The sequence below is a fragment of the Vulpes vulpes genome, chromosome 2, assembly GCF_048418805.1.
Source record: "Vulpes vulpes isolate BD-2025 chromosome 2, VulVul3, whole genome shotgun sequence".
NCBI classification, from domain to species: Eukaryota; Metazoa; Chordata; class Mammalia; order Carnivora; family Canidae; genus Vulpes; species Vulpes vulpes.
Window position 1 is genome coordinate 153,545,023 of NC_132781.1, and position 131,996 is coordinate 153,677,018.

Consider the following 131,996-nt stretch of genomic DNA (forward strand, 5'->3'; position numbering starts at 1 on the left):
TGTATGGTTGTACCGTAGTTTATTTATCCACTCACTTACTGAGGGTTGCTTGGTTGCTTCCAAGTTTTGGCAATTATGAGTGAAGCTACTATAAACATTTACATACAGGCTTTTGTGTAGACATAAGTCTTCAACTTGTTTGAGTAAATACCAAAGAGTGTGATTGCTGTATCTTATGCTAAGAGTGTGTTTAGTTTTGTAAGAAATTGCCAAACTGTATTCCAAAGTGGCTGTGACATTTTACAATCCCACCAGAACAAAGGAAAGTTCCTGCTGTTCCACATCCTTGCCAGCGCTTGGTGTTGTCAGTGTTTTGAATCTGGGTCATTCTGATGGGTGTGTCGTGGTGTTTCATTTTTGTTTTAATTTGCAAGTTCCTGATGGGATATGATGTTGAGCATCTTTTTGCATGCTTATTTACCATTTGTATATCTTCTTTGATGAGCTCTTTAGAGCTTTTGTCCATGTTTTAGTTGAGTTGTTCATTTTCTTATTAACTTTTTTTCATTAAAGATTTTATTTATTTATTCATGAGAGACACACAGAGAGAGAGGCAGAGACATAGTCAGAGGGAGAAGCAGGCTCCATGCAGGGAGCCCCATATGGGACTTGATCCGAAGACTCCAGGATTACGCCCTGGCAGACGCTCAACTGCTGAGCCACCCAGGCATCCCCTCTTATTAACTTTTGAGAGTTTTTTGTAGATGTTGGGTCACAGTTCTTTTTTTTTTTTTTTTTTAATTTATTTATTTGACAGAGAGAGAGCACAAGCAGACGGAGAGGCAGGCAGATGGAGAATGAGAAGCAGGCTCCCTGCTGAGCAAGGAGCCCAATGCAGGGCTTGATCCCAGGACCCCGGGTCATGACCTGAGCCAAAGGCAGACGCTTAACCAATTGAGCCACCCAGGGGCCCCAAGGATCACAGTTCATCATCAAATATGTCTTTTGCAACTATTTCTTCCCATCTGTGACTTGTTTTTTCATTCTCCTGATTAATTTTTTATTAATGATTTCATTTTTTCTTATGACTAAAAAAAAAAGTGTTGCTATAAATATGTATTACATGAATAGCATGTGGCTTGGTTTTGCTAGTGCCTTCATCTCTGAGGGACCCCACTTTTGGCAGATGTGCCAGGCAGTGTGGGATCCTGCATGTTCAGTATTGTGGCCCAAGGAGGGAGTGTAACTTGCTTGAAATTGCACAGCATGTTCACTAGGATGATATATCCATCTCATGTGCATAGCCTTCACAGTAGCCAGAAAACCGTCTTATTTGGTCTGTCTGAGATGCCTGGAATGCCGCTTCTTTTTTCTTGACTTAAAAAAAAATTAGATAAACAGTCATGTGACAACAGCAGGTATTTTTCAAAAAGGAAAAAAATTAAAAAGCCACCCATAATCATGCCACCCAATAAATCAACTGTTTGGCTTTTCTGATAATTTTGTCTACCTAGCAAATTTGGGACAAGGTGTAAACACGAACTGTCATAGTGATCATTTTGGTTGCTTTTTTATTTTACTTTTTCCAGGTTTTAGTTTTCAAAGTGGTATTTTATTTATTTTTTAAAAAGATTTTATTTATTTATCTGACAGAGAGAAAGAGAGAGCACAAGCAGGAGGAGTGGCAGAAGGAGGGAGAAGTAGACTCCCCACTGAACAGGGAGCCCGGATGGAGGGCTCCATCCCATGACCTCAGGTCATGACCTGAGCTGAAGGCAGACACTTAACCCACCGAGCCACCCAGGCATCTAGGCACCCCTCAAAATGATATTTTAGAATGGCTGCTTAATATTCTATTTTTTCCATAAACATGCCAAGCTTATTGCTGCTGTGTCTGGAATGGGCTCCACCCGGTTGCCATGCGGCTGGTTCCTGTACCATCATTCAGGTCATCTCCTCAGGATGCCTTTCTTGAATATCTTATTGAAAGTAGCACCCCTGATTACAAGTCTCTCCATCCCACTGTCCTGTTTTCTTTTCTTGATAGCATTTATTATCATCAGAAATTATCTTTATTTTTGTGTCTGTCTTTTCCCAACAGAGAATATGAGCTCCGTGAGAACAGGAAACTATTCTTTCTTTTTTTTTTTTTTAATATTTTATTTATTTATTTATTTATTCATGAAAGAGAGAGAGGCAGGGACACAGGCAGAGGGAGAAGCGGGCTCCATGCAGGGAGCCTGATGTGGGACTCGATCCCAGGACCCCAGGATCACGCCCTGGGCTGAAGGCAGGCGTTAAACCGCTGAGCCACCCAGGGATCCCCGAGAACAGGAAACTTTTCAATCTTGCTTGTTCTGTATCTCCAGTGCCTACAACAGTGCCTGGCACACAGTAGATCAAGAAATATTTATTTAATGGACTCAAGAATTCAGAAGACCAGTTTTCTGAGTGGGTCATTGTCCAATTTTTTTAGGTTATTAGTTGGCTTATTAGTTGATCTTAGTGCATCTAGATGAATTAGTGCATCTAGGGGTTTTGGGAGGAAGGTTTTGGGTTCTTGTCTCACCTCTGTCGTTTACTAACTTGGTGATGTTGACCAGTATATTTAACTTCTCTGAATCTAGATTTTCTACAATATTTGTATTGAGAGTAGTATTAGTGCCTACCTCATAGAGTCACTGTGAGGACTAAATAAAAAGAATGTACGGAAAGTGCTTAGCACAACACACAGGAAACACAGAGAGAGTAACATTAGCCATCCATCACCTGCACCCTGAGCACTCTTAGGTGTTGTCTCATGTAACCCTCAAAAGTGCCCTGGTTACAACCATACCTATTTTGTGAAAATTTGCTGAATTGCACATTTATTTGTACACTTTTCTGTATTTGGATTATAGTCAATTAAATGTTTGCTTAACAACAACAAAAAGCCTATGAGGTAGGAGCTGTTATCCTCCCCATCTTACAGAAGAAGAAACTGAGGGTCCAGGAAGTGAGTCATTGGCCCAAGGCCACTAGAGAGCAAGTGGTGAGGCTGAGACTCTGGCACCTGTGGTCTTGGCCGCCACAGCTCTTAATGCCCCACTCACTTTTTCTGATAATTTTGTCTATCAAAACTGTCTGTCGAATTGTATGTCAGTCGGCAGTAACTTTTATTGTTGTTAACTTTTAACATTTTTGTTGTTTAAAATTTTTCTTTTATTTTAAATAATGCTTCAGAGAGTATTTTGGGGCAGTTACGGCTTCTCTCTGCTTTTGAATTATTTCCCTTAGATAAAATCCCATGGATAGATTTTTGTTGTTGTTGTTGTAATTTTAAAGATGTTATTTATTTATTGATGAGAGACACAGAGAGAGAGAAGCAGAGACAGAAGTAGGCTCCATGCAGGGAGCCCGATGCGGGACTCGATCCCACAACCGAGGGTTCACGACCCGAGCCGAAGGCAGACGCTCAACCACTGAACCACCCAGGTGTCCCCCATGGATAGAATTAAATGTCGGAAATGCCCAGAGGGTTGAAGTGACTTGCTCAAGGTCACATCTAAGTAGTGGTGCTTGGAGTAGGGCCATCATGCACAGTTGCTTAGGTTGTTCACTGTATAAGGGCACTTGATCCAGGGGTAAGTGGACTTCCCAGAGGAGGTCCAGTAGGAGCTAAACCTTTATCAGGGTTTGAATGGGCAGAGGTTAAAGGGCATTCCAAGTAGAGGCACATAGGAGAGAATGAGGAGAGTGTGATGGGGAAACCAGTCTTAAAAGAGCAGAGAATCATAAAGGGGAATATGAGGAAATAGGTAGGGCTGGAGCATTCATTCATTCCATAAATATTTGCTAGGCTTCTCCTATATGCTGGGATCTGTGGCTGCAGCAATAAACAAGCCCATCCATCCCTGCACTCATGGAACAGGTACTTTATTGGGAGAAGGTGGGGACAGAAAATTGACAAGGAAATGGAGTAAAATAGTAAAAATAGATTTTGAGAAATATTAGGAAAGAGGAGGTGCTGAGCCCAAGCCCAGGAATAATGGGACAGGAACCTATTTAAATAGAATGTTAAGGAAGGCCTCTTTGTTTGGAGAGGTAACATCTTAGTTGGGAAGGGGGAGACTATGTGTGCAGGGCACACACCACATGCAAAGGCCCTGAGGCTGGAGCATAGAGAGGACATTGTTGTAAGTTCAGAAGTCATTTCAGACAGTCTTGGACAAAGAACTCTTCTCTCCATCCCAGGCTGATCTTTCTTCCAACTTCTGTCTGCTGATTGACCCCACGAAACAGTTTACTCAAAGTCACATCTTCCCCAACCAGCTTCCCATCTTCAGTTGTCCTTCTAGTTCTCTCCACTCAGTCAGACTGTTGCCAAGTTCCTTGATTCTTTCTTTCTCATTCTCTCGCTTCCGTCCCTTCTTTGGCCACCTTCCTAGACCAGGGAAGCAGCCAGGTACTCTTGTGTAGAGGGCCACACATGACAAGTGCATTGGAAGCACACAAATATGGGTTGAAACCTCGGCTCTGCCATTCTGTGTATTTCACTGGGCCTCGGTTTACAGGGAGTTATATATGATGGCTGGGGAGTCAAAGGAGAGGGTGATGTGAGTGACAGCACCTGGCACACAGCAGGTATTTGATAAATACAGTGCTTGCACTTTCCCCACCAGTCTTGGGAGCCATCTTATTTTCTGCATACCTTGGCTCTTCATATTTGGGAAATGGGGGGATGGTAACCTAAGTATCTCTCTGGGGAAACCAAATCCCCAAATATCCCCTTTTCCAAGTATTTTAAACAGATAGCTTAATTTGCAAGTAAAATATCTTTTTTTTTTTTTTGATTTATCTACTTATTTCAGAGATAGAGAGAGAGAGAGAGCACAAGTGGAGGGGCAGAGGGATAGAGAGAGAACGGAAAGAATCCCAAGAAGACTCCACGCTGAGCACAGAGCCCAACACAGGGCCTGGTCCCTTGATTCTGACATCACAACCTGAGCCAAAACCAAGAGTCAGACACTCAACTGCACCACCCAAGTGCCCCAGTATAATGCCTACCAATTAACTGAGGGTTTACTACATGCTGGTTACCATATTAAATGCCTTATAGATCCTCTTTTTCTCATCCTCATGACAAACTTATGAAGGGATTTCCATTATTATCCCCATTTTATAGTTCAGGAAATTGAGATTTAGAAAAGTAAAGTGACTGGTTTAAGGTCACATAGCTAGTTCAGGAATGATTTTGGGACGTGAGCCCATGTTTTTCTGGCACCATAAACACCTGTGTGTCCCTGTTGGTGGGAATGCCAGCTGGTGCAGCCATTCTGGAAAACAGTATGGAGCTTCCATAAAAAGTTGAAAATAGAGCTACCCTATGACTCAGCAATTGTACTACTAGGTATTTACCTCAAGGATACAAATGTAGTGGTCCTAAGGGGAACATGCAGCCCAATATTTGTAGCAGCAATGTCCATGATACCCAAACTATGGAAAGAGCCCAGATGTCCATCGACAGATGAATGGATAAAGAAGATGTGGTATGTACATACAATCGAATACTATTCAGCCATCAGAAATGAAATCTTGGGGCAGCCTGGGTGACTCAGCGGTTTAGTGCCACCTTCAGCCCAGGGCCTGATCCCGGAGACCTGGGATCGAGTCCCACATCAGGCTCCCTGCATGGAGCCTGCTTCTCCCTCTGCCTGTGTCTCTGCCTCCCCCTCTCGGTCTGTCTCTCATGAATAAATAAAAAAAATATTTTTTAAAAAATGAAATCTTGCCATTTGCCATGACGTGGATGGAACCAGAGGGTATTATGCTAAGCGAAATTAAGTTAGTCAGAGAAAGATAATGATCATATGGTCTCATATGTAGAATTTAAGAAACAAACAGAGGGTCAATCACAGGGAAAGAGAAGGAAAAATAAAACAAGATAAAATCAAGGAGGGAAACAAACCATAAGAGACTCTTAATCATAGGAAACAAACTGAGGGTTGCTGGAGGGGAGAGGGACAGGGTAACTGGGTGATAGACATTAAGGAGGGCATGTGATATGATGAGCACTGGGTGTTATATAAGACCGATGGGGCCATGACCTCTACCTCTAAAACTAATAATACATTATTGTTAATTAACTGAATTTAAATTAAAAAAAATAAATAATTAAAAAAAAAACATGTGTGCCCAACACTAGACAATCCTACCTCATAGCCCATCTGGCTAAAGTAGAGGGAGCCAACATGTTTCTTTTCCTAAGTGACAGAAGGCCCAGAGGTGGGGGTGCCTGCGTGGCTCAGTTGGTTGGGCATCTGACTTTGGTTTCAATCTGGGTCATGATCTCTGGGTCGTGGAATCAAGCCCCGCCTGGTTGGGCTCTATACTCAGCAGGAGTCTGCTTGAGATTCTCTTTCTCCCTCTCCCTCTGCCCCTCCCCTGGATTGGACTCTCTCTCTCTCTCACTCAAATAAGCAAATAAATCTTTAGGAAAAAAAAAAAAAAAGAAGGCCCAGAGGTGAGAGATTTCCCAAATCCTGTAGTGGACTGGACACTAAGCCGCAGACCTATACTTGCCCCACCAGAGCAACATGGGTGGTCTAAGACCTCGGGGTGGCCTACACCTTCCTCCTTGTGCTGGAACACCTCCCCAGAGCAACAGAGCCATAAACACAGCAACTCTTTCAACAGGACATTGAGCCTGAGTCATGGAGTATTTATAGATGGACCTCCACTCTTCCCCTCAGCCCTGCCAGGATTTATCAGGTTCACTTGGGGCTCAGAGGGTGACAACCTGTTTATCATCCAAGGTGCCCAAGCAGGCTGTTGGGACATCCTCCGAGAACGAGGTCTGGTGGCCTGCCCATGTTTAGACCTGACCTGACCCCCACACGCCAGATTGAGGCAATTCTCTCTACCTCAGCTCCTCTTCCTTCTCTCAAATACCCCCACATCCAGCCCCATCACAACCACACCTACACCCAGAGAACTTACAGTCTCAGGGTAAAATGGGACAGAAATGCTCTCTCAGGAAGACCTCTTGAGGGCAGCCTGGGTGGCTCAGCGGTTTAGCACCGCCTTCAGCCCAGGGCCTGATCCTGGAGAACTGGGATCGAGTCCCACATCGGGCTCCCTGCATGGAGCCTGCTTCTCCCTCTGCCTTTGTCTCTGCCTCTCTCTCTCTGTGTCCCTCATGAATAAATAAATAAAATCTTGAAAAAAAAGGAAAACCTCTCGGATTGACCTGGGAATGTTAAAAATTTACCCTAGCCCGGCCACTCTTGGGGAGTGAAACCTTGCACTGGTCAGATAATTGAATCAATTATAATAATGTTGACTGAGGACCTTCTCCGTACCAGATACCATGCTAAGAGTTTTAACATTACTTTTTAAAAGCCTCACAATAATTGTGTAAGTTGGATATTACTTTAATATCATCTTTATAAATGAGGCAACTGAAGCTCAGAGAGGTCAAGTAACTTGCCCAAGACCACCAAGTAGTGGGTTAAGGCTCAAAATCTAGGTCTCCTTGGTTCCAGAGTCAAAGCTGTGGGTGACCTTGAGCAAATTGCTTTCCCTCCAAGCCTCAGTTTTTTTCATCTGTAAAATGGAGATATTAATACCTACCTCTCACAGACGTAAGGACTAAATAAAACTGATATGTGGTAGGCTCCCACCACTAGGTGCAATCTCCCATCCCCTACCCTCAACGATCAGTAAATTAGCTTGTTCTAAGTTGCTTAGGACAATTAGGCAGGTCACTCTGAACTCAAATTTGAATCCAGGACTCAGACTTGAATCCAGGACCCAGCCTGTTCCAGTCACCACTGCTCTACTGTGCCAACCTTGTTTCTTCCCAAGAATAGGGACAGAGGAATGAGGGGGTAGGAGGGGATTTAGGAGGTGAGGGGGTGGCTGCATGCAGAGGCACAAGGAACTCACCCTGCTCTCACATCTGGGATCTATTTTGGATGATGCCAGCCTCTAGCCTGCTGGCAGCCAGAGCTGGAGGCATCAGTGCTGAGTTAACAGAGCAGCCCCTGGGGCCAGATTTAGAGGTTGAGCCCTGACCCCAGATGGGTGGCATGGCTGCAGGCACTGGGCAAGAACCTACTGTTGCCGTTCCTAATAGGTGACTCCTACAAAGACATGCGGACTGGGTTTCTGAGTCTTTGCTGAAGGCAGCTCATCTCTGCTGTCTTGCGCCCCTCCGTCCCCAGCCTAGTGCACAGCCTCTAACTCAAGGTTCAGACAGACCTGGGTTCAAGGCCTGGCTATTCTATTTACTACCTGTGTGACCTTAGGAAAGGTACTTACCTTGGCACCCTAATCTAGAAATGGAGATAATCATACATACTTCATAGGGTCGAGATGATTGAATGGGTGTCCCCCCCTTTCTTCCCCTCCCCCCTCACCACTAAGGCCCATTGGGCAGGGCTGCTTCTCCTGTCCTCCCCCTCCCCAGCAGGGGCCCTTAAATGTACTCTCCCAGACCTTGACATGACTGTTCCAGGGGTCCCACGCTGCCCACCTCTCACAGTGCTTCCAGAAACCCTACTTCTAAGTCCCCTCTGGCCTTCTGGCCAGGGCCCAGCTCTGATAGAGGTGAAGGCCTAGCTCAGTCAGCTGCAGCTCAGATTTCCTACTGGGCTTCCTCAGAGGGCCTTGGTACGAAGCCCCAGCTCTTTGAGACCTGATCCAGAGGAATAGTGACTTTTTATTTTTTAAAGATTTTATTTATTTATTCATGAGAGACACAGAGAGAGGCAGAGACATGGTTAGAGGGAGAAGCAGGCTCCCTTTGGAGCAAGGAGCCTGATGTGGGACCCCATCCTGTGACCCCGGGATCACACCCTGAGCCAAAGGCGAGTGCTCAACCACTGAGCCACCCAAGCACCCAAAACAGTGACTTTTTAACAAGGGATTTCTTTCCAGCCATTTTCTGTGCCTATACAACACTTTTCATCTCTAAGTTTATTTACATAAACATATATATGATTTTAACAGAAAAGAATCAGAGTACATATAAATGGCATCTGTTTTTCTGCTTGTAGCTAACAGTATATTGCTGACGTCTTTTCATATTGGTATTCAATACAGACAACTCGATGTCATTTTTTAAATTGGAGGAATACTTATATATGTATACATAGATACGCTTTATTTTTTTGTTTTGTTTTCTTTTGGGGGGATGCAGGGTGGGGGGCAGAAGGAGAGAGAGAATCTTAAGCCCAACGCTGGGCTCGATCCCACGACTCTAAGATCATGACCTGAACCACCCAGGTGCCCCTGCTTTGTTTTATCCTTAAGTAAACTTTCCCTTTGAGTATAATATGCATTCAGAAAAGGGCATGGTCCACAAGGGTACAGTTCAAAGCACCCTCAAAAAGGGAGTGTCCCTGAATAACCCACACGCAGATCCAGAATGAGATCTTGACCAGCATGCCCAGAGCCTGACTTATGCCCCCATCCAGCCCCTCCTCCCCCCAACTGAGGGCAGGACTATCTTGATTGCTAACTGCTTAGATTAGTTTGGGCTTTTTGAAACTTTCTAAAGACAGAATCATGCTGCATGTGCTGTTTTGCTCATCTCAATCTTTGAGATTCATCTATGTCATTGCCAATGGCAATATTTGTTCACTGTCACTGCTGTACAGTAAACATTATAAAACCACATAATAATTTATTTATTTGTTCCATTGACGGACACTGGGTTGTTTCCAAAGTTTTGCCACTATGAGCAAGATTGCAGAAAACATCTTTGTATTTAAATGACTCTGTATCTCTGATCTCTGTATCTCTATTTCTCTGTCTCTAGCTACAGCTAAATATATCTTTTGGTTGCTATCTTTCTAGTTTTTGGATAAGGTAGATGCCTCAGAATATAACTGCTGAGTCACATGTATACATATTTTACATTTTTATTTTGTAAAACTGTACGCCCGCCCCCAAGGTCAAGAGTCGTGGCAGTGCCCATTGACCTCCGTGTCTACCAAACTCGTATGTTACTAATCTTTAATAGTTTTGCCAATCTGATAGAGGAAAAAAAAAAAACAGATTTTGTTGTGGTTTTAATAAGATTTTAAAAATTAGTGTGGAAAAGCCTCTTGTTTGTTTTTTTGCTTTGGCGGGTGGGGGCATTGGCATTTCTTCTTTTGTGAATTGCCTTTTTGTATCCTTTGCTTGTTCTAAAACTTTAATGTGGTATGGGTATTGACACTTCTTGTTTCCGTGTGTTTCTACCGTTCCCAACCCGTCACTTGTCTTTTAGCTTTGTTTATGGAGCAACTGCCGGTTTAAATATAGTTTGTTTTCCTCCTGCTTACTGTTTATGATCTGGATCACCCTGATGGTGTGTGTGGCAAACCCCAGGTTCAAGCTGGTGGCGGGGGAGTTAGTGGGCCAGGTCGGGTGGGCAGCCGGCCCCAGGACTGTCTCTGGGGTTCAAGAGCCCCGGAACATCCAGGCCAGCCCTGGGCCCCAGACCTTGCCTTCGTTGCAAAGCTTCCTCTGGTCCCCTTTGCAAGTCTTCCCAGTGCCATCTGGAGCCCACTGTTCAGGGGAGAATCTCTCCGCACACCCGGGAGCCAGGCAGGGAGCAGGTGAGTCAGGGCCAGTGTTACCTTGGCAGCAGAGGAAGGAAACTTTTTTTTTTTTTTTAAGATTTTATTTATTTATTCATGATAGACATGGAGAGAGAGAGAGAGAGAGGCAGAGACATAGGCAGAGGGAGAAGCAGGCTCCATGCAGGAAGCCCGACATGGGACTCGATCCCAGGACCCCAGGATAACACCCTGGGCCAAAGACAGGCGCTAAACCACTGAGTCACCCAGGGATCCCCGGGAGGAAAATTTGAGAGCAAGGGCGAAGCACCCCACATCTCTGAGTTCAGATCCTGCCTTAGTCTGCTCGGGCTGCCATAACAAAATACCACAGCCGGGAGGACCAATTTATTTCTCACGGTTCTGGAGGCTGGCAGTCCTAGATGAAGGCGCTGGCAAAGTAGGCTCCATTCTGAGGCCTCTTCTCTTGGCTTGTAGATGGCTGCCAGCTTGCTGCGTGCTCACATGGCCTTTCCTCAGGGGCGTGTGCGTGAGGAGAGTGATAAGGAGCAGGCTCTCTAGCATCTCTAAGGGCCCTGGTCCTTACCTCCCAAAGGCCCCATTTCCAAATATCATCACAATGTGTGTGTGTGGGGGGGGCGGTGGTTAGCACTTTAGTATATGAATTTTGGAGAGTCCAATGCTCCAAGCCATTTCCTAGAAGCATAACCTTAGGCAAGTTACTGAAATCTCTCTGTAACTCAAATTCTTTATCTGTCAAGTGGGAATGATAACAGTATCAACTTCATGAATTAATAAATAAATTAATAGCTCTAAAACACTTAGAGCAGACTGCAGTAGCCACCCTCCAGGATGGCTCTCAATAAATATTGCTGCCTGGTCTTCGTGTCCTTGTGTGGTCCCCTCCCACACTGTATCATGGTTGGTCTGCATCACCCATAGAATACAATGGAAATGATGGTGTGTGATGTCTGAGGCTAGGTCATGAAAGACCGTTTGCTCTTTCGGAGCACTCTGTCTGGGGGAAGTTGGCCACCATGCTCTGAGGATGCTCAAGCAACTGTGTGGAGAGGTGCCCATACTAAAGAAATGAGGCTTCCCACCAACTTGCCAACCATGTGAGTGACCCATCTTGAAAGTGGATCATCCAGCTCCAGTCAAGTCTTTTTTTTTTAATATTTTATTTATTTATTCATGATACACACAGAGAGAGGCAGAGACATAGGCAGAGGGAGAAGTAGGCTCCTCGAGGGGAGCCTGATGCGAGACTTGATCCCAGAATTCCAGGACCATGCCCTGAACTGAAGGCTCAACCACTGAGCCACCCAGGCTTCCCTCCAGTCAAGTCTTAAGATAAACTGCACTACAGCCCCAGCCAAAATCCCCACTACCACCTCCTTAGAGGCACTGGGCCAGAACCACCCAGCTTAGCTGCTTTTGAATTCCTGACCCACAGGAAAACTATTTGAGATAATCAGTGTTGATTATTGTTTTAAGCTGCTAAGTTTGGGGAAATCTATTCTGCAGCAATAAATAATACAGACCATGGGGTTATTCATAGTAACTGTTCAGTAAATGCCAGCCACTATTATTCCCCTGACTGAAAATATTAGCAATGGTGTTTTTCAATTGTCTGTCATGTGCCAAATATGTGCCACATGTAGGATAAATGGGTTCCCACCTCTATGCCATCAATTTTCAGCAAGGCATAGAGTGTTGGGGGCAGTCACCCAGAGAGTCCTGGGCTCTTAGGGTAAAAAGACCTGGAGATACCATTACTCGACCCAATTCTCATTTTACAGCTGAGACACAGAGATTATGTAACCCACTCAAGGTGAAAGAGCTGATATTTAGAGGAGTCTGAACTTGAACTCAGATCCACAGGTGCCTGGGCAGCCTCTCTGTTGTTCTACACTCAAGGGCCTTCTAATTAAAGGACAATTGCATCTCACAGTTTATAAGGCACTTTTAATACTTTCTTTTGGGATTATCAGTGCAGAGCCCCCTCCAGACTTTCTAGGATGCCCATTTCTCTAAAGGGCATCCACTCTCCAGAGCCCTTATAGCTGCCCATAGTGGTGGTCTGGACTTGAGGACATGGAAGAGGTCTGTGTGGTAAGATCCCTGAACACTCTGCTCCCCTTCCATGGCATGTGGGCCAGGCCCAGGGGGCTTTGCCCTGGCACCTGGGGCACTGCATCTCATCCCGGACCCGATTGACCTCCCTCTGCCAACTGTTCTGTCTTTAGCCTCTGGATAAAAGACCTGTCAGTTTGATCCTGTGATCTGGGATGATTCTTTGTCAAGGATGACACTGAAGCATGTGACAGGGATCTCAACCTGTGAGAAAAACAGTCTTTGTCCAACCCCACCCACTTCAGAGGGTGCTCAGACACCACAGTGGCTTGAGGGGAAATCCACAGGAAGAGGCAGGGCAGCCCCCCCCCCCACTCCTGGGGAGGTCATGGGGGCTGTTTGAGAACAGCACACACGTGGAAGGGATCCGATCCACTATGTACCAAGGAAACATTTAGCAAGCCCCAAGCTATGCGGAAATGAAAGGGGAGATGGAGGGTGGCTTCCTCTCCAGCATCACCGCCCTCAGCCCTGCGTCAGCCAGTCATCCATCCCTGGAAGACCTCCTCTGAGAACCCAGCCACTGAGGACACGGAGGGACCCTTGGGGAGCATTTCTTAATGGTTGCTCCATTTGGCAAATAAGAAACTGAAGGTGGGTGTGACTGGTTGGGCATCATATTGCCAGTCTCAGCACAGTTTTCTTCCCCAACAGGCCTCAAATCTCAAGTTTCCAAAAGTCCTCTCTCTGGTGACAATCAAAAACAGAATAGAATTGGGGTTAAGTGGCCACTTTCAGCTCTGCCTACACTAGCCGTGGGATTTGGGGCAATCCCACATGCCAATCTATGCCTCAGTTTCCTCATCTGTGAAATAGGGATAAGCATGACCTACTCATGGTTGTCGTGACGACTGAATGAAATGGTGCCATGAAGCTCTTAGTAGATGTCTGGCCACTTGCAAGCAGTAAATCAATCAAAAATAGTGTTATTATTATCTTCCATCACTCCTTTTCCTCGCCAGGCCCAGACCATTACCCCCACTGCCTCACCTAAACCCTACCCAGCTAGGACCCCCCTTGGGCACTAAGCTCCTCCCATGAGTAACAGACTTTGGAGGCAGTCCTAAATGAGGTCTATCACTTAGCTGGGTGATGTTCTGCAAGTCACTTAACTTCTCTGAACTTGAGTCCCTGACATGTCCAAATGAGAATCATGACATCTTGAATCATTCTCTGACAAATCAATGACACAGAAGAATGGGAGGAAAGGCAATCACTATAGGTTAAAAGTGATCAATGAGACAAAAACAGCAGAATGCCACATATAAGACCTTATTTGGATCTCATTTGCACAAACGAACTATGAAAAGACATTTGAGGCAATCCATGTCCTCCGAAAATAGCTTGGAAGCTAGATAATATGAAGAAATTCTTGTTTACTTTTGTTAGATGTGATAATGGCATTGTGATTATGTACCAAAAAAATACCAATTGGTTAGAAATACTTACTGAAAAGTTTTTACAGTTGAAATTACTTGATGTCTAAGATTTGCTTTAAAATATTTCAGACAAGGGATCCCTGGGTGGCGCAGCGGTTTGGCGCCTGCCTTTGGCCCAGGGCGCAATCCTGGAGACCCGGGATCAAGTCCCACGTCGGGCTCCCGGTGCATGGAGCCTGCTTCTCCCTCTGCCTGTGTCTCTGCCTCTCTCTCTCTCTCTGACTATCATGAATAAATAATAAATAAAAAAATAAAATAAAATAAAATATTTCAGACAAAAAAAGTTATGTGGGGATATAGATGAAGTAAGATTGAGGAACTGTTGGTAGCAGTTGAAGCTGATTTGGTTATATGAATTCATTATACTATTCTCAGTATTTCTGTGTGTTTGAAATTTTCATTAATAATCAGTAAAAATAAAAAAAATAAAGAGTAGAAATAAATAGCAAGGAGACAGGCAGAAAGGGAAGCAGTAAAATGTAGTAGCCAAAAGCTCTGGACTCAGATGCACCACTGAGACTCCTTTTTTGTCTCTTCATCTGTCAGTCCATAGCTTTCTAGTATGTTCCAGCAACTGGTAATGTTACTGGCTTATAACTTCCTGGTTCTGATCCTGGCTCTGCCACTCACTGGCTGGAGTACTTTGCCAAGTGACTTAACCTCTCTGAGCCTCTTTGCTCAGCTCCAAAACAGGGAAAATCATGGTCCATGCCTCATGGAGTTATTTTGAGGACTGAACAAGAGAGCGTGGATGGGAAAGGCTTAGCACAAAGCCTGGCACGCAGTAAGCACTCAATAAATGCTTCAGTGTGAGGAGCACTGGTTTAGGAGTCAGGCTACCTTGGATGTGAACCCCAGCTCTGCTCTGCCACTTGTGGCTGTGTGACTTTGGCCAATCCAATTAACTCTCTGAATCTTGTTTCCTTCTGGGAAAAACGGAGATCATTACCCCCCCCCCCACCTTGCAGAGCTGTCAGGAGGATTAAATGACAAGACATGTTTTGATGCCCAGTGTGGCCCACGTGGGAATTCCCCTTCCTCACCCCTTGACTTTCAGCAGCACTAGGCTGGCCAAAGCCCAGGTTGGAGTGGATCCCACTGTCCATTTGCGTTGGCTTTTGCACCTGGACTGCCAAGTGTGGCTGGAGAAAGTCAACAGAACCATGTGAATGGCTCCTCGCAAATAGCAAGCCTGGGTTATGAAACACCATCAAAGCTCCCCTGCCCTCACACAGCCCTTCCGCCCCTCTCTAGGGGACTTCCTCCTGTGCTTGGCACTGGTCAGTTTGTCCACTTGTGCTCCCCTTCCCCCTGCTTAGCCTCCAATTTAGCTTCTACTCCCTCTTGACCAAGGTTGCAATAGGAGCACCTTTCTCTCCACTTCCCAATGCCTGATTCTCACCTCCATCCTCTCCTCGTTCCTGTCCTCCCAACTCAAGACATAGAATGTCCTTCGCCGTTCTGAGGCTGGGTCATTGACTCTATCACCCCCTCCCCAATCTTCCAGTACTTTCTCTCCCATATGTCAGCCAAAAAACCCTTGCTCAAGTACTTTAATCTTTCTCAAGTCTGACAGTGACTCTGTTGCTCCCTTACTTAACTCACTCATTCACTAGTCCTCTCATTTAAGAAATGCTTGTGGAGTGCCTACTATGTGCCAGGTACTGGGGGTACAGAATGGACAGAGACAGTCTTTACCTTCAAAATCTTCAAGGTCCTGAGGGAGAATCAGACACACAAAAAGATAATGGTAAGACGACAGTGGGATGCAAAGATGAACCCATGCTTGATGTAGAGATTGACCAGATGTGCAATGGAGGGGAGCTCAAGGCCGGCTCTCAGCTTTCTGGTCTGTGCAAACAGGGGAATGATTGTAGTGTTCACTGAGACATGACCAAGGGCAACGCAAGGCAGGGCTAGGTGTTGGGGAAGATGCTGTGTTCTGTTTGGGGGGTACAATGAGTTAGAGGTTCTGTTGGGACATCCCAGTAGAGATCTCCAACAAATCTTCAGCTTAAGGGAGAAGGAGGTCTCAACTGGAATTAGAGCTGTGAGGGTCACTGGCATATAGGAGGTGGAGTCTTGAATGTATACAGAGTGCTCTCTGCTGCAAGTAACAGAGTAATTGCACTATGATGACATTTGTTATCTCACATCTTAAATAGTCCAGAGGGGGGCAGTGCCAGGGCTGGGAAATTGGCAGCACAGTGATGGCATCAATGTCACCTGTGCTTTCTGTAGTTCTTCCTTGCTGTTTTCAGGGACTGGATGTCTCCCTGAGTCTTGTCCCCCCTCTTGGCTGCGAGCTAGCTGCCCTACCCTCTCACAGCCCCGTTCAAAGACAAAAACAAAGCTTTCCTTTTGCACTCACTTTATATCGGGGGAAATCCTTTATCTTTAGCCCACATCCATGAGCCCTTGGGTCTCTAGGCCATATCTATATCTCCTTAGGCAAGGGAGAATGGGATTACCATAAGAGGTTTAAGCCTTAGTCTGGTGTGGCCCTTGGAGAGGTCCACGTTCCTGGAGAACAGTGCTGTCTGATATCTGAACAAAACTGGTGTGAGCAAGGAGGAAAGGATGGCCTCTTTTCAACCTTCCCTCTCTTCCAACCCCTAGCTGGCCTGGCAGTGTTGACCTGCAATTTGATAGAGAGAGGAGTTTAGGGGGTGCCTGGGTGGTTCAGTGGGTTGAGCTTCAGACTCTTGGTTTTGGCTCAGAGCATGATCTCAGGGTCGGGGGGGGGGGGGGGGGGGGGTCGAGCCCCTACATGGAGTTGGGCTCCGTGCTCAGCAGGGAGTCATTTTTCTCTCTCTCCCCCTGCCCCTCCCCTCCTCATGCATGCACTCGCGCGCGCTTGCTCTCTCTCTCTGTCTCACAAAATAAATAATAAATCTTTAAAAGCACACACATTAGAACAAAGAAGCAGCTTGGGCTCCTGAGTAAAGCATATCTGGATTCACGTCTTAGAGCCATTTCTTGCAAGCTGTGTTACTTCATGGCAGTTGTTTTATGCTCTGAACTGGAGTTTCCTCACCTGTTCCACAGGAATGGAACAGTCCTTGGTTGTTGGCTGTTGGGATGATAAAATGAAATAACTCATATGAAGTGCCTCACAGTGCCTGGCACTTGGTAAGTGCTCAGCAAAAACCAGCCATTAACATTTTCGGGGGGACCGTTCTCCCCTTAAGGTTCCCCAGCCTCATGGGGCACCTGGCTGGCTCAGTCGGTGGAGCATGCGACTCTTGATTTCGGGATTGTGAGTTCAGGCCCTGTGTTGGGTGTAGAGATTACTTTAAAATCTTAAAAAAAAAAAAAAAAATTCCCCAGCCTCTTGTCCTCTGGGCCTCCTCCTCTTTCTGTGACTGGTTCTCACTCCCATTTCCTCCCCTCACCCCAAGGTTGGCTCCTCTGCCCTCACTACTCACTAGATCTCGTCTCAAGGCTCCAACCGTCACCTCTTCTTCAGGCTGAGCTGACCCAACCTACTTTCCTACCGCCCCTCTTTTGTGAGACCCTGGACATTCCTGTACATTCTATGGTGTCTTAGGCTCATCCTTGAGGCCTGCGGTCACTGCTCCCCCTCTTGCCCCAACACCAATATTGGCTAACCCCTACATCCTTTTGCATGAGATTCTACCTTAAAAATAGCCATCAGAACTACTCTAGTGACTTCTACGTGCCAATACAGAAGTGTCCAGAAGAACATAGAGAAAAATACAAATTTGTGCAGAGAGTAGAGGGGAACATCTAGATAACCTCTAGATGTCCAGGTAGGGCTTCATGGTACCAAAATGATAGCTATTTCGTTTGCCCCCTCGATAAGCTGTGAGCTTCTTGGGACAGGGAAAAGGATTACTCATTTATCTGTCACCCTGGTGCCTGAAGTATAGTTAGTACTCAGAGAAATGTCTGATGAATGAAAGATTCCTGGCTTTGCCACTGACTTTCTCCTCCTCCTCCTCCTTCTCCTCCTCCTCCTCCTTCTCCTCCTTCTCCTCCTTCTCCTCCTCCTCCTCCTCCTCCTTCTTCTTTCTTCTTTTAAATATTTTATTTATTTATTCATGACAGACGGGGAAGCGGGGGGGGGGGGGGGGTGGGGGGGGTGGGGGGGGGGGGAAGAGGCAGAGGGAGAAGCAGGCTCCATGCAGGGAGCCCGACGTGGGACTCGATCCCAGGTCTCCAGGATCACACTCTGGGCTGAAGGCGGCGCTAAACTGCTGGGCCACCAGGGCTGCCCTCTTTTTTTAAAAAGCATGGTCCTGCTTTTTTCTTTTTTCTTTTTTCTTTTTTTAAGATCTTATTTATTTATTAGAGAGAGAGATAGCATGAATGGGGTGAGGGCAGAGGGAGAAGCAGACTCCCTGCCGAGCAGGGAGCCTGACACAGGGCTCAATTCCAGGACCCAGAGATCATGACTCAAGCCCAAGGCAGACACCCAACCGACTGAGCCACCCAGGAGTCCCTGCCACTGACTTTCTAAGTGACTTTGAATAAGATCTTTTCCTTCTCTGGACCTCAGTGTCAAAATCTATAAAACGAGGGCACTGGACTATGTCTCAAGGGAGCCCTTTCAACATTAAAGTGAACTTAGTGGCCATTGTGGTTGTGGGAGGGACAGGCTAGCTGGGGTAGGGTTTCAAAGTTTCCAGCAATATGCTGTGCTCAGAGATGGGCTCAGAGAGAGGGGCTGCCCTGACCCCTTTTCTTGGGAGCCACTCAGTACTCTAGAGGAAGGGATTTAGGACAGTGAGGGATCACTGGGTATGAACCCTGCAAATCCCAGTGGCCCACTCCTTGGGTCCACTTCCTGGCTTACCAGCCTGGTATAGGAGACTAGGTTCTGGAGGAAACTCTGGTACCCTCTCCTCCCCCCACGCTGCCCACGAACAGGCTGTTCTTGTTTACGACCCTCCTCCCAGGAGAACAGCGATTGCTCATCCCTACATGTGATTTGAGAGGGCCGGTCTTTCAGGCCTGGAGGAAACTCAAGCCCCAGCCAGCCACTTGGCATCGGAATGTTCAGCTGGTCCCCTTCTGGGGCTCATGTGACCGGGACCCAGCTATAAATATCAGAGGGGCCTCAGACCAAGACAGAATTCGGGCACCAGGAGAACAAGGCAAGGAGGCTCTGTGTGGGTATTTTGTGACGAAGGCAAGACCCCAGGTCTACGTAAAGTGAGGCAGGTAAAGGAGGCACCCAGGTGAACCTCCACGCGTCCTGACAATATGGATTATAAATCAAGCCTAATCCAGGATGGGAACCCCATGGAGAACCTGGAGAAGCAGCTCATCTGTCCTATCTGCCTGGAGATGTTTACCAAGCCGGTGGTCATCTTGCCTTGTCAGCACAACCTCTGCCGGAAGTGTGCCAATGACATTTTCCAGGTCAGTGCTGGGCATGGCCTTGTCTTGGGCTCCAGGTGGCTGCTCAGTATTCCTGTGGTGAAAGCCATTGTCTCTTAGTCCAAGACTTCTAAACCAGGTGAAAGCCATTGTCTCTTAGTCCAGGACTTCTAAACCAGGACTTCTAAACTGCTGGCTTTCTCCCGAGCAGAGCAAAGCCCCTGCAGAGGCCTCTGGGCTGAAGGGGGCTCGGAGGTGACCCTGGCCGCCCCATTCCTTCTCCATGACGTGTGCTTCCCGTCTCCACCCTGCCCGCAGCTCCCCCACTGCTGCCCGGAGCCCACAGTTGACTCTCCAAACAGGAGTCAAATGCCTCAAGTGATAAGTGGGAGAGGCGGGTGGAGAGGAGAGAGAAACCAGACCCCTGGGGCTGGAGCCAGCTCCCTGGTGGCAGGGGGCCCAGAGCTTTAGGAGGAGGAGGGTGGCCAGGAGGCACTGGGCAGTAGAGGCATCTTCCCCTTCGAGGCTGAGACCGGTTCCCTATAATGTGGGGCTGGAGGGGATCCATCTCCTCAACAAAGGAATAGGAGAAGTGCCCTGGCTGGGAGGCAGGACTCAAGGTTCCAGAAGCACTTTGTACTAATGTTCTCTCACAATTTATCTTTGAATTAGCAGCCCTACGAGCAGGCTCTAACGATAATGTCCATTGCGTGAATGAGTAAACAGAGGCTTGGAGGGAGAAAGTGGCTTGCCCAAGGTCATTCAGAGGATAACTGTGACTTGAACCTAGGTCTGCTGCCTCCCAAACTTGCTGACCGCTTAGTTGCTTTTTCAGGTGCTCCCCGTGTACGTGGGCTGGCTCTCATCTCAGGATGGGGAGTTCCACGTCAAATGGTTTGACGAGAATGGTTGGGGTGAGCAAGAAAGACAGAGACTGTCCCAGGCCTCATCTCTGCCCTTGCCACCCGCAGGCCGCGAACCCCTTCTGGACCAACCGGGTTGGCTCCGTGTCCATGTCTGGAGGCCGTTTCCGCTGCCCCTCCTGCCGCCACGAGGTGATCATGGATCGTCACGGAGTGTACGGCCTGCAACGGAATCTGCTGGTGGAGAACATCATTGATATCTACAAGCAGGAGTGCTCCAGGTCAGTCCTCCCGGCTCCTGGGAGCCATCCTTCCTCCCCACCTGGTCTGTGCCCAGCTCTCCCAGGCTCCTCCCCATTGCCCAGGATCAGTGCCCTGGCTGGAGAGCTACACTAGCCAGTCCAGAGAGCCATCTCCCTCTTCTTCAGGCACAACAGAGGCTTATTTCTATCCCCCGACACTGGCTCTTGGGGTCGGTCCCTCAGTGAATGAGAAGAGCCCAGACATTAGGCTGCTCTCCTAGGACAGGCTGATACAGGAACCAGGGGAGGGACAAACTGTGACATGGAGAGGGAGACACTGGGGCCAGCAAAGTGGCCGGGCAAGCAGAGAAAAGTGCCCAGAGGGAACACAGCCGGTCTCTCTATAGTGGAGGCAATGGCTGTCATCGTGGGTACCGGGGACGCTTCCTCCTGCTGCCCCACAACAATCCTGGGAATTGGGCATGACTTTCATCCTCCCCATTTCTTGGATGAGGAAGCTGAGGCTCGAAGAGGTGAAGTCAATTGCCCAAGTGTTCCCAACTGGGAAGAGAAATAGCCGAGGACAGCCCTGCCGATCTTGCCCCAAGTCTCCCTGTTTGTAAAACAGCAGCTCTGTCTTGGGCAGAATTTGTGGGATTGGAGTTTGTGCAGTGTGTGTGTCCAGCTGGAGAGAGATATGGCCACCAGGGAGCTCTTTACAAATTTGACACCTGACAAGACTCCCAGGCCACTGCCCTCAGGCCCTTGGGTCCCAAACCATCATCCAGTGTTGCCCGCCTGGCAGTGTCCCGCCCCAGGATAAGTGACAGACCAATCTTAGTGTGAAAAAGCCCAGACCAGGGGAACCGTCGGCTAGTCTGACTGTTACTAATGTACTGTGGGAACTTGGATGAATCTTTGGGCCTTCATTTTATCCATCTGCAGAGGAGGATGGTAAGGTTTGTTAGTGTGACTACCAAATAGGGTTTTGATGGGAAATGTTAAAAGTATCAGATATGTATGGACACCTCCTGTGTCTAGGCACCTCGTCTTAAGCATTTTCCACGTGTGACCTTTATTTAATTCTCACAGTAATCCATATGACTTTCTTACCCTCATTTTCCAATGAGGAAATGGAGGCTCCTAGAGGGTCAGAGGTGTGCCCGAGGCTGCTCAGCAAGCCGTGATGCTGAGAGGGAGCCTAACTGACTCTATGGTGAATATTCCTAACTGCTATTGCCTCTATGTTCCTGGAGTAAAACTCCATAAAAGTGCAGATATATTGCTGACCATTCTCCAATAAGAAAATTAATATTGCACCCAAGTATTAGCCCCTCACCTCGAGTATCGACCTCTGAAGAGCTCATCCCTACATGTGATTTGAATCCTTCGGGGGCCTTTCTACACAGTCAAATGGCCGTGAGAGATGCCCTTTATTGAGGGTCTGCTCGGTGCTAGGCTCTATACATTCATTGCTGATAGTTGCCCTGATCCCAGTAGCTCTGGGGTAAAACCAAGGCTCCGAGAGGTGAAATCACTTGCCCAAGGTCACAAAATGAGTGAGCAGCAGAACAGTCTGGATTTAAACCCAGATGCTGATGCCCGGGCTTCAGGAGAATGGGCATCTGGCATGGCAGTGGGCACAGGCACCAGACCCTCAGGATCTTAGCTCATCTCTGCAGCTACTGCCATTCCAGAGCTCCCTCCCGGGGGGTAGAGACAGGTGGCAAAGGAAGACTCCTGCCAGCATGGGGAGGGGGGGGCCCTGCGATAAAAGATGAAAAAAAGATAAGTCTGAAAAGGGACTTATTTAAAAACCTGGGGAGATAATAATGTCTGGGGTGTGGCCAGTTGTGCAAGGCTATTCAGAGGTGAGACATTGACATGGACGAGGGACAGTCACCATTTGACATTTGTGAGATGCTTGCTGTTTTAGGGGCTGGGAAAGCAGAGGTGATGTAGACATGGTGTTGGCTCTTAATGATATGTCTAGATGAGGGGGTAGGACTTAGACACAAAAAACTGAGCCTCAGATAGGAAGCAACTGATGCCCTGCGAGAAGCATAGATAACATGCCAGAGGCCCCTAAGTAGAGAACCAGACCGAGGGAGAAAAGCATTCTAAGAATGTGTGTTTGGGAAGGAAAAAACTCTGAATGCTGGAAAGACTTTCTGGACTTTAAGTCAAGGCTTGAGCTGAACTGTTACTCATCCTTGGGCTGCCTGTGTTCTGGTTGTGTGACTTGGGGCACACACATTTCTTCCCTCTCTGTGCCTGGGGGCACCCTCATGGCGTGCTTACTGGTATAGTCTCTCCACCTGTATTGAATAACCACCTCCTCCATGACACACACTGTACACTGCAAAATCAGAGGTGCCGGGAGCAGGCAAGTTTCCCTGCTTTGATGCGGTTACAGTCTGATGGATTAAATATAGAATTAAGTGAGGCCATGAGTATAAATTGCTTTGCTCAAAGTCAGCCTGCAGTAACCAGGAGTTACAGGGACTATAATTAGAGCAAATGCACTCTTGCCTCCCCTGCCCTGACTTGATGGGTGACCTTGGACAAGTCAGTTCACCTTTCTGGGGTTCAGTTTCTTCTTCTCAAAAATATCTCCAGTTCTGGGATTCTACAACCTTTCCCATGTTCTGCACTAGTGGGGCCTAAGGCCAACTCCATCACTGGAGTTTGAGTCCAAGGATATGAGGATAGCCTTGGTGTCACTGGCTTTCCTGGTTCTGGATATCCAGAAAATGAAAAGGACTGTGTACAGCCAGTCACAGAGAGCTCAGGCCATAGATCTGGGGTTGCCACCCAGAGCTGGGGTGGGGGGAGACAGGGACTCGGGACCCCCCCACACACTGTGTGACTTGTGATTCTTCTGCAGTCGGCCCCTGCAGAAGGGCAGCCACCCCATGTGCAAGGAGCATGAAGACGAGAAAATCAACATCTATTGCCTCACGTGTGAGATGCCCACGTGCTCCATGTGCAAGGTGTTTGGGGCTCACAAGGCCTGTGAGGTGGCCCCCCTGCAGAGCGTCTTTCAGGGACAAAAGGTACTGGCTTATACCACTTCTACCCCCAGCCTGGGCTTGTGGGGCATGGCCAGATGATTCAGGATGTAGATTTGATCCCTGTAGATCTGCTGAGCCGGCCTTTCAGGAATAGTCCCTCTGGAGGGACTTCCCAGGCCACAGGGACAGCAGCCCTTGCCTTCCTGGGGGAGGTGGCTGAGCTCATGGGTTATACTTAGAGCCACTTGAGAGCACCTGGGTGTGGCCACAGGCGAGAGACCAGACCCCTGGGCCAGGCCACCAGGGTCCTCTCAGGCCATGACTTCTATATCCCAGTGTGCTTGGGGCCCCAGATACCTCTTCCTGTGCTGGTTACCTCTCCTGCAGCAGAAAAAGTAGCTCAGAGCCCTCTCCCTGGCCCTGAGGCCTGTGGAAGTCCATAATCCTGCCCATGCAGTAAGCTATGGCCCCTCTTTCTGGACACTTCTTCCCTGCCTCCCACTCTTCTTTTGACCTATCTCTTCTAGAACTCTCTGACTCTATTTCTTTTCTGTATCTCTTCGTTCCTAAAAACAAACCCCTCCTCTGACAGTACATTGCTGTTTGTATTTTGGTCATTTCCCCTTTCTGGGCCTCATTTGTAAAATAAGGGATATAGTATCTCTAGAGATGTAGGCTTTTTCTAGCAGAGAGGGGAGTGAGGGTGCCATTCCTGAGAAGACAGGCCCTGGAACTATTTCATCTCTCTTCTCCTGATCCCTCACCCCCTCTCCCATCTAGACGGAGCTGAGTAACTGTATCTCCATGCTGGTGGCGGGGAATGACCGGATGCAGACCATCATCACTCAGCTGGAGGACTCCTGTCGAGTGACCAAGGTGAGGGGGAGAAGAGTTCTGTCTAGGGGTCCAAGGCCTCTCAGTGAAGCCTGGTTCTCTGGCGTGAAGGCTCCGCTGTGAGCTGTGGCTAATGGTTGGGGCCTGGAGGCTGGGGTGTTCAAGCAGGGGTGGTGGAGTGGAAACCAACTAATCTATTCATCCACTCACTCACCAAATGCTTCTGGAACACAGCTGTGTGTCGGGCCCTGCCAAAGACGCTGGGGCTGGAGTGGTGAACAAGGCAGACCAATCCCTGACTTTAGGAAGCATGCCAGCAATAATTCTCAGTATTTATTCAGCACAAGTAGTTTTCAGACCACTGTCTTCAGTGTGTTGTAGACTAAAGCTTCTCAAACTTTAAAATGCGTTCAGATCCCCCCTGAGATCCTGTGAAAATTCAAATTCTTATTCAGTAGATCTGGAGGGAGGTATGAGGTTCTGCATTTCTTTCTAATGAACTCCCAGGCTTTGCCCAACCTCCTGGTCCATGGACCGCACCATGAGTAGCAAGACTACATAGGGGCAGAAGGAAACTTTTCTATCTCTGAAAAAGAATCCATGATTTTTCATTTCCACTTGAGGTGGGGCCTGGAGATGAGGTGGGGGGGAAAGGGTCATCAGACTCCTGATGAACGAAGAGCTGTGTGAAGGATGGCTTTGAAGGAAGGAGGGGACTACCCATGAGATGCTCCCAGGCTGATAGAGGATACTAGAGCCTCCAGTCTGGTGAGATATATTATCATACCTATTTTGTAGGTATAGCATCTGTGTTGGAGAGAAGGGAGCCTCAGTGAGGAGGCCACTAGAGGAGTCACTGCTTCTCCTTTCTTACTAGAACCAACTAGAGCCTCCTGAATCCAGTCTTGATCCTAAAATAGGGGCCAGGGGTGTGTGTGGGGGGGGTGACTTGGGAGGCCACAGAAGGCCCAGACTGTATCATCCCATCTGATCCTGGAGTCTCTATTTTTGAGGAAAGGGCTAGCTTTCTCCATGGCACTAGCCTCCAAATGTTACTGGTGTGCTAAGTAGCTACGAGACCTCAGCAAATCGTTCTTTTTGCCAAGACTTCATTTTGTCTTCTGTGAAATGGGGGTGTAGCAAGATCTCTTCCAGCTTCAGACTTGTTATTCCTAGCACATCCATCCCAGGAAAAATGTGCCAGGGAGAGGAAGACTCCCTAGGGTGTGACTCTGAGATTTCTGTCCTCAGGAGAACAGTCACCACGTGAAGGAAGAGCTGAGTCAGAAGTTTGACGTACTATATGCTATCCTGGACGAGAAGAAGAGTGAGCTGCTGCAGCGGATCACGCGGGAGCAGGAGGATAAGCTCAGCTTCATTGAGGGCCTCATCCAGCAGTACCGGGAGCAGCTGGACAAGTCCACTAAGCTGGTGGAGACGGCCATCCAGTCCCTGGACGAACCTGGTGGGGCCATCTTCCTTTTGGTGAGCAACTAGCAGGGTGTGGACAGTCACTTGGCCTTACCAGCTCTGACTAAGATGCATGTCAGACACCCATGTGCCCCCCAAGCCAAACCGTTTAAAGCGCTCAGTGTCAATGTCCTCAATGGCCTCAAATGGCCATGCAACGATTCCTACCTTCTTTACTCTTCACTGATTTTGTGAGGATCAAATAAGAGAATGTTTGCAGAATGGCACTGTAAGCTACAAAATACAGTGCCTCCATAGAGACTATTCATTGAGCATATACTATAGGTCAACCACAGAGGTAGAGACACAGAGATGAATGAGACAGCCCTGCCCTAGAAAAGCTTGTTGGGGGTGACAGAAATGGATCAACTATAAGATTTCACAGTTCAATAAAAATTTCCTAAGCACATACTATGGACCAGGTTTTGTGTTAGACATTGGGTATTAAAAGGGGATGAGGGGATCCCTGGGTGGCGCAGCGGTTTAGCGCCTGCCTTTGGCCCAGGGCGCGATTCTGGAGACCCGGGATTGAATCCCACGTCGGGCTTCTGGTGCATGGAGCCTGCTTCTCCCTCTGCCTATGTCTCTGCCTCTCTCTCTCTGTGTGTGTGTGACTATCATGAATAAATAAAAATTAAAAAAAATAAATAAAAAAAATAAAAGGGGATGAGGATATGATTCTCATCTTGAAGATTTGGGGGTTTAAGTGTGTTTAGAATGATACCCCTAAAATCCAACCTTCCTGCTATGAGAGTGGAAGGGTCCTAGAATGATAACCAAAACCTGTGCAGACCATGAGCAGAAGGAAAAGACCCAAGTGCTGTTCAACTTAGGGCAGGGAGCAGGTCATGGCTAGGCTAGGGAATGGCAACAGGTGCCCATTTTGTGGCACCGTCACTGGTTTTGCTGATTTCTCGGGGCCACTTCTTCTGCAGTCCTAACCCTTTGTTCTCTCTTTCTCTTTCCCCCACAGAGCGCCAAGCAACTCATCAAAAGGTCAGTGTCTCTCCAGGGCTATGATCCAAGGCTCTAGCTCCCACCAGGGCCTCTGACCTTGGCATTAGGTCCTCTGGGAGGGTCTCAGCCAAGGCTAGCTCTCCTGGCCTTGCATCCCCTACCTTCGTGGCCCATCCATTCTGTTTGCACCTGGAGAGGAAATAACCCTGCCTCCAGGGCAGCCTCTAGGTGCAAGGCCTGGGTGTGAGACAAGTATGTGCACTCATGAGAATTGGAGTTAAGACACTCCCTTCTTTCACTGAGGCCCAGAAATCTCATCCTACTCCCCCTTTCTTTCTTCCTCCCCCACAGCATTGTGGAAGCCTCCAAGGGTTGCCAGCTGGGGAAGACAGAACAGGGCTTTGAAAACATGGACTACTTTACTTTGGACTTGGAGCACATAGCAGACACCCTGAGGGCCATCGACTTTGGGACAGGTAAAGGAGATGGTGGTACATCTGTTTCCCTGCTCAACCCATGGAGACCTGCTTCCCTTCCACTGAGCCCCATGCAGAGGCAGATACACTAGCAAATGGTCAAACTCATACATCTAATTTCTGGATGCACCCAGAGCCAAGCACAGTACCTGATACATAATTATTGCTCAATAATTTGTGTATGGATCCCCTACAAGGAAGCCTGGGGCAATAGAAAGAGCATGGCAACTGGGGTTAGGGAGATCAAGTTCCAATATTGGTTCTACCTCTTGTTATCTGTGTGACCCTTGGTGAGCCCCTCTACCTACCTGCACTGCATTTTTCCTTTGTTTGTTTTTCAATTTTTTAAAAGTAATCTCTATGCCCAACATGGGACTCGAATTTACAACCCTGAGACCGAGATTTGTGTTCTCCTCTGCCTGAGCCAGCCGTGTGCCCCGTGAGCAGCATTTTCTAACTTTAAAAATTAAGTTAAACATGGGCCTACTAATAATGACCACATCATGGTGCTCTTGCAACAAGACACTGATACAGAGAAGTTTGTCAGATACTCAACAAATACTAGTTCTTGCCTAAGGCTGGCCTTCGCCTACCATCGCTGATCCTCGGGCACCTTAATTTACCTGCATTACGCCCTCATTTCGGTTTGTAATTACTCAATCATAGAGTACTGATAATACTTGTAAGTAACAGTATAACCATAACAATAATAAGGGGAAATGAAACCAGAAGAAGAGCAAAGATTTAATAATTTGCTCAAGGTTACACAGTTGCAAGGGAGATACTTAGCAACAGAGAAAGAGAAAGCAGAGCCAAGTTTGCTAAATGTTGTATTGATTTGAGAGCTGATGCTCCGATGACCAGCTGAGAAAGACAGAGCTGGCTCCTCTTGTGTTGGCTCTCCCACAGGCTTTTAGAATCTGGTGTTGGATCTATGCTCAGAACCCCACAACAGCCCATTGGTTAAATTCTGTCATTTAACCTTATGAGGCAGTTTCTATCGCCGTCTTCATTTGGTAGTTAAGGAAATGAAGCCAAGAGAGGGTCAGTGATTTGCTGGAGGCTACACAGCTAGTAAGTAGCCCACGTGGACTCACCAAGGGCCATCTGGCTTCCAAGCCCCTGGCGAGGATTCTATGAGACAATGCACATAAGACATTCAGCGTACCCATCCACCCTTCCACCCATCTCACCCCACCCCCACACAAGACACTTGGCACAATATTTGGAACATAGTAAGTGCTCAGCAGATGCTGCTAAGAGTAGTTAATTGTGATAATAACTAAACAACAACGAAAACCCCTGGATTATGCACAGATCCCAGCGATGTAATCAGAAATTGGGCTGACATTTTGGAGGCATGCACTCTTTCAGACCTTTCCCGACATACTCTTGAAAATGCTCTGGCTCTCTGGTGACCCCCTCAGGGCCCCAAAGCATTATGGAAGTGGCTTGGGAAAGAAGGGTGGAGAATAGACGTGTTCTCTGTTAGTGGAGCTTGCAGGTCATGTCCCAGGATGGGGAGGTGAGGACACAGGTCACTGTCTATCTGGGGCTCAGCTTCAGAGTACTATCAAGCAGATGGCCTCAGAAGTGTCCCTCACCCCACAGCCACCCCTTCGTAGGCTGTGGAATGAGGAAGACTGGACAAGGAGTGCTAGGTAAGCAGATTTCAAAGGCTGAGCAAATTCCTTCATGATGAGGACTCTGACCCCTGGGAACCAAGGAATCCATTCTCTCCAGGTCATGTGTATCTAAGTGGGAGATGTATAGAAGCACCAGGTGTGCTTCCCCAAAGCCCGCTCTGGTCCCTGACAGGTCAAGTGATAGGAGCTGCTATTGGTACTAGAACAAAGGGGTGTCTTAGACTCCCCTCCCCAAGAAGAGTGTGGGAAGGAAGGAGGAGGCCCCTGGGAGAATGAATGTGCAGCTTAGGTTTGAGAAGCTCATTACCTCCATTACCTCCGGGGGCCACCAATGTCACTGCATGGCCATGTGGTCCCAACTGGGTGTGGGAAGGGGTTTGGATAAGTGCTGTCTCCAGCCTGGTGCCCCTTTGAGCAGCTCCTCTGAAGAACTGGCCCCATCCTAATACCGTAGTGCTTTGTCACACACAGATGAGGAAGAGGAAGAGTTCATTGAAGAAGAAGAAGATCAGGAAGAGGAAGAGTCCACAGAGAGAAAGGAAGAAGGTAAGAAATTTATCTACCTCCATTCATTCATCCATTCATCCATTCATTCATTCAGTCAGTCATTCAACAATATGAAGTCCTGTGTGCAAAGCGCTGTGCTGGACTCTTGGGATGATGCCAATATGTGGTGAGGTCCCAATATGTGTTTTATACCGTTTGAGGATATAGCCCTGTTTCCCTTTATCCTTAGAGAAAAAAAACAAACAAACTATTCATAATAAAAAGCTCCCATTTTATATCTAAATGACCTTCCTGAGTGGAGAGCAATACAGTATAAGAGACATAAAAGATAAGGTACCATGAGCCAGGCTTGGCCCACCGAGAACTTTTGGCCAGCACAATGTTTAAATTTTTTAAAATTAATTGCCAATATTTAAAAAATTAGGACTTGGCGGGATGGGGTGGGGAGGCAGGTGTTTTGTTTTTTTAAGAGAGAAAGAAGGAGAAAGAGAGAGAGGAGACAGAGAAAGAGAGAATCCCAAGTAGGCTCCACACTCAGGCTCACAACCCCCAGATCATGACCTGAGTCAAAGTCAGAGTTGGAGGCTTCACTAACTGAGCCACCCAGGGGCACCTGTTTTTTGTGTTTAATTTTTTTAAAAGGAGATTTCAACTGAGAATCTGGATTTCTACCTTCTTCTGAAAATTTGGAAAGAACTAACAATGCTGTGGTTTCCCTCCTCCCTAATCCCAGAGAGCTGGTGCTGGGCAGGGGCTTCCCCCTTTGCTCAGCGCACCCGGTCAGCCTGCCTGCTTTACTCAGTCCTGTCCTCTGCAGGCCCCAGTAGGCATCTGATCACCCACCTGCCCTTGGGCAAGTCATTTAGAAAGCTCTCTGGGTCGCAGAGTGTGGTTAAGTGCCTAGGTTCTGAATCACAGCTTTACCACAGACGAATGGTAACAGATGAACATTTCATCTCATTTACTGGCACATAGAAAGAACAGGTTTGCTAATATTTTTCAAGCCAAGTTACTATTGGAACTAAATTTCAATCCAATTGAAAAATACAGAGTACTCTTTTGGACTTTTGTGTTGGATGTGCAATGCATGGGGTTTTGATGACTAAATTCTTTTTTTTTTTTTTAGATTTTATTTATTTTTATTTGTTTATGAGAGAAAGAGAGAGAGAGAGGCAGAGACACAGGCAGAGAGAGAAGCAGGCTCCATGCAGGAAGCCCAATATGGGACTCGATGCCTGGACCCAGGGATCATGCCCTGAGCCAAAGACAGACACTCAACTGCTGAGCCACCCAGACATCCCTTGATGACTAAATTCTTGTTTGGGTTTAAAAAGGAAGAGCCTAGGCAGGAATTGGAGTCTGATAATTTTGTCACTGTGGCTTGGTAAGTCCTGGATCCTCCTGTGTCCTGTCTCACCTTGTGTTTCTTTGTCTTTTTCTTTCAGGGCACCAGTAAGGAACTGGATGAGGGAGAGACCTTCTAGATGCAGAGAGACTGGGGAGGGTGGGGATGGGCCCAGCTGCCTTGGTGACAGGCCCAGGGTGGGAGGGGTCGGGGCCCCGGAGGGGCAATGGGAAGGTGTGTCTTCTCTCTGCCCAGAGAGCAGGGACTAGCAGTAGGACCCCCACTGCTGTGTCCAGCGGCCACTGAACCAGAATTGGAAACGTGCTTGAAACAACCACACAGGACACTTTTCTACGTTGGTGCAAAATGGAATATTTTGTACATTTTTTAAATGTGATTTTTGTATATACTTGTATATGTATGCCAATTGGTGCTTTTTGTAAAGGAACTTTTGTATGATAATGCTTGGTCATGGTGTGACCAGCTATTGTTAGAAAGAGGGGAGAGAAGCCAGGCTGACAAAGCTGCCCTCTTCCTTTCCTGGGAGGGAGGGCTGGGTAGCACACAGGCCTACGAAGGGATACTGTACTGTACAGATGTCAATGCCTGTCCCTGACATAGGGGATGGCAACTGAGTTTGTGTTACATGTTGTTTCAATAAATGCACAGCGCTCTCTTTCTGTTATTACCAAAAGAGCTGGGGTTTCTGCCTTTCTTTCTTTTTTTTTTTAGTTTTTAAGTTTTTTAATTTTATTTTTAAAATTTCTTAAATTCAATTTGCCAACATATAGTATAACACCCAGTGCTCATCTCATCATGTGCCCTTCTTAATGCCTGTCACCCAGTTACCCACCCCATCCTCTCCCCACCTCTCCTTCTGCAACCTTTTGTTCGTTTCCCAGAGTTAGGAGTCTCTTGTGGTTTGTCTTCCTCTCTAATAGTGAAAGGGACCATAAGGGAAGGGGGAACACCGAGTGGGGAAAAATTAGAGAGGAAAAGCTGAGGTTTCATTCAACTTGTTGTTCTGGAGAGAAGAGCTCAGAAGAGATGGACAGAAGGCCTGATGGCAAGTGTTGAGCAGGAGACAGACAGTAGAGGCATCTGGGTGGCTCAGCAGTTGAGCGTCTGCCTTTGGCCCAGGTTGTGATCCCGGGGTCCTGGGATCAAGTCCTGCATTGGGCTCCCTGCTGGGGGTGGGGGGTGGAGTCTCCTTCTCTCTCTCCCTCTGCCCCTCCCTCTGCTCATGCTTGCTCTGTCTCTCAAATAAATAAAATCTTAGGGGAAAAAAGGGAGGGTGGAGCAGAAGGTAATGGCTAGGCTCATTTTCCATCCCATCAAAGAATAAATTCTTTAAACTAGCATTTCCCAATGAGAGCTCCATGGAAAACAGGCCCTGAGAGGGTCCTCAAGAAACAGGTTCAATGCCTCGTTCTCTGATTCTCCAGAACACAGAGACTGAAGCAAAGCTTCCATGCTGTAACCTAGGTGCGATCCTAGGGCAGCCAGAGTTAAGGGAAGTGGCAGCAAGGCAGGAAAAGAGGGAAACAAATATGATGTGTGGCATTACTGAGCTGGCCACAGCTTTACCAAGAGACCTCCTGCTGCTTGCTCAGTCATGGGAGATGTTTCTAGAAGGCCATAAAGAACACAACACGACTCAAAGCAGTTCATCAGAGGGAAGAATTTCGTCTGTCTCAGGATCGAAGTCAGCTCTCCAGAGTGTGTTTAATTCCCTTGCACTTCCAGGGTGTACCACTTGACCCCTTCGGGCAGCTGCAGGGGGTGGGGGGAGGCTAGATGGCTACACCTGACTCTACAGGCAGTGGAATGAGCAGAGCCCCCGTGGCCCACTTAGGTGGACTGGACATATGGCTGCTGGAGCTGCTGCTACTTCCCATGGTGGCATGGGAGCGGTGGGCAACAGTGGCTCTGCGGTAGCCCAGACTTCTATTTTTTTATTTTATTTTTTTATTTATTTATGATAGTCACAGAGAGAGAGAGAGAGGCAGAGACACAGGCAGAGGGAGAAGCAGGCTCCATGCACCGGGAGCCTGACGTGGGATTCGATCCCGGGTCTCCAGGATCGCGCCCTGGGCCAAAGGCAGGCGCCAAACCGCTGCGCCACCCAGGGATCCCCCAGACTTAATCCAGGGAAGGCCAAGCCAGCCACCAGTGCTAGGGGATGGTTGAGCAATGACCAACGTGAAGTAGCATCCAGGGTCTCCACAAACAAGGAGACAAGGGGCTAGGAGAGAGGTGAGGCTGAGCGCATCCAAGGAGACATATTATTGGGCCTAAGACACTGCAAACTTATAAATTTGAGTCTCGTTTAAATAGCAGGTGTAGATCTCCAACAGCTCTACTTAAGGGGAAGGCTCCTCATCTGGGGCCAGAGCAGTCTTGATTCTGGAAAGGTGGATCCATGGGGAGAAGCCGTGAAGTTTTTGCGCTGTTGGAGTGGTCAAGAGAACATGATAGGGCCCGGTCCAGACAGGTTCGAGTAGCTTTTTGTCTGCAAATGGTCTGAAGGTATACCCAATTCCTGGAAGTAAGTTTTGGATGTATGTTACCAGAGAAAAAGGGGTCAGGTTTTGGATTGTACTGGCTTTCATGGTCAATGGCTGACACAGTTTGCCTTAGGGACATAACATACTGTGTAATTAGAATAACAAGAAAAGAAGCCCAATGAAGGGTCCTTGATAGTTGACAAAAATCTTCTTCCAGTCCAATAGTCTGACCAATCATTAAAGGAGAGGGAGAGATCTCTTAAAGTACCAATTTGAGTATTTATATCAGTTAGTAACCCTGTCACATTTTTGTGATAATTTGGAGTATATACATAACACTCTGCTTTTTACTAAAGTATAGGTTCCTCCTTGAGCTGCAGTGAAGATATTTGGTTTTGGGGGGGTGACTCCAAATCTGTGGAGTGATACAAGTTGGATGTGGCTTAAGGTGGCTGTTGACTGCTTGGTTAAAGCGTCCATTTGCAATTTTACATGGATAGATATAGTCCCAATTGTTTCTGGGACAAATATGGCTAAGGAATAAAACCATCAAGAATATGGCTAAGGGATAAAACCTCTTTGTGTTTTGTTTTTATTTTTTTTTAAGATTTTATCTATTTATTCATGAGAGACACACAGAGAGGCAGAGACCTATGCGGGGGGAGGAGAAGCTGGGTCCATGCAGGGAGCCCATTGTGGGACTCAGTTCCAGGACTTCGGGATCATGCCCTGAGCCAAAGGCAGAGGCTCAACCCTTGAGCCACCCAGGCCTCCCTTGTTTTGTTTTTAAAGACTTTATTTATTTATCTTAGAGAGAGAGAGAGACAGAGATAGCAAGAGAGAGCCACGAGCAGGAGGGGAGAGGGAGAAGCAGACAACTTGCTGAGCAAGGAGCCTGACGTGGGGCTGCATCTCTGGATTTCAGGATCATGACCTGAGCGGAAAGCAGAAGCTTAACCGACTGAGCCACCCAGGTGCCCCAAGAAGCCCTCTTTGTTTGAAGTCTAGCCTTAACATCCTGATTGTAAAGAACCGCTGGCAAGTGGGAGAAGACTTATCCGGGAATTCGGGCATCCCCAAGTGCATCATCCAATCCAATCATAAGGAAAATGAGACCATCTATTTTCTCCACAAGTCCGTAGTTAACCCAATGGAGTGGGGGTAGGCTCAGGCTTTTAAGGATCCATTTTGTCATCCCAGCTACACAAATTTGGTCAAGGTGCTAGTTGAGTTGTACAATTGTTGGGGAATCCATTCCATTTTCCAGCTGTTCAAATAATCATATGTCCATGGGGTCCTGTTGTTGTCCCTACAGGATAACAAGAACAAAGATCGTTTATACATGAGCTACTATGGCAATTTCTCTAATGTTTGCCTCAAGTTGATCAGCTTAGGCAAACAACAAACACTGAAAGACGATCAGAATCGAATTTAACGTCCGCAGAGGTGTGTTATTGAATCATTATTTTTCTCTCTGTGATCACCCTAATTTCTGGAGATAGGCAAATCAAGTATAATACGTTCGAAAAACAAGTTCAGTATTAACAAACTTGACTTGATCATTTAATAAGCTCAGCAAGAATAGTGATTGATCAGAGATCTTTCAAAATTTGCTTTGCTGGAACTCTTTATGAGGAATCTCAACTGAACTTTTGGTAGTGTCTCTAGGCCAGAAGCCAAGACCAAATACTTGCCATCAGACATGCTTGTAATACCTGTGGATTGGGCAAATTTCGCTTCTTAAGGTCCCCCAAATATCTTGAGGTTCCTGTACCTGCCAAGAAGTGACATTCTTTACTTACCTGGTAAAGATGCTGGGAACTCAAAGCAGGTATCAGGCCAACATTTTCAAGGGGATTTATTGGTTTCATGTTCATAAAGTCAACTTTAGTTTCTTAAAGCTGTCTGGTTGCATCTGAGTCTATGCAGATCTCTTTCAAATATGACATTCTAGTCAACACCTTCCATCGGTAAAATAACCGATGTTCCCATTGGTGTCCTGTTACAAGGAGAACAAATGTTTATTGAATTTATGCAAATAACTATGATTGCCACGAATGAAAGAATACTCACTGAGACTTTTTGTATTTCAGAAGGTTTGGATAGAGAAAATTTAAATGCTTCATGGTACTTGAGTGGCTCAGTCATTTGAGCTTCTGACTTTTTTTTTTTTTTAAGATTTTATTTATTTATTCATGAGCGACACAGAGAGAAGCAAAGACATAGGCAGAGGGAGAAGCAGGCTCCCCACAGTGAGCCCAATGCAGGACTCAATCCCAGGACCCCAGGATCACACCCTGAGCCAAACACTCAACCACTGAGCCACCCAGGCATCTGGAGCTTCTGACTCTTGATTTCAGCTGAGATCATGATGTTGGGCATCTGAGATCGATCCCCGCATCAGGTCTACTTAAGATTCTCTCCCTTTTCCCCTCCTGCCCCTTGCACACGCATGCACTTTCTCTCTCTAAAAAACAAAAGAAAAACATTTAATATCTTAGGAGAACAAAATAAAATAAAATAAAATAAAATAAAATAAAATAAAATAAAATAAAGCATATTAGGAGAAAGTTTCCTTAATCTGAAAGAGCAAACATTGGAGAGCCAGCAATGTTTTAAACAAGATTACAGAAACTATAATCATTTTCCTCAGTTCATTTAGTTCTATGGTACTAATTTTTGTTCAGTTCGAATGCAGCTTTTTAGTTAGTTCTGGAAATTCTTACCCATTTCAGTTTTATGATCTTAAATATACCAAATACTTGTATTTGTCAAAAGCTCTTTTTATGAATCTCCTTGAAGACGAAACACATTTCACAAAAAGCATCAGAACAATAACTATGGACATTTTTAATGATCTGATATGAGAGTTCATTATGAGGCAATTGACAAGGAAATCTGTTATTTCTGTGACACATCAAATCTCAGGGAAGTTTGTTAAAAACTTTAGGAAGTTTCAAAGCACATGCCTAAATAGGATTTCAGATCATCAAAGACCTGCTAAAGACAAACACAGAAACTGGTTTTTCTGGGCAAACAAAGAAAAGAAAAAAACAACTTTGTTTACATTTTCTTATCAAGAGCAGACCAACAATCCAAGAAAACTTAATCTTTTTAACAGAGAGAAAGCAGAATTTCAGTCTCATACCAGTATACTTTAAAAATCCACTCATTTCAGGGGCACCTGGGTAGCTCAGTGGTTGAGCATCTGCCTTCGGCTCAGGGCGTGTTCCTGGGGTCTTGGGATCAAGCCCTGCAGGGAGCCTGCTTCTCCCTCTACCTATGTCTCTGCCTTTCTCTGTGTGTCTCTCATGAATAAATAAATAAAATCTTCAAAAAAAAATTCACTCATTTCAATCTTTGTTGGTCCTGACCACACATAATATTCCTTTCCAAAGATTTCCTTTCATAAACCTTCCACAACTTTATTTCCATTCAGATTTTGTCCTAAGCCGTTTCTCTCCAACCAGTTTCACTTAAGTACAAAATTACTTTTTTTTCTCCCTTCAACAAAAGGAAATTTTGTATTTCCGTTCCTTATATCTTTCTTACACATCTCTTACTCTCCTATCTTCAGAGTTGCTTCCCTTTTTTTCACCAATCTAAATTACATTTAGCAGAATTTTGCACCTCAGTCTCCAGTGAAAACTAAGCAGTAACCAATTGTGAATTATTACACCAGAATTCTTTAGATGGCAAATTTATGAATCAAGCACAAAGTGTGTTCTTCAACACTCAAATATCCTTAGTTCCTCTGCAGTAAGAAGTCAAAATCACGAACCTACGTTCAGGATTCATTGCTCTAGCTCTCCATTCTATTTGGAGAAGACCAAGATGTCCAATGAATTCAATCCAATTTATTATCCAAGAGAAACTTTGAAGTTTCAGGTTACCAAAGACTATCTTAACAACTGCCCATGAAAACTTCAGGACAGAAAAGTTCACCATAATTTTAAGTCCTCATTTTGCTGACAAACTGCAACAGAGATAAAATGATCTTCAGCAAACCTTGGTAGAAGTTTCAATGAATTTAAATACTGAATTATGTTCCTCTTAGGTTCACTTAAAAGCCAATCAATCTGTTTCCCATTGTCAATTTTTACCTGGGGCCCTGGTGGGGAAATTTGAAGTGGTCGGTGTAAATCCAAGGGGGGTGCTCTTCACTCCTTGATAGCAAGGGTAGAAGGAGGAGCCAGTGGCATGGGAGTCACCGTGCACTGTGTAGGGACCAGTTATGTAGGCTGCACCCAAAGTGGTGCCAAAACAGGGAGAGGAGAGGGAGGCAGAAGAGGTGAAGTGCTGCAGAGGACAGAAAAAGAGGGTTCCTGGTTCTTAAAGTTCACCAGCTCAGACAGATGAGCAAACGCCTTATTTTTCCACCAGTAAGAGGGAAAAGGCAGTCCATATCAGGCCAGAGAAGACAGGGGGTGTCCCTGAAACAAAAGGAGTTTTGGCAGCTGCTTGGGAATATTCCTTAAAGTCCCCATCCGGAGGTAGACTAACACAGTTGGCTCTGATTATCATAGCCATTAACCTAGGAAATGAACGAGGGAGAAGCCCCCACATGCAGCAAGAGTAACCTAGGTCTATTGGGAGGAGGAACAATCAGAGAGTCAGCATCCAGTAGGTCAGGAGGTGGCTGGTTAGCAGTCAAACACATTCTATAAGAGGCTCCTTAGGTCGAGGTCCTGATTTAGGGCTATGAAACCAAGCGAGACATGTATGGGACTTCCCACCATATGGAGTTCAGCAGAGGAAGTCAAGCTGGAAAATAGTATAAGAAAGAGGCCTGTGAGAAGGCCATATCTCTTGATCTAGGAGTTTGTCAAATTTGCTCCAGCTTTTAAGAACACAGCCCAAGGGCGAGTCCAAAGGAAGAGAGAGGTCCCATTTGTGGGAAAGACTGGATGCCGATTCCCAAAGGTGTGCCCTTGCCAAAGGGAATACAGATTCCACTCCTGGTCACCATTTCCCTCAGGAGTTCTGCTGAGCTGAGCAAGGACCAGATCTCTATGAGGCAACTGACCCTTCTGGTGGTGTCCCATCTCAGAAAGAGGTAGCAGCAAATGGCATAACACTTCCTGTGGCGGTGTCTCCTGGCAGCAGGTAGAGCCAGATGCCCTTTGGCCAGACCAGGTGGGAAAAAGGATGCAGAGGACTGACCACTCAGATGCGTGGGAACATGTTTGCCTGCAGATCAAGATGGCAAGCTGGGGCCATCTTGAGGAAGAAGGGTGGAGGGTGAAAGAAGCCAGGTGGCTGAAAGTCAGCCAAACTCAGGAAAGGGTCTCAACCGAATCCCTAACATGAGGGGATTCTCTGGGGGGCGCAGCCAATTGTGCTGGACTTTGGGAGCAGACCTTGGGAGGGAGTAAGAAAGCAGACGAAGTGGGTCCTTCTCCCTCACGGGCCTGACAGGCTGACCTGCTCATCCAGTCCTCAGACCTTTAGACCATGCCAGGGAGCCGTGGTCATGGCCACAGCCTTCAGTCATCTGGGAGGTACTAGGGGTAGACTGAAGTGGGGCTGAAAAGAGAAAGGAGAGGGAGAGAAGGGTCACTTCCAAGGGCAGAAGGGGATTTCTCTCACCTTTTGGGGTAAGGGTAGTCCTGCTGGTTCCCCCTTTTGGCTTTGGTTCCTTACCACACAGGAACCTCAGCAAGGAATTTTCAGTTCCCCAAGGAATGCTAGAGTTGGTCCACTGAGGGAAAGTCCTGAGAAATTTCCGGAGAATCTGGAAAGAGTCCTGGACCAGCAAAGTCTCCCCGCGCAGATGTGTGTCAGGGTGGGGAGGGCACAAAATCTCCCCGCGAGGGCCACCAAATGTGGTGGCTACATGGGGTGTCTCTCCCCATCAGATAAGGGCCCCTCAAATGTGGGCAACTGATCCAGTGAAGCCTGTGGCGCTGGCAGTGATAAGAATTCACCTGAGGCCCAACAAAGGAGATAGAAGTTTCCTGAATATACCGGCAAGGGAGAAGAGGGCAGAACAGCAGAGGAGGGATTGTCCGCAAGGAGGCAGTGGGTGGCAGCTGTTTTTAAAGGGGGAAGATGAGGCCGTAGAGCAGCATATGGAAATTCCCCCTTGTTTGGTAACTGTGCCTAGCTGGAAGTAACCCATTGATTAGTTTGGAGCAATGGATATTTTGAGGTGTGGCCTGATGGGCCTGTCTGTGTTCAGCCAGGTGGTGGCTGAAGCCCCTTCTACAACATTCCATTGCTCAAGCCTGTTTGCCTAAAAGCGGCCTCTACACAAATTGTGTAATATATTACACACAAGTACACAAAACAAGCTGTAGAGTTTAACAGACTACTGCATAATGAGATTCTGTGCTGCTAGTCAAGATTCTGTGTGTGCAAGTCAAGAAAAAGACACTGCCAAGCCCCTAGAAGCCCTCATGTGGCCCCTTCCTTGGAGGTAGCCACTATCCTGACTTTTTTTTGATAACCATACCCTTGCTTTTCTTTATAGTCCTAAAATATCTTCCTATAGAAGACTGAAGGAATTTGCAGCCAGAAAGAGGGAGGTTTTCATCATTTTGAAATCACAAGAATCAAGCAATTTAGTGCCTGCCTTTAGCCCAGGGTGTGATCCTGGAGTCCTTGGATCGAGTCCCACATCAGTCTCCCTGCGTGGAGCCTGCTTCTCCCTCTGCCTATGTCTCTGCCTCTCTCTCTCACTCTCTCTCTCTCTTTGTGTCTCTCATGAATAAACAAATAAAATATTTTTTAAAATCACAAGAATCAGTATTACAACCTGTCCACATTCTGCTTCCAGATTTCTTCTCCAGGTTACTGATAACATGAGAAACAGATATCAATTCACTATCTTGTCACTTATCAGAGAGAGGGAAGGCAGTTAAAGCTAGTAGTCAAAGTTTAAATTCCAGGGAGGTATCTCTTGACCGCAAGTAGGAAGATCTCTACCTTGCCACACAAGAGACTCTACTTGTCCTCGCAAACCAGAACACTTAAGGCTAATATGAAGGGTTCTTGATCAAAAACTTCCTTTAAGATCATGCTGTCAGAGAGGAAAACTTCAAAGGGGTTAGTCCAATGGATCTTCAATATGGTTCCATAGCCTGCTACATTAGAACCACCAGAAAAGGTTTATTTTTCCCCAAACCTTTAATTCGGGAAAATTTCAAACATATGGAAAGGTAGAGGGAATGGTGTAATGTACCCCCATCGGTCAGTTTCAACAGTTAATGACACATTTGTTTCTTTATCATTACCCACTCCCAGCATTGGGATTATTTGGTGACAAATCCCAGATATCATATCATTTTATCTTCCAATACTTCAGATAAAGGTATTTTTATTTTTTAAAAAATATTTATTTATTTTAGAGAGAGACTGAGAGCTGGAGTGGGGAGGGGGCAGAGAGGAGAGGGAGAGAGAGAATCTTAAGCAGGCCATGCTGAGTGTGGAGCCTGACATGAAGCCAGATCCCACAATCCTGAGATCCAGCCAAAATCCAGAGCTGGATGTTTAACCAACTAAACCACCCAGGTGTCCCTAGATAAAGGTATTTTTAAAAATGAAAGCCACTATAGGGGTGCTGGGTGGTTCAGATGGTTAAGCATCTGACTCTTGGTTTCCCCTTGGGTCATGATCTTGGGGTTGTGAGATCAGGCCCAGAGTTGGGCTCTGTGCTCAGCGAGGAGTCTGCTTGAGATTTTCTCTCTCTCCCTCTGCTCCTCCCCCTGCTCACGTGCTCTCTCTCTCTCAAATAAGTAAATAAATATATCTTTTAAAAAAATCATGGGGTGCCTGGGTGGCTCAGTCACTTAAGTATCTGCCTTCAGCCTAGGTCGTGATTACAGGGTCCTGGGATCAAGTCCTGCCTGCATCAGGCTTCCTGTTCAGCGGGGTGCCTGCTTCTCCCTCTCCTGCTCTGCCTGCTTGTGCGCTCTTTCTCTCTCAAATAAATGAATAAAATCTTAAAAATAAATAAAAAATAAAAAGTAAAAGTAAAAATAATCAAACCCACTATACCATAAAAAATGAACAATAATTTCATAGCAGCATGAAACGTTGAGGTTTCTTTTTTAATTTATTTATTCATTCATGAGAGACACACACACACACAGAGGCAGAGACATAGGCAGAGGGAGAAGCAGGCTCCATGCAGGGAGCCCGACATGGGACTTGATCCTGGGACTCCAGGATCACGCCCTGGGCCGAAGGCAGGCGCTAAACTGCTGAGCCACCCAGGGATCCCAAAAGTTGAAGTTTTAAGCATTATAGTTCCGGGGATCCCTGGGTGGCTCAGTGGTTTGGCGCCTGCCTTCGGCCCAGGGCACAATCCGGGAGTCCAGGGATTGGGTGCCACGTCGGGCTCCCTGCATGGAGCCTACTTCTCCCTCTGCCTGTGTCTCTGCCTCTCTCTCTCTATGTCTATCATGAATAGATAAATCTTTAAAAAAACAAAACAAAACATTATAGTTCCCAGACCTCTCCCCAGACCTACAGAATCAGACCTGTGGAATGTGGAAATCTGTATCTTTATCTGTATCTTCTAACTGTAGGCTCTCCGCCCAGCACTGAGGCCAACTAGGGGCCCCAACTCATGACCCTGAGATCAAGACTGGAGCTGAAATCAAGAGGCAGACACTTAGCCAAGTGAACCAGCAGCCAGGTGCCCCTGGGATTTATATTTTTAAAATAAAGTTCCTCAAGTTGATGTCTGAGGACCTCCACAGAGGACCTCCTGGCAATCTGTAGTCAGGTATAATATAAGCAGACTGAGCACTTTTTTACTATATCAAAGTCTTGACTGGTCAAGCTCCTGTAAGTCAAGTCCATCTTCTTAATTTAAAGGAAATCTGGCATAAAAGTTTTTAATAAAATGAATATATGCACCTGAATCCAATTTTTTAAAAGATTTTATTTATTTATTCATGAGAGACACACACAGAGAGAGACAGACAGACAGACAGACAGACACAGGCAGAGGGAGAAGCAGGCTCCATGCAAGGAGCCCCGACATGGGTCTGGATCCCAAGTCTCCAGGATCACACCCCGGGCTGAAGGCGGCGCCACCCCTGGGCTGCCCCTGAATCCAATTTGTAAATCTACATTTCTAGAGAACTTATCAATGTGCTCTGCATCAAAGGGAACAAAAGGGATACAAAAAAATATATATATGCTTTTTAAAGCATTAACATTTTGCTATCAAATAAAAGATTCTGATTGAGTTGGTTTGATGCAGGGTTTTGGAACCTGCATTTAAAAAAAAATATTTTATTTATTTATTCACGAGAGGCACAGAGAGAGAGGCAGAGACTAGGCAGAGGGAGAAGCAGGCTCCCACAGGAAGCCCGATGATGGACTTGATCTCTGGACTCTGGGATCATGATTCAAGCCAAAGGCTCAACCGCTGAGCCACCCAGGCGTCCCTGAAACCTGCATTTAAACACCTTTTCCAAGTACTGCTGATTTGGACTGGTTCTTAGACTATACCAGGAAAACCACAAAACCTAAGGTAAGCGTTTTTCACACTCAGAGTCCAGAGGAGGTGGAAAGGCACTCAGTGGGGACCCAGTCTAGGGAGGCATGGTGCTGCCATCCTCTCTCCTTGCACCTAGTCTCCAAATAAAATGACTCTTGTCTGGGAGAGACAGAGGTGCCCCTTTTTATTCCCAGCGGTGTGGACAAGTGGCTTGCACCTGAGACACTTGTCTACGTGAAGGGACATTGCCAAGCCACGGTCCCCTAGACCAAGGACACTGGGGATGATGGAGTGACTGGGCAGAGAGGTCAGCAGTCCGGAGTTCTTTCTATATAATCTATCAGAGTTCATCCATTAGGCTAGGCCATAAGGTCCTGACACCACCTCCCCCAAGGGACCGCTGTGAGAGGACACAGCTTAAAGTGGGTGGTGCACCAGGCCCACACAGGCGGCTTCTCCCGCGGACCGCCACGTGCGGCACCTTCCTGGGGCTTCTGTGAGGTGCTGCGGGGCAGGGAGGGGAGGGTGGCGGTGATTCTTGCAGATGGTCGCTGCTGCTGAAGGGCCACACTGCCCCGTGCAGGGGTGGAGATAAAGCCACTCCCGATAGCGATCGGAGCGCGCGGGAGGCGGGCGCCGGCGCTGCTTCGGCGGCTCGGATGGGTCAGTCACAGCCAGTGCCGAGGAGGCCCTTGCCCCAGGCCCAGGGCGGGCACGTCCCGCCCCAGGAGACCCCTAGCCCGAGCCCAAGGACGCAGCCGGCCTCAGGAGTCTCCAGCCCGAGGGCAAGACACGCGCAGCCTCGGGAGCCGCATTCCTGTTCTCAGGGGACCCAGTCCCACAAACGGAGCTCCCCGAACTTCTGGGCGGGATGCGGCCAGCCGAGCGCGGGGGAGAGTGCGCGCAGCCGCCGCCCAGTCCCACGTCGGGCGGGGGCGGCTCCTCGCGGCCCAGGGGCGCCGGGGCGCGAGCGCTCGGGGGCAGCGCCGGGGAGCCCTTTGCGGCCGGCCTGCCCTCCCCCACCCCGCGGCCTTTTGCACACGACGCGCAGCGCGCCGCTTCACACGGGGAGGCCGCGGCCGGATAAAGCGGCGGGCGCGGGGCGCAGCGGGCGGCGCGCACGGGCTGCGGGGCCGGGGCTGCAGGGGACCGCCGGGCGCGGCGCAGGCGGGAGCGGCGGCGGGGAGCGGCGGGAGCGGCGGGAGCGGCGGGAGCGGCGGGCGGGCGGCGAGCGGGGCCCTCCCGGCAGGTGGGTGCGCGCTGCGCGGGGGCCCGCCCGCAACTTCCAGGGCGCACGGGACGCGGCGGCGGCGCGCGCCTGCCCGGACCCCGCGGGGCGGCCCGGGCCGCATGGAGCCCACGGAGAAGCAGCACCTGGTGGACACCAAGTCCGGAACCCGGTAAGGCGGGCGCCCCGGGGCCCAGGGCGCGGCGTCGGGCGCATCTCCCGGTTCGCCGCGGGCTGGACGGTCTGGCCGGCGGCTCGGCCGGGCCCACGCGGAGGGGCGGCGGGAGGCGGGCGAGGGGATGCCGAGCTCGCGGGGGGATCAGCCCCCCACCTCGCGACTGAGCCCGGAGCCTGACCCCGCGCGCTAGTGCGCTGTCGCGTGCCTGGAGCCCCGCCCCCGCCCCACACTTTGCCCCCGGGCAGTCGGGCCCTGGGAGGCCCTGGGTCCCCAGGTGCACAAGAGGGGCGCCTGCCCTCCTCCCTGAGCCTGAGCTCTGTTCCTTCTCCGTGCTTGGCTGCACTGGCCCTGCCACTTGGCTAGTGCCCAAGGTCTTTGCCTCCTCCGGGCCCCGGGACTGGAGGGGAGGGCGGGGAGCGGGGAGGGACACCCTGGGCCAAGACCCCGAGACTCCTGGACTGTCATTTCCCCAGCACCCCGACTCGACTCCACACATGAGTTTCTGGTTACCCTTCAGTGACGGTCGGGCTTGGCGTGCCCCTCGCTATTCTTTTCGTTGGACACATGGGAACCCCCAGGCCCACAGAGAGAGACGACTGAAGTCCGCCCTCCTTGCCCCCGATTCAGAGCTGAGTCTGCCCTCTCCCGTCCTCTCTGGCCAGGTCTTACACGGGATCTCTGTGGCAGGAGGGGACTGGCTGGATCCCTCTGCCCTCACCTGGCCTGGACTTGCAGGCCATTGAGTTAGTCGCTGAGAGTAACCATTACTGTCATGCCCAGAAGGGTCCTGCCAGTCACCTCGAGCCCAAGAAGGAGCGGGCCCGGCGACAGCTTTATGTGGCCTCTGCCATCTGCCTGGTGTTCATGATTGGGGAAATCGTTGGTAAGGACTTTTGTGCTAATTAAATGAAATTGAGTACATGGATAGTCTCATGATCCAAAAGGCTTTCCTCCAGGATGTTCTCAGTAATATTATACTAGTAGCCCCCGGGGCGTCTTGCCTGACTCAGTCGGTAGAGTATGTACCACTTGATCTCAGGGTCGTGAGTTCAAGCCCCACGCTGGGTGTGGAGCCTACTTAATTAAACAAAACAAAACAAAAACTAGTAGCCCCATTTATTGAATATTCACTATGCTGTTGAATATTCAGTACACTGAGTTTTTCATATACAGGTTTTCTCACCCGGTCCTCATGACAAGCTTGTATTGTCATGTGGGTGCTGTTATTCTTCTTTTACAGATGATGAAACTGAGGCACATTAGGGTTAAGTAATTTGCCCAAGGTCACACACGTCCAGTGTGTAAGGGATGGCCTGAATAATGCCTAGAAGGAAAGTCCATTTACTGAGTGCCTATATGCTTTCCAGGCCCTATTTGAACTTGATTTTCACAATCACCTTCTAAGTAGATCGTGTTAGTCCCATTTCACAGACAGAAGTTGAGGCTTAGAGAAAGTCACTTGCCCGTGGTTACACAGCTATTGGGTCCAGAGGTCCCAAATCCACAGTCTTTCTCCAGAACCTGTGATTTCTCTGCTGCATGCCCAGTCTGGGAAGTTGACTCCGTGGGGAGCTGATAAAGCTTTTCCATTTCCCTGGTCCTGCTCCTGCAGGTGGGTACCTAGCTCACAGCTTGGCAATCATGACCGACGCAGCCCACCTGCTTACCGATTTTGCCAGCATGCTTGTCAGTCTCTTTTCTCTCTGGATGTCCTCCCGACCAGCCACCAAGACTATGAACTTTGGCTGGCAGCGAGCTGGTAAGGACCCTGGTTGGGGTGCGGATGGGATTGGAAGAAGGGGCAGGTCAAGACATAGGTTCTTTGGTGGCTGCCATAGGTGGATCCCTGAGTGAGTCAGGAGGGTGATTTGGGTTGGGGAAGAGGATGTGAGTTGTGGCTTCTGGCTTCTGCTAGGTCCTAGTCTGATGGGGGAGCCCTGGCTCCCTGTCCTCTGGGAACTTCTGGTCTGCAGGAAAGGAGAGTTCACTTTCCTAAGAAATGAAATGGCCAGACTTCAAGAACAAATGACAGTGGAATCAACTCTGCACGTAATTCCATGTGGAATAATTTCCTGTGGGGGGAAAGGCCAGCAAAGCCTTCTGGAAGGTAGAGGCTTTAAAGCCCCTTTGGTTCATCTCTGAGCTGCATAGTCATTTTCTTCATGGGGGATGGCCCAGTCTCCCATCAGAAGCCTCAGTTTGTCAGCTGAGCAATAGGTATATATTTTAGAAAGTCAATTTCTTTACAAAAAGGGTTGACTTCATAAGTTCCTTCTAGCTCTGATGTGATCTGACATATGTGTGGTGAGGTAAGGAATGACCATGCCAGCCATACCTTCCGCAGAGCCCAGGTGGATCCAGGCCCTGACTTTGCAGAGGAGGGGCGGAGGGATCATGGAGGGATGAGGGATGGAGAGGCCTCCTCAGTCTTTAGGCCCCACACTAAGATTGGTGTTGGGGGTTGGGTTCTTCCTCAGAGATCCTGGGAGCCCTGCTCTCTGTACTGTCCATCTGGGTCGTGACTGGAGTGCTGGTGTTCCTGGCAGTGGAGCGGCTAATCTCTGGGGACTATGAGATCGAAGGGGGGACCATGCTGATCACATCGGGCTGTGCTGTGGCCGTGAATATCATGTGAGTGTGGCCTCAGTTCCCTGTGAGGCCTCCCTCCCACTTTTCACACACACACATCTGCACACCTGCTCTCAGTGGAAGGAGGCCATGCATAGGCCACAGGACGAGAATTTCCCTCCTGGTCTGAGCTCTAGTTCCTGAAACACCTCAGTTCTGCCTTAGGCCTAGACTAAGGCCATTGAGAGCTATGAGTCTGCGGCAGCATCAACTCTACCCTCGCTGCCCCCCTTAGATATGAGTGGATAACCTGGGAGCCTTCATTCCTGAAATGGGGAGGGGTGAGTGTAGTTCTTACAGGAGCAGATGTCCCTAGGGGGAGAATCCAAGTTCTTTTCTGGCTGGTGTGCCTGAAATTGGTGTCAGAGGCAGTGTGTGTGGAGCATGGGTGTCTTCTTTGGGCTTCTCCCTTGCTCAGTGGTCTTGAGCAAGCCACCTCCCTCTCTGGGCCTCAGCTTTCTCTTTTGTGAAATGGGGTGGGGAACTAGGTGACCTCCATGGTGCCCTCCTGTTCTGAGATTTGGCATCCTTGTGCCCAGATTCAGCCTGGCATTGGGGCTGAGCCCATCCTCCTGTGGTGCTCTGAACCAAGGCCAGGTGGGTTGGGATCCTCACAAGGCAGAGGGATCCGGCAGTTTGGGGATTAGGATTTTTGTCCCACAGGAACCCTACTGGGGGGGCCTCTACCTGCTACATCAATGAGCCCTTGGCTTTGTCTCTGCTTCTTTAGAATGGGGTTGACTCTTCATCAGTCTAGCCACGGGCACAGCCACGACTCCAGCCAGCAGCAGGAGAACCCCAGTGTGCGAGCTGCATTTATCCATGTGATTGGAGACTTTCTGCAGAGTGTAGGCATCTTGGTGGCAGCCTATATTTTGTACTTCAAGGTCAGAACTGGGGACAGAGGGAGATAGGCTGGGGGGTGGGCTAGAGAGTATAGATCATCTGGGGGCTCCTCTCCACACATGGCCCTTTCTGGGTTCTAGCTCTCTCCCAGCTGTGTGGGGAGAGGGAAGGAACATTTACCCAATGCCTAGCAAGTGTTGGCACTTATGATCTTCACAATAATCCCGAAGAGACGGTGGTGGGGCTTTCCGCATCTCAGAAAGGTTCGGTGACTTGGATGCTGTCACACAGCTGGGAAATTGTGAAGTCAGATCCAAACCCAGGCCTGTGTGCTGCCAATGCCTGGGCCTTGCCAATCACTAGAGGCAGAATGGTGTAGGGGAAAGAGTCAGGCATCGTGGCTGAAGCCCAGCTTCACTCCGTGCTAGCCGTGTGCTCTAACTGGTCCTCAGTTTCTCCATCTATAAATCAAGATGTTGGACCATTGGTGTCTAAGATTCCTTTTAGTTTTGTTCACACTTCAGTCCCTTGATCAAGGAGGCGTGGGAAGGGACTGCCTGTGCCTTGTCCTGAGCTGTGATCTGTGTGGACACAGGATAAAAGGTAGAGAGAACTGGGAGGCAGAGCCAGAGCCCAGCCTGCAGAGAGAGCCCCTTTCCCTGGCTCAGCAGTGGATGGGTAGGGCAAGGGAAGCTGAGGTGTTGGGTGGTGAGCCACAGCTCTGCCTTCCTCATTTTCTGTAGCCAGAGTACAAGTATGTAGACCCCATCTGTACCTTCCTCTTCTCCATCCTGGTCTTGGGGACGACCTTGACCATCCTGAGAGACGTGATCGTGGTGCTGATGGAAGGTAATCTGGGCTTGGGGCTCTCCTTTGTTCTGAACTCTGCGGCACTAACAAGTTTGGCAGGGGGTGCAGGTTGGGGGCGCAGGGAAGTCCCAACACATTGGCAGGGAGCCATGGTCTGGAGCCTGGCACAGGCTGGAAAACCTCCTGGGGCTCCAGGCCAGTCTTGGCATGGAGCTGGAGCCCTCAGGTGTGGCTGTTCCTAGAAATGTCCCCCGGACTACCTTCCCTTCCCACTAGCCCCAAGGTATCTCCTCCCTGCTGGGGTGTATCCTCCCTACCTAGTCTGGTAAAGCTCCATCCCTCCCCCATATACTGCTCAGTCTCTGTCTACCTTCCCTACAGCAGGATTCCACTTCCCATTGCACTGGGGGGCAGACTGAGGTTCAGAATCCCCAATCCACTCCAGCTCAGTGCCTTCCTTTCTGAGGCCTCTGGCTCTGGAGCACATGGCTGGGCTCTAGGGGCTGGGGAGAGGATTCCTCAGTGCTGGCAAATGGTCCACCCTGAGTTACCGCATTGACCAGCTTTCCTGTGCCCCAGGGCCTCGGGTCATGGGGCTCTGGGTGGCCAGGGTCAGTTTGAAGTGGGGTTCTGATTTGGAATTAGTGGAAGTGTCTGGCCAAAGGTCAGAGCATCTGCTTCAATAGAAATGACCCAGATACCAGGGAGGACGCTGATGCCCAGTGTGGGGGCGGCGGCCCCCTGCATTCTTCCTTTCATTACAAAAAATAGTCATTGGGCCCTTGCGATGGGCCAGGCACTGCTCTAGGCCCTACTGATATGGGGGTAGACAAAACAAACTGTCCCACTCTTGTGGAATTTCCATTTTAGTGGGGGACACAGGCAGGAGACTAACAAGGTCATGACATCAAGTGTGAAGAGGAAAAGACCAAGGGGCGATATGAGGGAGATCACCTGGGAGGTGGAGGCACCATTAGATCTGCTGGCCGAGGAGGTCTGCTCTGAGGAGACTGCTCTGGAACAGCAGAAACGAGCAGGGGTGGGAGGGAGCAGTCTCCTTCAGCCCCTGTCCCTGCCATCCTCAGGGACCCCCAAGGGTGTGGACTTCACGGCCGTTCGGGATCTGCTACTGTCGGTCGAAGGGGTGGAAGCCTTGCACAGCCTGCACATTTGGGCACTGACCGTGACCCAGCCTGTGCTGTCCGTCCATATCGCCATCGGTGAGTGGGCAGGCCCCGCGGGGGCAGGGTGAGGGAGAGTGGCCACCAGAGGCCCGGGGCCATCCCCGAAGCACCCAGGGACCTCAGATGTTTGTAGCACAGCTGCTTTGAACCTGGTCCCACACTGAGTGCTTTGTAGACATTATTGTGATCATCACAATCCCATTTCTAGATGAAGGAACTGAGGTTGGTGACTGGGGAGGTGGGCAGTAAGGTCACTTGCCCAGGCCAAGAAAAGATTCCTAGCCTTAAGGCCAGGGCTTCCCCTCCTCTTGCAGGATTGTGCCAGGTGTGGGGACTGGAGGGTGGCCTGGTGCAGGAGTGAAATGGGGGGGGGGTGTCCCTGATGCCTGTCTCCTGTTCTGGGGAGGGGTGGGGTAGGGAATGAGATAGGCTCCTGATTGTTCCTAAGGGCCCTAGAGTGAGCAAATCATTCTCTGGTGCCTCCCCTGCTGTGTCCTCTCGGCCCCCAGCTCAGAATGCAGATGGCCAGGCTGTGCTGAAGGCAGCCAGCACCCGCCTACAGGGAAAGTTCCGCTTCCACACCATCACCATCCAGATCGAAGACTACTCTGAGGACATGAAGGACTGTCAGGAGTGCCAAGGTCCCTCCGACTGACTACTTGGCCAAGTGCTAGCTGAGGCTTGGACAGGACCTGCAGGTGGTGGGGCTAAGTGTCCCCCAGGCCCGGCTGTGTTATAAAGCAGCTCCCTCTCCCGACCTCTGCTCTGTGTTCGGTGTGAAGGAACTGACCCCTGCCTCCCCCATCTGACTATAGCCAGTTTAAGGCTGGAGACTCAGCAAGTGTAAAAAGCTGGTATGACCCCGCTCCTGCAGCTTCTGGTGCCTGGCAGGGCTGGGTTTGGGCCTAATCTCCAGCTAATGCTTTCCTGCCACCAGCCTCAGGAAAGACAGTGAGGCCCAGTGACGGGTGGCCAAGGGGAGACTGGTTTCAGGGTCCCCTTGCCCACCTGCCCAAGTCCTCATTTCAGTCTGCCTGGCTTGTACCTCATGAATCTATGAAGAAGCCCTGGGACAGAGTTTCTCCCTCTGCCTATAACAATATGGTTTAAGGAGTCCTTGGGGGTTGGGAGTTGTGAGGATCTGCACTGTCCAACCTGTCCCCCTGAGATGGGAAACCAGTGGGCACCCAAGGCCTGTCTGTGCCTTAGTTACTTCAGCTATGAGCCACACATTTCCCTTTCTTGGAGGGAGGAGGCTTGTCACCACCTAGCACCCAGCTGGTTTCTTCTTTCCTTATTCCCCCAGCCCAGGAAACTTGTGCTGACACCATGATGCCTTTGCCACAGGTGGTGGGGGTGAGGGCAGAGATTTTAGCTCGGGTCCTGCCCTAACGGGCCACACCGCCCCAGGCCCACTTCTCTTGCCCTGATAGAGTCCCAGGGACCTCAGAAACTGAAATCTGATGTGATTGGGCCAGCTCTGCTGCCAGTGTAGCTTGATCTGCTCAGAACTTGAGGATGGACGATGAAGAGGAATTGGTTGTACAATGAATGGGTGGGAGACGTTGGCTTCCTGAGGTATATGTAGATTCCTGACTTAGGGGCAGCTTGTGTTTACGAGATGAAGAGGGGAGACTTGTCCCTAGTCTCAGAGAAGGCAGCACATCCACTCATTAGGCAGCCCTGATCTTTGCTAGCAAGTGTCCTTAGGTCTCATCAGAGAATGAGAGACCAAGGATGAACCCACCTCACAGGGTTGTTGTGAGGACTGGAGCCAAAGCCTATCAAGCTCCTGGTGTTGCTTGAAGAGTGTGTACTCTGATCATTCTGGAAAGACCCAGCATGAGGCCGCCTTGCCCAAGAGCCAGGTGGGCTTCCTTGCCTCCCCAGGAGCCGCAATGACTTTGTGTTGACTCTGCCCTGATTCATAGCAGAGAGAGGACAGTTAGTCACTTGCCTTCCCCATGAACCTCTCTCTTCCCATCTATGAAATAACCTCGCCTTTCCAGCATCATCATCCAGGCTTACCTGTGAGCCAAGTCAGTGGGCTCTTCAGCCCCTCAACATCTGTGGGAAGTCATGTGGCTTGGGAGTGTGAGGCAGGGGACTGCCGCTAGCTGTGTTCTATTCCACCGCAATCTCTGGGGAAGTGCCCTTCTCCCCTGCAGGCCCCAGGAGCCTGGATCCTTACACCCCTCTCAAGAGACACTCATTGCAGTGCTCCACTTTTCCAGATGAGAACACCAAAGCTCAGAGAGGCTGAGTGTCTGAAGTCACACAGCCACTGTGAAGCAGGTCTAGGGTTTCTGCCTCAGTCACCCAGGCCTCCCTCTACAGCAGGAGCTGAAAACCCTCTGGGCTGCATGTTGGTCCAATACGAGCCCTTGGGCTGGCAGTGCCCTCCACGGGTAAGGGCCCGCTGAGGCAGTTCGGTGTCTGGGTGCCAAAGCCATGAGTGTGAAGGGGAAGGGTGCCTCTCTCTTGGCTGGACCTGGCACTCAGAGCCCTCCCCGTCCTGGGAAGGCTGCCTGGGCCACAGCTGTGTGCTTCCTCACCCACCTCCAACTGTTCTTGACCCGGGGCCAGAATGCCTTCCCTCCTAACTCCCAGGCGCCCCTCCATCTCAAATAGCCCCAAGACTCCCAAGAGAGTCCTTTCTGCACCCCAGCTGTGATTGGTTCCAGGGAGGACCTGAGACCCGAGTCACCCAGCGGCCAGAGGTCAAGCTGGAGGATGGGGTGGGAGGCCTCAGAGAAGCCCTGGGGGACAGCATGTTCTGACCAGCCAGGGTGAGCTAGTCACGAGAGTTTCCAAAGCTGCGAGGCCATCAAAGCAGGAAAACACCTGACACCCTGGACCTGGACTGGCCCCATCACCCCCACCTCTCTTGAGTCACCCCATTCCCAGGCGAGCCCTGAGTTCCCCCTCCCCCGTGCAGCTGCTGTGGGGGTATTTATAGCTCGAGCGAGCGTGAGGGGCAAGGACACACGCTTTATTTCGGAAGTGATAATTCCAGTTCCAGGTGGATGAGCCCTGGAGAACCCAGCATCCCTTCCCCCACTCAACTGTCACGGCCAGGGCACCCCCGACAACCCCATCTCCCACCCAGCCCACCTAGAAATGGCTTCTTAGTCTTGAGAACGTGGGCCAAAGGAGTGGGGCTGTTCTTTCAAATTCCTCCGTCGGTTTTTCAGACCTCAGGCTGCACCCCACCAACACTACATCCCCTTGCCCGGTCACCCCTTGACCGAAGGGGGGCGTTTAGAGCTCCAGTCCCTTTCCGGGAGGAGGGAGCGCGGTGCGGCGCTGACCTCTAGTGGTCGCGGCTGGTAGTGCAGAACCGAGGCCGGCGCTGGCGCTCGCACCCTCTCCCTCCCCAGGCCCAATTCCCCGGCCTGACTGGGAAGCCCCGAAACTGGCTTCTCCGCGCCTCTTTGTGCGAAGATCGCGCCTGCCAATGCAGGCATCTGTGGGCAGCTGCGCCACTGCCAGACTAGGAACCCCGGGGGTGGGGGGTAGAGTTCGGTCTCGCTCGGCACCTGTCCACATTGCCGACCGCGGCACAGGGCCAGGTACGCAGCTGGTGTCGTCTGTTCATCGAATATTGGTGAAGCACCTGCCAGGCCAGAGAGGAGAGAACATGCCCCACCCACCGCAGGGGCTTCCAGGCTAGTCCTGGGCCTGACCATGTACCTTGCAAAGCAGCATGAACAGTGGGAAACCCCCGACTGTGAAAGCGCAGAGAATCCGGGTCGGGGATGGGGGTCAGGCAAGCCCGTGGAGGAGGCGAAGATCTGAAAGACAAGTAGAAGTCAGCTCCCACGGGGGAGCGGAGAAAGGCCCTCCCGCCAAGGGTGAGCGATGGCTGGGGCATGGCTGGGGCACGGCTAGAGCAAGCGCTTTGCACCTGTGACCTGCCCGGCAGCGGCCTGGAGGGTGCGGGAGGCCCCGGTGCCTCGGGGTGCAATGGCTGATTGGGCAATAGGGATCTGACGTGTTGGCTAATTGGCAGCCTTGATTGGATCTCCAGATGTGCCACGGATGGGGGCCGCCGACCCCACCCCCACCCCCGCAGATGCAGTGCCCCCTGGGAGCAGGCCTGGGGCCTCCACCGCTGCTCTCTCCTAGGGTTTCTCCAGGCTGCGATACTTCTTGCGGAGTACGGACACGGGGTCTTTGAAGAGTACTGGGTCCAGACGGAGGCGAGAGGAAACCAGGGGCATGTAGCCAAACTCCGCTGCCATCTGATTGATGCAGTCCTGGGCTGGCGGCTGCTGTACCGAGGCCCCAGGCGCCTAAGGTGGGAGGGGAAATGGGTTGGAGGTCTTCTCTCCTCCTTCTGGACCCACCCTCATGCCCCCACACCCTGCAGCAATAAAGGATTCGGATTAGACAGGAAATCCCTTCCCCAGCCAGCGCCCTCCTAGTGCCAACCTAGATCCTCACCAGTGGAGGCCTAGCCTCTGGATGCTGCTTCCCGTAGGGCACCTTGATAGGGGGCAGCTTGGTGACAGCTGCTACTAGGAAGTTCATCAGGACATCCACACAGGTGGGTGCTTCATCTGCCAGGGTTCTCAGAACCTTGGGCAGGGAGTGGGTGAAGAGGGTGTGATAATACCTGCGCAAGAGGAGATGACAGGGAGAGGTTGCAGCCTAATTCACCCGCCACCCCTCCCTGCCAGGCCCCAATCTCTCCCAACCTCACTCTCCCTTTGACTTCAATCCCCACGCCTTCTTTAGAAACCCCTGCTCCCATCTCAGCCCTGGCTGCCTCAGAGAGCCCACACCAGAAATACAAACCTCTACTCTGCTGTGCTCTGTGGTTTGTCTGCAGCAAATGGTGTGTACTCCCTGCCCCCAACCCTTCCAGCTCCTTGGCGCTCCCACCCCTGGGCTCTGAGGTCTGAACTTGGCCAGAATGAGGTGGGGGATCAACTGGTTCCAAGGCCACTTAACATGGCAGGCCCCAAAGACCAGCCTCAGGAAGTCTGTGGATTAACCAGACTGATACTGCTCTGGGTGAGCCTTGCCTCCGAGAGAACAACCTAGGCCCACCCTGCAGACCTTAGGGGTATTTTTCACTCTGCTAAGAATTCCCTGCAGAGCTCCTGGGAAAGTCTATCAGAGGTTCCAGGTTACACATAATTAGTTTAAACACATCTCAGCAATCCCTCTAAAGGGGCCTCCCAGGATTCAGTCCCTACCCCAAAGACAGGCCCTTCCATCAACTTCTGGAAGGACTGGAACAGTCCCCAGCTCATCACACACACATTTATAAAGCTTTAGGACCAGGACGCCTGAGTGGCTCAGTGGTTGAGCGTCTGCCTTCGGCTCAGGGGCATGATCCTGGAGTTCCAGGATCAGATCCCACATTGGGGTCCCTGAAGGGAGCCTGCTTCTCCCTCTGCCTGTCTTGGCCTTCTCTCTGTGTCTCTCATGAATAAATAAAATCCTTAAAAAAAAAAAAAAAAAAAAAGCTTTAGGACCATTCTCTTATCACCACCATCACCAAACCAAACCCAAATCCGTAAGCTCTACAAGGCTCTATTTAAAATAACACTAGCTACCATTTGTTGACCATCTGTGCGCCAAGGCCTTCATAGGGTTTTCTCATTTGATTATCACATCAGCCCTGTGAGATGAAAACATTCTACTGATAAGGAAACTGAGCCTCACAAGAGGTGAGGAGACTTGCCCATCACACAACTGGGATGTGGCGGATCTGGGCCTTGAACCTGGGTCTCTGGGCTCTAGGTTGACTGCTGTGTTCACTCTCACGCCACCCTGCTCCTGATTCAAAGAGGGCGGGGTCTCTGGCCCTCTGCTCCCAGAACCAGGGCTGCCACCTGTACCTGTGGTAGAAGGCAGCTGATGTGAGAACCATGGAGAACTCGTTGGTCCTCTCAGCCGTGTAGCCCCAGCCACCCTGGGCCTCATCCCAGAAGTGACTCCACGTCAGAAAGCCCACCATTCGCTCAGGGAAGCTCTGCCACACTGCAAAAGCAAAGTCCACCTGGAGAGACATTTAAGTGAGGTATGAGGAGGGACTTCCCCACCAGCTGGGAACAAGAGGCAACGGGACGCCTGGGTGGCTCAGGGGTTGAGAGTCTCCCTTTGGCTCAGGTCTGATCCTGGAGTCCTGGGATCGAGTCCCACATGGGGTTCCCTGCAGGGAGCCTGCTTCTCTCTCTGCCTGTGTCTCTGCCTCTCTCTCTGTGTCTCTCATGAATAAAATCTTAAAAAAAAAAAAAAAAGATCCGGAGGCAAGGCCAGCCTGGCAGAGGGGACTCAGAGGAGAGGAGACAGGAGCATGAAAGTTTCCAGGAGTTCTGGCGGCGGGGGTGGGGTGCCCATCTAGGAGCTAGGAACAATGCTTTCTCAGCTGGAGCTGAGAACTGTCTTCAAGAGTCTGCTGAAAGTTTCCAGAGATTGCTAAGGAGGAGGCTGATTGGCTCCCTTGAGTGGTGTCTACAGTTGGAAGCTGCACCTCTATGCTGGCACCTCGATGCTCCTCCCTGCTCTGGGGACCCGAGGGGCTGCCCGGGCCCTCTGGCTCTGTCCCCGCCATACACTGGGCTCCTCGCGGCCCGTCCTCACCTCACTTGTGGTAAGACTGCTGTGTGCATCGAGGCTGAGGATGGCATCAGTGCTGATGGCTCGGTGCGGGAAGAAGCGATCACTGACCTGTAGTGGGGGGGAGGGGAGGCCAACTCAACGCTCCCCAGCCTCCCACGGTGCCCGTCTAAATATCTGCTGTGCGGAGCCCCTGCACACGTGGTGTAGAGGCAGGGCGGTGGAAGCAGCCTGGCTGCCTGGAACTGGGACCTGGAACTCGCTGCAGCTCTCTGCACTTCAATTTCCCCCTTGGTAAAATGGGGCAGATGGTATCTAGGGGCCCTTCTAGTTCTGACACCTCAGGATTCCTCTCGTCACATGACATGTTCACCTCAGCCCTTGGGAGGGGTTGTCCGACATCCTTCATTTGAAGGAAAGGCATCCAGAGAGATGAAGGGACTTGCCCAGAACCACGCAGCAGGCAGGTGGCTCATCCCATCCCGGGTTCTCAGAAGCCACCCTCCTCTGGCTCGACTGGCTGCCATCTGTCCTCATTTCAAGATCCCACGTTTCTCCTCTAGCTCATCCAAGACAGCCAACACACTCCCTCTGCCTTCTCTCGTCACATAAAACACCAGTTCTCTGGAAGCACAATCCACAGGGGATCATTTCTACTGGGCCTGTAGCTGAGACCACGACAGACAGCCCATCATCCACTCCAGAAAGCTCTGCCACACCCACACGGTGCAAGCAAAGTCGCCCCTGGGGAGATACTTAAGTGAGTCATGAGGAGGGACTTCCCAGCCAGCTTCAAGCCTGATGGAAGTCCAGATTTGGCTCAGGCTCAAGCAAAGCACCCTGTGTGTGCCCTCCCGGTTCCCCCACATGCAGGGGCTGGAGCCCTCCCTCCGCGCCCCTCCCCACTCCTCACCTTCCTCTGCCTGGCCAGGACTGTCAAGGGCACTGTTGTCTTGGGCCACCTGGGTGGAAGTGGCTTCTCACTGCTCCAGAGAACCAAGATCTAGGAGGAAGAAGGGGTGTTGCTGAAATCTGGGGGAGCAGCTGTATTGGGGAGTCTGGGAGAGTTTAGTTGGAGCCAAGGCCCTCTCTTCACTGCCCTGTTTTTGCCTCTGGGCTTCTGGAAGGTTCCCGGTGACAGGAAGGTAGCTACCTATAGCATCAGAACTGGAGAGAGTCAGTTGTGGTGGCTCCTGGCCTGGGCCCTGACCCCTCGCTCCATCCCCATCTTCCCTCAGAGGCTTTCTTTCTTTCTCTTCTGCTCCTTCATAGCATTGGCTGCTCAGCTCAGACGTCCCATCTGTGGAGCTGCTCTGTCTGTCCTGGGCTGAGGGCTGAGCTAAGTGCTTCCCTCCCCTGTGAGTCCTCTCAAGAGTCTATGTGGCTCCTCTGGAAGTGGGATTTGACAGCTTGTGCCAGGAAATGCTAACTGAATCTGAATCTGGGGCGGAAACCTTTCTGGCTTTTTCTCTGCATCCTCAGCATCAAGCCCACGGCCTGGGTGGGCTTGATGACTGACGGGTGAGCGCGTGAATGCATGTATGTTTACCTCTCCAGCCTCCCCAAGGGGTACCCGCTTTTTAGATGATTTCATCAGTTTCCACGAGGGATGGAGGGAGGGAAGGAGGGGGAGGAAAGGAATAAGAACCCTGGGACTAAGAGGAAGGCGGTGATGGCACTTGAAAGCCCCTCCCGAGTCTCTCCCCCCGAAATGTGCGGTTACGCTTGAGGTCTCCATGTCTTTCCCTTGCCCCCACCCTGGATCCCAGGACCCCGGCTGGAAAAGGGGACAGACCTGGGCACAGTGCTGGGAGCCTGCCACCGCCTGGATGAGCTTCAGCGGGGGCTGGCCTGGGGCCCCCACCCAGATCAGGGCGCTGAACCCACCCACAGGCCGAGAGCCTGGGGGAATGAGACACAGGCTGTTAGGGGAGGAGGGGACAGGACCCCCTAGGAGGGACCTGAGCTGGGGACTCCAGGAGCCAGGAGAGACGCTGGAGAATCAGGGAGGGTTGGCAGGGCTCTATATGGATGAGGCTGGGAAGAGTTGGTGAGGGGACTTCAAGGTGTCCCCTCCCGAGGGCATACCCCGTTGTAGGTGGTAGAATGGGAAGTCTGAGGGGCTTGTGGAAAACGTGGGCAGGGCCAGGAGGGCGCCTGGGGGGCTGTTCCACAGTAGCGAAGGGTGAGCAGATGCTCCGAAGATCCGGTCCTGAATGATCTGTGAAAGGAGAGAGGGCTGTGCTGAGGGAGTGGCCGGTGTGGCCGAGGGCACGGTCGGGGAAGTGTGGACCTGGGAACCCCCCTGCCCCCCTTCCGGCCCCTGCGAGGGCAGCAGCTGCATCCCTGTCCGAAGGGTTCAGGTCCAGAAGTCCAGAGTGGGGGACACTCGGTGATGGTGTCAGGAGGCGGCAGATGGTGGTGAGCTTGCTGCCCCCCTTCCCTTCCTCACTCACGGCAGATGTTGCTAACAAGTCGTGAGATTCTTTCCAGACCCAGACTCCCCTTTAACACAGCATCCCAGGCAGCCGCTGCCCATCACCTGGGCTGCCAACTTGGCACGTGCTTCGGAATCTATTGGCCAGAGCTGTATCCTCTGCTGATGGGGAAACTGAGGCAAAGTGTGGAAGAGTGGAGAGGGAACTTGTCCAAGAGCTCAGAGCCAAGTCTCAGATTCATCCCAGAAGCCTCTTCAAGGGGGAAGGAAGTCCAAACAGCGGGGAGCAGTGTGGAGAGGGAACCGGGCTGAGGCAGGAGCCCAGCACCAAGGCCCCCATCATGGAGGTCCCCCTCACCTCCAGAGTGGTGTGGATGACTTTCTCCACTGAGGAGAAGTAGGCATCCCACAGAAACTGGGTCTGCTGACGCAGGGCAAGGACCCTTGTGGGGGGCATCTCCTGGAGGGCAGCAAGGACCTGAGGCACAGAGGGAGGAAGGAGAAGGCACGGGGCCCTGTCAGGCTCTGACTCTGAAGAGGGACCACCTCGGTGGGAGGTCTGGGAACCAGAAGCTTTCTCCCCACGGTCTTCCATATGGGTTAGCAGCAGCCACCCTTGGCCAAGTCCCAGGTAACTTAGCAATTAAGAGTTCAAGGGTCACACACAGCTGGCCCTAGATGTCACTTAGTAGCTGTGTGACGGTGGACAAACTACTCAACCTCTCTGAGTCTGTCTTCATCTGTGAAGGGGGGATGATAACAGTACCTGCCCCATGGGTGGCAGTGGGGAGTAAATTAGATAATCACGTTAAGTGCTTAGCATGTGGTAGAGGCTCAGTGACCGGTGGCCGTTATTATTAACAACCACACCGTCCTCACTTCTCAGGGGGTTCAAGCTTATGCATGTTTTTTCATAGCCAGGCGAAATTGGTTTCATCATGGAAAAGGTCACCGTGCATTTTGCTTTTCCTCCTCGGCCTCTATGGAGATACTCAGATTTTGGATTTTTTGTGGCTTTCCCTTGAACTGGTCAAGTCATGGGCTGGGCCCACAGACATCATCTGGTCTAACTTATCCTGTTGTACAGATGGGGAAACTGAGGCTAGGAAAGGCTCAGGACTTGCTCTCAGAACCGTCAGGAGTCTCTGCCTCTCTCTGAGCCTATGGGAGCCCCAGAGGCTTGGGGATTGGAGCAAAACCATCAATATACCCGTAGAGTGAAGACTGAGCGGAGCCCGGGGGCCGAGATCCCAGGCCCTTTCCCCACCCCGAGGCCAGGGCCCTGAGCCACCTGAAATGGGAGCCTCTTGTCTGCTACAATGGCGGCCTTGGTCCAATCGATGACTTCGGAGAACGGCAGCTCCCACCGAGGGCTGAGCAGCACAGGGATGCAGCCAGCCTGGGGAAACGGGGCGTCACTGGGGAGCCCAGTCCTGTCCTACACACCCCCCCTCCCCTAGTTCCAAATTAGCGGCTGCTTCAGTTGGGGGCAAGGGGCAGAGAGGGGAGAAAGTGTTTTTTGGGGCGCTGGGTCATTCTGCAGAGGGTGTGGTGAGCCTGGGTGTCGGCACTCCTGCGTCCTGGAGTAAAGGAGCGAACAGCTCACTGTCCCTTCCCATCGGCCTGGGCCCACGGTGGCCTGTCAGCTCGGGCAGGGGGCGGGGGGACAGGGCCAGGGGATGCCCAGCTTGGGGCTGTACCTGCAGGGCTTGGAGGAAGTGCAAGGCTTCCGGACGGTGGCCAGGGATGACGCAGAAGGTGGCATTGGGTAGCGTTGCCCCAAAGGGGGTCCTAAGGAGGTACAGGAGGGGGTCCTAAACATATGAGGCCTGAGACAGCTGCCCTTCACCCCACCCGATTCCCTGATGGCCTCCAGCGCCCCCCCCCCCCCCCCGCAACATTCCCAGATTCATAGTGTGCAAGCCCATCACCTGGGGTTCATATGTCAGCAAACACTCATGCACGCGCACAACCACGCACTGAACCTGGACACAGACACCAGCTTCACACCTGCCCCTCACCCACGGTGGCCTAGGAGGCGGGAGCCCTGGGTTCTAGTTCTGCCTCTGCCCTCCCGGGTTCAGACATCTCCCCCTGCTCTTCTCTGGACCTTGGTTTCCTCACGTGCAAAATGGGAGGTGGTGGGAGCCGCTGTTCCCAAGGCCTGTCTGACGCAGAAAGGCACGGTCTGCCCGCCCACTGCTCTGCCCCACGCAGATTCTCGGGCAGCCCTCACCTGAGTGGCCTCCTGCCCTGCTTCCCGCCCCCCCATCCCGGGAGCCCAGGCCCATGAAAGGCTCTTCTGTCAGGAGGTGGGCCGGGCCCCCAGCCTGGAACCGCACAGGAAGCCACTGCCCAGAGGCCCCCTCGCCCAGAGGACAGGCCTCCTCTGTTCCTCCCACCTTCTCCCCCCAACCCCAGGGCCACACTCAGACTGTGTGTGTTTGTGGGGGGAAGGGCTTGAGTCCCAGCCTCCTGAGAGCCCCTCCCTGGGACTGCCCACCCGGGGAAGCAGTGCCCAGGACAGCTCCTGGGAGGTCGGGGAGGGCGTGGAGGGAGCGGGACTCCTGGACTCACAGGCCTGCTCAGAGTGGGACTGATGAACAGAGCCCTCCTCAGCTACAGCCTCCCTGGCCTGAGTCTGAACCATTGAACAGATGGAGAAACTGAGTCTCAGAGAGACCCAAGGACTCCAGCTTAGGGTCTCAGAAAGGGTAAAGGCAGAGCTGGAACTAGAACCAGGTAGGCTAACTCCCGCCCCTGGGTTATTTGAACTACCCCGGAACTGCGGCTCAGGGGCTTCCCAGGGGTTGTCTCCTGCCTTCTGTCTGCTGCTCAGGTGGTCACCAGGCTTCTCCCGGAAGAAGCCACATATTAAACACCAGGACTTTCTCTACTGCTTTGGTGCCACAGCACCAGCCGGCCACCGCCCTCCTCCCCTCCCCAACAAAGCCCTAAGGGACTGAGAAGCCCTAAATTCAAGGCTACTGAACCCAGAGACAAAGCGCTTTCTGAATAAACTGTACTCATCGGTCCTCCGTAACCTCCACTGTTCTGGACTCTGTGTCTCTGCACATGCGCCCCCAGCCTGGAGCACCCCTCTCTGCCTTATGGCCCAGGGAATTCCTCCTACTGGTTCTTTTTCTTTTTAATATTTTATTTATTTATTAATGAGACACAGAGAGAGAGGCAGAGACACAGGCAGAGGGAGAAGCAGGCTCCATGCAGGGAGCCCGACGTGGGACTCGATCCCAGGACTCCAGGATCACGCCCTGGGCTGAAGGCGGGTGCTAAACCGCTGCACCACACAGGCTGCCCCCTCCTACTGGTTCTTAAGGTCTAAGCCCAAACCTCACCTTCTCTGGGAAGCCCACCTTGATCTTCCCAGAGATGGCTCCTTCCTCTCTGCTCCCACAGCCTCCGTGTGCGTGCTCAGTAAGAGTGAGCCCTGCCGACCTTCACAGAGCACCATTCTAAGTGCTTTACAAGTGTTCACCACTCACTCACTGTCACAGCACTCCCTCAGAGACGGGGGACTGTCACAGCACTCCCTCAGAAACCAGAGGCCAGAAACCGGAGGCCTGCCCGGTTAGTCCTCTGCTTTACAGATGAGGGAACGGAGGTCTAGAGAGGCCTCGCAGCTCCCAAGTAGAGGGGCCAGCGAGGCAGCTTGCAGCAGGTCTCTTAACAACGTGGATCCCAACTGGTGACTTGCCTGCCTCCCCCAAAACACAGAGCACCCGGGGCCATGTGGTCCTCACCTCAGCATCCCCAGGGTCTCGTGGAGCCCCTGGCAGAGATAGGGCAGGTAGTGGCTGCTTGGTGTGCAATAAAGGATGGGCCCGGGACCAGTGGGCCAAATGTCTGAAAGGTCAGTCTCTGCACCAATCCTAGCAATGGGTCTGGATGAGAGTGGCCAGCGGGTGGCCTTGGGAGATGCTGAGATCCCCGTAGGCAAAGGCAAATAAGCAGAGCTGATGAGCACCTGCCTTTGTATGTTTGCCTGTATGTGTGTTATGGAGGGGACACCACGGTACCTGCCAATGAAGTCTCAGGGTTTGGTCACCATATAAGGTGTTGTCACAGACTCAGGGCCTCAGCCCGAATGATGGAGTCAGTGTGGCTCCACCATGGCCCCATGGCTCCACTGGGCTCTCTTGTGGCCTGGTTATAGGCAGGGCCACATCGTGACTTCCATGTATCCCAGGCACTTTGGCCTTTGGGGCCCCTCTGCCATTAAAAAAAATCTATATCTATATCTATATCTATATCTATATCTATATCTATATCTATATCTATATATATACATAAATTACATTTGAGGGGCGCCTGGATGGCTCAGTTGGTTGGGCATCTGCCTTCAGCTAAGGTCATGACCCCGGGGTCCTGAGATTGAACCCCGTGTCGGGCTCCCTGTCAGTGGGAAGTCTGCTTCTCCCTCTCCCTCTGCTGCTCTCCTTGCTTGTGTTCTCTTCCTCTCTCTTAACTAACTAACTAACTAACTAAATAAATAAATACTTCAAAAAATTACATTTGATAACTTTGTTGATATAAAAACAAACACATTGGGATGCCTGGCTGGCTCAGTCGGTGGAGTGTACAGCTCCTGATCTTGGAATTGTATACCTGAGCCCCATATCAGGTGTAGAGATTACTTAAAAATAAAATCTTGGGGTTTTTATATCTATCCCTACTCAACACATAGTATAATTTCATATTTTATTAAACTTCATATATATGCTAAAAAAAAATCTTGGGGTGCCTGGGTGGCTCAGTCAGTTAAACATCTGCCTTTGGCTCAGGTCATGATCCCAGTATGCTGGGATGGAGTCCCCAATCAGGCTCCCTGCTCAACAGGGAGTCTGTTTCTCCTCTGCTCCTCGCCCCCTGCTCGTGCTCTCTCTCTCTCTCTCTCATGCTCTCTCTTTCAAATAAATAAATCTTTAAAAGTAAATAAATAAAAATAAAATCTTAAAAATAAATGAAAACATTAATATTGTATATTAAAGCATTTTCTTCTACTTAAAGGTACATGTTTTTCTTTTGATTTTCAAACAAATGAAAATGTTTTCCTGGGTGCCTGAAAATACCATGGGTTCCAGGTATGGTGCCTCCTATATCCAAATAAGACGAAACAGAGGAAAAAAAAAAAAGACAAAACAGGTAACTTTAAAACATGCATTGAATTTATGTTTAAAAAAAAAAAAGCCCAAGTTGGGGAGAGCATATACACTCGTTTGCACACACACAGAGCACTTCAGAAAAGACATGAGAGAAAGTAGAAATGGTGTTTGGCTCCAGGAAGGGAAACTGGGTGGCCAGAGACAGGGGTGGGAGGGAGTTTTACTGTACACCCTTTTGTGCCTTTGGAATTTCATACCATGCGAATGAATCCCCTATTCATAAAAATAAATAAATAACAATTTAAATGGGTGGAGGTTTATTCCAAAGCAACAGGAGACTGTTCACCAAAGGTGGAAAAATATGGGCTTTGGAACCAGAAGTATAGGGTTTAAGCCCAACCCCACTGCTGCCACTACCGCAGCTGCCCCATCAGAAACCCGAGGGAGGCCCTGGTGAATCAAGGAGCTCCTCACCAAGGGGCCTCGGCTGGCTCTCTGAGCCTCAGTTTCCTGTTCCCTGAAATGGGAATAACAATACTTCCCTTGAAGGGTGCTGGAGGGTGCATGACAGTGGCTGGCACAGCACCCAGCCCAGGGCAAGCTCTCCCCACGGGCTCACTTCCTCCTCCCCCTCTCCCCCTCCTCACCAGCCCAGTGAATGTGGGGCAGTGGCCGTGGGACAGTGGCAGGGACTGTGAATTGCCTCTTTCTCTGGCCAGTACTTGCTTATTCAGGCCACCTTCTGGGGGCTCCCCTGTGGCTGGTGGCCTCTGTCTCTTACTCTGTCCCTCCACTGTCTGGCTGGTTCAGGCAGCTGGCTGACACCTCCGGGGAACCTAGCCTCAAGCTACTCCAGAGATTACAGGCCTGTCCCTTGCAGGTGGGCTGAGGCCAGACACAGCTTCTGAAAGTTCAGAGGACAGAGGCTGCAGGCATTGCACCTGGGACAGAAACTCATCAACAATGACTCTCAGGGGGTGGCCCACAGCAGTTTGAAAGCCTTGACCAATTCTGGCTAATTTGGGATCAATCCGTAAACACTCAGTGAGTCAACAATTCACCTACTATACGCAGCTCCCTAACTTCCAGCTTCTCAAAGAAGTTCAGACTGAAATAGCTTTCAGATTCACCAGTCACCAGCTGCAGAGAACGGGAATTAAAGTGAGCTGAAGGAACTTCCTATAAGCAAGAATAGCTAAGAGCCTAATCAGAAACTTGAGGGGGGGCCGTGGTGAGCCAGAGAAACTTGTTCACTGACTGTAAGTCCTGTCTGAGCTCCGAGCTTCAGGTGCCTGGGGTGGGGGTGGGGGATCCCTGACTTTTCAGATCATGCCCAGGACACCTACTAAGAATGCGTCTCTGCAGAAGGGCCTGGGGGCCAAGGAGACAACATTGCATTCCTACCCCTGGCTGTGGGGCTCCCTGGAGGCCATGTGCCTTCAGGAGGTAGAGGGATTGCATTCCCGTGAGAGCCCTCTGGCTGAGAGAAGCCCCTGAGAAGCAGAGGCAAAAATGGAGCTTGGCCACGTGAAGAATTCCTAGGGGGGAGGTGGAGCTGAGAATAGCCCGTGTTGTTCTAGCAGAGCACAGGGGGATACCTGAGGGAGGGAGCAAGGGAAGGACACCAGAGTGACAGGTTCCAACTCAGGTCTGCCCCAGAGATGAAGCAGGAACCCTCGGCCAGCCGCTCGGGCCCTGGACAACCTCAAAAGGCCTTGAGATCCTGTCTGCCCAACCAGCCTTTGGACACCTCCGGCCTTCCAGGGAGGGGTGCAGAAGGGTTGGGGTGCTTAGGGGTTAACTGCTTTATCACCTGAGGTCACTCCAACTAACCCAGGGAGAGGAATTTCTGAACAACTCTCCCTGTCCCATAGGCCACCATGCCCCTTCCATGTCTCCAGGCAGCTGCGCTGATGGGAAGTTCTTCTGTAGGTCTGACCTCATTCATATTTGCTGTTTCCTTAAGGGATTAATCCCCCAAATTAGATACAAGAGCGGCTTCCATTGGAGACCAGTCCTTAATCACCATGGCTCTGAGGCACTTGATGGGTTGATCATAAACCCTTGGTTAAGACTCAGAATTCTAAAGCTGACAGCTTTGCCAACAGGCAACTCTGGATTTCAACACTGGCTGTGCTCTTTCTGTCTGGATGGCTTCAGGCAAGTTACTTAACCTCTCTGAGCTTACTGTCTGGTACACAAATGATAGCAGTTAGGATGATTTTATTTTAACCATTATATATAATTTAGCACAGAGTGAACACAAGAGCAGTGTAGGTTAAAATATTGGGAGAGGAGGAATTAGAAGAGGAGAAAAAGTCAATAGGAGTGAGTCATATTTTTGTTTTTACAGATCCCCCAAGGGAGAACTCCAAAACCTACTTTGGACACCTCCTGTGGCAAAAGTGTTTCTCTGGGTCTACCCTGATTCTTTCCTGCTGCAGCTGAGGCTTAGCTCGTTCTCCCATCCCATCTCAATCCTGCCCTCCACCCAGGCCTCTGGGCTCACCCCCACTGCAGACCCCTCCCAGTCCTCCCCCCCTCCAGGGTAAAGGTCCACTTACTGCTCAGGTCCACGGTTCTGCTCACAGCGCCCGTCCCAGGGGCAGGCAGGGGACTCAGCGCCTGCCATGCGCCACCCGCCCCTCTCCTCTGCCAGGGCTAGCAGGGGCACCCCGGGGTGGGGGCTGTGCTGTCGCAGCTGACCAGGTGCCCCACCTCGCAATGGGTGGGCTTCAGGGAGAAGCGGCAGGGCCACATCAAAGCCAGGCCGGAAGGTGTCCACCGCGGGGCTGGCCTTGGCCACCATCGCCTGTCCCGGTGGGAAGGTCTGGGGGCAGAGGGCTGGGTGGAGACTGAGGACCAGCTGGTTCTTTCCCCCATTCCATTGCTGGGGCACCGGACTGCACTCTCCAGCCGGGGCTTCGGGGCCGAGGAGGAGGAGGAGGCAGGCCTCATCAGGGCTGACTGAGTGGTAGCTGGAGCTCTCAATGGAAGCCAGGATCCCGCGCTGAGTATCAGAGATAGGTCCAGCCACGGGGGACACGAATACCTTGAGGCCACCACCCCTGCACTTGGAGACATTAAAGCAAGCTCCCCAGTCACAGTGGCCGCCACCACGGGGGGCTTGAGGAGGTTGAGGGTCATCTTCTGGGAGCTCCCCAGCCTGCGAGAAACTCTGCAGGAGCTCTGCATCCAGCCAGCGGGGCCAGCCTTGGGGGGCACCTGCCCAAGGTCTGGCAGGCACTGCCAGGCGGAGAAGGGGGAAGACTCTCAGGAGGACGAGGAGCCAAGAGGCCAACAGTGCCAGCCAGAGGGCCTTTCTTCTCCACGACTGCATGTGGCCACCCACAGCCAGGGCTGGGGGAAGCAGGAGGAGCAGGGGCTTGAGGGTGAGCCGCTGGAGCTGGAGTCGGCCTTCTAGTTCGGCGCCTTCATTGTACAGATGGGAAGACTGAGGCCCATTGAGAACAGGCTGCCTGTGTAAGGTCAAACTGCAACCACCAGCCAGGCACCGGGAGGCCGGGGAGGACCCGGCTTTCTGGCCTTGCCTTCTTGCAGTCAGGAATCTGCTTCCTTGGCCTTTGGACAAACAAGCCAGGCTTTGTCCCCCCCCAGCAAGGCCCCCTGCCCCTGGGCACTGCTCAGGCTGATGCAATCCCTGACCACACTGCAAGGCCACGTCCTTCTGCCCTCCTGGCTGCACCCCCTGACCTTGGCCTCAGCGGAGAGGCGGGCAGTCTGCCAGGCCATGGGGGACCTGTCAGGGCTCTCACAGGAGGTGGCTTGGCCAGGGTGCGGGGCTGGACAGAAGTGGGGCTGGCCTCCCCAATCCTCCCCCTGCCTCAGCAGCCCCTCAGTAGCCCTGGCTGCCCCTGTGCCCACTGGCAAGCACTCCTGGGCTGTGGGCCCTGCGGCTGGAGCTAAAATTAGACCCCGTGCCCCATGTGGGCTCTCAGGGTCAGCTGAGGTCAAGGCCTGGGTGCAGCCGTGCCCCCTGCCTGGGGGGGCTGGGAGTGCTCTGGATCCCTAGTCCTCTCCCACCCTGCCCCTGTCCCCCAGCCTAGGCAGCTCGGCCCCTCCTCCCCCACCCCTAGCAGCTGGGCCTGCACCCTCAAACTTAGATGAGCTCTCACGGTGCAGACACCGGGACCTGGTCCCAAGCCCCTGTCCCATAACCCTAAGCCCTGCTGGTGTCTCCTCCGGCTCCCTCTCAGGGCAGCATCTGGCCGGACTAGATCTCTTTCCCAGCCTGGCTCCTCCCCTGCCAGCTCTGATTCGTTACTGCCTGGGAGGCAGGGTCTCCACTTAACCCCTTCCAAACCAGTTTCCTCACTGGCCAATAATCCTCTTGAGCGGGACCCACACCTCACAGTTTGCCTAATTCACACATCAACCCTCCAAGGCAGAGGTTTATCACCGTCATTTTTTTTTTTTTTTTTTTTTAACAAGTGAGAGTAGTGAAACTCAGAGAGGACTGGTACTTTCCAAAGATGACTAAGATGTGACAGGGCAGGGATTTGAAACCTGAACTCCTGACTCTATTCCTGGGTGCTCCCCACAGGTATGAGTGTGGGGAGTCTGTGTCAGTCAGCAGATGAGAGAGTCCACAGATGAGAAAGTGAGGTGTGAAGTGGGGCAAGGGAGTAGGTGGGATGGGGTGGGTGGCATTGGGTAAGATGCTTTCAACCATTCCCAGGCTTAGTCCCTCCTCCATCAGCATCGCCCACCAAATCTCATTTCAGGCCCACTCCCGGCCCCTCTCACTCAGGTGCCCAGGTCTGCACTTGTCTGGAGCTCTGCAGGGAAGGTCTTATTTTTTTTTTAAAGATTTTATTTATTTATTCATGAGAGACACACAGAGAGAGGCAGAGACATAGGCAGAGGGAGAAGCAGCCTTCCTGTGGGGACCCCAATGAGGGACTTGATTCCAGGACCCTGGGATCACGACTTGAGCCAAAGGCAGATGCTCAACCACTGAGCCACCCCGTGGAAGGTCTTGACGCTCACCCTCCAGTCCATGTGGTTCTGCCTGGCATTGAACTTGGCTAACCATTCATCCACAGCCATTGAGGGGTTCCCCTGCTTAGTTCCTTGGTCTGTGCTCTGAAGGGGGAGGGGGTCAGGAATAGGTGATGTCACCCGCTGAACAATTGCTGAGGTGAAAGGGGGACACAGACCCTGGCTGCCAGGAGTCCCAGTCTGTTGGGGGAGGCTGTATGGAATGGGCCAACCTAGAGTGAACTCAACTCCACCTCTTAACAGCTAGGTGATGTGGGGCCTCTGTCCCCTCAGCTCTATATGGAGGAAAAGAGCTTGACCGTGAGATGGTTGCCAGGTTAAATCCAGGCCTATCCCATGGGGTCCCTCAACAAATGGCAACTTCCTTTTCTTGCTTGCCTTCCCCAATCTCGGATCTGACCAGGGACAATGTTTTGCTGTCCGTGGGCAGCAGGTCTGAGGGAAGAGCACAGTTCATTCACCTAGTGCCCTCAAAGTGGCCAGCACAGGGGAAACTTGGCCTCTTTGCCTAATGTCCATCACTTAGTGATGGCAGAAAGGCAGACTTTCCCTGCACGCATCAGGCTTTCTCAAGTGGAGAGGGGCCTTTGTACTTTCTGTTTGCTGCTCCCGCCATTCACCTTGCTCAGCTAACTCCACCTCATCCTACAGGAACCAGTGAAATGCTGCCTTCCTACAGAAAGCCTCCCAGACTCTCCTCGGGCTGGGTCTGGGACCTCCTCCTCTAGGTTCTCATGTCACTTCTTCATCCTTGTATCCCTGTACTCATTCATTCATTCATCCAACAAATACTTATTAAGTACTAAATGTGGGCCAGGTTTTGTGCCAAGCCCTAGAGATGTGACATTGAAGAACAGTAACAGTGTCAGTAACAGCTGACATTATTTTTTTTTTTTTTTTAAATTCATGAGAGACACACAGAGAGAGGCAGAGACACAGGCAGAGGGAGAAGCAGGCTCCATGCAGAGAGCCCCATGTGGGACTCGATCCTGGTACTCCGGGATCACACCCTGGGCTGAAGGCAGACACTCAACCACCAGCCACCCAGGCGTCCCACAGCTGACATTCATATTACATTTACCACGTTCCACACACAACTCCAGGTGCAAGTATATTAGCTCACTTAATCCTCTCCTAGGGGCCTCCAAGGAAGGTATTGTTACCTGCATCTTACAGATGGGAAAACAGAGGCCCGGGCAGCTTGACTAACTCACCCAAATTCCCACATCTTACCTGGGATTTGGACCTGGGCAGTCCATTCCTTCAGCCATTGCACCATCCTGTCTCTTGAGTGAGACGGGTATGCCCCCATTCTGCAGAAGGCACCTACATCCCAGAGAAACACCAGGATCCAGGCAATTACAGGATGAAGTAGCAGGGAGGGGGAAGGACAGGAGAGCTCTGAGGGCCGGAGGGGCTGCCTAACTCAGGGCCAGAGAAGTCATCCATCCGAGGCAGTGATGCCTGTCCTAAGACTTGAAGGACACAATAAGTTTTTTAGAAAAATCTCTGTGGCTGCTCATGTGGGAGCAGATAGGAAATGGCAGGAGTGGAGGCAAGGACTGCTTTTTATTATGGCTCTGGCGCCCCCACAAGTCACAGAGGCCCTCATTCCACAGCTCCTGCATGAGCCCCGAATGTGGGCCAGACACGTTCTCAGGGCAGGGAACAAAGCAGACACAACCTTGGGCTCATGGAGTTCATGTTCCAGGGCGGGGAAATGGGCAGTGAACAAAACAAATAACACATCCTGTATTATTTGGCAATAAAGCTGTGGAGAAGAGGAGGAGCTACAGCACTTAAAGGGACGAACAGGGGAGGGCACACTGACACGCTGTCTGATGTTGGAGGTGAGGGAGTGAGGGGGGGTGTATGTGCAAGGTCAGGTCACTCCAGCAGGGCAGGGAGAAACCAGGGCACAAGTTCTGGGGGCGGCATGGACGTGTGATGATGTGAGAGGCATGATCCGACTTGTTTTTGTGGCACCACTGGACACGGGCAGAGACAGAAGTGGGGAGCCGTGTTGGCCCCAGGGAACCTCGCAGAGGAGCCCCGATGGTGGCTTGGACTGGGGTGGCAGGGTGAAAGGGGTGAGAAGTCCTTGGATTCTGGGTATATTTCGAGCTAAGGCAAAATGACAGATTTGCTGATGGACTGGATGCCATCAGCAGGATAGAGCTGCCGTCAACCCAGACCAGGAAGACCAAGTAGGGAGCCAATGCCAGAGACAATCAGGAGTCTGGTTCTGAGGCTAGGAGTTCTGTTTCATTCACCCCTGTCTTCCCGGCACTGGGGTAATAAATAAATACTTGCTGAACAAATACTTGCTGAATGAATGAATGGATGGATGGGTGGACAAAGTTGAGAGGGCTGGGAGGCCAAGGCCAGCTGGCGAGGGGTTTGGTAGAGGTCAGGTAGAGGCTCCTGCTCCCCCAGCCCTGAGCACCCTGGCTGGCTCCTGCCCGTGTCCACACTCGTGTCCACACACAGGCCACCTCCTACGGCCCTGTGGGGTGGCTCTCAGACTGGCTGGCCCCTGGGCTTGTCTGGCCTGCGATTCACATGGTTGCCCTGCGGCTTGGATAGAGGGAGAGAAGGCAGGGCATCCTGGCAGGTGGGACTGAGCTTGGCTCATTCTAAAAATGCATCGCTGGGCTCTGCCCAAAGCTCTGGCGGCCTCCATCGAGCTCTTCAAGGCTCCTCAAAGCAACCAGGAGTCCCCAACCTCTACCTGGGCTCTGATCAATGGCACGGTAGCCAACACTTGGGGGAGAGGCGGGTGAGACAGGGCAGGGAGGAAAGGACAGCAGTGAGGAGGAGGAGGAGGAGGAGGAGGAAGAGGAGGAGGAGGAGGCCAGGGCTCCCGTGCAGTGTAGGGAGGCTTCTGGGAGCAGACAGAGATTTTGGAGGGCAGGGTTGATGCAGACCTTGATGTGGGTTGGAGACTGGACGTGCTTGGGCTGGCCCCCCGGGGCTGGGGCACTACAGGTTTTGCTTTGGGGAGCTACAAGGATGTGTCATGCTGCCTGGGGCTCCCCAAGCAAGGGCTTGCTACCTGCCTGAGGTGCCAGGTGTCATACTGGCCAAGCACACAGGTAGAAAAAGGGAGCTAACACCACTGTGTTTGATCTGAAGGGTCCCTCTTTTTTTTCTAAGAAAAAAAAAAAGCTATTTATTTATTCATGAGAGATACAGAGAGACAGAGACACAGACAGAGGGAGACACAGTCCCTCAGGGAGCCTGATGTGGGACTCGATCCCAGGACCCCAGGTTCATGACCTGAGCCAAAGGCAGACGTTCAACCACTGAGTCACCCAGGCGTCCCTGAAGTTTTTTTGTGTTTTTTTTTGTTTTTGTTTTTTTTGTCCCTGAAGTATTTATTCCCTCTCTGCACCCTGGTTCTGCCTCCCTCTGGTCCTTCCTTCTCTGAAATTTCCAGAAGGAATGTATCTAGTCTTCCAAGAGAAAGGGGCCCGGAGCATTAGCTCAGGTGCTCTTAACAAGCTGTGTGTTCCTGTGCAAGTTACTTCACCTCTCTGTGTTGCTGTTTCCCCCTCTATGAAATACTGATCATAGCACATTCTTCAAAGGCTTTCTGGGAAGAGGATTAAATGAAGTCAGGAATGGACAACCTTTAACACATCATCCTGGCACAAAGCTAACGCCTAATGAATGTGTCCTCTCTCCCTCTCAGCACCAAGGTGACCATGCACCAGGCTGTGCATATGGGGTAGATTGGGGCCAGGGCTTGGGCTTTCTCTCCTGTGCCCATGTTCTTCCTGCTGTACCTCCATCTCTGTTCAGAAAGAAAGACACTTGGAGCTCCAGGAGGTGATCACCATGGCAACCCATCTGCTGCTTCTTGTTTGCTGCTGTTTTTTCCTCCAGCTCTGAGCTTTTTGGGTGTCTCACTGAAGAATTCACAAGTGTGGGAGGCTGGAGGCCATGGGAAGCTCTGGGGTCTCAGCTCTCACTTGCCTGAGCACTGATAACCCCAAACTGTGGTGAATCCCCACAGGACTCTATGATATCAACCCAGCTCCAGCTAAAGTGGATCCCAGACCTGGGGCAGGGCCAAGGAAGCTCCTAGGGGCTCTGGGGTTGGAAGTCAGGGAAAGCAGGTCTCTTCCACCCCCCCAGGTATAGCTATTGACCTTGGATAAGTCACACTCTTTTCCTGGAACTTCAATTTCTCTCCATCAGCCTAACATGGAAGCAGGACTAGATTTTAGAGCACAAAGATCTGAAATTCTTACTGAGAAGTAATTCTGACAGTTTGGAAGGCCGAGCCTCCCATTTTTCATCCTAAGGACACTTGACTTTATAAGGAAAAATATACAAAACTTGGAAGCAAGGCGATGAGACAGTGTGAACTTTTATTATTCCACCGGGGCATCATCCAAGAAGCCCGCAAGGGTCATGTGACCCCCTACATATTGGGAGCCCAAACATTTTATAAGTATGAGAACTAAGACACTAAGTTGTAGAACACAAGTAAGATACAAACGATTTTTATCCAATAGCAGCAAATACACATGATTTATGACCAATAGAGATCACCCCAAAGCTTGTAAATCATGCCCTATAGGGTATTTGCCAGGTTGGAATCTGATTAGCAATCTTATTCATCGACTATCCTCAACGAGTCTCCTGAACCAGCTCTGTCATCCTATAATTTCCTTATGAATGAGTGAAATACAACTTTGACACGTGCTTGCTATGCAGGGGTACAATCATTTTTTTAAAAAACACTTGGAAGATTATAATTTGATAGCTCAGTGAACCTCATTTTCCTCTCCTGTAAAATTGAAGAGGAATTCAAGGGAATTTGAGGGAGGGGCCCATACATTTGCTCCCCATATACCAGGCACTATTGAGCTCCTTGTGTACATGATTTCATTTAGGCCTCACAATAGCATTGCCAACATAGGCATCTGTTCTCCCCATTGAACAGGTCAAGTTAGTGAGGTTCAGAGAGGTGAGGTGATTGCCGCAAGGCTACAGAGCCAATGTGTAAACAGAGCCTATATTTCAGTCAGTGCATCATAGGGGCCTAATTCCTGCTCTGGAGGTTTATTGTGCAACTGGTTGAAGGAGGTAACACATGGGACTGTGCTTGGCAAACTGAACAGGCCTGTGCACGTGTAAATAACTAGAGTCAGCTGAGGCTACCTTCTAACCAGCCACACCTAGACACAGCCCAGGGTCTGAGCCTCCTCACCCCTGGGAGGTGGGTCTCTGCTTCCTGTAGGGTGGGTGTCTCTTAGCAGGAGAAATCCAGAAGGGATTAAGGTAAGCAGGCATCGCCGGGCCAGCCTTTCACAAACAGGACACCATCCCTGCCTGAAACTGCAGGCTGAGTTTTCAGCCCTGGCCATTCCTCTGGGGCCTGCCTCCCCAGGACAGGGGTCTCAGGGTGGAGGCTGGTGGACAGCAGGGCTGAACAGGCCAAATAAAGTAAATTTCAACCCCTGGTCATAGTCATTCTGTTCCATCCTCCTGAATGTTTCACTTAAATTAGCTCCCCTCCGAAGCCTCCAAAGCCATGCCCGGCCTCAAGGTTCCTCAACCCTCCCAGATCAGCCCACACCCAGACTCCTCCACCCCAGGCCTGGGTGCCAAGGGGTTAATTGACAGGCCAGCTTGGCAAGTGTTTACATAGAAGTTGGGCTGCTTGGAGCCCCAGGTAATTAACAGCCTGCTTTTCAAAGCCAAGGCAGGAAGATTTAGTTCTCCTCTCCTCCCTCCCTAGGGATGCCACTTGGCAGAGTAAACACAGCTTTCTGTTGGCTCTTTGAGGAAATGCCCACAGAGGAGTGGGAGCTAGAGGCAAGAATCAGGCCTGAAGAGTGGGAGCCAGGGGCAAGAATCAGTCCTGAAGGTGGGCTTAGAGGAGGAAATGAAGGCAGCTCAGTCCCCATTTCTCTGGGAATCGTGGCCCTACCTCCAAAACCTGGCCCCCAACTGACGTTCCTTAGGGCCTGCCCATCATTGCTGTAATTGATGGGAGCCCATGCAAGGGCTGGGCCCCTTACATACATCACCTCATTTATTCCCTGCCACCACTGGAAGAACTAGGTGCTTGTATCTCTGCTTCCAAATTAGGGAAGGGAGATGCAGAGAGATGAAATCACTTGTAAAAAGAAAGAAAGAAAGAAATCACTTGTCTAGGGTCACCCAACTAGTGGGTCGTAGAGCCAGGACCAAACCATGATCCATCCGACATCAGACCTGCTGGACTTTATACTTTCCCTTATGGAAGAAAAAACATGTCTATTTGTTGAGACCTACCATGTGCTGGCACTGTGTCAGACACTTTACTTCAATCTCTAATCTGGAAGTATCATTTTCTAGAATCTCTTTACTATGCCGTTTAACATCAGAAGAGTGAGACAGTACAGTCCATATCTGAGGGAAGAAACACAGGTGTGAACCCCAGAAATACAGACACGACAGCACCCTGGCAAGTTGCCTCTTGCAGCCCCAACAGCATCCTCATCGTGTCCATCAGGTCCTGTTGGCCCCACCTCCAAACAAACCCTGAAACTAGCCTGACTCCCACCTCCCTGCCCCCACCCTAGTCCGGGCCACCATCACTTTGTGTCTGGATCGTTGCATTGCCTCTGGCCTCTGCCTTCCTCTTGTCTCACTAAAATACTATTTCCTCACAGCAGCCAGAAGATCTTGTTAAAGTGCAAATCTATCCCTCCTTGGCTTTAGCTCTGTATTAACCATGTCATTTTATTTTCTGTATTTTGATGCTTTGACATCGGGGCCTTGCTCACCCCAGAGGGACTGCCCCTCCCAAGTCTAGCCCATTGCGAGAGATAATAAACAAATCACTCTGGAGCTTGCCTTTCCAATGCAAACCAACAGATCCAGAGCCCATACCCCAAACACCTCCTGGAGGGCTCTCTCACTCAGGGCCACTCTCCCCCTGCCCTATTCACCCCAGCGTCGGGTGCTAGACAACTGGGGACAGCCCCTATGTCTCAGAGCCTGCGGACATGATTTATAATAGCCAATCCTAAACCACTCTATCCATTTTAGAGTGGAACTTTATCCATTCCTCCCACAGAAACCAAAATAAAAGCTCTTGCCCAGGCTTTGCTCTGGCTCCCTCTGCCTCCTGACAGACCTGGTGCTTTCCCATGTGATCCCTTGGAGCATGGCATGCCCCCTCCTCTTGGGATCCTTGAATATAACAAATTGTCTTTTCAATCATAGTTGTCTCCTGATCTGTTGGCCTTGTCACACCTAAATAACAAAACCTTTTTTAAAAATAAACTATCCGGGGCAGCCCGGGTGGCTCAGCGGTTTAGCACCGCCTTCGGCCCAGGGCCTCATCTTGGAGACCTGGGATCGAGTCCTATGTTGGGCTCCCTGCATGGAGCTTGCTTCTCCCTCTGCCTGTGTCTCTGCCTCTCTTTCTCTCTGTGTGTCTCATGAATAAATAAATAAAATCTTAAAAAAAAACACAAAACTATCCCAGTGGTTTGCATCACACAGAATAAAATCGAGGCTTCTTTCCATGGCCTAGAAGGCCCTGCATGATCTAGCCCCTGCTGACCCTGCAGGACCTTGCCTCCGGCCCCTCTCTCTGACTCACTGCACTCCAGCCCACTACCCGCTCACTACTCCTCAGACCCAGCAAAGCCACTTCCGCCTTAGGACCTTTCCCTTGGCTCTTCCCTCCCAGAGTTCAGCACAGGTTCCCCCATCTGGGGCTCTGTGTGCCTGTTGCCTTCATGGAGAGGACTTTTCTGAACACTTGCCATCACAAAATAAGAACAGTAGCACTTGGGTGTTGTCTATGTGCCAGGCACCATTTTATACACTTTCCATGTATTCACTCTTTGAATTCTCACAACAAGCCTCTAAGGTAAGTGTTATTATTTCCATTTTGCAAGTGAGGTAACAGGCTCAGAGAGGCTAAATGATAGGACCCAAGTCTCATAGCTAACAGGCAGGAGGGCTGGAACTGAAACCTGCAGCCCATTTCCAGAGTCCACACCCTGAATCACTGTACCTTATTTCCTGGTGCACAGTAAGTTTGTAATTAGCTATTATTATTGTTGTTGTCATTAACAGAGGCTGAATTTCACTCTCCGCTGAGTGCAGAGCCCAACCTGGGGGCTCCGTCTCTCAGCCCTGAGATCATAACCTGAGCTGAAATCAAGAATCAGATACTCAATCAACCTGAGTTGATTGAGCCGACCTGGTGTCCCTCTCCTATTTTTTTTTTCATGGAATTCAAATTCCTTTAGGCAAATCACTGTCCACTTTCCTGCCATCCTTCCTGCTCCCCAGCATCTTACACCGATTCACTTGACCTGCTTGGAATCAGAAGATAATCATGTTTCCAACCCCCTGCTCTGGGTGGAGGGCATTCTCTTAACCAACACCCACTGTGCTGGCCGCTGTACTAGGCCCACAGAGATGAATAAGATGGCATCCTTGTCCTCAAGGAGCCCATAGCATGTGGGGAGGCACACCTGTCACAAGGATGTCAATGCATGTTAGGGAAGCACTAAAGAGCACAGTGGGATGCAACCAGGATTCTGCAGAGGAAGTGACATCTCTGCTGAGTCTGGAAGACTGGGCAAGAAGCATATGGAATAGTGCAGCAGGCCCAAATGGAAACAGCAGAAACACTCAGAGGTGTCTGAGTACATGCATGTCTGGGGATTAGGCAGTCACTTTGCAGGAGAAAAATGAGTGAATCTCGCTGGCTGAAGGAAGTTGACTCAGATCTTGAAGAGCTTCTAGGCTTTCTGGTGAGGATGGTGGGCTTAGTCCTGGAGGCTGAAAGCAGTCCTAGAAGAATTTTAAGCAGGGGCTGATGTGGCATTGTTATGTTAGTAAGGGTTCCACCCCTACACACTCCCATTTTCCTAGACCTGCCAAGAACTTGGTACCCACCAGGCCAGCTCATGTTCTGCAGGCTGGCGAGGCTTTACCAGACATTTGATGGACTTGATGATAGCAAGGCAGGGGGCCAGAAAGAAAAGATTGAAAGTGGGAATTCAGGACCTCCTTGGCCTCTGGGCATCTCTGAACTGGCCTAGCCTCTAAGAACCATGATGAGAGATTCTGGGAAGTAGGCCATTGCCAAGGCCAAGTAAACTCCTGAAGGCATTGAAGGAGCCAGGAAGTAGAAAGGGCAACGCCTTCACCAGTTTTCCCCTCCTAGGTGGAGGTGGGCCAGATGCCCAGCCTCTTCCTTTGCAGGAAATTCCTTCAGCCTGGCCTCCTTCCTCTGGGCTCCATAGTCCCTGCACCTCTCAGCCAGTGATCTAGTGACTGCTTTGGGGGTTATACCCTTAGTTGTAGAGTTAGATCTCACAGAGGAGAAATGTTGGAACAACCTCAGAGACTCCAACGTCTACCCATTCCCTCCAGCCAGGTACCAGGTATAGTCGCAGAACAGATAGATCTGGGTTTTGGTCTTGGCTTTGCCAGTTATTAACTGTAAGACCTTGCATGGGTCACCTGTGGCCTCTGTGAACCCTGTTTCCTGACCTGCAAACTGAGAATGGCACTCTTGACTTCTCAGAATTATTGTGTCAATGGAACGAGATTGGGTATGCCAAACACTTGGCACAAACGTGATTCTTGTCAGTGCTGGACACTCACAGCTGGGGTTCATCAGCTAGAGAGCTCAGGGATGGGTGAAGGTACCTTAGATGGACCACAATGGGTGGCCATGGCAGAGGACACAGCCCTTGCAAAGGCATAGAGGGTGAGAAGGCATGGCCAGATTGAAGAATGTTATGCCCCCAAGCAGTTTGCTGTGCCTGGAGCAAGAGGTGGCTGAGAATGAGATTGGACACAAGCAGGGAAAGTCACGGTGGGAAGGGCACAGGGTGGGGCTAAAGGGGCTTGGGCTCCCTCTTCAGGCTCATTGTCATATAGTATAGGGGTTAGGACTGTGGAATGTGATCCCCATGAACCTGCATTCAAATTCCAGTTCTGTTACTTGCTTGGGTGGCCTTGAGCAAATCACTTAGGCTCCATCTTAGCTTGAGTCCCCCCAAAAGCAGACCCCAAGACGTAGGTGCTTGTAGTCTACTGGGGAGATGATTTCAAGAAGCAGAAGTAAAGGCATGGAGAAGGTGAGTCCGGGAGAGGAGAAAAGCTAATGGGAGCCAGATACATTCATGTGAGGCTTGCTGCCGTGAGGCACTGGGGTCAGTTCCCCTGGGGACTCTGTGAGACACAGTGTGGAATTGCACCTCAAAATCATCTTAGCTCAGGATGGGAGGCACCAACTTCCTTAATGGCTCAAGGTTGGCCTTGGGGTGCAGAACACAACACCCTCTTGCCCTTCCTGGTTCATAGATGCCTAAGAAAGCCCTTGGGGGCAAGGAAGCAGGCAGAAGCAAGACCTTGGGTGGATGGCCCTCAGGGTGCTGGAAAGTACCACGCTGGCAAGGAAATTCAGAGAAGGGGTGAAGGGATCTAATAACAGGTATCAACACTCCTATTACCTCTTTGAGGCTCTGTTCTTTTGTCTGAAAAACAAAAAGACTAGGACATACTTCCCCAGTGGGTTAAATGAGGTAAAGTATTTGAAAGTTCCTAACAACCTGACTGACACATAGTAGACAATCAAGAATTGCTAGGTATGTTTGGGCACAAATGCCAGCTCTTCATAGAATCCTTCCCTGACCATTGTTCTCCATCAGAGCATCCTGTCTGTTTCTTGCAGAACACTTAACTTAGCCTGTCATTATCCTTGTTACATGTTTTTTTTTATTATCTCTCTCCACTAGAATGAAAGTACCATGTGGATAGAAATTTAATATCTTGGGCAGCACGGGTTGCTCAGTGGTTTAATGCCGCCTTTAGCCCAGGGCCTGATCCTGGGGACCTGGGATCGAGTCCCATGTCGGGCTTCCTGCATGGAGCCTGCTTCTCCCTCTGCCTGTCTCTCTCTCTCTCTCTCTCTCTCTCTCTCTCTCCCTGTGTGTGTCTCTCATGAATACATAAATAAAATCTTAAAAAAAAAAAGAAAAAAGAAACTCAATTTCTTGATTCACTGCTTGATCTCCAGGGTTGAGCACAGGGCCTTGGACATATTAGGTGCTTAATATTTTTTGAATAGAAGAATCATTATATTAACAATAATAGAGGACAGTTACTATTTTTGACCTTTATTAAGCATATACTCAATCTGTTAACAGGACATTAGACCTAGCTGGATTCATCCAGACTCCAGCTGGGGCCCAAGGCTGAAAATAGTAGGTGTAGCTGTATTCAGAGCAGGACCCTTCAACTCTTCCAACACTACCCACCAACTTCCAGGCTATATGACAAGAAAGAACTAAGAGTACTTGAGCAGCTTTCAGCCAGGACGAGAGTATTTTGGGAGAGTTTGAAGGCAGTGATTTGAAAAGAATGAAGCTGTTGCATAATTTTGCTTCTTTCCAAGGTCAGAGTCATAGAAAAACTAATGAAGTTTAAGCTTTAGAGTCCCTTCTGAGGCCCTGGGAGGGGACCTAGCAATATGTTCACATGTTTTACAAACTTTGAAAAAGTAAGATATTTAAAATTCTTTTTTTTAAAGGGGGGTCTCCTAGAATTGTATAAGCTTCAAGCCTCACAAAACCTGGATCCACCTCTGCCCCCTATCAGATCCAAGCCATTTAAGTAACCAGTGATCCATGGATTAGCTCCTTGATCCTTGTGTCAACTCTGTGATGTAGATGCTATTGTTGCCCTTGTTTACAGATGAGCAAATTGAGGTCTAGAGAAGAGTTGTTGTCCAAGATCTCAGTTAGTATGTGGTAGATCTCGGATTTAAAGTTTGTAGTCGGGATCCCTGGGTGGCGCAGCGGTTTGGCGCCTGCCTTTGGCCCAGGGCGCGATCCTGGAGACCCGGGATCGAATCCCACGTCAGGCTCCCAGTGCATGGAGCCTGCTTCTCCCTCTACCTATGTCTCTGCCTCTCTCTCTCTCTCTCTCTCTGTATGACTCTCATAAATAAATAAATAAATAAATAAATTTAAAAAAAAAAAAAAAATAAAATAAAGTTTGTAGTCAGGGTGCCTGGGTGGCTCAGTGGCTGAGTGTCTGCCTTTGGCTCAGGGCATGATCCCGGGGTCCTGGGATCAAGTTCCACATTGGGTTCCCTGCAGGGAGCCTGCTTCTCCCTCTGCCTGTGTCTCTGTCTTTCTCTCTCTGTGTCTCTAATGAATAAATAAATAAAATCTTAGAAAAAAATAAAGTTCATAGGGTGCCTGGGTGGCTCAGTGGGTTAAGTATCTGACTCTTGGTTTCAGCTCAGGTCATGACCTCAGGGTCATGATCTCAGGATCCTGATCTCAGGGTTGTGAGATCTAGCCCTGCATGGGGAGTCTGCTTGAGGACTGCCCCTCTCCTCTCTACCCCTTCTCACTTTCTCTCTCTCGCTAAAATTAAAAAAAAAAAACTTGAAAAAAGTTTGTAGCCTATCTCCAGGGCCCAGACCCTTAACTACAGTGCTTTCCAATGGTATATATCTGTTTTCTTGTCCATTTTCCCTACCAGCTGTGACATCTCCAAGGACATGAAGGCAAGTAATTTCTACACTCAGCACCCAGTCTGGAGCAGACATTAACATATGTTGGTATATAAGAAAGAAGAAAGCAGCTCCTGACCTCCAGGAGCTGGCCTGGGATTCACAGTTGACCTTTGGTGTTCCTAACCTGAACAGAAACAATGCCACAGAACAGCAGCATCAGAAGAGCCCATGTCCAAGATGGATCAAGATAAAAACAGGACCACGTCATAATCACGTCTGAACGTAGACAAAATGAACATTGAACATTGTCCGAAATACAAAAAACACTAACCATCCCCTATCTTGGCTAATAAAAGAGACTATTGCTTCTTACTAATGACAACTTTCACCTTAGTGAACTCTTCCCTCCTTCTAGATAAAATTTAGATCCCTAGTCATAGATTCACCTTTTACTCCTGGATAACATTCAATCCAGAGCAAAGCCTTGCTTCCTCCAAGCCTCCTGAAATCATCTAACAAAAGCCCCAGTTCTAAGTCTTTTCTGATACCCTCTGTCTGTGATGACCCACATTTTCCAATCATGCATGTTCTCCTTCACTGCAATGAGTATCCAACTTACTCAATTACAGCTGTGTTTCTGGTGGTCCTTTACAGCAGTAGCATTAACACAGTATCACCCATCTATGGATCATTGAGCATAAAATATCACTGTCAAAAGTTACAAAGCCTTGCTCATTCAAAACTAGTTGATGGTGATAGAAAAATACTGGCTCCCTCTGGAGGATGAGTGGTTATAAACTAGGAAGGGACATGAGGCAACCTTTCAGGGTATTGGAAATGTTCCACATTTCATTTTTTAAAAGATTTTATTTATTTATTAACGAGAGAGACAAAGAGAGAGGCAGAGACACAGGCAGAGGGAGAGAAGCAGCCTCCAGGCAGGGAGCCCGCCGTGGGATTCGATCCCAGGTCTCCAGGATCACACCCTGGGCCGAAGGCAGGCGCCAAACCGCTGAGCCACCCAGGTGTCCCTAAATGTTCCACATTTCAAACTAAGTATTTTTCATTTCAAATGTTGGGTTTTTAACAGAAGATTATTTTTGGGGGGGGGGGGGGGGCGGGGAGAGGGAGAGAGAGAATCTCAAGCAGATTCCCCACTGAGTGCAGAGCCTCCCTCAGCTACATCCCAGGAGTCCCCATTTAGACCCAAGCCTAAATGACTAGTTGGATGCTCAACCAATTGAGCCACCTGGGCACCCCTATTTATTTATTTGAGAGAGAGAGAGCAGGAGGGTGCACACATGTAAGGAGAGAAGGGGCAGAAGGGGAGGGGTAAGGAGAAGGAGAGGGAGAAGTGGCTATGAGCTGAGTGTGGAGCCGGACTTGGGGCTCAATCTCATGGCCCTGAGATCACAACCTTTGCTGAAACCAAGAGTCAGATGCTCAACTGACTGCACCACCCAGGTGCCCCAACCTACATAAAATGTTTAAACAAAAAAAGATTAAGCGATACACTTAATATTAACACACTTTACACACTTTTTGTATACATATTATACTTTGGTTTTTAAAAGTGTTGTCAAACAACTTTGGCAGGTAGTGGGGAGGACAGGAAATCCAAACTGGTCACTTAAATATCACTTTAGTAACTTAGCAACAAGGAGAAGGCTAGAGTAGGATGGTAGCCAACTGGAAGGGAATCTTGGGCTGTCAGAGGATGGGATCTATGATGAAAGTCTGGAAAATCAACTGCTTGCTGAAAACTTAAAGCATTTGGGTTGTTTATCCCAGAAAAGACTAGATTAGAAGGAAATGCAATTAAACTCAAATATTCTATTTTGCAATAGGAGTTTCAGCCCCAAACAGAGCTTCCTAATGGTGACAAAAGAGGTAAAAGGAGGCTGTGATGTCCCCGTGCCTGGGAAGTTGAAAAGTCAGTTGCCCAGCAAATACACCCACCATAGCCTGGTCTGGGAGTAGGAGACAGAGGAATGACCCCAGATGCTCCTTTCATGACTGGGGACTCTGGTTTAGTCATGGGTGTCCTGGCCCAGCTGCAGAGCACCGATTAATTAGTGCCAAAGAGAGCATTCTCGGACGTGCACTAAGCTTTTTATATTCTGCTGTTACTGCCACTGACCACAGCTTTAATTAAATCCCAGGCTTAATTAGCACAGTGCGGTGCTGCCATCACTATTTCCTGATGATTTTATCTTGGTTCCTGGAAAGATGGTGGTGGTGACAGTGTCAAGAGCAGGGGTGAGGCTAAAGAAGACTAAATCATGGACTCCAGACACTGTTGATTTGAGGGTATGTGAGATGGGGGTGGGTGGGGATCACCTGTAGGATTCAGCACCTGACCTCGGAGAGCTCACAGTTTCTTGGAGAATTAAGACTCCCACCTAGGAGATGGCACAAGGCGGTGTGATTGGTAAGGTGCACACAAATGAGAGGTGCACATGAGAGGTGCACACAAATATCCCAGCAACTGAGAGGGGGTAGAGGTTCTTTGGGACTGGAGGAATCAGCAAAGCTTCATGGGGAGGAGGGCCTAGCTGACCTTTAAAGGAAGAACAGGATTAGAGGAGCCACCAGGCAGGCTACCCACCTAGTGGAGGGAGGAGCATGAGTGAAAGAGTGGAGGTGACCACAGAAACCTGACACATCTCAAGAATGGCCAGGAGGTGAAGGTAGCCAAAGGCAGAGCAGAAAAGAAGTGATCCCTGTCAGAGAACAGCATGAGCACCACTTCCGGGGAAGTGGTGGGGGGCCAGGTTGAGGAGGACCTCCAATGCCAAGCTGAGACAGGGAAACCTAAGGGAACCCATCAGAGAAAAAAGCTGGTTTTTTTCCTTTGCTCCTTTTTGGGCTTCTATTCTTGCTAGGATCTGTACCCCCACCCTACACATGCCTTATTTTATGTATGTCCTTCTTGTAAGGGACAAAGAGTTAGTGATATCTTGGAGTCTTCCAGGACAATATATACTATCTAAGGAACTAACAGGCAGAGCCATCATGTGCATATTCCAGACCACTGGTGCTGGACATCTCAACGCCCAGACCCCCGGCTCCAAGGAGTGAGTGACTTATGATGGACATCTGGCCCCCGTCCTTGTTCTGAGCAGTTCCTGGATGCCTGAGAGGACATGTGCGTCAGACCACCATTGGCAATAAATCCCCCAGACCCCAAGCAAAGACCAGACTCATGCTCCTTTCCTTTCCGAGTCTCCGAGACTCTATCTGCTGTTTCTATAGCCTCAATAAACCGCTTTCACTTCCTGCTGGCTCGAGTTTGAGTCCCATCCCACATGAAGCCAATGACCCTCTTCTCTTGCCTCGTCCTGCAGGACCCCCTCTGGTTCCTCCTCGGACCCTGCCTGCCTGCATCAAAGCTAAGTTGGGACCTCATTCAGGAGGTAGTGGGGAGCTGCTGAAAGTGTTTAAGTCGCTTGAATGATCCAAATTTCCTCTAGTTTACAAGACTCTTGAGGGTGTGGCTCTACCTACCTCCTCAGGGGTCTCTCCATCCCTCACACTCTTGGGCTTCAGCCTGAGTGTAGGACACTCTTCACACTCCCTGTACTCCAAAGTCACCTTCCCTCGATTCTCAATCTTAGTGTCTCTCTAAGACGCCTCAAGGACAGGGTCCCGTTTACCCGAAGCCTGAGCAGGTGCCCCCTTTCAGGATTCCCTCAACCCCCTAGAGAAGCCCCTAGCGCTGTGTTGTAATTCTTCATTTGTCGGAATCCTCCGCTAGACTGTGATGTCATCTGAGGCTAGGGACAGCACCTTGTTCACCACCGTGTCCCTAAGAACCAGCACTTGAGCAGCAAAGGGGTGACGGACGGATGGAGGGGCTGGGCTGGGGGCGGGGAGGACCAGCGATCGCTCAGCCTCCTCCCCCCTGTTCTCCCTCCGGGAGTTTCTGAAGGACAATGGAAAAGCGCCAAGTGTCAACAGGTAACGGGCTGGTACAACCTGTGCGCTTAATTTTAATGATCAGCTTCATACTCTCACAGAACGCAGAATGGGGGTAATCAAAAAAAGAGCTCCAGCCTTCCCCCCAGCCCCCCACGCCAGCACCTCCCTGAGACTCAAACCGAGCCCTGGCAATCCCCGGGCACGCCCGGGAACTATTTGGGGAGCGGCGGGGCGGAGGGTTACTAGCCGGAACTATACGCGGTAACCCTCCGCTCGAGGCTTGTAGTCGCGGCGGCGACGCCTCGACCACCAGGGGGAGGAATCGCGCCGCAGCCCGGGCCTTGTTTCACCCAACAATGAGGGGCCGCCTGCCACTCTGGGGATTGTAGTCTTAGGGTCGCAATCTTGCGCGGTGCACGCCGGGAGTGGTAGTTCCAGGCAAGGAGGAGGGGAAGGCTTCTAAGCGCCAATGATGAGTTCTGGAAACTACACCTACCAGAGGGCCGCGGGCGCCGGAGTAGGCTCCGGTTTCCGTCGAGTTGACTGTCTGGGATACTCCTGAAGGGTCAACTTGACCGGGTAAGTTGGGGGTGGAGGCAGCTCTTCTGTTCTGAACTGAGGTATCGTCAGCCGACTTTGTCCTCCTCCAGCCCGGCTTGGGGGCTGCTCGTCTCAATCCTAGAAACTCTGCATTAATCCTTCATCCTTTTCTGTTTCCTCTTCAGACACCTCCGGTATCTACCTGCACCCTTAACGCTCCCCCTGTCACCTGGCGCCTTCGCTCCCGGCGCGCCTGGAGCCCCAGCCTGAGCCCAGGTCGGAGGCCCCAGCCTCCACCGCCCTGCGCGGAGCGCTCAACGTGACCCCCCAGAAACCTGGGCTGCTGTAGGCTCCACGCCTCCTGTGTGCTTCTCTCTTACTCTCCCTTTCCGCTTTTTCATGCTAGTGGAAGAAGGGTCGCCGTCCCTACTTCCCGCTCGGTGGCGGAGCCCCGGACTCAGCCGACCGGCGTCTAGTCCACCTCTGCGGCTCGCTCGCTGCGTGACCTCGGGCGGACCAAGCAGTGTCCGTGGGACTCCCGCTCTTCGTTTACAAAACCTCCGTCTTAGGCGGAGGCTCTTTTGTGGAGCCAATAAGCTAATAGGTGTGAAAGGGCTTTTTTAAAAAAAAACAAAACTGTGAAGCCTCCACCAGCGAGAGAGGTTATTTTTGTTATAATTGTTGATGCTCTGGAACACTCTTCTCTTGGCTCCTTTTCTGTCTCTGCCCCCTTGTTGCTCAAGTCTGCCCCTTGAGGGCTTGGTGTCTCCGTTCTCTAAGAGCAGGATATTTCCTCATTTCCTCCAGAGACCAAAGGTCAGACTAATGAGCTTTAAACCTCCAGAGAGCTTTGTCTGAAAGGAAGCCCCAGAGAAGGGCTTATCTTGGACTCTGTCCTCAAATAGCCAGTGATGAAAAGTCCACACAGCTGGCAAAAGGGTGGTTGGTTACTCCTCACTGGAAACAGGATCTCAGCAGGAGATGGACAGCTGCGTTGTAGGCATTGTCCATTGCTTTTGGGCTCTCGTGGGCCTTTTTAAGTACACTCTGATTTTCACGGGGGTGTTTTAGATTCAAAAAGGCTGGGAGGAAAGAATCCATTTTGCCAAAGGGTTTAATACAGAAAAAAAAGAAAGAAAGAAAGAAAGAAAGAAAGAAAGAAAGAAAGAAAGAAAGAAAGAAAGAAAGAAAGAAAGAGACCTTGGCCAGGTATGATGAAAGAAGGACATAGCATTGTTAATTAATTTTTAACATTTTGTGAGCACTTAAAGTGTACCAAGCCCTAGGCAATATCCCATTTCTTTTTTTTAATTTTTATTTATTTATGATAGTCACACACATACACACAGAGAGAGAGAGAGGCAGAGGGAGAAGCAGGCTCCATGCACCCGGAGCCTGACGTGGGATTCAATCCCGGGTCTCCAGGATTGCGCCCTGGGCCAAAGGCAGGCGCTAAACCGCTGCGCCACCCAGGGATCCCAACACAGCCTTTATATAGTATGTGGTATATCCAAAGAAATGGTATAAGGTATAATTGTGTAAAAATTAAATCAGATTAATTGGATAAGTTAATTATTGAGACCTAGAACATGCTTCTAGGTGGCCATTGGGATTGAACCAAGTGAAATCATAGTCATTATTTCATTAATATAAAATGGTGGGCTAGGACACTATATACATTCCGTAAATGTTTGCATACATGCATCCCTGGATAAAAAGTCCTATGTATCATCTGACCAGAAGTTCTCAAACCTTGCGAGAAACATGGGGAGCTTTTAAAAACTGACCTTTGGGAACGAGGACCCTAAAATCTATATTTTTGAAACTTTCCCAGGTGTTTGTGATGAAAGATTCAGGAACCTCTGAACTAGGTTCTATCTGGGCCACTTGTAGGCAAGTCACTGAGTTCAAACTGCCCAGAATTGGTACTGATCCTAGAGCTATCTTAAGGCGGCCCATGATTGGCTAGCAGGTGAGGGATGTGGACAATGCTTAGAGTTGAGAGGGGCGCAGAAGGACTTGTTAAAACACAGAGAACCAGAGATTTCACTGGGCCTTTATGAATGGGGTAGGCTTACATGGGTGGAGAAGCTTCTAGACAGTCACCACCATAAATTGTTTGGATGAGGCAAGCAAAAGAAGGTAGAGATCCCTGGGCTGATTTCCTTGGAAAATTATATGGCATTTATGAGGAAGGACTCTGGATATTCTGGCTGGGTATTTCTTAGGCAAAATTGGATTTTTCCATCTCCCCATTGTCCTCGGGCATCAGTTAATGTAAGCCCAAGGAATGTAGACTCATTTTTGTGTATGACTCACTCTGGCCAATTAGCTTTAGTTTGTATTTGTTTCCAAGATTCTCCCAGAAACTTTCTAGGACTGCTAGAGAGTTCTACTCCCCTTCTGTTTAGCAGTTTTTAACTCCATTCACTCATCCTGATTCCTGTCCCAAGCACTGTTCTCTATATGGGATGAATCTCTTCCCATAAATTACTGTCATTCTGGTCACCCAGTCCTGAACCCTGACTCATCTTTGGCTCTTCTATCTCCCTTGCCTCCTCAAATCCACTCATTTGTCAAATCCTGTTGTTTCTACTTTTCACTCGATCAACAATATTTCCTAGATAGTCCCAAAGAGCCAGGTACTACACGAGTGCTTTATTTTATTTATTTATTTTTTAAAAGATTTTATTTATTTATTCATGAGAGACATAGAGAGAGAGGCAGAGACACAGGCAGAGGGAGAAGCAGGCTCCACGCAGGGAGCCCGATGTAGGACCCAATCCTGGGACTCCAGGATCATGCTCCGGGCCAAAGGCAGGCACCAAACCGCTGAGCCACCCAGGCGCCCCTACACGAATGCTTTAAATGCATTATTTCATTTTATCTTCCTAGCAACCCTATGAGGATGGATAGTTTCCCGTTGTACCGATGAGTAATCAGGCTTACTTAGTGAGATCAGAGGATCTGCCCAAAGTAAAATTAGGTGGCAAAGGAACTGGGCTCAAACTTGACTCTTTTAGACTTAATATCACTCATTTCCAGAGTAGATTCCAGCTCCTTGGCCTAGCACTCGAGAGACTGCTACCCTCCAAACCCGTGATACCTTTTTCTTATCACGTGTGCTTGCTTACCTCTGTGTCTTAGCTTATGCACTTTCTTCTACTTGAAAGTCAACTTTTGTCATCTTCCTTGCCCTCCACCGCCAAGCTACAGAAGTGTGCTTTCTTCTCAGAACTCCTACATCTGATCACCTTACCTGACCCTCATTTTTGGCCTTTAGAACTTGGAGCTGCTTCATTGTCATGTGGGTGACATGTATCACGTGCCCTTGCCGTAGGTCTTCTCTGTGTGTGTGCCCTTAGAGACAAGGGGAAAAGGTCAGGGTGTGAGACTGAGCAGCACATACTCAACTTCTCTCTGGCTAACCAGTCCATGGACTGCATCAGTTCCTTTTTTAAAAGAATTGCATTCTACCACTACAGAGTAATAGAAAGAAAATCATTTGTTATGTTTTTAAGTTAAATAGAATGATGTTAGGATTATTGGTTATTTGAGGTTTGCCACTGGACCAGACAGTTGGAAGTTGGCATCCAGGAGATCTTTGTGTAATAATTGTTCTGCTTGTGACGTTGTGCAGCTCACTTAACTTCTGAGGACCTTGGTTTGTTCATCAGTACATGTATGTAGTGGGGAGGGTGGGAAATGATTGTGGTGAGGATTGATAGAAATGGTCTCTAAGGCCTCTTCTTTCCCAGACACACTTGGGCTTGAACTTTCTGATCCATCCCAGAGTGTCTTTTTTTTTTTTTTTTTTTTTCATCCCAGAGGGTCTTAAAGCAGAATAGCATAATGGCTAAAAATATGGGTCTGGGACTCACTGTATTATTGGTTTAGATGTTTTTGGTTCAGGCAATGGAAATCTAAAGTCAAATTTTTTTTAAAGATTTTATTTATTTATTCATGAGAGACACAGAGAGAGAAAGAGGCACAAACACAGGCAGAGGGAGAAGCAGGCCCCATGCACGGAGCCTGACACAGGCAGGACTTGATCCCGGGTCTCCAGGATCACACCGTGGGCTGAAGGCAGCATTAAACCGCTGAACCACCCAGGCAGCCCAAGTCAATTGGTTTTAACAAAAAGGGGATTTACTGACTCGTGTAACTAGAAAGTCCAGGAGTGGGTCAGGTTTTTCAGGTATAGTCTAATCTAGAGATTCCTGTTTAAGTTTTTTTTTTTTTTTTTTTTTTTTAATATGAGAGAGGGAGAGAGAGCACAAGTCAGGTGAGGGGTGGAGGGAAATGCAGACTCCCTGCTGAGCTGGAAGTCTCAAGACTCCAGGATCATGACCTGAGCTGAAGGCAGATGTTTAACCGACTGAGCCACCCAGGTGCCCCCAATCTAGAGATTCTTAATGTCTTCACAAAAATGACTCTATTTCTCTGATTCTCTCTGCCATCCTCCTTGGGTAGCTTCATCCTCAAGGTAGCAAAGTGACTGCAACATTTCAAGGCTTCGTATCTGTCATCACTCTATTTCAAAACAAGAAAGAACATTTCCATCCTCAACCATCAAAGCCCTGGGCTTTACTCTGAATGGACCAACTGTGTCATGCAGCCACTCTTCATCCAGATACTGACCAGGGCATACCAAAGGGTGATTGGCTCAGGTCAATTAAGGCTCAAGTCTAAGAAGTCTACAGGTCAGCCCAACCCAAGTCACCAGGGTACTGCATAGGAGGGCAAAATAGAATGGATATCGACAAGTTTGACCATATTCTCCTCTGTTACAGCCATATTGCCTGTGATCAAATTCTGGCTCTGTTAACTTTATGTTCTTGGGGGAAATTACCTAAGTTGGTCAAGCATCAGTCATCAGTTTCCTCATCTCATTTTTTCAATTAATAATGTATTAAAGCACTTGGTGTAATTCCTGGCCCTCCATAATGTCATGATGACGATGCTGCTGTGGATGAGATTAAAGAGGGATAGAGAGCAATGGCATTGGCCCCAATTTAGGGAGCAGCCTAGTTAAAGAAATGTCTGCTAGTCAGGAACACGCACACCTGCCACGTTGAAGCCTCCTGTTTGATCTACTGCCATATCATAGTCTTCTCTGTCTCTGCCCTTTCTTTCTCATGTGTCCTGTGTAGAAATGCTTTCCTTCCTCTCCCCTATCTCTAAATCTTCCTTATACCTCACGCCTAGCCTAAGTTCCACTTTTATAGTCAGTAGTTTAGGTCCGTGTTTTTGTAGACATATAACTGCGTCTCCCCATGAGCAGGATCAGTAGGGGTTAAGAGCTTGGGTCTGGATTAGACAGACCTGGCATTGCTGCCCAGAAGCAGGATAACTTGGGAAAGTTATTCAACCATTCTGTGCCTTACTTTCCTTATCTGTAAACAGGGTGTCTATAGGACCTTCCACAGAAAGTTGTGGAGAGAATGAATAATGTACTGTATAGAAAGAGCTTAGTTCAGTGCTGACACAGTGAATCTTAGACATTATTATTCCTGGTCCCATGAGGACATGATCCAGGTTATGTTGTCTGCAGAGGTTGTGCTGAGTATAAACACTTGGCAGTTTTGTTTTTTTTTTTTAAGGTTTATTTAAGAGAAACCATGAAAGTGTGAGTGAGGGGAGGGGCAGAGGGAGAGGGAGAGAATCTCAAGCAGACTCCCTGCTGAACTTGGAGCCTGCTGCAGGCCTCCATCTCACAACCCTGAGACCGTGACCTGAGCTGAAACCAAGAGTTGGATGCTCAACTGACTGTGCCACCCATGCGCCCCCTTGGCAGTGGGTTTGGGGGAACATTGGAAGCTTTCTCCTTTTCCCAACTATCTCTTCACCCTGCTCTCAACACCAAAAAAGCAGCCCTTAAGCCTTGGCAAAGTCAGTGTAGCAAAGTAGATGACGAAGACTGGGTGAGTCCCCAGCAGGGAGATGGGATGATAAGGAGCAGTGGACATGATAACAGATAACACATAGAAGCAACAGGAAGCTAAGAGGAAACCAGCAAGAGGCTCTTCTGTGTTCCACCTTCAGCCATCAAGTTCAGCACTGTCCAGGTTGTTTGTTTCAACTGGTGATGAAATGGGGGTGAACCAGTCCATGAGCTTCCCACCTGTCACGGGACCCCACCATGTAGGCTGCGGGGATGTGATGGAGGGCCAGGGTCTCCAGGTAAGTGTCTCCAGCTCTGTCCCCACACATCTCCGCTGCTGCTTCTGCACCGTGACTTGTCAGTAGCCAATCTAATGGTGTGATTCTTAGTGGGGGAAACTGAGTTAGAGCTGGTCTTGGATTTGGTTATAGAGCCCCCAGGTCTGTCTTCCCTGACCTTTTTCTTCCTATTTCCAGTTAGAAACATCTCGGTAGCCAGAGATGGGTTCTTTTGCCACTAGGATGAAAGGGGGGCTCGAGCTCCAAAGGCAGGTCTCAGATCCCCTGTCCTGTCTTGGGAGCAGATGTCTTACCTGGAAACGTTTTCAGTCTCATCTCAGTCTGAAGGTATGAGGAGTAGTGAACCATGTGGTGGTGGCCTCTGACTTCCCAACCTGGGTAGGAAGACATGCTCCTCTTTCTCCTTTCCTGCCTTTATCTGTTCTTCCTCCTGCTTTGGTTCTGGACCTTCCTTCCACCAGTTCCTAGGTGCTTCTCTGCTGGCCCTTGGACTCCCATCTCTCTTCAAGAAGCACGTACTTCCTGTTAACCCCTCTCCTACTCCCATGTGAAACGAGTGTGCTGCTGCTTCCTAAGGGCCAGCCTAGACGACTGGCCTGGGTGACCCACTGATGCCACCCCATCCAGCATGAGGGCTGATCTCCTTCCCTGGGCCCCTTCAGGCCTGGGCTCAGGGACAGATTTAAATCTTTCTGATCCAAGGACTGAAAATATTTTGGTGCTCTCCAAACGTAATTTAAAATGCAGTCGGCTATTTGAAATAGCGTAAGCCTTACGTGTATGCTAAAAATAATATTGCTTCTTTCTGGATTTTCTGAATGCAAAATTCAGGTATATGAATTGAAGCTTCAGTGCCCCACTTTGGTGGCTTACTTTGCTGGCCCCCCCACATACCCACTGAGTGTGTCCTTTGGGAAATTAAACAGAGCTTAGGCTTCTTGCTCTGAGCAGGTGCTCTCTTCTTTCCTACAGGGGAGCTTCTTTCGACTCTTCTACCCCTGCCAAGAGTCAGAGGAGACCACCGAGCAACCTCTGTGGATTCCCCGCTATGAGTACTGCACTGGCCTGGCCAATTACCTGCGGTTTAATAAGCGCTGGGGCGGGCTGCTGTTCAGCTTGGCTGTGGGTAAGTGCTGGCCTCACCCCCACATTTCCTAGCTTCTTGGTTATGTTCCTAGGAGATCCCTAGGTAGACACAGTACTGTCCTGCTGGCATCATCCAGCCCTTTTGTTGTGGGGCGTGCATTAGTCAGTGTGGTGTGGAGAGTTGGGAGGGGATTATATACATAAGAGTTTTGGTTACAGAATTAGATTGTCCTGGATTTGAATCCCGACTTTATCGTTTACAGTTCTCTTTAGCTCTCCTCTCTGGGTAAAGTCACATTGAATCATCCACTTTTCCTAACGGCCCCACCAATTAGGAACTCTACCCAACTGTCTTGGCATCTCAGGGGTTTACCCCATAGTTGTTCAGTACTTCTTTGCATTTATCTTCCCATTTTCTATTATATTTGTGCTTTCTAGGGAAGAAAGGGTGAAAGAAAAGGTGATTGCCCTGGACTGCTCAGGGGCAAAAGGTAGTTCTCCAGTGAGGTGGGGCACATGTCCCCACCCATGCCTAGGCCAGGCTGCCCTTGGGATTACAACTTTGGGGCAGCCAGAGACTCTACACCCCGTGTCTCTGCTAGGATCATGTCGCCTGCCTGTTAGCTGGAACGGCCCGTTTAAGGCAAAGGACTCTGGATACCCCTTGATCATCTTCTCCCATGGCATGGGAGCCTTCAGGTAAGAGCTTCTATCCCTCAGACCTTGTCATATTCCTTAACTGGTGACAGCTGCTGAGTCTTAACTTATTCTCAGAGGGCAGAGACACAGACATTTCCATCTGCCAGCTGTCTCTTCTGCCATCTGCTTCATTCCGTAGCACTGGGTCCACCTTCCCCAAGCCCCCTTCACCTGGTGGAGTCTTTCATCGGGCTTCACATCCTTTGCTTCTCATGTTGCTGCATTTATAAATAAATAAACATAACTTATTTTACATTTATATTCTATTTAAACATAAACACTTACAAATAAACACTTTTAGCTCTCTGTGTAACAGCACGAGAAGTATTAGGAGTTTGAGCTTTATAGTCAAAGTCATTTCTTCGGTATCCATGGAGGGACAGCTCTGCCGTGGCACTGACCAAGCAGTAAGATGGGCTCACTCTCTGCACACCTGCAGCTCAGAGCCTCACCTGTGAGTCTCAGCCACCACCCCTGTGCTCTGTGGGAGTTTGGGACGGTTGTAGAACTCTTCAAGCCTGGATTTCATCGTTTGTCAGGTGGGAATGCTGCTCCCATCGCATGGTCTGTGAGGATTCGGTTAGACTGGTACCGAGTAAGCGTACACATGCACAGTTTTCTCAGTTTCTGTACGTGGAGGAACATGGGATGGTGAACATGGGATGATCTCTCTTACCAGACTTCGGGAAACTCTGCCTGATTTTTGTAAGGCCATATCCATTCCAAATTCTCGTGAATCCTGATTTCTGTACCTTGCTGTGTCTTAGAATTTAATAACTTTAGTCTATATGTTCCTGTTTAAATTTGTGAATATTCTGACTATACATTCATTATCAACACATAAGTCTAGTTTATGTCCTAGAGTGTTACACATCTTAAAGGTGTCTGTTTTTGTGTCCCCACCCTCCAAGCCATTGTCCAGTCAGGGAGATCTGCTTTTTGTTTTGCTTTTTTTTTTTTTTAAAGATTTATCCATTTATTTGAGAGAGAGAGAGAGCATGAGTGAGCATGAGCGGGGTGGGGGGGGGGTGGCAGAGGGAGAGGGAGAATCTCAAGCAGACTCCCTGCTGAGTATAGAGCCCAATATGGGGCTCGATCCTAGGACCCAGAGCCCAACCAACTGAGCAACCCAGGTGCCCCAGGGAGATCTGTTTTAATCTTTTTTTTTTTTTTTTTAAAGATTTTATTTATGTATTCATGAGAGACACACAGAGAGAGAGAGAGAGAGAGGCAGAGACACAGGCAGAGGGAGAAGCAGGCTCCACCTAGGGAGCCCAACCCAGGACCCCATCTCAGGTCTCCAGGATCAGGCCCTGGGCTGAAGACAGTGCTAAACCGCTGAGCTCCCTGGGCTGCCCATGGGAGATCTATTTTAAAAGCAAATAGGGTCTTGTCATTTCAGCACCTAGAACAGTGCCTGGCAGATAGTAGATGCTTAGTAAATATTTGTTGAATAGATGAATGCACGTCACTTCCCTGCTTAGTCTTTGTAATCGCCCTTTGAGCTTAATATAGCACTCAAAGGGGAATCCCTGGGTGGCTCAGCGGTTTAGCGCCTGCCTTTGGCCCAGGGTGTGATTCTGGAGTCCCGGGATCGAGTCCCGCGTCGGGCTCCCAGCATGGAGCCTGCTTCTCCCTCCTCCTGTGTCTCTGCCTCTCTCTCTCTCTATGTCTGTCATAAATAAATCTTAAAAAAAAAAAAAAAATACAGCTCTCAAAGTTTCCCACCTTGTTTCTTACTACTTGCCCCACTCCAGCTCTCTAAACAAACTGACCTTCTTTTGCTTCCATGAAGGCACTATGTTATTTTCTGCCTCAGAGTTTTTATCTGTGCTGTGTTTTGTGGCTATTCCGTTTGCCTGGAATATTTGCCATTCTGCTCCTCTCTTCCTTCCCTGCTTTCCACTCCTTCATCTTTGCCTAACTAATTCCAAATTACCCACAAGGTCTTACTTTGGGTATAACTTTCTTAGGGACACCCATCCTGGCCTCTGTATTATGTTAGTTCAAGTTTTCCAGTGATGTGCTTTCATAGGCTAACCTATACTTTCCAGTACTTACCATAATTGTAATGAATTAATTACATGTGTGATTATTCTTTAGGGTTTGTCTTTCCTACTAGATTGTCAGCTCCATGAAGGCAGAGCCCTTGTCTGTCTGCTGTCTCTTCCAGTGCCTAGGACAATGCCTGGAAAGTAGTAGTTTCCCAAAGAATATTTATTAAGGGCTATGTTTTGCTAGGTTCTCATTCATTTAGCAGATATCTTTTGGGCACCTATTCTGTGCCAGCTGTGTGGCATGAGAAGGTGAGTTCTGTGGAGATAAACAAATCAAGGAATTGCATCCACTAGGGGAGGCTGACTGAACTCACATAACTACTCCATGGCAGGAGAGTAAATGCAAAGATAAGGCCAGCAAAACAACTAGATGGTTTTCAATGTTGCTCTTATTCAGTAAATTTAATACGTGCCATATGCTGAGGCCTATGCTGGGGTTGTGTATTCAATAGGGACTAAGACAGAATTCCTGCCTTCAGAAGGACTGTAGTCTAGCAGGAAAAAGAAGTAAGAAACATTCTCTCCTAAGCTCACAGCTATTTTATACAGAGAGCAGGTGAGAACATGACTTGGGAGAGTGGTCTTTTTGGTCTAAGAATCTGTTTGGAGACTTCACACCTCAATTAACCTGGGTAAGCCAGTTATAAATACACTTCATTAACCAAAATGAAATTCCAAGAAAAAGGACAGGGAGGGAAAGGGATATGGTTTCCTCTTGTTGTATATGTGGTTAATTCAGAATCTGAAATCTTTGTAGGCTATGAGTTCCCACTCCAGGGAGGAGTATGTGCATTTAAATGTTACCTGTGTGCAGTGTACTATTGTTCCTTTGGTTTCCACATAGTCCTGTGAGATCAGTGGTGAAGGATGCTTGTTTTACAGATAACCAGAAGGGCTCTAAAAGGCAGACTTGCCCAAGGTTATACAGTTTGAACTGGGAAGGGATCAGAGATCTCTCTGGTTCTTGTGTCCAGTTCCCTGCCTCCCTCGGGGAAGTGAGAGAAGGTGAAAAGAAATTTAATGTCTGTCCTTTCTGACCTTCCTGAATCAGTTAAGATCCAGGCAAGTTGTATTAACAGGAAAACCCCAAACAATAGTGGCCTAAGCAACATAAGATTTCTTTCTTGCTCAGCTAAAAGAAAGCTGGTGGTAGACAGAGATGATATGGTACTTCCACAGAATTACCAGAGAACCAGACTTCTTTTATCACCTTGCTTTGCCACATGTGGCTTCCATTTTGTAAGGCTATCTAATGACCTTGGGTATCTGGTCTAGCTCCTGCCATTACATCTACATTCCAGGCAGTAGGAAAGGAGAACTCTTCTGAAAGTTTTTGTTTTTATTTTTTCTGAAAGTCTACACAACACAATTGCTTCTAGTCCCAATGACTAGAGCTGCTCTGTTCATTAGAGTAGCTTCTAGCCGCATGTGGCTATTGAACATTACAAATACAGCTGGTCTAAACTGAGATGTGCTGAAGTATTTTTTTTTAATTATTTATTTATTTATTCATGAAAGACAGAGAGAGAGAGAGAGAGACAGAGACAGAGACACAGGCAGAGGGAGAAGCAGGCTCCTTGCAGGGAGCCCAATGTGGGACTCAATTCTGGGTCTCCAGGATCATGCCCTGGGCTGAAGGTGGTGCTAAACTGCTGAGCCACCCGGGCTGCCTGAGATGTGCTGAAGTAAAGGATACACACTGATTTCAAAAACTTCATATGGAAAAAAAAACTTAATAAAATATTTTATTCATTCAGACATTCTTTTTTTAAAGTATTCTCTATACCCAGTGTTGGTCTCAAACTCATGATTCTGAGATCAAGAGTCAGATGCTGGGCAGCCCGGGTGGCTCAGCAGTTTAGCGCCACCTTCAGCCCAAGGCCTGATCCTGGAGACCCGGGATGGAGTCCCATGTCAGGCTCCCTGCGTGGAGCCTGCTTCTCCCTCTGTGTCTCTCTTTCTGTGTCTCTCATGAATAAATAAATAAAATCCTTAAAGAAAAAAAAGAGTCAGATGCTCTACTGACTAAGCCAGCCAAGTACCCCTAGTTCAGACATTTTAATCATATGTTAAAATGATAATGTTTTGGCTCTATTGAGTTAAATAAAATATATTATTAAAGTTGATTCCACCTGTTTTTTTAACTTTAAAAATGTATTTACTAGAGAATTTTAATTACTTATGGGAGCAGCATTATATTTCTATTGCTGGGCTAGAACTTAATCTCACTGATAAACCGGGGTGCAGGAGAGGCTGGGAAATGTCATAATCGATGCCATAACTCTATCTTCGTCTGAAAATCAGATTCTGCTACTAAGGAGGAGAGAAAAAAGTGTTTGGGCAGTTAATAGTGTCTGCCATATTCCTTTTTTTCTGAGAAGTTGGAGGACAGACAAAATTCACATGCTAAATCACAGGTGCATATTTGCATATTACAGAAATAGCCAGAGTGCCTGTCTTCAGAAATGTGACCAACTAATTTGGAGGATGTACCATAATATATAGACGATAGAAATGCAATTGTGAAAGAAGCCAAATCGTATTGGGGGTGGGTGGAGGAGATGAGTCAAAAGTTCATGTGGGGTTGAAAACACCAGGGATGATTTACACTTGCTTCTTGGAGCCCCGTGAGACAAGTGGTGTACTGACCAAAGAAGACACCTTGAGGAGGGCTGCTGCAAATGCAACTTCCTCCAGTCTTTTGAGATGGTCACTAGCAGAGCATGATTGGAATGGGAGCTGCGGGGGGGCACGATTCTTTAGACCACTTCTCTCTGTTCCTTCCTTCATCTCTAGGACGCTGTATTCGGCCTTCTGCATGGAGCTGGCCTCCCACGGCTTTGTGGTTGCTGTACCAGAACACAGGTGAGAGGGTGACAGCCCTAACAAACTATCATGGATATGGGATATATCCTAGGACATAGGCTAGTTCCTTATCGACATATTATTTCTAATTTTCACAACGACCATGCAAGGCAGGTGTTCTACTCATTTTAAAGGTGAGGAAATCGGGGATCCCTGGGTGGCGCAGTGGTTTGGCGCTTGCCTTTGGCCCAGGGCGCGATCCTGGAGACCCGGGATCGAATCCCACATCAGGCTCCCGGTGCATGGAGCCTGCTTCTCCCCCTGCCTGTGTCTCTGCCTCTCTCTCTCTCTCTCTCTGTGTCTATCATAAATTAAAAAAAAAAATAAATAAATAAAGGTGAGGAAATCAGTGGGATCTCTGGATGGCTCAGCGGTTTAGTGCCTGCCTTCAGCCCAGGGTGTGGTCCTGGAGTCCCCAGATCGAGTCTGACATCAGGCTCCCTGCATGGAGCCTGCTTCTCTCTCTGCCTATGTCTCTGCCTCTCTCTGTGTGTGTCTCTCAAGAATAAATAAATAAAATCTTTTTAAAAAAAAAAAAAAAGGTGAGGAAACCAAAGTTCAAAGGTTTCTTGCTGGAAGTGACACAGCTGAGTTGGGGTTCAAACCCAAGTTGGTCTTCAAAATCCATTTTTTCTCCTCTCCTCTGTATGCCCCCCATATCTTTCTGCCTGCTAGACACAAGGGGATCCAGAGTGTCTTGGTGGAAATGGAGGATTTGGTAAAGGGGAAAAATAAGCTGAAAAATGTCTTTGAGTTTCTCTGGTGGTATGTGTATTTCAGGGATGGGTCGGCTGCGACCACCTGTTTCTGCAAGCAGGCCCCGGAGGAGAGCCAGGCCACTAATGAGTCACTGGAGGAGGAATGGATCCCTCACCGACAAATTGAAGAAGGGGAGAAGGAATTCCATGTCCGGAATTGCCAGGTAGGCTTGTGCCAGTTGGGGAGGGAGAGTTGATAAGCCTCTCTTCCATATACTACAGTCACTAAGAAGACTTCTAACTAACCTTCTGTCCCGCAATCTCATTTATAGAGGGTCTGAGCTTGCCACGTCAGAGAAATGGGGTGTTAATCAAGACTCTAAACTATTATAGGTGACAGAAACTCAATTTAATCTTGTTAGGCAAAAGAGAGGATTGACTGGTTTATACAGGCAGATTAGAAGAAGAGCAGGACCACTGGAGCGAGACTCCAATACCATCTCTCTCTCTCATCTCTGTCTCCTCTGCTGGTTGATCTTATCTGCAAACTGGCTTACCTTGTGAGGTTAGACCACAGCTCACTCTCTCTCTCTCTCTCTCTCTCTCTTTTTTTTTAAAGATTATTTATTTATTTGAGAGAAAGAAAACATGAGTGGGGAAAACAGTAGAGTGAGAAGCAGACTCCCTCCTGAGCAGGGAGCCCAACGTGAGGCTCGATCCCCAGGACCCTGACATCATGACTTGAGCCAAAGGCAGATGCTTAACTGACTGAGCTACCCAGGTGCCCCAGAACCACAGCTCTTGACAGACTGAGTTTGCATGTTTGACCTCACCACCTGAAAGAATAGGGGTGTTTGGGGGTCATCCCCTAGTCACCACACCTACCTCAAGCTGCACTGTGAAAAATCCTAGAGGGAGGCTCCTAGGCCGTGAGGAAGTACCCAAATGAGAAATTCTCATCAGAAAGACATTGAAAGATTTGAGGAGGGCATAGTCCTCAAAAGTCAGGGATAATGAGTGAAGTGGGGGCAGGTAAGTACTAGGCAGATGAAAACAATAGATGTGTACTACAAGTAGGCAAGTAGAAATCAGTACTGGGTTTATAAAAAAATACTTTTATTCCTTTTGTGGTTCAAGGTACATTCATATATGTTGTCTTATTGGGTCCTCCTGACTCCCCCATGGGGAAGTGGGTAGAGTCTCAGTAGTAGTGCCAACTCCAGTGTATTGTTAGGTGAGCTGCTCGGTGGTTGCTGAGTCTTTCTCAGGATGAGGAGCCCACAGTGCTTGCTGAGATAGAGGTGGGCATACTATCCCTGCATCCTTCCTTGGCTCTGTTGGAGAGTTAGACTCTTGTTGGGTGGTTGTGTCACATTCTAGCTCCCACCACCATTGTCTCTGTTGCAGGTGTATCAGAGGGTAAGCGAGTGTACTCGGGTGTTGAGGATCCTGCAAGAGGTCACTGCTGGGCAGATTGTTCTCAACATCTTGCCTGATGGGTTGGATCTGACGACTTTGAAGGTATGGTAGCAATTGGGATGACCTGGAGCACATGGATTCATCAGGACTTTTTTGGTTACAAATCATAGAAACCTAACTCATTAGCTTAAACCGAAAGACAATTTATTGCCTCAAATAAGTCGGAAGACCAAAGGCTTCAGGCCAATCCAGGGTCTCAGACATTGTCATCAAAGCTCTGGCACTCCCTCTTCCTTCTTCTGGCTCAGTTCCAACTCTGTGTGTGTGCGCTCCCTTCTTACCATATTCTCTCCATTAGGCAAGAAAGATGGTTGCTGGCAGCCCAGGACTGTATTTCCACTCTCTCCAAATGTAAAAGGAAAAGAGACTCTGTTGGCTTTCACTAGTCTGGGAAAGCTGTGGCCCTGCTTGGGTTACATGTCCCTTCTGGACCCATCACTGTATCAGAGGGACAGGGTATTCTGATTGGCCTGCCTATGTTCTACACACACTTTTGAGTCAGGGGAGCCTGAGCATCAGGAACTGGCATCCCAAAAGGTCCACATGGAGAAAGGAAAGATGGTTTGTTCCCCAAAGGAAGGTGTGTTAGGCAACAAACAACCTGTGTCTGTAGCAGGCTAATTCCTAACTTGGAGAGAATCCTAAAATTCCTCCCAGGAGGGTAGAAACTGTCCCAGCTATGGGATTTGATACCCACGAAGAGACATTCCCAACCCCCTGATCTTTTCCACCTAATTTCAAAAGTAGCTCAGGCTCTATTTAGAGAACCAAGAAATCACACAAAAATGTGAAGAAAAAAGTTTTTTACATTTTGATGTTCGTCCTTCCAGTTCCTTTAAAGTGTTCAACACATACGTATATGTTTTTAAAAACAATAATGTGATCACTTTAATACAAGCTGTTTTGTTGCTCTTTTTTTTCACTTAGCATAAAGTCTGAATGGTTAATATTTTTCTATGGCATGACTTTTAGTAGCCATGTCATATTCCATTGCATGAATGAGAATGGTATGTGTATGTGTACATTTATATACACAAATATTTATAAAATAGCAATTACTACTCTCTGAGTACCATGATAAGAGTACCTCATACAAACTTACAGCAAGCACTATTAGCTCTCTACATAGAAAGAAACGAAGGATCAAAGAGGCTAAGTATCTACCCAAGGTCACATAGCTAAGTAAGTGGTAGTCAGACTTCAAACTGGGACTTTTTGTTCCCAAAGCCTATGCCGTATGCCCCAAAGCCTTGTTAGAAAATGCCTTTTAAAGGCTCTGGTCGAATTGAGGCCATCCAGGGCAAAGTACCTGCCTGGATGGCCAGTTGGGAAGGCAGACATCTAAAGCACTTTAACAGCTATTTGCTGTGTGCCACCAGCTCCCAGCAGACAAGCAGGGTCCCAGGCACTGAAGTGCAAGGCTGCATGCCTGGGATCCTGAGGCAAGCATTGGGCAGGCAGGAGTTTAGTTGGATTATTTTATTTTGGAGAAATATAGGATAAAAACAGCTCTAAGAACATTTTCACCTCTCAGATTAAGATCAGAAAATTGGTTATTCACTCCTGTTGGCAAAGCTATGGGAAAGTAGATATTCTGCTGTGTTGCCCATGAGAGTCCAGATTACCACATGCAGGGCAATATGGCAATAGCTATCAACAGTACAAATGTGCATATTCTTTGACCCAGCAATGTGCAGTTCTGGGAATTTATTCTATAGATATCTGTACACGTGCAACATGATATATGTATAAGGTTATTCATTCCTCTGTTGTCTTTCACAGCAAAAGATTGGTAGTATCCTAAGTGTTCTTCAGTAAGGGAAGTGGTTTAATAGATTATGAAACAATGGACGTAATCGTTTTGATAATGCTAATTGCTGTAACTCATAAGTTCCAAATCTCAGTAGTTTAACACAGTAGAAATTTACTTCTCTCCCACATAAAGTTGAAAATGGATGCTCCTCTGCAAGGAGTGACTCAGGGATCCAGGCTCCTTCCAGCTTATAGTTCTACCTTCTTCTACTTGTGAAACCCAACTCCACTGTGTGCATTAAGCCAGGAGTGGGGAAAGGTGTGGAGGTTTATACGAAACACTCTCTATGGGCCAGGCCCTGGAAGTGGAGATCTTGCTTTCACACTCATTCTGTTGGCTAGAACTCAGTTCCAAGGGCACATCCAACTGCTGAGAAACAGAGTCTAGCTGTATGTCCAGAAAGAAGAGAGACAGATTTGGTGATTAACCAGCTGTCTACGCCATGGGGAAACCAGATGTAACTGTAAAGAAGGATAAGGAAGGTCTTTATGTAAACTAATATTATTATTCACAAAGGTAAGTTTTGTGTAAAAAGTGGACGTGTAGATTCACATTTACCTGTCTGTGCATAAGTAAGCTCTGCAAAGACACTGAAGAAACTTACCCATTTGGGGGTAGGTGTTGGGCAGCTGTGTGGAAAGGGAATGTGGTACGTGGGTGACTTCACTATATACTCCCAATTTTCAAGGTATATAAATATATTGGCCTATTAAAAAAAAGCTGAAGCGGCCATCAACCAAGTTGTTGGTCTGAAGATAACTAAGCAAATGGGGAGAATTTAGATACAGAGTCTTAGGATAGAAATTGGGGAGAGCACAGGTTCAGGGCAGACACTGGGCCACAAAGGCAGAGAGATTTCCCTGGAGCCCTTCAGCAGGTGGCTGCAGTGGCTTCTTATATAACCGTGCCCTGAAGGCTTCTGGGGACAACTAGAAATAGCTACTTGCAAAGCATGGAGGAACAAGCAGACTCACTCTGCTGGATCAAAGTCAGAACAGATACCCAGAGGAAGTAGAACCAGAGTTTGTTTTTGCATGAGCGGCCTTGCTTCAGTGGAAAGTGGACAGGCAGCATGAGCTTCCCATTCTGTCTTTGACTTGGTGTCTCTGTCACCCTGTTGGAGCAACTGTAAGACAGGGATCTAGAGATAGGAGACAGTTCTTGTTCCCAGTGTGCTCTGACATGGATGGCTCTGTATGGAATCACATCATTTAGACCTATTCATTTATTCATAGATATTTGGATGTCTCCCCTCGTCCAGGTATTACAGGTGGTATGATTACAAAAACAGAGATGAAAAACATAGTTTTCAGAATTCCTGACTGCAGAAAGTTGTTCAGCCTGGGGAGCAAGAGGTTCTTACTATGCAGGCAGGAGCTCACCCGCTGTATTGTGCTTCTGCATCATTGTCTCACTCTTTGCCTCTTGCCTCTGAATTCCTGAAAGAGCAGTCATGCATTTCTGATTTGGTTCAGTTCTCTGCTTTCCTCAGGGCAGCATCAACATGAGCTGTGTGGCTGTGATGGGACATTCATTTGGCGGGGCTACAGCTCTATTGGCTTTGGCCAAGGAGACCCAGTTTCGGTGAGTGTCCCAACGATGCTTATGTGAGCTCTGCACACCATTCATTCATCTAGTAAATATTTGTCACACAAGTGTTATGTGGCAGGCACTGGTTTGGGAGCTAGGGATTCCATGGTGAACAAGAAAACAAGGTCTCTGATTTCATGGAGTTACGTTATTTTGGGAGGAGACAGGCTAGTGAACAACTAGCAGCCAAATCCCCAGCACTCAGGTTCAGGGAAGAAAATAAACTAGGCTGATATACTGGAGTAATTGGAGGTTTCTTTAAGAAAATGACATAAGCCAAGGCTTATGAAGAAGCCAACCATAACAAGGTCTAGGGAAAGATCATTCTGGGCCGAGGGAACAGCTAATGCAAAAGCCCTGAGGTAGAAAGAAACTTGCTTTTTCAGTGTGGGAGAGGCACAGTGAGTGAGGGGGAAGTGGTTCAAGATATGGTCAGAGAGATAACATGGGCTAGATCACATGGCCTTTTGGCCAGAGTAAGAGAGTTCAATTTTATTCCAGTATGATGGGAAACCACCAAAGGATTTTAAGCAGAAAAAAATCCTTTTTTTAAAGTTTTTATTTATTCATTTATCTAATTGCTACGCCCAGCATGGAACTCAAACTCATGACCCTGAGATCAAGAGTCACATGCTCCTCTAACTGAGCCAGGCAGGTGCCTCGAGAAAAGTCTTATTTACAGTTTAAAAGATCCCTCAAGGGGGCACTTGGGTAGCTCAGTGGGTTAAGTGCCTGACTTGATCTCAGCCCAAATCTTGATCCTCAGGGTCATGAGTTCAGGCCCTGCATTGGGCTCCACACTGGACAGGGAGCCTACTAAAAAAAAAAAAAAAGAAATTAAAAAAACAAATAAAAGATCCCTCTGGCTACTGTATGAAGAGTGGCTTGTAGCAGGACAAGACTGAAAAACAGGAGGCTACTTAGAGGAAGGCTATCTCAGTCAAGGGCAGAGGTGATGGATTTGCATTAGGATGGAGAGAGAGGAATTGAGTCATGATATGTTTTAGAATTTTCAGGACTTGGTGACTTATAAGGTGAAGGAAAGAGAGGAGTCAGGTTTTTCCTTTTGGTAAGGAGATGCTTGTCTTTTATTGAGGTGAAGAATGGAGGAACCCTGGGTGGGGGAGAGGTGCTAATCTTGGGGCCTTAGTTTTGCCCCAGGAGACAGATTACTGCTTGACACACTGGCCATGTGTTTGATCTGTGACCTCCCGTCCACACATGCTGTGGTCTCACATAGCTCCTTATGTAGTCAGGGCACTAAGCTCTGTTTTGTTCCCTTTTCTGTTCTGTCTCCCCTTCTAAACTGGGAGCTCCTTAAAATCAAGAACCGTGTCACTTATCCCTGTATCCACAGCACAGGGCTAAGCACATAGTAGGTACTCAATGAATGTTGAATGAATAAAATGCCTTCTGAGCAACCTAAGTCAGCTGCCTGAGAGTAGACCCAGGAGAAGGTCTGATCCTTGCTGTCAGTGAGTTTGAGATCTAAAAGGATCGGGAGTACGTGGCTTGCTCTGTCAGTAGAGCATCCGACTCTTGATATCAGAGTTGTGAGTTCAAGCCCCATGTTGGACGTGGAGCCTACCTTTAAAATAATAATAATTAATTAGTTAATTAATTAAAATATAGAATGATCTTTGGTGACAGATAAAAGTGATCTCTATCCAAGATCCTAACTGAAGGGCCTGGGCTCTGGTAACCCCTTCTTGACTTTCTGAGCCTTTGTCCCACAGAAGGGAAGAGCCCTGGCACTTCCCCCACTGGCCTAACTATTTTTGCCTGGATTTCTGTATGGCAGTTCCAATTGTCTGGTTCTGTCACAGGTGTGCTGTGGCTCTGGATGCTTGGATGTTTCCCCTGGAACATGACTTTTACCCCAAAGCCAGAGGCCCTGTGTTCTTTATCAATGCTGAGAAATTCCAAACAGTGGAGAGTGTCAACTTGATGAAGAAGATATGTGCTCAACATGAACAGTCCAGAATCATAACTGTGCTGTGAGTAAGCCCCAGGATCATCACCCCCAGTGTCCTCTCCATTTGTTACTCAGCAGTGGCTCTCTTAATTTCTTCTAAATTATCTGTAAGTTCTACCCATTAGTTCGATACTTAAATTCTTCCTGAGGTGCAAAGTCTTAATTCCTTTAGGATTTCATATCTGTCCTTCTCTGCCATGACTTGATGACAGAATTTACCTGTTGCTTTCTGGGAAAAGGGTATTGTGGAGATTGTAAATTGGAGAGAGAAAGTATGGGTCTGGATGGACTCCAGAGATCCATAACCTCATTTGGGAATTTTATTTGAAGAGTGTAAATATAATAGACTCTTTTTTTTTTTTAAGATTTTATTTATTTATTCATGAGACACACACACACACACACACACACACACAGAGGCAGAGACACAGGCAGAGGGAGAAGCAGGTTCCCTGCAGGGAGCCCGATGTGGGACTCGATCCCGGGCCTCCAGGATCACACCTGGACTGAAGGCGGCACTAAACTGCTGAGCCACCTGGGCTGCCCTATAATAGACTCTTGACATTCACAAGATAGACTTTTGGAGACCTTGAATACCTCAATTCAAATTATCTTCCTTAAACCATCAGTATTCTGCCCAAGATAAACCATATTCTCTTCACTTCCATTCCTAGCACTAACAGATGGGAGTCGTTTATCACAGAAAGAAAATTTTGAGTGATCTTCAGATAAGTACTGTAATTTGGAAGTGCACAGAGTTCAGGCCTAGGGCTAAAGGCTCACTGACAAGTCTGTGACTTTCTTCTGCCCTACACTCGAGCTTGGCAGAGCCGAGCAACACATGTGTTAAGGATCCCAGGTCCTATTTCAGCAAAACAAGTAACTATATGTCAAGGACTTTTGGAATCACCTCTGGTAGTTGAAATGCTAAATCCAAAGCCCTGGAATGCTAGGAGTCTTCTCCAGTAGTCAGTACTTCTTCCCTTGCTCATCTTGGCTAGGCTCACTTCCTTAGCGCCAGCCCTCCCCTGACCTTTTGATCTCTTGGCAGCAGAGGACTGCTTGACAGTTTCCCCAGGCCACTCAGATTGAGAGTAATGCTGACCTCTGGAGGGAAGGGAGATGAGAACAGCTGGGAAGGAGTACCCAAGGGTGATTTAACTATTAGCAGTGTATTACTTCTTTTTTTTTTTTTTTATAATATTTTATTTGAATTCAATTTACCAACATATAGTATAACTTCTTAACCTGAGCACTGGATACTCAAGTATCCATTACATTATTCTTTACACTTTTTCATGTGCCTTAAACAATACATTTTTTTTAAAAAGTCAGTTTATCTGCAGGATACCAACCAAATGTTAGCATTTAGATTTCTTCCCTCATTGAATTAAGTAGTAAATTTAGTTGTAATAGTCCAAAATGAACCTAGTGAGAATTGCACTTTTGAATTAAATGTATTTGATATCAAAGAACTTAAATTCTAATCCAGAAACCCATCTTTTATAAATAAGTGTTTGCCCTTACTTTTCTGATTACTTAGGTACAGGCAGGTGATTCCTTTTCCTGTTTACTTTGTGGTACAGTTCTGAAGAAGAAGGAGCTGATGTTTTGTGAATGTTCAGAAGTCACCAGGAAAAAGCCATGGTGCAGTAGTTGATAACACAGAGGAATGGCAGGTGTGACAGGTCCCTCCTCCTCGCCCTGTGTCTGCCCCCCTCCAGCTAACTCAGCCTTTCTCTGCACTGTGAGACGTTGTGCTCTAGGGGTTGAGGCAGCTTTGAAGCTAGGCACACCTGCATTGTGATGAAAATTAAGTGAGCTAATGCATGCAAAGCCCCTTGTACATGGTAGGTGCTTAGCAAATATTTGTGTGCCCTGGCCTCCACACCCTGATCAGTCATTCTCAGTCATTCGTTTCTCTTTTCCTCTAGAGGTTCTGTTCATCGGAGTCAAACTGATTTTGCTTTTGTGGCTGGTAACTGGATTGGTAAATTCTTCTCCACTCAAACCCGTGGGAGCTTGGACCCCTATGAAGGTCAAGAGATTATGGTGAGGGCCATGTTGGCCTTCCTGCAGAAGCACCTTGGTAAGGAGAGGACTGGAGTTTGTGGGGAACCTTGGGGGCCCCTTAGATTTTCCTACTAGTGGCCTATACTACCACTTGGGGGTCCCTTAGATTTCCTATTAGTGGCCTATACTACTACCATGTCCCAGATCAGGAAGATTTATGGCAAAAGGAAAGCCTGAATAAAGGAGAGAATTGCATAGAGTTGTAGAAAGAACACTTAGCTGAAAGTTTGGAGACGCTGACTCTGTCTCTTACTACCCAAATGACCTTAGCTGATTCATTTAACTTACGAGTCTCGGTTTCTTCAGTGTAAATGGAACTTTCACCTCTCTCCCTCCTCCATTACCTTCATCCTAACTCCTTGCCACTCACCTCATCTGTACCATAGAGCAGGTTATGATGATAAATGGGCTAAATTTGTAGAAGTGCTTTAAACAAAATAAAGCGTGGAAAGCTTATGGCTAGCGTCATACATCACAGACCAGCTAAATGGCAAGGTCTGTAGAGGTCTTTGGTCTAGCCTTCTACCCAGAGCAGATCTCCTCTTCCTTCTTCCCTACCACACTATCAAGCAGCATGGAGTGTGCTGCTATGAGGGTTAGCCCTGTCTGCTTCTCTGTTTTAAGAATGATATTCTAATTAGGCCTTTTCCGTTACAAAGACTAGAGATTCACTCATTTACCTTGAGATAAAAAGGAGAGTTTGTTTTTGAAAGTATATCCGCTATGTGGGAAGTGAAGTTACAGGAACCAAGATAACTTACAGGACTGATCTCTCTCTCTCTCTCTCTACCTCTCTCCCTCTCTCCTCTCTCGTGGGCTCCATCTCTGTGTCTCTTCCTCTCATGACATCTCTGTATCTCTTGCCTCTGGTCTGTATTTTTCTTCTTCTCTACTCTAGTTTTTCTCTTGGTGCTAGCATCTGCTTATTCATAGTTACTGGTTCCCTATTGCTTCAGTTGGCTCAAACCACTCATGGATTGGTCTCTCTACCTTGTGGCATCCTTTCATCTCTGATTCCCACTGCTCGTGGCTATATTCTCTTGGATTTCCCAAAATTCCCAAGAGAGACAACTTTCTTCTCCCAGCCCACCTTTACCTAGCAACACATTGTAGGCCACTGCCCAACCTAGGCCCAGGGCTCTCTTGACCAGATGTCCCTTTCTGACCCAGCCAGCATGGCAGAGGCTACCATTGTTTGCCCCAGACTGATCCCTTGGCAGTGTTGGGTATAGTGCAGTTTCCTTCAGAAGGGGACCAGGCTGCCTTGAGTTTTGAAGGTCACTTAGCTCTAGCCCAAGACCAAGATCTGATTCTTTCTAATTCTCTGCATGTCCTGATTGTCCTGAGGGGACAAGAACTCCCCAAGGAGGTCTCAGACCCCTTGCACGTGGCAGCTCTTTGGATACTCCCACTGGGGCAGTTCTCCATATTGCCATTTATTATCCCCTCTGGATACACTCTTTGTCAGGGTGCTTCTTGAGATGTAGTGCCCTGACTTGGACATTACGTACTAGCGGTGGTATAGCAAGATTGTCACCTCTGTGCTCTGGACACCAGCCTCTTAGTTGCATGGCCTGAGTGCATTAACAGTTCCAAAATTGCCTAACAAATTTGGTTTGGAGTCAGTTTACTTTTAAAATATATTTGTTTTAGTATTAATGTATTGACTATTTTAACCTAAATTTGCATTTTGTATGCCTGTTCATTTCATCTTGCTCATTGTGAGCCTTTCTGCCAGCCTGGATTTAGAGACTAGGGTTACTAGAGGCTTTAGAGCATCACCCCGTCACCTCGTAGGAGAGGAATGGATCCGTGACTCTAGACTTCATTGGGGACTGACTACATGGTCCTCGGCCCACTTGCTCTGTTAACTATTGGCATCATGTCATTAGGTAAGAGCTAAAGATGACAGGGGAGCCCACCATGGCATGATGAGGCGGGCTGCCTTTAGTAGCAATTCTGTTGAGCTAATATACTCATTGCTGGAGACCAGCAGAGGAGGAGATGAAAAGCCCCCGGTCGGAGGCTCTCATGTAACCAGGCAAGAAGAGATGAGACAGTCTGAAAAGGCAAAGACTTTCCTCTTGGGGCAGTTAGCTTGGCAAAAGGAAGCATTTTGGTGGCCACATGGTACATTATCACCTGGGAAACTAAGATGGATTGTAGTGAGCTGTACCTCTCACCACTCCTAAAAATACCTCTGAGAGCATATCTGCCACTGACCCAGGGAAGTTCTTTCTTTTCTATTAAAGAGATTGGCGCTTCTGTAGGCACCTTCTGTCTATCTGTCCTCTCTTCTGATCTCTCTTCTCCTTTCTCTGCAGACTTCTGACACCTTCCCCTCCCCTGTCTCTCAGCTGATGAACTTCACCTCCCTTGTCACTGGAAGGTGGAAAGAGTCAGTACTTCCTCAAAATCCTAGTGCCTCATCTGCCCACCTTTGTGAAGGTACTTAGCCCCGCATCTGCTTACTGTTTCCCAGTCAGTTGTCTAAGGCCAGCCCTTCTACCCTCTTCCATGGACTCAAGCTGATTGTGCCAGCAATTTTTTCCTCTTTATCTTCAGTCATCAATTTGTCTCTTTCTACTTGGTGAGTTTCACCCTGAAATTTCTCTTAAAAGACCCCTCTCTTGACCCCACTTTCCCTTCTAGTTATCACCCCATTTGTTCCTCCTAACAGCAAAACTTCTCAAAAGAAGGTCCATCTTTCCTTTCTCTGTTCTTCTCCTTACATTCTCTCTTAAACCCACTCCAGTCAGGCTTTTGCACCCCAGTTCCCCATGAAAACTGCTTCTGGCAGTGAGGCCTGTGACCCTCATAGGCCTCAAATCTGGTGGTGTGTTCTCATTCCTCATCTGCTGGGGCACTTAGCAGCTTCTGACAGTCAGTGACGCCCTCCTCTGTGAAACCCTGTGTTCACTTCTAGGACATCCCACTGTGGGTTTTCTCCCATCTTGACGTCTGCTCCTCCTCAGTCTACTTTACTGCTTCCAGTGCTCAGGGCTTAGACCTCTTCTCTATGCATACCCCCTGATGTCATCCATCCACTCTTGTGGCTTAAAACACTGTCTCAGGCTGCCCACTCCCTGCTATATATCTTCAGTTTGATCTGTCTCGTGAACATCAGATTTGTATAACCTACCACCAATGTTTCTCCTTCCAATAGATATCACCAACAAAACCCGATTCCGAATTATTCAAGCTGACATCATTCTTTTCTCTGCTCTCACATCCCCTTTCCAGTACCTCAGAAGTCCTCTTGGCTCTACCTTCAGACTACGTATGGAATCTCATCGCTTGTCCTCACCCCCACGACTGCTATCCTGTCCCAAGTTCTTTCTCACTGTCCTTGCCTCTCTACATGGTCTTTTCTTAATCGAGTGGCCAAAATGATCCTGATAGAAAGTAAATCAGATCTCTCATGCCTGTGTTCAGAGTTCTCTGGTAGCTCCTCATTTCTCTGAGTGTCAAAGCCAATGTCCAGTGTCCTGTGGGGCTGATATGATACACCCTCGGTCCCTCCTGCCCCTTTCTGCTGCTCCTCCCCAGGCCACCTTCAGTGTTGCTGTACGAGCCTCCAGCACTCCAGACATACCCCCTTCAGGGCCTTTTTACTGCTCTTCCCTCTGCCTGGGACACTATTCCATTTAGTCCCATGGGTTCTTTCCACTTCTGTAAGTCTTTGTGCAACTCTCACCTTAGTGAGGCCCACTCTGACCACCCTTTTTATTTTAGTTGATGTATTTATTTAAGTAATCTCTATACCCAGTTTGGGGCTAGAGCTCATGACCCTGAGATCAAGAGTTAGACTCTCTTGTAACCAAGCCAACCAGGTGCCCCTGACCACCCTTTTTAAAACATTGTACCCTCCCTTCTACCCCTCATCCCCATTTCCCAGGCACCACCACTGTTTCTCTTATGTGGCTCCATTTTTACCTGTAGTACTTATCACCTTTTCCCATCCTATATAATTTATTGTGTCTGTTGTTACCTCTGCCTCCTAGATTATGAGGTCTGTGAGGATAAGGGTGTCTATTTGTGTGTGGATATATTTTTAGCACCAAAACCAGATTGGCACATCATGGGTGTGCTTGATATCTCTTGAATTAATGAATATGTAGCACTAACTTGTTGAGGACCTATTCCATGCCAGGTTCTTGGCAGGGCACTGGGAATCCAAAGCTGGGGAAGAGTGGTCCCTGCCTTCTGTCCCAGCTTTTGTTTGTTTTGAACAAAAGCACCATTTGCCTGTTCAGCTGTGCTCTGCTCCCTCAGCCTGAGGCTTTGGACCCTTTTTGACTGTTCTTGCTGGATAGTTAGACCCATCTGCCTCTCATCCCAGGGCCTTCTCTTGAATCCTACCCAGTGTTACGCTGCTTCAGGATGCTGCTGTCTTGTTCTTTCCCTCCCTCCACTGAGGCGGCCCTGAATTTGCATCCACTGGCGAGCATGCGTAAGATCTCTTCCTTCCCGCCCAGCGGCTTCCCTGAGCTTGGAAGTAGGCTTTCCATTTTCTCACCCTTTTTGTTTTGTTTTGAAGATTTTGTTTATTTATTCATGAGAAACACACAGAGAGAGGCAGAGACCTAGGCAGAGAGAAAAGCAGGCTCCCTGTGGGGAGCCTGATGTGGGACTTGATCCCAGGACCCAGATCACTACCTGAGCTGAAGGCAGATGCTCAACCACTGAGCCACCCAGGCATCCCTTCCTACCCTTATTGACCCAGGTTTGAATTCTGTCTCTACTACTTCTCACCTGGACTGACTTTGTGTGAATTGAGTAGCATCTCTGAACCTCAGTTTTCTCAATGTAATAGGGCTAAAACAGGACTTACCACATAGGGATATTGTGAAAATTAAATGAAACAATGCATGTTTGGCACAGTCCCTAGGATGAATTACCCTTCAGTAAATGCTGCCTTCTGTTGTTATTATTGAGTTGTTACAGGTTAAGCAAGTCATTTATGTAGCATGTTTATAAAAGCACTCAATGAATGGTAGTTACCATACTGCGGTCACCATCATAACCACTTCTCTCTCTCTTTTTTTTTTTAAGATTTTATTTATTTATTCATGAGAGACACACAGAAAGAGGCAGAGACATAGGCAGAGGGAGAAGCAGGCTCCCTGTGGGGAGTCCGATGCAGGACTCCATCCCAAGACTCCGGGATCACAACCTGAGCTGAAGGCAGATGCTCAGCCACTCTGCCACCCAGGCATCCCCACCATCACAACCACCTTAACCAATCCTTTTAGTATCCCTCCTCTCTAGGATGACCCACCAAATCCATGGAAGCTACTCTTTGTTCTAACCTTACAAAGATTTCCCTAACCTTCCTGTTTTTTTTTCCCCCACTCAGACCTGAAAGAGGACTATGACCAATGGAACAGCCTCATTGAAGGCATCGGACCATCGCTTACCCCAGGGGCCCCACACCATCTGTCCAGCCTGTAGGCACAACCGGCCATTTGTGAAAGGTCACTGGGCTGAGTTACCATTTGGGGCCTGCACAGGGATACCTGTAGCCTCCTATCAAGAACTGGTTGAGATGACCCTTCTTCACAGTTTGAGAGGATGTAATCACACTGCTGATTGGATAACTGGATACTTTGATCTTGGACTTGTTGATTTTAAACTCATGCTGAGACTTGGATCACTTACTGATTGGCAAACTGGCTTTCTGGGAACTGAACCCTGATGGTGTGGGGAACAAGCAGTGGGGTAGAGTTGGGGTGGGGGGTTTCTTCAAACCCCAAACTGAGCACTGTTAACTCAGTGGCCTACTCCCTCCCCTTGAGCCAGTGTAGCTTCTGGCGTGGAAGAAATTAAACCAAAGGGTTGAAGTAAATTACCTACGTTCAAGACCTTTAGCCCAGCCTAGCACTGTCTCTTCCTACCTCTCAGCCTTCTCCCTCCCGAGGGCCACTTGGTAAGTTTGAGCACTTTTGGTAACTTTCTAGGATATGGACCACCATCAGATTTTCCATTTGTTTTTAAGCCTTCTTGTTGCAAGAAACATGGTCAGGCCTCAGACTTGTGAGCCCACAGAGGAGGCAGCAACATTGTCCTCACAGCATAAGGAGAGAAACGGAGGTCCAGAGTGGTATCGTAGAAGCTTGGATGCCATGGAGGTTTGCCAAAAGTGTATCTTGACAAGAGTCAACACAAGTTGGTGGAGGTGAAGAAGATAGATGAATGCCATTAAGTGGCCATTTGAATAAGCCCTCGCCACAAGAGGGAGGCAGTTTGGTAAGTTAAAATTCAGGCAGCCACCCCTAGAGATGTCTAGGAATACTTTGGTCTTGCCTCTTACATCAGATATCATGAGCCTCCAACTTGCTCAGAATCAGGGTACTATAGTTGTCTGTTTACCGGCTCTTAGGCCCTAGCCTCAAATGTAAGTCAAGATATAGGCTGAATTTCCATTCTGTTCCATTTATAATACGAATGATATTAATACTCATGTTTGCCTAATGTTATGTTGGAATATTTTCTTTATTTAATCTGCATTAGAGCAAGATGGCGAGCCATCTGGAAGTAACTTTTCCTTCTGTCTTTCTTTGTTCGCTTACCACTTATGCCCATGTGGAAAAAAAAAAAATTAAAAGGAAAGGAAATCTTCCTAGGGATCTAACTCAAAGCTATCCGAGAACATCAACCTGACACTCTCCTCTCCATTCCTCTAGACTTCATACCTCAGCCCAGGTAGGAGGCCCCAGACGAGGCAGGAGCAAAAGGGAAATGCATCTCTATACAGTAGATCCAAGGTCAGTGCCACCAAAGCAAGCTGGGACCATGTCTCCCATCTCTCAACAGCTATTCTTTCTAAGACATGAAACATCAGATCCACTGAGTCTGTGGACCTTGGGAATTCACCTTATAAATTCCGGTGAGATGGAACATAAGGAGAATATCATTCATTAAACTACTGGGCTCTCAAATTCTGTATCCTAGTTTTGTGTCCCAGCTCTACCACTACTAGCTGGGTAAATTTGAGCAAATCGTGTTCTCTTTCCATTCTTAGTTCCTGAATTTCTAAATTGGGAATCTGTATCATGAATTAAGAAGATTAAATGTAAGGATGTATGACCCATGAGTTATTGAAAAGTGTGTTCCCAGCTTTGCGAACATGTGAGATTTTTGTAGTTCTCTAATAGCTCTTTGTTTTCTGGCTTTATTGCTTTGTGGTCAAAGAAAATAACCCATGTAGTCTTCATCCTTCAAGATTTTTTGAAACGTGCTTTGGGGCCCAGTGTAAGGTCAGTTTTGTAAATATTCCATATATGATTTAAAAGACTGTATATTTTGAAGTTTTTGGCCTGACCCCTGTGGTCAGACTGCCAGCCATCACTCTTCATTGGCTTTTATTGTGCCAGCCCCTGGCAGCCCTCCCCATTCACTTCACATTTGTGACATCTGATCAGCCACATTATTTACAACTGTCTAAAATAAAACTAGGTAGTCAGAGAGGGCTTTAGACTTCTTTCTATGAGAGTGCATACAGATATTTAATCGAGCCTTCAAGGCCCCATATGGGGAGCAGAGCCCCTCTGCACTCACAGAACCAGTAGATGCCACATCTTGTGCCTGGGGCTGGTTCTGCAGATGATGCTGAGGGACAAGTTCTGGCAGCATTAGCACATGATACCCAACTTCTATCTTAAATGAATATTGCAGGTATGTTTTGCTTGCAAAGAAGGTACTCAGAAACTGGATTCATCTCCTCCATTCAGTTCCTGTTCTGGTAATGACTCATTTATCTAGTAGCAATACTGGAGTAGGTGAATTTTTATATAATTGAAAATCATCCTTTAATCCACAAAATATAATGCTGACTGTTTTGAATGGCAGTCTACCAAAAAGATAATGCACATATTTTCTTAATGTGAGCTTGACCTCTAACTTTTTAGGAAATTTCTATTAAGATAGACTAGATTATGTGGTAGTAACAAGCAACCCCCAAAAGAAACAAGTTTATTTCCTGCCCATGTTCTTGTTCTCTGTTGGTTGGGGAAGCTCTGCCTCGTGTCATTTTTATCCTCATTTGGCGAGTCAGGCCAGCAGAGTTGCTGCCTTCTGAAAGTGTTCATTGCCAGTTGCCATGGTGGAGCACCCACTAGCTCTGAAGCTTCTGCCCAGGAGTGCCACTCACTATTTCCATTCACATTTCATTAGCCAAAGCAAGTAATCTGGCCATACCTAACATCCCATACTACCCGAAGAGAGCCGACATATCTGACCAGGTCTACTATCTAAGCAGTGGTGCCCTCCAGTCTGTAAAGATGTGGATAGCTGTTTGCACCTACCCTGTGTGGCCCCAGTGACTGTCCTCTTAATTCTTTTGATTGCTTTCAGAGTTTGTGCTATCTCCCCTGTGGTCAGGCTGCCAGCCATCACTCTTCATTGGCTTTAATTATCGTGCCAGCCCCCTGGCAGCCCTCCCCATTCACTTCAAATTTGTGACTTCTGATCTGTCTAAAATAAAACTAGGTAGTCAGAGAGGGCTTTAGAGACCCTCCTGCAGTTAAAATGCACCGCCTTTAGCTCTTGGACTTTATATCCTTCCTTTGACTGCTCAGAAGGGATATCACAGGCCTTTAGTCCTTTGTCCTGTTTTTTTGTTAGCTTCCAGGGGATTGAAAGACACCAGATAAATGGGCCTTTAGATAAGTAAGGTAATCGTGCGTATCATTTGGCATTTGCTGGCAAATTACCTTCTAGTGAATCCTTTCCAAAAGCAAAGAAGTTATCTAGAGTTTCTTTTACATCTTGTTCTGCATCCCATTATAGGACTGTCCCTGTGAAGCCTCCTAGTGGTACATGGTGAAGCTTCTGTGCATTCAACAGGAGGGAAGATTAGTAAACAGACTGGAATAAGATTCCTCATCCCTCCCACTTCCTGCACTTATCAGGCTGAGGCTCATTCACTTCAAATTCAATTCATCAAGTTCCCAGCTGCTTTTCTCCTATGTTCTGACATAGCTGCCTCGCTCATCTTTAAGAGGACTACAGGGCTCTTGAAATGTCAGTTGATGGGATCCAACTCCATGTCTGGGCCTTGTGGGGACCTATATCTGTTCCTCTCTCCCTCTGAGGCACCACTTACCCCTGGGCCTGCAGAGTGACAGAGGGACAGGAGAGGCCATACTCTGTACTCAGGACCCATCTTCATTAGGAAGCTTATTTTCTGTCCCTTCACAACCACACACAGATGCCAAGTGTCCCTGCTGTCACTGCATGGCAAAGTAACCTCAATGATGATCATCATAGCCTGTGTTTATTGGGCCTTTCCATGAGTCAAGGACTATGTTTAGGGCTTTATGTGCATCATCTCACTTGCTTCTCACAGGAGCCCCCTGAGGTCAGGTGCTGTTGGCCTCATTTTATGTATGAGGAAACAGACATTAGACCTTAAAGAAGTGACTTCATCAAGCTGTCACAGCAAGAATTTGGCAAAGCTGACATTTCAGCATTAGAACCTAAGCTCCTAATCACTGAGCGATACTGCTGGATACACATACTCAGTTTTGTACCTTCTTCTTCTGTCTCTTTAAACTATCAGGGTATGAAGAATGCAATTTTATGAGAAACTGAATAAAAAATCTCAGACTACTTGGGGTACCTGGCTGGCTCAGTCAGTGGAACATGCAACTCTTGATCTCAGAGGTAATAAGATCGAGCTCCACATTAGGTATAGAGCTCACTTAAGAATAAAATCCTTTAAAAAAAAAAAAAAGCCAAACTCCAGCAATTTCTCTACAACTTATATTTAGATTCAGTGACATCCTCAGTATTATTGAGAAAAGGGTTGGGGAAAGAAGTGTACCTCACCAAGAACTGTGAGTTAAGTGCTTTGTTGGTTTAATACATGAGGAAAGCAGTTCAGGGGTTGAGAAGATGATCTTCAAAATCAGATACGTCCACCACTATTAGTCCCAAAACTTCATGCTGTTCATTCTATGAACTTTGGTTTCCTCATTTGCAAAATGAGAATTTGGATTGTATTTACCTCTTCGAGTTGTAATAATTAAATGAAGTAATACATGTAAAGCACTTAGCACAGTGTCTATCCTAAGGGCTTCTAGCAACATTGGCTATGACAGGGATTGTGTTCTTTGGTCCTCCTTCCATTCCTGTGTGGTCAGGTATTATTTGCCTTTCACTGAGTGGACCCCAGTGGTCCTGGTCTGAGTTCTTCCTGCAGCTTGTCTGGCTTCCCCAATACTTCCCTCACAAGAAGCCTGCCCAATGCCACCCAACTGCTTGCACTGTGTGAGGAGGAGGGGGGTAGATGAATAGACAGGGTTTCTGTTCTCTTTTCCCTGATTTCCCTGCTCCTCAAATCAACACTTGAAACCCACCCTGCCCTTGTAGCCTTGCAGGCTCCCTTCACCACCAGGAGTCTATGCTCTTACGTTCTGGTTTGGGTTTTAGTTTCACACCTGATCATCCATGCATCCTGTCTATGCATCAGTGTAACCTGTAGGTCCTCAGATTTTGAGTGGGAAAATCAGAGGTCAGTGTAGAGTGGGGGAGGAAGGAGGGAGTTTGTAGTAGAGGCTAGGTACAGCAATTGTCTGCTGTCCCTGAGGTGGACATAATGGGGCTAAAGTGGCCTGTGACCTCTTCAGGAGACACTTCCCAGGTCTTGGCACAGCTCTCCCCGTCACTGCTAGCTCTGACTTCCCCCTGCAGGCCCTGAGTGTCCTCCCCCCTCTTTGAGGCTAGTCTCACCAGCAGCTTGCCCCTGGACTGATCTCTTTCTCCCTATGTCCTGCTGCCAAATCTGCCTACCATTCTACTTTCGTATCAGAATGCCAGCCTGGGGCAGCCCCGGTGGTGCAGCGGTTTAGTGCCACCTGCAGCCTAGGGCGTGATCCTGGAGACCCTGGATCGAGGCCCACGTCAGGCTCTCTGCATGGTGCCTGCTTCTTCCTCTGCCTGTGTCTCTGCCCCCCTCTCTCTCTCTCTCTCTCTGTGTCTCTATGAATGAATGGATGGATGGATGGATGGATGGATGGATGGATGGATGGATGAATAAATAAATAGATAAATAATAAATAAATAAATAAATAAATAAATAAATAAATAAATAAAATCTTATTAAAAAAAAAAAAAGAAGAAGAACGCCAGCCTGGCAAGGTGGTCTGACAGGAAGAGAACTAGAGTGCTGGGCTGGAGCCCTGGGTTCTTGTCTCTACCCTCTGTCACGGACTGTCTTGTCACGGTCTCTTGCTGGGTGACCTCACCCATGTGCCTTTCCTCTTGTGACTTCGGCTTCCCTGTCTAGGTTAGGATGTGGGATAGTGGTTGTTGAATTGGCTAATCCCCGAGGCCCTTCTATTCTGCCATTGCGGGGCTCTGCCCTGGAGTTGTCAGCAATCTGCATGACTCCCTTGTTTCTGTAGGATGGTGTCTTGCCCCCTCGCTCTGCCTGGTCTTTCCTTACCCATCCTATCCTCTGCTTCTTACCACACACTCTTTTTCCACAGACCCCCTAATATGCCCACCCATTCCCCAGAGCAACATGCCCTTCCTCAGGATGTTTGCTTGCTTGCGGGGCCTCCCACCCTCACTTCTGTACTTCCAAGTCCTGTTAATCCATTAGGCCCCTTTCAAGCTCCCCTCTTCTCTGAAAGCCTTCTTGATGAGACTCAGCTATCATTTGGCCTCTTGGCCTCCTACTTCCTACAAGAAACACATTTGTACCATATTTAGTGTGGCCCTGGCTTACATCATTCCAGGAGCAGAACTCCTCTGTTGCCCGGGAAAAGCATCCTCCTGTTGCGTGGTGAGGGAGCAGGGATCACTGTCCCCTCCCATCCTGCCCCGCTCCACAGCAGGCTTCTTGTTCCCCAGCCAGACATGGGAACAGCTGGTGTTCCCCAACCCTCTGAATGTCTCCAGCTGCCCCTGCTTCCTTTTCTTTTTGGTTTTCTCAGATCCCAGCTGTGGGGCCCAGGGCAGAGCCAGTGACGGTGCGGCCAAGGGCAGCTGGAGTGAACAGAGATACATGGACGTGGAGCGTCTGAGAGTTAGAAGGAAGGCAAAACTGAGCACGAATCCCACCGATAGTGAAAATGAGGGAAAGTTTGCCAGCTCATTTTCCCCATCTTGCTTTCATCTAAAAAAAGAAGCTGCTCAGAAATACAGTCTTCCTCAGCCTGCTAAGCCAGATGGTCCCTAGATGTTCAGCCTGCCAAGTGTGCGTGTATAATTATTCATTTTCATGGTATCACACCCAGGTCTGAATCCAGACACACTTTTTTGCCATTTGATCTGGAGCCAGCGAACCTTTCTGAGCCTTTCTTTTTCTGTAAAATGGGGTCACTGATGTCTGTGGTGCCCACCTCAGGATGGGGGTAAGGGGAGGGAGGAGAGGGTTTCAGTGGCAGATGTAAGAGCACTTTGTAATTTACAAGGCACTAGACAAATATATATTGCTATTAATAACAAAAGTGCCATATTTTGTTTTTGCCGGTGTGCTGCTACATAATGAGCACTTGTTTTGTGCCAGATTCTGTGCTAAGTGTTTTACATAGATTGTATCATTTAATCCTAACAACATCCCTGCAAGGTAGTTCATGTTATTCCCATATAACAGCTCAGGAAAATGAGGTTCAGAAAGATGGGCCAGCTCAGCCACAGTCACCCAGCCTGTACGTAAGTCCTGCAGCCAGGATTTGAACCTAAACTGTTGGGTTCTAAAGTCAGTGCTCTTAATTTCTGTTCATTCCTACCTTACCAAGAAAGCAGTTCCTTACTCCATGTAAGCTAAAATAAAAGCTAAAATAACCCATCATTTGATCTCCAGTAAATGCCCTAAACATTAGTTGGGTCATACCAAGAGTCATTTTCATTGAGGATCCAACTGAGTCCTGATAGTGCACCTTGAATGCTTTTCTAGCAGTAGAGATGGACTGGTTCCAACAGTCAATTATCCATCCACCTCACATGAAGTTAACCCATTAGTACTATACTCTAAGCCATGGAGCCAAACAACTAGCAGAAAAAAATTTTTAATCTCTAACTTATATATTGTAGATTAGTGATCCTCAGCTCTAGATGCATATCAGAATCACTTTGGAATTCTATAAAAATACAGTTGCCTTGGCCATGTCTCCAGAGACCCAGAGAAGCTTAATCAGAAGGTATAGGGTAGGCTCCAGAGGTGTGTGCGCACACACACACACGTGTGTGTGTGTGTGTGTGTGTGTGTGTGTGTGTGTTATAAGCTCCAGGGGTATCCTGATATGCAGCCTAGTTTGAGAACCCCTGTTATGATTAAACACTATTAGCCTATTTTTCTCTTCTCTGTGGAAAAAGACTAATTACTGGCTGAAAATAGAGAATCCTTAAATTTTAGAATTGGAAGAACAAACCAAAGCTCAGAGAAGTTCAGCAAGTAGTTGGTAGATTTGAATTAAAATCCAGATCTGAGGGTGCCTGGATGGCTTAGTCCATTAAGGGTCCGGCTCTTGATCTCAGCACAGGTCTTTTTTTTTTTTTTTTTTCCATGAAAGAGAGAGAGAGGCAGAGGCAGAGGGAGAAGTAGGCTCCCCGTAGACCCTGATGCGGGACTTAATCCCAGGACCCCGGATCACGACCTGAGCCAAAGGCAGGCCATCAACTACCAAGCCACCCAGGTGCCCCGTTTTGTTGGATTATTAAGAAAATCCTCAGGACCCACTCACCATGAAATCCATGGTTTCCAGCAGTCCTACCTTGAAATTTTTGTGTAGAGAAGAAACCTGGGCTAGAAGGTCTGTGCGAATCAATGCAGATAGCCTTTCTCACACGTGTTCATTTACACTAATGGTTGGCCTGGTCCTCATGGAACTGAATCTAGAGGGCGAGAAAGGCCAACAGTTAGGCCTATAAAGTCATGAGCACTATACTAGGTGCTAAGGATCCGAAATGGCACAGGGAGATTAGTTCAACTTCAGCAGAGGAGCGAAGCTCTCAGAGAGTATCATATACTTGAGCTTGGTATTTGTATTAGTTATTGTGGCATAATAACCCCAAATTTAGCAGCTTAGAACAACAAACATTATCTTACACTTTATGGCTCAGGAATTCTGGAGTGGCTTAGCTGGGTGGTTCTGGCTTAAGATCTCTCATGAGGTTGCAGTCAGAATGTCAGCTGGGATTACTGTCATCTGAAGGCTTGACTAAGACTGGAGGATCCACTTCCAGGCTGGCTCACTCACAAGGCTGTTGGCAGGAGGGCCTTATCTCATGGAGCTCTCCGTGGGGCTGCTGCTCAAGACATGGCAGCTGGCTTCTCCCAGAACAAGTGATCCAAGAGAGAGTCAGATGGAAGCTGCAGTGTCTGTTATGACCCATCCTTGGAAGTCATATTCCATGGTATCCACGATATATTATTTAGGCCCGGCCTATTCAGTGTGGGAGGGGACACACTCCAAGGGTGTGAATGCCAGGAGGTGGTGATTACAGGGGATCATCATGGAAGCTGGCTACCACAGTATTAAAGATGAATGGAGTTTTCCAGATGGCCAAGGGAGAAGGCTTTCCAAGCACAAGAAATAACATGTAAAGACACAGAAATATAAATAGCAGGGCATTGCATATTCAGGACATTGTAACCAATTTGGAGGAAATAGGTAAAAGGGGTTTCTGTGTCCAGTGAAGAAGTTAGGCCTTTATTATCAGGCCAGTGATTTTTCAGATGTTTCCACATATTGGAATCACATGAGAAGATTTTAAAACTTCCAATGCCAATGCTACACCCATGTCAATTAAATAAGAATCTCTGAGAGTGGATCCAGATATTAGTTTTAAAAGTTTCTCAGGTGAGGAGTGCCTGGCTGGCTCAGTCGGTAGAATGTACAACTCTTGATCTTGGGGTCGTGAGCTCAAGCCCCACATAGGGCATGGAGCCTACCTAAAAAAAATGAAATAAAAAGTTTCTTAGGTGACTTCTAGGCAGCCAAGGTTGAAGTCCAGTGCTGTAGTCAACATGAAGTAACCGAAAAGCTTGAAGCGGGGATGTTATGTGACTAGACTTCCAATCTCTTCTCGGGGATGAGAAAGTGCAGCTGTACTTTCCGTCTCTGCTCACCTAGAAAATTACTAGTAAAACTAGAAAGGCCCCATCATCTATACTCACCCCTCACCCAGGGATTCCACATTTCATCATCTTTACTACCAAAAATTAAGCAGAAACATTTAAACTTCAGCAGCTCCGAGTAACTTCTCATCATCCTAAATTGCCTATTTATAAATTTCCAAACCTAGTGTTGGTGCCAACATTCTTACATTAACATAATCACTCTCGAGAGTTTTTTTCCCACTGCTTCACACTTTCGTATATCCATTTTTCTATTTCTGCACGGTCCTCCCATCCAACAGGAGAGTGTAAATTAGGGCCAGAGCCTTCTGAGCTAGATGGACCTCTGAATTTGAGTCCTGATGTTATCACTTATTAACATGTTGGGGGACTGAACCTCTCAGGGCTTCAGCTAACTCATCTGAAAAATGCAATCATATCTATCTCAGAAGATGCTTGAGGATATTAGATGAGATCATGCATGTGAAGACCTCTCCTCAGTGCCTGGCACATAGCATGCAATAAATGTTTGTTACTGTTCAGCGTTTCAGATGACTTTAATATTCTGTTGCATCAACCACCACCCTCCTGTTTAGGTCTGCTTAGCAGTTTTTCCCATTGCCAGGGTTTTGAGCCATTTTTAGTTGTTTTTGGCTGTAATATTTTACATTTCTTTGTATAAATTGGTGGGATTTCTCTTTAAAGTTATTTTCCTAGTATTTTAGATGTGGAAAAGGAAGATTGGAGAGAGGAAGTAACTTGTCAAACAAAGGTGTTACTGCTCGTTAGTGTCAGAGCCAGGACTAAGGCCAGGTCCCAGGCACCCTGAGACTTACCCTTGTGTTCTTTCTCCCCTGCCACTCAGACCCCGTACTCACTGGAGACTTGAAGCCTGGCCTGTCTTGCCTTCTCTTCTCTGGGCTAAGTAGTTCTGATCTCCCAGTGTGCCCTCTGACATGCCCTCTCCCACCCTTTCATCATCCTAGAGGCCCCTCATCAATCCACTATAATTGGAGCACCATCCCTGCTGGTCCCCTGGGGGGCGGGAGCAGACGATGACTAACGCTTTGGAGACCTGGATTCCTCTCTTGGCGCCTCTGGATGTCTGTTGGTTGATGTTGTGCAGTCAGATGGGGATGGGGATCCGTCTGACTCATACCCCTCTCTCCTACCTGGAACACTGTCTGATTTCATCAAATCTACCTTCCCAGAACAGTAGAGCTTAAAGGGACCAGAGAGATCATTCTCTAACTAACCCATTATTTACAAAGTGAAGAAACAGGCTCAGTGATGCAGGTTGATCAGTAGCAGATCTGGGATTGGGACCCAGGCCAGGAGACTCCCAGTGTAGTGGTGGGGAGAGGGCCCTGGAGCCTGGCAGGCCCGCATATGAGTCCCAGCTGTGAGAGTTAAGCCATGCCCCAGTTTCCTCTTCTGTAAAATGGTAATACCCAGCTCAGGGATGTGATAAAGAGTAAATGAGATAAATAATGTGGAGTATGTAGAGCACTGTGCTCCATAAATGGTAGGTAGTCGGTAGAGCAGAGTGGTTAAGAGTCTGGGCTTTGAAATCAGAGAACTATTCAAATCCTAGACACCCACTCATGAGTTGAGCTATGTGATCTTGGACAACTTATTTAACAAGAGCTAATACTTATTGAATTTACTTGTTCTAGGCATTATGCCAAGTGCCTTAGAGAGATTATTTTATGTAATGAGCTCAACACTTTTATGAGATAGGTGCCATCAGTAGCCTGCTTTTCTGATTGGAGATACTGAGGCATGCACCAATTAAATAATCTTACCTGACTGTCCATATTTCTGATTATTCTCTGAACTCTTTCCTACTAAACACGCCCATCTTCTTCCTTCAATGCAGAATTTTCTCCTGCTTCTGAGCTTTGGAATAGGCACTAGTCTCTTCTTACCCCCTCCCCTCTTCTCTTCATCAAATTCTGTTCCAGCGTTGCCACAGACTCTCCTCTTAAAAACCCACCCTGCAAGCCTCACACAAGCTGCTCCAGCATCTTCTAGGCCCTGTCTCCTGCCAGCGCCTGAGATCTACTCCTCAGGGTTGTTAGTTTCTGCTATCCAGGTCCTCCTGCACACTGGTGCCCCCTTCACACAAAGGACTCCATGAAGGACAAGTGTCCCTAGCCAATTCAACTCAACCAACATCATACCTGCTTTTGTCACTGCTGGACCAGATGTTGGGCACTGTCTTGGCTATTCATCCAGGCTGACAAATCACATCCCACTCACCCCTGCTCTATAGAAATGAAACTCAGATTTCACACCCAAAATGCGGAAGTCTGAAAACATGAAAGCCAGCAAAAGTGTGGAATTCGGGGAAATACTCGTTAGGAATATTCATGGCCTTCTGGTGGCACAGCAGTGAGTTGGTGCAACCACTTTGGAAATATAGAGTCAAAGATGCACATACCCTACAATCAGCAAGTCTACTCCTAGCAAACCTGAGGAAGCCCTTGCTCACATGTACAAAAAAAAAAAAAAACAAACAACAAAACAAAAACAAAAAAACATACAAAATTGTTTCTTGCAACACATAAATGTTTCTTCATTGCAAAAGCTATTGTTTTCCCAAAAAACTCCAACTAGGGTTTTATAAAATGAAAAGATAGGATTTTTAAAGATCACATTTCATTTTTAAAAATTCACTGTCGTAAAATACATATAACATGAAATTTACCCTTTTAATCCCTCTTAAGTGTACGGTTCTGTGGTATTGAGTACATTTACATTGTGCATCCTAAAAATCCCATGTTTCTTAATGAGTGCAGATTTAAATATCTAGATGGTAGAACATAGTAAATTAGGAAACACCTATGTGTTTTTTAAAAAGATTTATTTATTCATGAGAGACACAGAGTGGGTGTGCAGAGACATAGGCAGAGGGAGAAGCAGGCTCCTCTCAGGGAGGATCCCAGAATCATGACCTGAGCCGAAGGCAGATACCCAGCTCCTGAGCCACCCAGGTGTCCCAAACAACTGTGTTAACAAAGCATTAAATAATCTGTGTTTTAATTTATCCTGGCATTGGACTGCCTTTTTTCTTGTTGATGCAAAAGATATGTGTTGTTATTTTTTTTCCTCCTGATCCTTGTGCTTCTATTTTTTTTCCAACTTTGTATTATGAAAAATTTCAAACATAGAAAAGTGTCAATCATAGTACAAAGAACACCTGTAACCCCCCCAACACACACACACCTGGATTCAATAATTTTGACTCTTACTCATGGAGTTTATAAAATATCACCTTCATAGGTCTGGTTCCTCTGTTTCCTGTATCCCATTCAGGGCCATTTCTTTCTGGGATTCCTTTTTCCTTTTGCTTGAGTATTCATACTTTTTTGAAAGGTTGTATGACAGGGAAACTTGGAGTCCTTATAGGACCTTGGATGTGTATGTTAATTTGGCTGGGGAGAGAATTCTAGATACAAATTCATTTTTTTCCCTCAGACCTTTGAAGACCTCATTCCTTTGTCTTCCAGCATGCAGTACTGTTGGTAAGAGATCTGATGCCAATCTAAGTCTTGATCCTTTATCTCTAGGAACTCTGGAGGCCAACTTTTATCCTCAAAGGTCAGACACTTCACCAGTAGGTGCCTAGGATGTATCTCTTTTTTATTGAAAGACACTTATGAATAAAGGACTTGGCCGATTAGATAGATAGCTGGTGTAGGTTCCTCGGAAACATGAGAGGTTTTTTTTCCACAAAGGATCTCTTTGTGGTAGTTCTGACTATGGGCTCTGAGAAGTGGACAGGGCCTGTCAATAAGCAAGCCTCCCAATAGGCAATCTCTGGATTGCAGAAGTTCTAAAATAAAGGACTGGGACAATATGTTACTGGTCTCTTAGTTGCAGTGGACAGCAAAGAGGCTTGATCCAGCTTAAGCAAAAACAATTTATGGCTTAGAAAGTTTATAGTAGGGCTGCAGATTATCTGCATGGTAGCAAGATGGCTGCCAGCGGCCCCAGACTCCCATCATCTTTATTTTTTATTTTTTTCTTAAGATTTACTTATTTATTCATGAGAGACACACAGAAAGAGGCAGAAAGAGGCAGAAACAGGCAGAGAGAGAAGAAGGCTCCCTTCAGGGAGCCCAATGCGAGACTCCACCCTGGGATCCTGCCCTGAGCCAAAGGCAGACGCTCAACCACTGAGCCGCCCAGGTGCCCCTCCCATCGTCTTTATAGTCCACAAACCCACAGGAAGATCCTAGAGTGTTCTCTCCCAGGCACATATCACTAGACCCCATGGAAGGTGGCTGACTCTACTTGGATTCTGTACCTTCGACCAGTTGCTGTGTCCAGAAGATGGGTACTAAAATTGACGAGGCTTGAGTCATGGCCTACTTCTTATGCCTGAAACAGGCATGACACCATGTTTACCAGAACCATGGGGGATGGCAGAGGACAGGCCAGCCTAGCAAAGGGCAGAATGCCAGACAGGCAGACCCCCTATATCCTCATAAGAATTTTAGAGTATTTCATTCTCAGATGGAGCTGTTTCTTTTTCCCTTCTGGGACTGCTGGCTTTTTCACTTGAGAACCCTCCCAGAGATATCTCTTTGTTTAGAAATCACTTCCAATAACTTTAGCAGATTTGAAAGCAGCCATTCAACCCTGGGATGCATTGGCACAGCACTATTCATATGAGGGCATCTACCCGAAAAACCAAATCATTAAATTTAGAACTTTTTTTTTTTTTTTTTTTTTTTTACCGTCAAGGGGTTCATGCAAAGCAGACACCTTCACATCTGCTCTGAGCTCCACCCAGTGCTGGCTCTCACTTCTGAAAGTCATGAATGATCTGTAATAGAGAGGGGGTCAGAGACATGGTAGAAATCAAGAATGGTCAGGGGTGAGAGCCAGGGGTAAGGGGAGGGTCAAGAGCAAGTAAGGGTTGGATATGTTTTTCAGAAGTTACTTAGTGATTTTTAAATTTTAGTTATTTTATTTTTTTAAAAGGTTTTACTTATTTACTCGTGAAAGACACAGAGAGACAGAGACATAGGCAGAGGGAGAAGCAGGCCTCTCATGGGGAGCCTGATGCAGGATTCGATCCCAGGACCCCAGGATCACGACTTGAGCCAAAGGCAGACACTTGTCCACTGAGCCACCAGGCAACTTGGTGATTTTTTATTTTTATTTTTTTATGATAGTCACAGAGAGAGAGAGAGAGAGGCAGAGACATAGGCAGAGGGAGAAGCAGGCTCCATGCACCGGGAGCCCGATGTGGGATTCGATCCCGGGTCTCCAGGATCGCGCCCTGGGCCAAAGGCAGGCGCCAAACCTCTGCGCCACCCAGGGATCCCAACTTGGTGATTTTTTTAACGGTAATTTTCTATTTTGACTCAGTTCTATCAAAATGTCCCTCATATCGAATTCGCTTTGCCAAACTACTCTGCTTTGAGGCCCAGTTGGAATGAGACTAAGATAGCTGACTCTCAGGCCAATACTCTTCCAGATAGGGCACAGTCTCTGCAGAAAGGGCCCAGACTCAGGCAGAGCAGATTCCAGCCCCAGACTCTGCCCTTATTTGTGTCCTGCGGGTTACTGCCTGAGCAAATGCTCCACCCATCCTGTGTCTCGACCCCCACACCCCCTTCCTCTTCCTCCTGGGTTCAGATCAGGAAGGTGAGGGTAAAACAGGCAAGGGTGAGCTAGCTGGCTGCTTCCATCTCCTGCCCCTGCCACTCAAGTCTCTCCAACCTCCTAGTCTTTCATGAATAAAGGCTAAGGCCCAGAGGATGCCCTCACTTCCTTGTACCACCCTGTTGAAAACTAGAGCAGGAGAGCCTCTAAACTTCCTCTACTCTGCTAGGTGCCTGGGAGATCCAGAGGCTGCACACAGTGCCTGGAGCCCCTGGGGCAAACAGAGCAATTGCCTCCCCAGGGAGCGGTCCCTCCTCACAGTAGGGTCTCAGCCTAGAGTCAAAAGTTTTTGTTTTAATTTGGTTTCCCTTCCCTTTTCCCCCCTCTACACATACATACACACACCTGCTACTCTCATTCGGTGAGTAAGAGAGGCTGTCTTAGTTAGCTTGGGCTGCCATAACAAAATATCATAATCTGGGGTGCTTAAACAACAGACATTTCTTTCTCACAGTGTTTGAGGCTGGAAAGTCCAAAATGCAGGTGCCAGCTGATTTAGTTCCTGGTGAGGACCCTCTTCCTGGCCTGCACATAGCTGTCTTCTCCCTGTGTCTTCCATTCCTATAGAACCACTGATTCCATCATGAGGGCCCCACACTCGTAATCCCACCTAAACCCTATTACCCTCTCTAAATCAGGAAAGGGGCTTTCACCAGACATGTAATCTGTTGATTCCTTCAGCTTGGACTTCACAGCTTCCAGAACTGTGAGAAATAAATGTTGGGTTTTTAAAAAGATTTATTTATTCATGAGAGACACACAGAGAGAGGCAGAGACATGGGCAGAGGAAGAAGCAGGCTCCCCGCAGGGACCCTGATATGAGACTTGATCCCAGGACCCCGAGGTCACAACCAGAGCCAAAGGCAGATGCTCAACCACTGAGCCACCCAGGTGCCCCATAAATGTTTGTTTTTTAAACCACCCATTCTTTTGTGTTTTTGTTATAGCAGCCTAAACAGACTGAGACTGCTATCATTAGGGAAAACTAGGTGAAGGATATAGGGAATCTCTAAATATTCCCTATATATATTCTAAATATTATTTCGTACAACTACATATTAATCTAAAAATTAACTCAACGGGTGCCTACGTAGTCCAGTCGGTTGAGCATTCGACCCTTGGTTTTGGCTCAGGTCGTGATCTTGGGGTTGTGAGATTGAGCCCCAAGCGTATTGTGCTTCACGCTGATCATGGAGTCTGCTTGAGATCCTCTATCCCTCTCCCTGTGCCCCTCCCCCTGCTCATGTGCGACTGCACTCTCTCTCTCTCAAATAAATAAATCTTTAAGGGTAAATAAATTTAACTCAAAATAGAAACTTTTAGAAATCCACTATAGTGGACATCTTCTGTAGGTACATATATACATCTCAACTTCTAATTATTTTCTTTAGGTAGATTCCTCTGTGAGAAATTACTCATTAGAGGGGATCCCTGGTGGATCAGTGGTTTAGCGCCTGCCTTTGGCCCAGGGTGTGATCCTGGAGTCCCGGGATTGAGTCCCACATCGGGCTCCCTGCATGGAGCCTGCTTCTCCCTCTGCCTGTGTCTCTGCCTCTCTCTGTGTGCCTCTCATGAATAAATAAATAAAGTCTTAAAAAAAAAAAAAAAGAAATTACTCATTAGAAAATGTAGTAGAAAATAAGAGCTCTCAATCTCAGCACATTGGGGCTTACTGGCTGTCACCCAAGAAGCCCTGTGGGTATAGAAAACTGATCTGTATGTCAGCATAGGAGGAGGGGTTAGCCATACTCACAGACTGTTCTATGAAACCCAGAATGCTGGTTCACTATTTACAATGAGAAATGTTAGTGGAGGGGACCAGACTGCCTGTCCCTTGGCCAGAGCTTTCACTCCCTATAGGCCCTCCATTGGCAGAATCAGGGTAATTGGATGACATGATTCAAATGTTAAAGATACCAAGCTAAGGCCTGCTACACATATCTCCATAGTAGGATGAAACCACTGCCACCAGGGACAAATGAATAGGTTCTTGGACCAGGGCAGCCCTCCCTTTAGCAGTGCTCGAGTGGGGATAGCTATTTCTCCTCGTGCATGAGCACCGGGGAGGGGCAGAAAGAGAATCTTAAGCAGGCTCTCAGTGAGGGGCTTGATCTGAAGACCCTGAGATCAGGGCCTAACTGAAACCAAGAGTCAAATGATTAACTGACTGTGCCACTCAGGTGCTCCAAAGAACCACTACTTTCAAGTGACTTTGTAAATCTTTTCCATGGTATGGTCGATGTCTGTCCTACAGGGAAGTCCTATTCCCTCCACCCCACCTTTTTTTTTTTTTTTAAGATTTTATTTATTTATTCATGAGAGATACAGGGAAAGAGGCAGAGACATAGGCAGAAGGAGAAGCAGGCTCCCTCCAGGGAGCCTGATGCATACCCCACCTTTTTTATCTCCCTAAATGAAGTAAGAATTATTGGCAACAAGCCCACCCACGATCCATGCCAAATGAAGTCGTGGAATGGCATTGTGGATTCTTCTTAGAGACTGAGCTCCACTGTCTGTCTCTGCATCTCTAGTTACCTGTTTATTTCCTTATTCACAGATCCCAGTGTGCACTCAAATTAGCTTGTGAACTAGCACCTCATGTCTGCATCTCGCCCACCTTGGTAGCTGGGGTGCCATCTTCTGCTCCCCTTTCTTCTAAAAGGCAGACCCGCTGTTTACTCTCTGTTTTACTCCATCAGAGTCTAGAAACTTCAGGTTTTCTAAAGGACCGTTGAGTTGCTTTTTATCAAAAGTGGTAGTGGTATGCATTTCAGTGTTAGCTTTCCAGTAGAAAGTCAGGCAAGAGGTTTTTCAACATTCATCTCTTCACTGAATATTCATTAATTTTCCAGATACTGTTTTAGGCACTACGGATATGGATAAGAATCTTTGCCTTCGTTGAGCCTGGGTTTTAGGGGAAGAAAACAGATAGTAAACGAATCAGTAAAAATATAGTAGGTCAGATGCTTTTAAATACTGAGCAAGGAAATAAAATAGGGGCAGGGCATAGA

At 48.4% G+C, this 131,996-nt stretch overlaps 4 protein-coding genes across 10 annotated transcripts; 3 read left to right on the forward strand and 1 right to left on the reverse strand.

Moving 5' to 3' along the window:
* The first annotated feature begins 19,095 nt into the window (after positions 1–19,095).
* Positions 19,096–39,866, forward strand: TRIM63 (tripartite motif containing 63). Of its 2 annotated transcripts, none has more exons than XM_072750690.1 (9): positions 19,096–19,450; positions 20,380–20,552; positions 23,401–23,569; positions 24,308–24,403; positions 25,613–25,846; positions 26,805–26,827; positions 27,140–27,264; positions 29,382–29,456; positions 39,742–39,866. In XM_072750690.1, exons 1-9 carry the CDS (start codon positions 19,292–19,294, stop codon positions 39,768–39,770), a joined length of 1,083 nt encoding a protein of 360 aa, XP_072606791.1. In that variant the 5' UTR covers positions 19,096–19,291; the 3' UTR covers positions 39,771–39,866. The 2 variants fall into 2 exon arrangements, with proteins under 2 accessions (XP_072606791.1, XP_025870213.1); XM_026014428.2 differs by lacking the exon at positions 39,742–39,866 and adding an exon at positions 30,863–31,456 and having other exon boundaries at positions 19,107–19,450.
* A 4,065-nt stretch (positions 39,867–43,931) lies between these two features.
* Positions 43,932–51,404, forward strand: SLC30A2 (solute carrier family 30 member 2). 4 transcript variants are annotated; one of them, XM_072750693.1, is made up of 9 exons: positions 43,932–44,123; positions 44,603–44,791; positions 44,910–45,012; positions 45,742–45,888; positions 46,607–46,760; positions 47,488–47,644; positions 48,347–48,452; positions 49,499–49,633; positions 50,107–51,404. In XM_072750693.1, the coding sequence occupies exons 2-9, from the start codon at positions 44,624–44,626 to the stop codon at positions 50,250–50,252; spliced, it is 1,116 nt and encodes a 371-aa protein (XP_072606794.1). In that variant the 5' UTR covers positions 43,932–44,123; positions 44,603–44,623; the 3' UTR covers positions 50,253–51,404. The 4 variants fall into 4 exon arrangements, with proteins under 4 accessions (XP_072606794.1, XP_072606795.1, XP_072606792.1 ...); XM_072750694.1 differs by having other exon boundaries at positions 44,647–44,791; XM_072750691.1 differs by having other exon boundaries at positions 43,943–44,123; positions 44,647–44,791; positions 44,913–45,012.
* Positions 51,405–52,568: 1,164 nt separating this feature from the next.
* EXTL1 (exostosin like glycosyltransferase 1) lies at positions 52,569–67,995 on the reverse strand. The gene is made up of 11 exons (XM_026014356.2): positions 66,295–67,995; positions 60,308–60,398; positions 59,899–60,006; positions 58,966–59,085; positions 58,259–58,391; positions 57,966–58,072; positions 57,084–57,173; positions 56,195–56,281; positions 55,450–55,610; positions 54,044–54,215; positions 52,569–53,892 (listed from the first exon to the last, which is right to left on the reverse strand). Exons 1-11 carry the CDS (start codon positions 67,068–67,070, stop codon positions 53,722–53,724), a joined length of 2,016 nt encoding a protein of 671 aa, XP_025870141.2. The 5' UTR covers positions 67,071–67,995; the 3' UTR covers positions 52,569–53,721.
* A 17,016-nt stretch (positions 67,996–85,011) lies between these two features.
* PAFAH2 (platelet activating factor acetylhydrolase 2) lies at positions 85,012–115,325 on the forward strand. 3 transcript variants are annotated; one of them, XM_072750695.1, is made up of 12 exons: positions 85,756–85,798; positions 85,904–85,994; positions 91,764–91,901; positions 92,874–93,027; positions 93,590–93,686; positions 98,540–98,608; positions 99,389–99,530; positions 100,714–100,827; positions 104,091–104,182; positions 106,015–106,185; positions 108,098–108,252; positions 113,596–115,325. In XM_072750695.1, the coding sequence occupies exons 3-12, from the start codon at positions 91,812–91,814 to the stop codon at positions 113,688–113,690; spliced, it is 1,179 nt and encodes a 392-aa protein (XP_072606796.1). In that variant the 5' UTR covers positions 85,756–85,798; positions 85,904–85,994; positions 91,764–91,811; the 3' UTR covers positions 113,691–115,325. The 3 variants fall into 3 exon arrangements, with proteins under 3 accessions (XP_072606797.1, XP_025870194.2, XP_072606796.1); XM_072750696.1 differs by lacking the exons at positions 85,756–85,798; positions 85,904–85,994 and adding an exon at positions 85,012–85,217; XM_026014409.2 differs by lacking the exon at positions 85,904–85,994 and having other exon boundaries at positions 85,461–85,757.
* The last annotated feature ends 16,671 nt before the right edge of the window (positions 115,326–131,996 follow it).

Coding starts and splice junctions, on each gene's coding strand:
- TRIM63 (XM_072750690.1), top strand. CDS start 19,292: ATGGATTATAAATCAAGCCTAATCCAGGATGGGAACCCCATGGAGAAC. Junction 23,570..24,307: donor GCGTCTTTCAGGGACAAAAG/GTACTGGCTTAT, acceptor TCTCCCATCTAG/ACGGAGCTGAGTAACTGTAT. Junction 25,847..26,804: donor GTGGGGCCATCTTCCTTTTG/GTGAGCAACTAG, acceptor TTTCCCCCACAG/AGCGCCAAGCAACTCATCAA.
- PAFAH2 (XM_072750696.1), top strand. CDS start 91,812: ATGGGGGTGAACCAGTCCATGAGCTTCCCACCTGTCACGGGACCCCAC. Junction 98,609..99,388: donor GTTGCTGTACCAGAACACAG/GTGAGAGGGTGA, acceptor TGTGTATTTCAG/GGATGGGTCGGCTGCGACCA. Junction 99,531..100,713: donor TCCATGTCCGGAATTGCCAG/GTAGGCTTGTGC, acceptor TCTCTGTTGCAG/GTGTATCAGAGGGTAAGCGA.
- SLC30A2 (XM_072750694.1), top strand. CDS start 44,074: ATGGAGCCCACGGAGAAGCAGCACCTGGTGGACACCAAGTCCGGAACC. Junction 45,013..45,741: donor CATGATTGGGGAAATCGTTG/GTAAGGACTTTT, acceptor CTGCTCCTGCAG/GTGGGTACCTAGCTCACAGC. Junction 46,761..47,487: donor GCTGTGGCCGTGAATATCAT/GTGAGTGTGGCC, acceptor CTGCTTCTTTAG/AATGGGGTTGACTCTTCATC.
- EXTL1 (XM_026014356.2), bottom strand. CDS start 67,070: ATGCAGTCGTGGAGAAGAAAGGCCCTCTGGCTGGCACTGTTGGCCTCT. Junction 60,399..66,294: donor CAGAACCGTGGACCTGAGCA/GTAAGTGGACCT, acceptor GTACCTCCTTAG/GACCCCCTTTGGGGCAACGC. Junction 58,392..58,965: donor TCATCCACACCACTCTGGAG/GTGAGGGGGACC, acceptor CTCCTTTCACAG/ATCATTCAGGACCGGATCTT.